The sequence below is a fragment of the Cynocephalus volans genome, chromosome 9, assembly GCF_027409185.1.
Source record: "Cynocephalus volans isolate mCynVol1 chromosome 9, mCynVol1.pri, whole genome shotgun sequence".
Taxonomy (NCBI): domain Eukaryota; kingdom Metazoa; phylum Chordata; class Mammalia; order Dermoptera; family Cynocephalidae; genus Cynocephalus; species Cynocephalus volans.
In genome coordinates, this window is record NC_084468.1 from 44,110,022 (window position 1) to 44,254,200 (window position 144,179).

The following is a 144,179-nucleotide window of genomic DNA, read 5'->3' on the forward strand; positions in this document are numbered from 1 at the left end:
ACTGATTGTCGCAGATTATGAATCAGAGTTCTATTTTTACATATGGCCTGGCTATTGTTCATTTCTATATTCAGTCTCTCAATTCAAATTATATGCCCTGGGTCTCCCATCTCACTTGGAGTGAAAATGTCTTTCTTTTCTCCCTAGGGTTTACCCTGGGGCTCGCTTGTGTCCAAAGGACTGATTTTGAAGGGAGTGAAAACATAAACATTATCTCCCCGAGCATGGAAGATGCCATCTCTCCACCCCAGCCCCCAAGCACCATCTATAACCACAGAACATGCTTCATTCCTTTGCATCCAGTTGTCACTGACATCCTGGCAGTCTGTCAAGACACAAAATTTTCCCTCTGGCCATTCCTGATGCTGGACTTAGGACCAGTCTGTGCTCTGTCCGAGGGCACATTCTGACTTCTCCTGCCTTGCTGCTGGAGCCAGAACTCAGTTCACTCTTAAGAAACGACACTGACTTATAATTGGCAGCAGCTTTGACTATGATTTTGCAAAGGACAGATTTTTCCCACAGATGGGTATTTCTTATATTTTCCTCTACAAAGAAAAAAAAAAGTCACAAATCACAACTTTTTCCCACAAAAACACTTCTGTGAAAAGCTTGAATAAAAGAGAGCCCAGACCTGTTGTTTTCTGGTGAGCTGACTTTGTGCAAGGATAGAACTTAGAGAACTGAGAGGAATGGGAGTTAATATGCCATTTAGATGGTCTGTCTGAAAATCAGAATCTCGATCACACACTTGGCAGATGCTGGACTGCCATCCGTTCTTGGATAAATTCTCTGACAGGTGCTCAAAATGATGATATTCTGGGCTGTTGATTAAAGAGTGATCCATATGTTGATTAAAGAGTGATCCATATGTTTTACATGCCAGATACGTGAACGGCAAAGTTCACATTTAGTTGAGAGGATGTAAGATCCTGACTGATATTTTCACCAGATGGACTGCAAGGGTTTCTGCAAGTAAATGAAGTATTATTTTTTTAGGAATTATGTAATAAAGTGTATCAGTCCATTTCTGTTGCTTATAAGACAATACCTGGAACTGGGTGATTTATAAGAAAATGAAATTTATTGCTTACAGTTTCAGAGGCTGGAAAGTCCGAAGTCCAGGGAACACATCTGGTGAGTGTCTTCTTTGGGGTGGCTTTACAGCAATTCAGGTGTCTCACATGGCAGAAAATGGCAGAGCAGAGAGAGAGGATCTCATGTTCTCTCCTTTTTAAAGCCCTCAGAACCGTGCCCATGACCACCATTAAACCATGAATTTAATCACCTCTTCAAGACCCCACCTTTCAATTACCATACTAGGATTTCTCACCCTTTTAACAGTCACAGTGGGGGGTCAAGTTTGGGAGGACACTCAATCCAATGCATAAAGCATGAAGAGGTCATTTTGGCCTGAAAAAATAGAAGGAGCATTCCAAAATCATTTTTAATCTGCTTGGGTCTTAATCAATTTATTTTTAAAACATGGCTTAGACTTCAATTGAAGAAAAATAAATGTATACAGAATGCCTACTAGGCTAGCTTACGATTTACTGGGGGAGACAGACATTTTAAAGGTAGCCATAATATAAAACAGAGGGTTACCATTATGTGTTGACTGCTTCTCATAACTCTACTCTAAGCCAGGGCAGGATGGTTGGCTAATGAGGTAAGGCACTTTGGCTCAAAGGAGGTATGTCTTTAAATTACGCATAGACCTACTATATGCAAGACGCTATTCTTAATTCTTTGGTAGATGATAAGACAAAGGTGACATCTGTCTAAAGCGGTAGTTCTCAACCAGGACCACTCTGCCTCCCAGGGTACATTTGAGAATGTCTGGAGACATTTTTGATTGTCAGAACTAAGGAGGTGCTACTGGCATCTAGTCGGGAGAGGACAGGGAAGCTAACTATCCCACCATGCACAGAACAGCCCTCCACGGTGAAGAATATCTGGCCCAAAATGTCAATAATGCTGAAGAGGTTGAGAAGCCCTGGTCTCAAGTGAGCTGTCCACTCCATTCTCTGAGGAGGTTAAAATCACCGGTGAGGAGAGATTGCTCTGGAATATAGTGAATAGAGCGGGAGGCAGCCCTAGACTGCAGATTCTGGCAGGAAGTGGATTATGGGCTAGTGACTGCTACTGTGCTCCTGCTCCCTATCACTTCACCTTTCCAGCCTCACCTACTTGGGATGCCCCATGTATCAGGCACCAAACTCCTTGCCAGTCACTCTATAGGTAATCCGTGACTCTTGACCTGTGTATATTAGTCTCTCTGCCCCTTTCTCTCTGGCAAATTCTTAACTATCCCATAATACTCTGCTCAAATGCATCTTCTCTCATCCCTCCTGCTCCTCTAGTCAGAGAAAAGTCTAATATAGCGCTTATCACATTGTATTGAGATGGCTTGCCTTTTAGAGAAAACTGAGATCCTGGAAATCAGGTATGAAGTCTTTCCCATCTCTGTGTTCCTGAGACCTGGCATCATGTCTAGCACGTAGTACGTGAGCAACAATATGCCAAATTGCTCCTTAAAAGATCCTCAAGTACTATGCCTTTCCCACAAGGAACCTCAATTTCACAAATAGAGAGAGACAGCTTCTGTTGTGACTCAGAGAGAACATGTGTCGTCTGGGCTGTATGTAAATCACCTAGCACAATGCCTGCCACGTAGATTTTATTTAGTGGACGTCATTTCCTCCTGTTTCCCTTCATAGCAGCCAGCGCAGCTCCATGAGACGCATGGCACAGCTTCTGGGAATATGCAGGTGTGAAGGTAGCAATACCACACTACTATTGTGAAGACTGATGACTGTCACAGAGCAAAGTATCACTCTGCCCAATTCTTACCATTGCCTATCACCTCCACCCTGGGCTCCATCCATGTGTGGCAAAGGAGACCTGAGGTACAGCCAGATCCATCCTTCCCTTCGTCACATAGAAGTTGCTGCTTACTTGGGCTGTTTCTAGCCTCCTTGGATCTAACTGTGGGTACAGGATTAATTCTCAGCAGTAGGATGTGAGCAGATGTAATCTGTGTGCTACTGACCCAGTGCTTTCAAGAAGCAGGCATTTCTCCTCTGTGTCCTCTTCTTCTGCTGGCCAGGAGCAGAGAGCAGTGAGACCGTGGGGGATGGTGAAGTCACAAAACAGGCAGAGACTGGGTCCCTGAATCACTGCATTGAGGAGGACCATTACATGAATGTGAAATAAACTTCTATTGTATCTTGTAGATTTTAGAGTCAATTTGTTACAGTAGTTAAGCCTACCTTAATTAATGCATCATGTTTTAATAATTATAACAAGTGGAGTAGCGGTTCAAGGTGATAAACTGAGCAAATGTTTATCTTCTTTTCTTCCCATGGTCACATCAAAATGACACTAAGGAGTAACAGCAGGACAGAAGGGGGCCCATCAGAGTGTGAGAGGTCTTAGCAAGTTCCCAGGAGATAGGAAGCAGATGGAGGAATACTGGCTGATGAAGACAAGGAAATGAGAGATAAGTGGAAAGGTAAGAGTTATAGATGATTAATTTAATAGATTCAGCTTGCTATTAATATGGATTCTAAAAAGAAAAAATAAGGAAAACGAAGGGGAGAAAAATTATAAGAAAGTGCCGACCAGGATGGATGAAAAAAGATTAATAACTGTAACGTTCAGTTGTATGAGTATTGCTGAAACTCCTAAGATTATCTTAAGTACAGCTAAGTAGTAAGAGGAGCATGTGTGTGTTAAACATAGAAGGGATGGGAGAACCAAAAGATAAGTAATATCCATGAGGCTTTGAATGTGCATAAATAAGGCACCTGGGTACTAAATAGTCAGGATGTATTGAATATATGCCAGGCACTAAATACACAAAATTCACTGAATATACATGAGACACAAAGCATTCAATATTCAGAGGCCTAATTCAACCACCCATTAGTGACACTCATTGTGGTTCCATGTGTCCTCTGCTCAAGAAACTATAATGAAACCCACAGACACTAAGCCGCCTAAGTGGCTAGCTGTAGCTGTGGTTGGGCAAACTTGTCCTGCATCTCTCCAGCAGGGCAAGTCTGTGCCACTGGCGCTGGGCAGCTTCCATCTGTGGGCCCTCTGGGTCAAACATTCAACTCTAGTCCTATTAACCTACCGTCAGGGGAGGGCTGATGTGGCAGGGGGTGGACAGGGAGAGAGAGAAGGAGAAGATACACGTAGATTGTGTGCCCAGGACCAGGAGTGTGATTCTTCTGCTTTGCGTGTGCCTTATCCTAAGGGTTAACTGGTTGCTTTCCCTTAGCTTCTGTCTTTATTGCATTATGTTTGCAATTGATTAAATTAACTGTCTGATCTGCACATTTTGATTTGGTCCGTGAGTCTTTCTGTTCTGTGACCTGTGGAGGAAGGAGTACGTTAATGCTCCCTCTTCCGGGAAGTATATTTGGAGACTGCATTGCATCTGGGCAATTTTCGATATGACAATTTCCCAGGCACATCACTGTGAAAATTCGGAACATTAGGGATAAAGAGAAAATTCTAATGCTTTCAGGAAGTCAAGAAAAAGAGTCAAGAAAAGAGTTCACTTACAAAGAAACAAGAATTAGGCAAAAGATTTTTCATGAACTACAACTGAGGCTAAGAGACAAGTGAGAAATGCCTCCAAAAAACTGAAAAAAAATTATTTCAACCTAGAATTCTACTCACTACCAAATATCAGAAAATTGTGAATGTATAAGAAAAATTCCAGGTATGCAAGGATTCTTAAAATTTACTTCCTGCACATCTTTTGTCAGAAGGTACTTGAGGATGTGGTCTGGCAAAACGAAGGAGTAAAACAAAAATCAGAAAGATATGGGATATAAGGAACTGGAAAACAAAAGAGGCATGGATGTTTCCAGAGATATGACAAACATAGTGTAACGCTTCAAATGCGATAAAGACAAAAAGCAGGGGGCGGGGGATGGGTAACAGTTAATTAGAACAACAGAAAACTATTAAACCTCTATGAGGTGGAAAACTGTAATCAAAGCACACTATTTGGCCTTGCCATGAACAATCTTTATGTAGTCCTAACAATGTAAACACCATTTACTAACTTTGTACAGTTAGAATTAACTTATAGACAAGCCTTAATTATGCTCACAGAAAGAAATGTAAATGATTCAACGAGGATGATGTTAATGGAAAACTTACAAATGACAAAAGTTGGGGGTAAAATGAGAGATAGAATTTGCAGTAAGGGGTAAGGAGACTAACATTTTCCTCTTATAAAGAGGGGTGCCAAGAGACAATCCCTGTATTTGATAATTCAAGAAATAATGATGTAAATATTTTATTTAAAGTTTCAAAGGTAACCAGTACAGGGGTAAAAGAGTATTAAAACTATTTGGGAATAAATGGCAGAGTCACTGTTTTAGGTGGGTTAATCCCTCACTATCAGTGCGGGATACTAGAAATGGATAATTTCTAAAATTGATAAGGAGTACAGTCACAAACTTTGTGGTGTGGAGAAACCATCAGAATAATTAAAAAGACACTATTAAATGAATTACCAATAATTGTCTCTGGAGAGCTGAACTTGGGAGGATGTTGGCCAGAGGACTATTGCATTATGTTCTGAGTCCTTGTGTATCATTTTTATAAAACCATGTGCTCACGTTGCCTTGGTAAATATTTGTCTCCTCCTTACTCTAGGCTGGCACCAGGCACCTGGCTCAGCATCTCTCCTTTGCAAGCAGCTGTAAGAGCTGGAGAGATGCTGGGCACCTCTTCTCACAGTAAGCAAGCCGTGGCTAAGTTTAAAGACACAGCACAAAAACAAGTTTTTAGCTATCAGGGTTATTACACACGGTTACACGTTGGACGCCACATCCTGCCAAACATTGGTTTCTACTAAGGGAAGAAGCCAAAAGGAATAAAATAGGAAAAAATTGATCTTACTCGATCTGCTCATCATGCATCATGAGTTCTTTGCTCTCCTGAATGTCCCTTTATACCCACACCCAGCCCCACCACGTCCACTACCACACATAATACACACACACACACACACACACACACACACACACCCCACAGCCACACACACACGCACATGCACACACACACACACACACTCACACACACACACCACACACTCACACACACACACCACACACAGCCACACACACACACATGCACACACGCACATGCACATACACACACACACACACCACAGCCACACACACACGCGTGCACACACACACACACACACACACACTCTCACACACACACCACACACAGCCACACATGCACACTCTCTCACTCAACCTGTTTATCCCTCCAAGCCCTTTCACATCGTCTTCCCTCCACAGATGCCCTCTCATACCCATGTCCTCCACCTCCATACCAAATACACACTCACACACACATTCACTGTAGTAGTCTGTTTCTGTTGCTTATAACAAAATACGTGGAACTGGGTAATTTTTAAGAAAATGAAATTTATTGCTTAGGGTTCCGAAGCCGGGAAGTCCAAAGTCCATCTGGTGGTGGCGACAGTGACCCAAGGGTCTCACACCGCAAGATGGTGGAAGCCAAGAGAGCAAAAGAGAGAGAAAGACTCTCCTCTTGTTTTAAAGCCCTCAGAACCACACCCCTGACCACCATTTTTAATCCATTCACTACTGCACAGTCCTACAATCCAATCACCTCTTCAAGGCTCCACCTTTCAATTACCATAATAGGATTTCCCACCCTCTTAACAGTCACAGTGAGGGTTAAGTTTCTAATACATAAAACTTGGGGGACACAACTCAAGCTTTGGGGAATTTTGGGGGGACATAATTCAATCCACTACACTCACACACATCTTACCCACCTGGAAAACTCCTAGTGATCTCACAACTCTTCTTGTGGTACTCGGCCCGTGGTAGGGTCTCGAATACTTACAGAGTGAATGTGTCAGGGCACACCCTCTCCACAGGTGTCTGCTTCCTCACCGTGAGGGATTTTCTCAAAGTAGCACCTGTGTCTTTTCAGCTAAGACTCCATGTAGAGTGATTTAAGGCTTAATAACAATGAATGGAATTTTTAAAACACACTTATTAAATTGAAAAGTAGCAAATATTAAATGCAATTATGTAAGTCAAAGAGTTTTTTAATTCAACAGAAATTCCATAAATGTCAATGTTTTAATCTACTACTATTAATTCACATATTTTGACTAAGTCATCGTGTCCTAAATCAAACTCAGTACTTTTGAACTCAAAACAATTCTTTTCAAGATTGCCTTTACCATTTTTATACTTTGAAAGAAGTTTGTTTTCTCCATAATTTGAGCAGGGTATATTTTTTGGTTTGATGGTGTAGGTCCAAGCAAAAATGTAGGGTCACTAAGAACTTGGGTTCTGGGCTGAGCCTGTGGCGCACTCGGGAGCGCAGCGACGCTCCCGGCACGTTCGGATCCTATACAGGAATGGCCGGTGCACTCACTGGCTGAGTACCCGTCATGAAAAAGACAAAACAAAAAACAAACAAAAAAAAACTTGGGTTCTAACTCCGAATAGGCATTTAGAGTTAGATCACCTGAGTACAAATCTTCATCTTTACCACATAATAACTCGGTATTTGGGGGCAGATTACTTAACCTCCCTATGACTTAGTTTTCTCATCTTTTAAAGAGAAATAACATTAATAAGACCTAATGTGATTATTGAGTGAATTACATGAAATAGCACATGTATTAGTGTTCTCAAGCTGCCATAACAAAATACCAGAACAAAAGGCTGGGGGGCTTAAACAGCAGAAGTTCTCACAGTTCTGGAGACTGGAAGTCCAAGATCCAGGTGCCAGCAGGTGGGTGTCACTGAGGGCTCTCTTACAGATGGCCACCTTCTTGCTTTTCCTTAGTGTCTGAGCTCTCTCGTGCCTCTGCTTATAAAGACACTAATCCTATTGGATCAGCGTCCCACCTTTATAACCTCATTTAACATTAATTACTTCCTTAGAGGCTCCACCTCCAAATACAGCCACACTAGGGATCAGGGCTTCAACATATGAATTCTGGGGAAACAAACATTCGCTCCATAGCAGTCCATATAAGGCAGTTAGCAGAAGACCTGGCGTAGGTGGTCAATAAATGTTAACTGTTTTTGTTAGCCACTTTTTGTTTATGCACTCCCATGCCGGGAGCTCTCAAGGACAGAATAACACCAGAACCAGCAGAAGCTAGAGAAAGCAGAGACCATGTGTAGCTTCTGCCTGGCCTGAGAAGGGTCAGAAAATCAAGTGGGAAAGACACTGCTGCTGTGAAGTTAATCTCCAGGTGAGTCCCAGGGAATCCTGAGGCACCCTGCACTGGAGGACCAGACCTATTGCTGGACCTCTCAGATTCTGTCCCTCAAATACTTATCATACGCCTCATGCTGTTGCTACCTTAAATTTGCCTCATAGTCTGGACAAAAACATTGGAAGTTTAAACAAGGAGGTGGTGCAAGGTGTTAATGGTAGGGGAAAACCAGGAGCCAGGAGCCACACAAGGTAGCAGATTAGAGCAAAGCAGAGAATTTGAAAAGACATGAGAGAGAGAGGAAAAGTGGAGCAGAGAAGGGGATAGGCACTGAGAGAGACTGACGGACAGACAGAGAGGGTAACTGGCTATCTGTTGACTTAGCAGGGCCTTGCATCTCTCTTGGTGTCTTCCATCAGAGGATGCTCTTGGTAACCAAAGCATCAGATCAAAGAATGGTCTAGAAGCATATTTCACAAGGAATAGTGACGTTATAGGACAGTCCTGACTTGTTTCCTGCATACCCAGAATGTGCATATGGGGTTTCTCTCACTTTTCTTGCTCACTGTCTCTCAGACAAAAGAGCTAAGACTTGAAAAACTAATCTCATTGGAAGTCTGCTACAGACTCCTGGAGGTAGGACCAAATAGGCATTTAGAAAAGTCAGAGTCCTTTCTAGAGATTTTTAAAAGAATGGAAGGAATCAACATATCTTTGCATATATGCTACGTATTAACATTCTGCTGAGTGTTTGGAATATTTTATGATATTTAATCTTCACAATAACATTTTACAGTCATCTAATTTTCAGATGAGAAAAATAAGCTCAGAGACATTGTTGGTGACTTATGTGAGACTACACATGCGCAGTTTGAAAGCAGGTCTAACTGTGAAACATAATTGTTGGAGATTTCGGAACATGAAGATATGCACATATTAAGAGCCCACTGCCATCGCGGGAATGCAGTGGTTGGAGACTGTATAGATGGACTGGAATTATTCACATCCTAACAAATACTAGTAATCAACTTAAATTTTAGGGTAGTCTTAAAGTTTCTTATATTTGAACTCTGAGATGGAATGAAAACCTCAGTGATTGGTCATAAGGCAAAGGGCAATCATGATTTAAAGCTTATTAATAATGTAGGCCATGTCCCTGTGCTAAAACTAAGAGGGCCCAGTTGAATCAAATTGGATGTCTTCTAATTAAAAGCACATGCAACTCTTTGACAAACATGATTAGTACAAGTTACGTTGGATAGATGGACAGATAATTTGAGATCCTGTGATGGCAAACATCTGGATTTGGGGGAACGATGACTGGCTGAATTGCATTGTTCATGTTTGGACAGCTGGATTATATCATATTTAGGGCAGTGTCTTCTCACCACCTTTGCCCCTGCTTCCCACCAAACAAAAATAAGTTACTTCTCAAAATCGGCCCCAGGTCATGTTTCTAATCTCTACTGGTGTACAGATAGCAGGAGCTAAAGGCTGTCACTTCATCAAGCATTGACCTGCAGCCTGAGGCTACTGGGGTTAAGCAGGAAGCTGAAAGACTTCCAACCATAATTTCAGCATCTGTGAGACTTTGGAAATAAATATCTCTCTTGGCTTCTGAAAGGGCAAAGGCATGTCAGCTGACTGCTGTTCTATTTCTCTGCTCTCTGCTCAGAAAAGGAAACAAGGTCATCAGATCCCAAGGTATTTTTTATTTTGAACAATTCAAGGTCCCTGTTGAAAGTGACATTTGAAAATGTCCTTGTTTTCTCTTAGGCATCACTTGGGCAGTGAGTATTTATTTAGCTCTCAGCAAGGTAAGGAAATAAGAAAGAGATAAAAATTGTAATCCTTGTTTATACACAAGAATTTTCATTGTAGCATTATTTGTTATAATGAGAAAATGGAAATAGCTAAAATATCTAATGAAGGGGGATTGGTTAAACAGATCACGGAATGTCCATAGGTACATACTTTAGGGCTATTAAAAACTGCTTTTAGAGAAACATGTAATGGCATAGAAAAATGTTTACAATAAAATTATGGAGACCTAATGGCGTCTGTGTTTGCGGAGAGAGAACCAGTGTGTTCGGAGCAGCACGTGTCCATCCTCCCGGATGTATTCAGCGTCTCTCAATGGTCCTGAACAAAAGGGCAAACTTAAGCCATACAAGTATAAGCAATAAATGATGGGACCCTCACAGTTCTGAAATATTCATGCACAACCTGTACCTGTTTGCTTCTTCAAATCACTCACTTTTTAAATTCAAGAAATATTATTTTTCAAAGGAGATTATTTATTTATTATTATTAGCAGGAAATTTATTTTTAAAAGAAAATGTGATGTTTATTATTATAAGTGAGAAACCATATGAGAGGTCTTCAAAAAGTTCTGAAAAGGTTGCATTATCTTTTAATTCCATTTTTCTATGAACTTTTTGAGGTTTCCTCCTCTATTGTTGGGCACACATCAGAAATGATAGTAATATTAAAAACTGTAAAAACAAAACTCTGCAAGTAAATTCTTATGTGCCAAAGCCTCTGAACCTGAGATGTACTCTTTCTTTGTTAAAAGTGAAGGTTGAAAGTGTGAGTGTTAAAGGTACATAGTGCTAACGCAGAACTTTCTGCTGCATGAAATCGAAAGGACGAGAAGAGAATTGAAAAGGGAAGAACTTTCCCAGTACGTGATAAAATGTCATTTAATGATGCATCTGTGTGTCACCTGAAATCACCTGAAGTCATGTCCCACAGTTTGGAAACACTGTTGTAAGGAAAGGTTGTTTTTCCTAATCTGGAACATTGGGGACTCCTGTATCTTAGGAATGACAGACCCATGAAGGAAGAGACCGTGGCTAGGGAGATGACAGGGAGGAGGGACAGCAAGAGACAAACTGGGTCATTTGTAGCAGGGGAAAAGCCACTGAGAGATGGGGCCAGATGGTTGGTAAACGTACCTCTGTTTAAGATTAAAAAAAAAAAATTAGCAAAGACCTTTGTAAAATGCCCACACGGCCAAGGTGTCATCATCTGTGGAAAAGAAACGTGCCGTGTATCTTTTCTATCTGGGAAAAAACAAAAATCCCAGAAAAGCAAAACAGAAACTTGACACATGCCTCCCAATTTATGTGGCTAATTTCCTATACTTTCAAAAAAAATGTTTTCCTCTGGGAAGTGGATGGAAGGGGTGGACAGGCCCTTTTGTGTCCTTTCTGACCCCCCACAGATGTTTACATAAAGAGTCTCACTTTGGTCCCCACAACAGCCCTGAGAGGTGAGTGATGCTACCCACTCGCACGGAGGTCCGAGGCTCATAGAGGGGAAGTGAGTAACAGCTAGCGATGGCTCACCTGAGATTCATGCCTTTGCCACTGTCCCTACTGCTCCCAGGTAAAGTGACATGATCTTTGGAGATGCTTTGAAATTATTTGAGATTTTCCTCTTTGTACTCAAAAGGACTCCTATTCTTTGCTCAGCTTTGCCATTCGGTGACAAAGAGCAGCCCCCAGCAATTTGATGTTTATGCTGCACCCAGTCCTTAAGCTCACCATGGACTCTGCTCAGCACACAGAGCTCTTAGATAAGTGGGCAGAAAGCAAATGCCCACTGCCAGGTCCACATAATATCCAGAAAACCTACTGAGTCATTTGATTCTTGAGACTAGGGTTTCCACACTCAATATACACTTTTCTTTTAAAAGAGTTGTTTTTCATGATCTGGGAAATGTCTTTTGGTTTGATGAATAGATATTAGCATCCTGAAATAACATTTATCAAGTGCCCACACAACATGGAAAACTGCAGTATTTTTCTGTATATGTGCAAAATAATTAGTAGCTTAAATGTTAATAACAAGTATCTTAGGAGCACCTCAAAGGAAGATGCCAAATAAGTGTCTGAAGGGGAAGTCCTGTGGCTGTAATCAGCATGAAGTTCCTGAGCTGCTTCCTGTGTTCTAGGATAATTTTTACTCTCCCACAGGCACTATTTAAAATACTCATGGAGCAAATGGGGTGTCGTAGAATGATCTGCCTTCTGTTCATCCACATGACTCCACGAGAAGACTTTTCTTCCTGCCTCTGAAGGTACCACACAGCTTGCGGATTGAGTCAGTGACATTACGGTGGGCCAGTGAGTCAATGTTTAAGAACTGGCCACGTGCCCAGACCTATTTTCACAGAGTGTCCAGATTTCCCAGTTTGGGCAAACTAGTATTTCTGGATGATCACGGATGATTATTCAGAGTGGTGTATGAATGGGAACCAGGAGGACAGATTTCTATTTCCACTTTTGCTAACTTGCTGGGTCTAATGAGATGTGTTACATTTTACCTCTGTAAAATGAGAAAATTATTTAGGGTCCCTCCAGTTAAAAACAAAGAAACAATAAAAAGACCAAACCTATAATTCTGTTCTCTGGAGTTTTAATGTTGATATACAAAAATCTATGAAGTGAAGTACTTCTCAACGTGAGCTATCATAGTGAAGCCAAAGTGATAAAGAGGCTTTGTGGTTTATCAGATCTACAATAAGCTGGAGAAATGTCATTCTCGAGTCATTGCCTGCACGTGGTGATTGCCTGTTCCAGTATAGAGTTCACAGAAGCAGGAAGAAGCAAGCTGCAGGTTGCTCACTGGAGCTTGGTCCCTCCAACTCTACCTTAGACTCAGCCTTAGCTTTACTTCATGAACTGATCTGTGCAGTCAGTTTGCAAATGAAACTTGTGAACACAGAGTCTTTCATAAATTGATGCTACCTGTTGTCCAAGCTGGCTTTGGAGATATAAAAACATGTGCTCCTGGATCAGCATTACCTCATGATCCTGCAGCATCTACTTCTATTATTAAACTGGACAGCGACATTTGGTTCTACCTAGGTGTCAAGTTTGTGAAGAAAGAAGTGTGTGCAATCGAATTAGGTTTGGCAAAAAGAGACACACCAGGATTAAAGTTTATTTCCCTTTCAGGTACATGTAGATAGTCCATGTGCAGAAGAGTTAACCGAGCAGGCCTGAGACTGCCCTCCTTAGAAAGGAATGCTGGCAAGGGCAGCCCTTGTCTGGCATCTGAGAACTTGGCTCTTAGGGGACCCTAGTCAACAGTTAGCTGATAATGGAGAACAACTAGAAATCTCTGCCACAGAATGTATTATTTCCTAACAGTGGGGTATTTTTAAAAAAATTGTGATCAAGGATCTTATACCACTAAACACTGTTCCTAGACTCTCTTCTGCTTTCCTTGTGGGAGTCTGGAATTTTGGTCCATGCTGGGCAGAGGGTGCCTAATATGACCAGCTCCTACATGGGCTTCCCTGCACATAAACATCACACACACAGTGCTGCTTTTTCATTGCCGGGGAAGAGTAAGCTCCTCACGGAAGCTGAGAGCATAAGGAAGACTGCACGTGGATTCCCCCAGATTCTGTGTGTGCTTTTCCCTTATGGTCCAGCTGTGTATCCTTACTACATGGCTGTAATAAATCTTGGCCATGAGTGCAATGATACGCTGAGTACTGTGAATCCTTCTAGCAAAACTCTGAATGTGGGGGTGGTCTTGGGGAGTCCCAAACAGTTCAGGACTAGCGCAGCAGCTCCACCAGGAACAGGGACCCAGGCTCCTCCTACCTTTGGTCTGCTGTCTTCAAATGCATCTGGACCTTATGGTCCAGGATGGCACTTCCTCACACCTGCATTCTAGCCAACAGGAAGGAGAAAAGGGACAAGAGAACAGCAGCTCTCTTCCCCCACCACTATGTAAGTACAATTCCTACTTGTTGTACAAATCAATTGCATCCCATTGGTCAGAATTTAGTTAGCTGAAAGGGAGGCTGGGAAATGCCTTTATTCTGGGTAATCCTATGTCCAGCCAACATCCTGGAGTTCTCTACTGAGGAAGGGGAAAATGGATTTGGGGAACAACCACCAGTCTCTAACACTGAAGGCAAGAAAATAGTGTGAGATCACTTTTTTAAGTGGAATCCAGTTAAGGATCATTATACCACTAAGCAAAATTAAACAGCTCAAAGTATTACATTGGTTTTAGGCTGGATCTTCTAAATAGTGAAAAGGGGGCAGGCTTTTTGCCTATAAAAAGATTTATCCTGGGACCAGTGACCAGCTGCAAAATAATTTGCAAACTGTTAAATAATTTACATATGGACAAAATTGAGAATTCCTGGACAGTGAGTCCCTACCACTCTGTTCACTTTCTCTCACCTCATTTTCTAAGTATTTCTAAAAGTAAGGTATTTTGACTGGAGATCTTCAGACCAAATGGAAAAATCACGCCTATGCTACTTGGTTCTCTATACATCTCATAAAACACCTACTACATAGTACTGTACCAGGCCAACGTAACTCTTGTCCTCAAGGCATTTTCACCCTATATTTCCAACAAATATCAAATACTGGAATATATTTTTGTGCATATGTACTACTGCCAACCAGCCATACATGCATAGGTTATTAACCTGAGGGTTCATGGATTGACTTCATGGAGTTGTATGGGCAATCCTGAAATGGTGTGCAAAACTACGTGTGAATATACATTTTCCTGAAGATTTCATCAGCTGAACAAAGGAGTCTGTAAGCTCTAATGATTACAAATGTTTTCATTCATGGTTTAAGTTCTAATTGTCTGAGGATGATATATACGCTGTGATCCATTCATGCTGACGTCCCAGTGTCCCAGAGACTGGTGGTGGAGGAAATATACCAGCCAGCCAGGGCCAGAGGGATGGTCTGGACAAGAAGTAGAGCAAAACTGCAGACCCTACAGAGTTAGAACAAGCTGGATCTTAATGATAGAGCAGCTCTACCAGCCAACACCTTTTCTTAGAACAAGTCATTCCTAAATGACATGTCTGACTTTCATTTAGGATGGCTCATAGTCTCCCAAATCAGCAGTTAGTGCCAATCCAGGGACATCCATTTTCCATATAAACCCATTGCTTCTTTGCATAGGCTTCCTGCAGTAGTCTCATATCATAAATGTGATTTCTGCCGTGTTCTGATGAGGGTTACAATGGATGATAATGAAAATTAGAGCAAAATTCAGAAGCCCAAGTTCCAACAGGTAGTACATCATATCTACTTAGGTATCTTTCCATAGCCAAGGTCAATGAGATCTGATAACAAATAATAAAATCAGTGAATATGGGTGATGAAATTGTTTACTTTTGTTTTGCATATTTCCTTAATTTGATTAGAGGGTTGCAGGGCACATGTAATGGTGATATGAAACATTCTTCTCATGCCTTTCCATGGGAAAGCAGATTTATTCCCTTGAGATTAGCAGTTTGGATGCAAGAATGATTATGTACTCCTACTACTTGATGTTAGGTATGTGCAGGATGTGGTCTGACATTTGCAAGGATCACACTGTTTAGGGCTTAAACCTCATAATGCCAGAAGGCAAATAGGGTTTTGTCAAGGGAACTTTAGGTAACACCCCATGATGATTTGCATTTTTTATAAATCTGGAATGGAACAGCTCTGACACTCTAGTAAATTTTGACTGGTGTGTCAAGAATCACAGAAATTATATTAATTAGGGAATAATTTAGGAGACCAAAAAACTACAGTAGCTCAAATAAGATAGAAGTTTCTCTCTCACTGACTTCCCAGAGTCAGGCAGGTAGTCCAAGCTCCTCTCCACCAAAATGTCCAGACACCCAGGTTCTTTCTTCCTTGTTGCTCCGTCATATCAGGGAAGACCACTGGCAGCGTGATGGGGTTCCAGCCTACAGGAATGGGAAAAGAAAGAAAGTGGAGAGCAGACACTCTCTCTGTAAGGATGTGATGCCTGGGCAGCTCACAGTTACCTCTGCTCACATTCTGTTGGGAAGAAATACACCAGAAGGCCATTAAGCAAAGCAAGCTTAGAGACAGAAGCCACAGCCACGTGCTCTGCTGACACTCTGTGGCAGAGGGAGGGAGTCTGTTCTCTTACCAGAAGGAAGTAAAGGAGAACAGATTTTGGGGAACAATGATCAGTCTCTGCCACAGTGTGGATTCTCTTTCATAGAATTAGCCAGAGGCGGCAGAGCATCTTAGAAAGAGCAGAGCTTCTGAGGGAAACAGACACCTCTCAATCCTGTGTCTCTCACTTAGTATGTGTGTGATTTTGAACTTGTTACTCTATTTCAATGAACTTCAGTTTCCTTAACTATATGGTAGGAACAATAACACCACCTGTCTCACAGACCTATGAAGAGCAATGTATGTTAATATATTTTAACAGTGCCTGGTACACAGAAAAATAGTGTGTGTACATATAGAGGAGGGTACTTTTAAAAGTTCATGGAAAAATAAAATTAAAAGATAATATGAATACTTCCATGAACTTTCTGAAGCATCCTCATATATATAACTTTTATCAGGATAAGCAAGGAAGGAGATACAGAAAAGATAGGTAATTGAGGTTGCAATGACCTTGATGACTGAAATGAGAAATGAGATAACTTTCCCTTGTAAAAGTTTCAGTTTGTGTCCTTAACAAGAAGGCACTCTCATTTCTGAGAAGGGAGACAAACTGCATCCCTTCTGTTAATAAGCCAGTGGACTTGCAGTCTGAGACTCTGTGTGATAACTAATTGAGACTAACTACATCACAATTATGCTTAAAACTCTGGGTAAGTTTCATCAGGAATGTGAAGAGTTTTAAGTGTTACAATTTATCTCTCCGATTTTCAGAATTTTACTCCTTCGAGGCCCAGTTTATATGCTATCTCCTTCCTCAAAAAGCTTCCCTAGTCCCTCACAGGCAGAACCAATTGCATCTCCCACTGTAGTCCCCAAACCGTGGCTTCTGCCCTTGTCTAGCCCTTCTGACTTATGTGACTGCTGGTGGCTTACACGTCTGTATCCTCTAGAAGAGTGTAAACTACAGGAAGGCAAATACTACATTTTATATCCTATTCATCCCTATCTCCCTTCCACTCCAACCCCTGGTACAAAACTCCACAGAGCACGCAAAATAATCAACGATTGCTAAATGAAAGAATTCCTACTTGGCCACCCCAGCTCAATGTTCTAGCTTCTGTATATTCTGAATAAAGAATTAGAGCTTGTTATCTGATAAAGGAACAGATTGAGGATAAAGGACAGATTGTTGTAAATCTTGGTGGTTCTGGGAAAAAACAGTTGGTTATGTTCAAAAGTCATTCATTTTTCAGTGAGTTAATACAGCAGTTTATCTCAGGTAAGTCACTTAACCTTTTATAGCTTCTCATTTTTCCTTGGCCCAAGGAGGATAATAATACTTGACCTGCCTGATGCACACGGTCACTGATGGGGAACAAATGATATCCCGATGTGGGTGAAGTCTATTTAGGAAATTCTAAATCACTGTAAGATTTGCATTCATAGTTATAGAAATAGCTTCCCATTTTATGGAACATAAAAGTTAAGCTTCTGATTTTGACTTTCTGATCCCATAGCTACTTAATCGTTCATGGCACAGACTAGTGTTTCTTCTTGTTTTGGAACAGTGACCTCTCATTTCTCATAGCTAAGATGTTTCAAGACGTGGAGGTAACATAATAAACAATTCTGAGTTAATCCACTGAATCAAAGAACTGGATGATCTGACTTGACCTCTCCTTTTACCCTGTAGAGATCAGGCCAGACCTGCTATTTCCTTTTTCTATAAGGGACAGACTTTCCTCTCTCAGCTTCTGCCCCCCATGTACAATAATCTACCATTTTGAAAAGAAATTGTGCAAAAATTAAGTTTAATTGAAATGATGGATGAAGGCCACCCTCACTGTTAAGATGATAGGTAGCCACAGAAGCAGAGCAGACTGTAAATTTGAACCTTAACAGAGGAGGCATCAATCTAAGACATGGTTTAATTTCCTAAGGCTACAATCTACTAACATTACAAAGAGAGTTTGATTAAGGACTGGTTATATGGTTTTTAGAATTATGCCAAACAGGAGAAAGGAGAGAGCAAAATCCTACAGGAAACAGGCAAAGGCCTGAAAGATCAAAGGCTCTTGTCCCCGAGGTAAGCTTTCATTATTCATACAGTTCTTTTTAAAAAACCAAAAATGTCCAGAGGAAGCACAGTAGATAAATGATATCTGAGTAAGGGAGACCTCCTCTTGTGTCTGAGGAACACAGAATACAAAAGAGTAATTCAGCAGAAGAATGTGGGATTGCTGCTGGTGGGGAAAGGAGGGGTGGAGACACTCCAAAGCAATGGAAGCCTGGGGATGTGATACATTTTTAACATTTTTATTTTTTTAGTGCAAGGTTCTCAACCTCAGCACTATTGACATTTTGAACCATATAGTATTTTGTTATAGGTGGGCTACCCTGTGCATTATAGGATTTTTAACAGCATCCCTGGCTTCTGCCTGCTAGATGTGACATCCCCCAAGATGTGACAAGGAAAAATATCTCCAAAGACTGCCAAATGTCCCCTGGGAGCAAAATTTCCTGCTGAGAACCACTGAATTGAAAAGAGTGTATATTTTGAAGTTTGGAGTTCAGCATTCCATAACTGTGAGGTAGGGTGGTTGATGAAGTTATTCAGATCTTCTATGTCTTTTTTGACTTTTTTCTCCTACCTTCTCATCAATTGCTGAGAAAGGGGTGTTAAAATATCCAACTATGTGGAATTGTCTTATTTCTCCTTCCAATTCTGTCAATTTTTGCTTCATGAATCTTTTAACTTTTTATAAACAATTTTGTTGAGGTATAATTTACTTTTTAGTAAGTTTAGCAGCCTCTGTGGTCTCTACCTGCTAGATACCAACAGAATCCCCCCAGTTGCAACAACTCAAAATGTCTCCAGATCTTGCCAAATGTCCTCTTGGGGACAAAATCCCCCCCCTCCATTAAGAATCATTGTTCTAGAGCTTGTGACTACTGGGAGGTGTGGGAGTGAGTTCTTAACTCCCACACTAGTGCTTTGTCTAGAGAGAAGTTCAAAATGTGGCTAAACAATCTAATCTGCCCTTTTGTTTTACTCATACAGTTGTTGGATAGGCAAAGCTGGTGCAGAGGGTGTAGACCTAGCAGGAGAGTAGGACTGTTCCATAAGGAACTATAAAGCATAGCAGGTGAAAGATGGAGTTCTGGATCAGGGTGGGCTGGAGGAGGGAGAGGAGAGGTCCAACTGTTGGTCCTGCAGAGAAGTGCCCGGGCAGGAAAGACCGCTTAGGTAAAGTCAGCTCAAGTAGGAAAGATCCAGTCTGTACCACAGCCCAAGGCAAGCAGGATTCAGGAGTCCAGGGGCAAGAGAACTAACACTAGTGGCAGTAATGAGCATCAGACAATGAAACTGATTTCTGGCCTAGGAGCTGGCACTAGTCCTGTGTCTCCTGCCTCTAACTCTTATGCACTTTTCCCTGGTGTGCTTTATAATTACATCTTCACTGCACACTAATATGCTTCACATGTGTTCCCCTTGAGATGGTTTGGGCTGCAAAGGTATAGATAACCCAATTCAAAATGACTTAAATAACAAGGACACTTATTATCTCAGATGACAAAAAGTCCAGAGGTAAAATGGCTTCAGATTTGGATGATTCAGTGGCTAAACAATGTCACTGGGCCCAGCTTCTTCTCCTTTCTGCTCTGCCATTCTCAGTGGGATGGCTTGTCCTTGACTACTTCTCTTCCTGGCTCCAGAATGACTGCTACATCTCCCAGCATCACACACAGAGACAACATCTGGCAAGAGCAGAAGAAATCACTTTCTGTCTGCCTCCAGCAAAAAGAGAAAGATCCCTTTAATTGGCCTCCCTGGGCCTGGAGATAGGGCTCAGCTACCTTGAGCCTGGGTTCTGCAGATCTGCAGATAAAATTGGGATCCATCAGCAAGGAAGAAATGGAGAACTACCATTGGGTAGGCATCCAAGGGTATGATTTAATTTAATTTAAACTTCACTGCAATTCTGTGAGAGAGGTACTATTAACTTCATTTTATGGATAAGAAATGTCGACTTCGTTAAATGCCTTGCCCAAGGTCATTCAGCAGCCAAGAGGTGGGGTGAGGATTCAAATAGGTGGTCTTTCATTCTATCCTGTACTGACTTACCTCACACCACCACCTTGTCTGTACTGAACCAGGCTACTGCTCCACCCTGTCCTATGTTTCCAGAAATAGGTCACACTTTCAAGTTCCTATCTGAAGAGGTTTTTTACAATGTAAACACAAAAGCTAGTAGGAAAGTTCTTTTTTTTTCTTTTCTCTTCCTTCCCTCTCGCCCTGCATCTCTCCTGACTTACTCTCTCTTGCACTGTCTTTCTTTAAACGCCTAAGTCAATAAACAGATGCTTTATGAGAATGTCACTTCTCTTATCTTAAACTCCCACCCAGAAATCTGTGGAAACTTCTCCTGGACCACACAAGAAACTGACATCATTTCTCCAAGGTTCAAATAGTTTGGTCATAATATGTTAAAAAGGAGTTTAAGCAAAAAGAAAACCCAATAAACATATATTCTGCAACAAACCATAGTAAAGTCCTACTGTCCCTGATATTATTTATTTATTTTAAACAGAACTTTAGTTTCTGCATCTGTTTAAAAAAGCAGCAGACCAGTTCACCAGAGCTGATTCAACACCAAAGCCAATTCACTGAGTTTACTTGCTTCTTTTAAGTATGTATAGTGTACAACCTAATTTCTTAATACAAGGGCAGCTTTGGGAAATAATGTCTCTGAGCCTTACCTTTCCTGTCTTAACATAGGGACAGTGATCATGTTCGATGACGAAGGAGATGACGGGTGTTGAGTATGTAGCACCCTCTGGCCCATGTAGAAACTCAGTTCACTATAGTCCTCATCTCTCTCTTGCTTGGGAATAGGTTACCCATCAGGAATTTCCTTCTCTTGAGGTTCCCACCAACCTCCTAACTGTGATTTATGGTTGCCTGAGAATACCAGCTTCTAGTTCTGCCATACTTCTCCCTAAGAGCCTGCACGTGCTGCTCCTGTGTGTGAAGCCACACACTCCCACGTCTCCTTCTCCTAAGTAACTCTTCACTCATCCTCTGTCACTTGGCTTAAAGATCGCTTTCTTAAGAAAGCCTCCCTTGATTGCCCCCTAGACCAAATCAGGTCCCCTGTTGAATACTCTCTTAGTACGTCATGTTTCTCCTTCACAGCACTTAATACAATCAAAGTATTGGTGTCTCTAACGTCTGTCTGACATTAAAGCTAAAAGCTACATGAGGGGAGGAACTGATCTGTCTTTTTGGCAATAGTGGCCATAGCATATGAAACACACTCATGGAAATATCAATGGAACAGATGAACTCCAAGGATGGCCCTGCCAATCCCGTCATTTCTTCGAGAAGTAAGCTTCATCTTAGAATACATGAGAATTCCTGTAAAACTTCCTTGGACCAAGCAAGCGGGCCCCATGCTTGAAAGTGTCCTACTCTGGTCAACATCTGGCTGTGTCCCTGCCCCTCAGTAAGGCATCTGTGGGCCCAAAGGATGTGCCCCCAGGAGTCTATGCTCTCAAGCAGGGACTAAACTGCTATATATTTGCACCCCTAGACCTGAGGAGTGACCAAAGAGCAGCTGTTTGTAGTGTGGTGGCCAGAGCTGGACAGAAGGGCTAAGGTGTGTGGGATGGGACTGGGGCAGGGAAAAAGGGGGAGCAGGCTGCAGCCTGTGCTGGGGATTGATCTTCCTGTACTGCCAAGTTCAGGCCCAACCCTCTGAGGAGTCCAGGAATTCTGAATTCAAACCTGGCCTTCCAGGTCTTAATGAAGGCATGTCTGTCAAGCTCAGAAGATATAACATTTTATTTAACAGTCTGTGAAGTTGATTTATAACTTTTAAATGTTTAGAGTGAAGATATACAAACCTCCATTTATACCTTGCCCTGGGCCCTAAAAATATTTGCAACGAGCCCGTCTAACAGGGGATGGAAACTTTCTGAGTGCCATCCCATCTCTCCATTGATTTGGATGTTCTTCCTTTGGCCCCATACCTACCTAGGCAGTGGTTGGCAATGGCCTCCCAGGCATCCCTTCATGTACAGTCACCCCTGAGGTGAAGAGTCCCCTCTCAGGTCTCTCAGAGCCAGCATGCTGCAGCAAGCCTCTGTCCTACCTGCACCAGGTCTTCATCAGTAGCTAAAGTCATCAAGCATGATGGAGGATAGGAAAGTGGAGGAGGTGGGAGGCTCCTTCTCTGAACACCAGGAGGCAGGAACCACTGCTCAGAATCCTCAGCTTCAAGAGAGCCCTGGGTATAGTGCAGGGGCCTAACAGAGCCCTCTGTGATGCCTGAACACAAGTAGAAAAAGGCAAGACCTTATTATTTATTTCTTTATTGTTGTTAGCATACTCATCATTACAAACCATAATCTTCCCCCATGCCCACCACCCAACCAATCAGAAAAGCAAAATTCTACAAGACCATACTCAACAATAAACAGAGGCAGTCAGGGCTCGCTACTGAATGGAGGGGAAAGAATAAAAATTGCATTTCTGGGAAATTCATTGAATGTTAAACCCACTGAGAAATTTCTATGCATGTAGTTAGGTCAGATACAGGATGAGCAAAACTGACACCAAGATGATTTGCCTCTTAGCATTCTCAAAGCTTATTATATATTTTCTCCTAAAAGCAGGCTTGTTCTGAATGCTGAGGGACCAAATCAACTAATCCCTTGTCACTTGACCACTTCTCTGTAACATTTCAGTAGCATGAGAGTTAGGACTTAGGAGCTCTATTTTCTCTGGCACTTGAATTTCTGGAAATTACTATACATAGCCTGGAGCAGCCTCTCACTTACTAGAGAGTTAGTTGGCTGATTAGTAGATTATCCAGAATGCTAAGACAACAGCCAGATCAGCTGATGTCTTTCTGCATTTACAGGTTGAAAACTCTCTTCTATTTCTCTTGCCTTTGTCAGGATTGAGCCACATTAAACAGGAAAAGAGAGAAAATGAGAGCGAGTGAGAGAGAACCTCTACAGCCATCTCAGAGATGGGCTTTGGAGAAGATGCTCTTCTTGGAGAATGAACATTAGAAACCCTCTTCCTTCTAGTGAAAGTTTGGAGGCTTAGAAATTTATTTTTTTACCATTGATGTGCATTGAATGTTTGTCCCTCCAGAGCTCATGTGGAAGATTGATCCCCATGTGGCAGTGTTGAAGGGTGAGACCTTTAAGAGGTGATTGAATCATAAGGACTATGCATTCATGAGTGGATTAATGGGTTAATGGTTTAATGGGCATGGACTGGTGGCTTTATAAGGAGAGCAAGTGAGCATGTTAAATGCTTTTGCTGTTCTCACCGTGTGATACCCTGCTTTGGCACAGGATTCTGTGTAGAGCCCCCACCAAGAAGAAGGCCCTCACCAGATGTGCCCCCTAGATCTTGGACTTTCTGACCTCCAAAACTATAAGAAATACATTTTGTTTTCTTATAAATTACCCAGTTTCGGGTTTCTGCTATAAGCTACAGAAAACAGATTAATCCAACCATCACCATAAACTGTGCCATCAATTTGTCTTTATTTTTCTGAGCACAGCTATAAAACACCAAAATTCACCCAAGTGGAGGTTTCAAGATGGCGGCGGCTGCGGCGGCTGGCGCGGAGTAGCTGAGGTGGAAAAGGTGGCCACTGGGCCTCAGGCAGCCGGGAAACTTGTGGACCTTCCTCTGGCCATCTCTTAAGGGAGGACTGCTGCTGCTGGCCGGTCGTGGGGGCTCAACGCCACTTTGCCCCCGGCAGGAGAGGCTGCCTCATTTACAGGCAACAGCTTTGAAGTGTGGAGCAGGAAAAGAACTGATTCTTAGCTGCAAAAGCGAGTCTTGAAACAGGGAACACGGCGCCAGGGCTGCTGTGGATGCAGCCAGGATCCCGGAGGCTGGGGCCGCACTGAAGGCGGCCAGCTGCCCCATTCAGGATTCGAGGTTTCAGGCCGGCATTAAAGAAGATTCCTGGGAGCGCCCGAGCGGCGCCGCGACTGAACAGCCCGAGGCGGCAGCGCCGAGAACACGGAAGGCAACAAACCAGAGACAGAGCGAGCGCCCGACCTGGCACAGCACTGTGAGTGATCCCTGGCACAGCTCTGTTCGGGGGGTGAATGCCCACGCGGCTTCCGCCTGCACCACCAGGCCACTCACTACCCCGGTGCTGCCTCCATTTTCCCAGGTGCGGGCAGCTCCGCCCTGCTCGGCCATCACTGAGCCCATTTGCTTGGCCTGGCGCGGGGCTTTCCGGACCCTGCGGGCCGACCTCCTCTCCCACTCCCTCCGCGGTTCTCTGGCAGGACTGGGGGTGTGGGGCGTCCCGACCAGTTTTGGGAGGGCTAGGAAGTACGGGCGGGCCGACTGTCACTCCACCACACCCTGGACTCCGGCCCCGGTAAACTTCCTGTTACTGGGAGGCAGATACCATCTCTGCGACCACCAGTTTGGAAAAAAGCCTAACGAATTTCTGGTTGGGAATAGTGCGGTAGGAGAGTTCCCAGGTCCGCTTGAACCTGCCGGAGAGCAGGCTGCAGGCGGGCACTAGACTCGGTTTATACCGGGGGGATACAAAGGTGAACAAGACCCGAGAAAGATCTACACAGTGCTACAAAGGCACCCAGAGAGACCGGTCGTCTGTGCCTAGCAGAAACCTGGTAGACTTCCTGGGCGAGGCGGTGCTGAGCAGGGTCTTGAAGGCCCAGCTGATAGACGAGGGGTGCAGAAGACACGCCCCAGCCCAGCACAGTGTTCACAGAGGGGGGAGACGTGCGGCCAGGGAGGCGGAGTCTCGACAGAAACCACACACCCGGTGGGGTCGCCACTGCACGATCTAACAGCCTGGGCCAGAGCACACGGAAAGGGGAGAAGTCCTGTACAGAAAGTGAAAGCTCAACAGAGATCACACACCCTGTGGTACGTGATCCACCAGCCCAGCAGAGTACAAGCTGACCAGAAAGGTGGATCCCCGGAGAAGCCCAAGACCCGAGGCAACCACACACACAAGACACTAGAGGCCAACTGAGCAGTCACGGCGGGAGCCATACCAAATTGGCAACCACAGCAACATCCTAGTTAGTCATTAGTCTTAAACCGGTGGACTGCGAAACCCCCTGCAACAATGAATAAACACCAAAAAAAAGACACCAGAAATACAAAAAATCAAGAAAGTACACCACCAAAAGTTAATAAATCTCATACTCTAGATCCTATAGAACAAGAAGCCCTTGAAATAACTGACAAGGAATTTCGAGTGATAATTCTAAGGAAACTGAATGAGATACAAGAAAACTCAGCTAGACATCATGATGAAATGAGGAAAAGTATACAGGATCTGAAAGAGGAAATATACAAGGAAATCAATGTCCTGAAAAAAAATGTAGCAGAACTTGCTGAACTGAAGAAGTTATTCAGCGAAATAAAAAACACAACGGAGAGTTTAACCAGCAGGCTTGTCGAAGTTGAAGAGAGAACCTCTGAACTTGAAGATGGGCTGTTTGAAATAACACAAGCAGACAAAAAGAAAGAAAAAAGAATCAAGGACATGGAAGAAAATCTGAGAGAGATATCAGACAACCTCAAGCGCTCAAATATCCGAGTCATGGGTATTCCAGAAGGGGAAGAAAATGGAGATTCCATTGAAAACATATTCAAAAAAATAGTGGCAGAAAACTTCCCAGGTATAGGAAAAATCACAGATCTTCAGATCCAGGAAGCTCAACGATCTCCAAACGTATTCAACCCAAAAAGGCCTTCTCCAAGACATGTCATAGTCAAATTGGCAAAACTCAGAGACAAAGAGAGAATCTTAAAAGCTGCAAGAGAGAAGCGTCAAATCACCTATAAGGGAGCCCCAATCAGGTTAACATCAGACTTTTCATCACAAACCCTAAAAGCTAGAAAGGAATGGGATGATATTTTCAAAATACTAAAAGACAAAGATTGCCAGCCAAGAATACTCTACCCTGCAAGGCTATCCTTCCGAAATGAGGGGCAAATAGTATATTTCTCAGACAAACAAAAACTGCGGGAGTTCACTACCACAAGACCACCCTTACAAGAAATCCTCAAGGGAGTACTGGGTTTGGTTCCTGAAAAATAACTACCACTGCCATAAAAACCTAAGAAAAATCTAAACCCGCTAGTACAATAAAAATGGCATTCATGAAGAGAAAACAAGCTAACAAAAACACTATCTACAACCTAAGGAACCAACAAACAAAGAAACCAAACAGTAAATCAGAAAGCAAGGAACAAAAGACACCTAAGACAACCAAACAACCAATAAAATGCTAGGAATAAATCAACACCTTTCAATAACAACTCTTAATGTTAAAGGCTTAAATTCCCCAATTAAAAGACACAGACTGGCTGACTGGATCAAAAAACAGGACCCAACTATATGCTGCCTACAAGAGACCCACCTCACCCATAAAGATTCACACAGACTAAGAGTGAAAGGATGGAAAAAGATTTACCATGCAAACAGAAAAGAAAAACGAGCTGGAGTGGCTATTCTTATATCTGACAAAATAGACTTTAAACTAAAAACCATAAAAAGAGACAATGAGGGACACTACTTAATGATAAAAGGACTGATCCATCAAGAAGACATAACAATCATAAATATGTACGCACCCAATGTTGGAGCAGCCAGATTTATAAAACAAACTCTATTAGACCTAAAGAAGGAAATAGACACTAATACCATAATAGCAGGGGACCTGAACACTCCACTGTCAATATTAGACAGATCATCTAGGCAAAGAATCAGTAGAGAAACACAAGATCTAAACAAGACTCTAGACCAATTGGAATTGGCAGATATCTACAGAACATTCCACCCAACAACCTCAGAATATTCATTCTTCTCATCAGCACATGGATCATTCTCCAGGATAGATCACATATTAGGTCACAAATCAAGTCTCAGTAAATTCAAAAAAATTGGAATTATCCCATGTATCTTCTCAGACCACAATGGATTAAAACTAGAAATTAATAACAAACAAAACTCTGGAAACTATACAAACACATGGAAATTAAACAGCATTCTACTTAATGACATATGGGTCCAAGAAGAAATCAAGCAGGAAATCAAAAAGTTTATTGAAACTAATGAAAACAATGATACATCATACCAAAACCTGTGGGATACTGCAAAAGCAGTATTGAGGGGAAAATTTATTGCATTAAATGCTCACTTCAGAAGAATGGAAAGATGGCAAGTGAACAACCTAACACTTCACCTTAAAGAACTAGAAAAACAAGAACAATCCAATCCTAAAGTTAGCAGACGGAAAGAAATCATTAAGATCAGAGCAGAACTGAATGAAATTGAAAACCAAAAAACAATTCAAAAGATCAACGAATCAAAAAGTTGGTTTTTTGAAAAGATAAATAAAATTGACAAACCATTAGCATGGCTAACAAAAAAAAGAAGAGAGAAGACTCAAATAACAAAAATTAGAAATGAAAAAGGCGATATTACAACTGATTCATCTGAAATACAAGGAATCATTCGAGACTACTATAAACAACTGTACGCCAACAAATTTGAAAATCTGGAGGAAATGGATAAATTTCTGGACACACACAAGCTCCCAAAACTGAACCGTGAAGACGTAGAAAATCTGAACAGACCAATAACAATAAAGGAGATTGAAGCTGTTATCAGAAGGCTCCCAACAAAGAAAAGCCCAGGACCAGATGGATTCACAGCAGAATTTTACCAAACATTCAAAGAGGAATTGACACCGATTCTTTACAAACTATTCCAAAAGATTGAAACGGACGCAAATCTCCCAAACTCATTCTATGAAGCAAACATCATCCTGATACCAAAACCAGGTAAAGATATAACCAAAAAAGAAAACTACAGGCCGATATCCTTGATGAATATAGATGCAAAAATCCTCACTAAAATACTAGCAAACAGAATACAGCAACACATACGAAAAATTATTCATCACGATCAAGTGGGATTCATCCCAGGGATGCAAGGTTGGTTCAACATACGCAAATCAATAAATGTGATACACCATATTAATAAACTCAAACACAAGGACCATATGATAATCTCTATAGATGCTGAAAAAGCATTTGATAAAGTTCAGCACTCATTCATGACAAAGACCCTCAATAAGTTAGGTATAGAGGGAAAGTATCTCAACATAATTAAAGCCATAGATGACAAACCCACTGCCAATATCATCCTGAATGGGGAAAAGCTGAAAGCTTTTCCTTTAAGAACAGGCACTAGACAAGGATGCCCACTCTCACCACTCCTATTCAACATAGTGTTGGAAGTACTAGCCAGAGCAATCAGAGAAGAGAAGGAAATAAAGGGCATCCAGATTGGAAAAGATGAAGTCAAACTGTCCCTGTTTGCAGATGACATGATCCTATATATCGAACAGCCTAAAACCTCTACAAAAAAACTGTTGGAATTGATAAATGATTTCAGCACAGTAGCAGGATACAAAATCAACACACAAAAATCAGTAGCATTTATTTTCTCCAATAGTGAACATGCAGAAGGAGAAATCAAGAAAGCCTGCCCATTTACAATAGCCACCAAAAAAATAAAATACTTAGGAATTGAGTTAACCAAGGAGGTGAAAAATCTCTATAATGAGAACTACAAACCACTGCTGAGAGAAATTAGAGAGGATACAAGAAGATGGAAAGATATTCCATGCTCTTGGATTGGAAGAATCAACATAGTGAAAATGTCCATACTACCCAAAGTGATATACAAATTCAATGCAATCCCCATCAAAATTCCAAAGACATTTTTCTCAGAAATGGAAAAAACTATTCAGACATTTATATGGAACAATAAAAGACCACGAATAGCCAAAGCAATGCTCAGCAAAAAAAATAAAGCTGGAGGCATAACACTACCTGACTTTAAGCTATACTACAAAGCTATAATAACCAAAACAGTATGGTACTGGCATAAAAACAGACACACTGACCAATGGAATAGAATAGAGAATCCAGAAATCAACCCACACACTTACTGCCATCTGATCTTTGACAAAGGCACCAAACCTATTCACTGGGGAAGGGACTGCCTCTTCAGCAAGTGGTGCTGGGATAACTGGATATCGATATGCAGGAGAATGAAACTAGATCCATACCTCTCACCGTATACTAAAATCAACTCAAAATGGATTAAGGATTTAAATATACACCCTGAGACAATAAAACTTCTTAAAGAAAACATAGGGGAAACACTTCAGGAAATAGGACTGGGCACAGACTTCATGAATACGACCCCAAAAGCACGGGCAACCAAAGGAAAAATAAACAAATGGGATTATATCAAACTAAAAAGCTTCTGCACAGCAAAAGAAACAATTAAAAGAGTTAAAAGACAACCAACAGAGTGGGAGAAAATATTTGCAAAATATACATCTGACAAAGGATTAATATCCAGAATATATAAGGAACTCAAACAACTTTACAAGAAGAAAACAAGCAACCCAATTAAAAAATGGGCAAAAGAGCTAAGTAGGCATTTCTCTAAGGAAGATATCCAAATGGCCAACAGACATATGAAAAAATGCTCAACATCACTCAGCATCCGGGAAATGCAAATCAAAACCACATTGAGATACCATCTAACCCCAGTTAGGATGGCTAAAATCCAAAAGACTATGAACGATAAATGCTGGCGAGGCTGCGGAGAAAAAGGAACTCTCATACATTGTTGGTGGGACTGCAAAATGGTGCAGCCTCTATGGAAAATGGTATGGAGGTTCCTTAAACAATTGCAAATAGATCTACCATACGACCCAGCCATCCCACTGTTGGGAATATACCCAGAGGAATGGAAATCATCAAGTCGAAGGTATACCTGTTCCCCAATGTTCATCGCAGCACTCTTTACAATAGCCAAGAGTTGGAACCAGCCCAAATGCCCATCATCAGATGAGTGGATACGGAAAATGTGGTACATCTACACAATGGAATACTACTCAGCTATAAAAACGAATGAAATACTGCCATTTGCAACAACATGGATGGACCTTGAGAGAATTATATTAAGTGAAACAAGTCAGGCACAGAAAGAGAAATACCACATGTTCTCACTTATTGGAGGGAGCTAAAAATTAATATATAAATTCACACACACACATACACACATACACACACAAACCGGGGGGCGGGGAGGAAGAAGATATAACAACCACAATTATTTGAAGTTGATACAACAAACAAACAGAAAGGACACTGTTGGGGGGGAGGGGGGGAAGGGGGAGGGAGGGAGGTTTTGGTGATGGGGAGCATTAATCAGCTACAATGTATATCGACAAAATAAAATTAAAATAAATAAATAAATAAATAAATAAATAAATAAATAAATAAATAAATAAATAAATAAATAAATAAATAAATAAAAAACATTAAAAAAAAAAAAAAAAAAAAAAATTCACCCAAGTGTCCAAATTGCAACTGTATTGTTTTTTCTCAGGCATCTAAGTCCTTTATTTTCCTCTCCAAGCAATGCGATTTTTAATTCTTTTGCTATTAAAAAATTTCCGCAACTCTAGTTAATGTTATGTATGCTGAAGTACCTGAGGGAAAGTACACTGACATCTGCAACTTCCTTTGAAATGCATCAAAAAATAAAATGAATTGGTAGACACATTGGAGATTGGCTAGCTGAACAGAAGTGTGATGAATCCGGTATTGTAAAATGTTAATTGTAGAATCTTAGTGGTGGATATGTGGAGGAATAACTGTAAAATTCTTTCGTGTTTTATATATTTTTGAAATTTTTCATAATAAAATTTTAATTAAAATGAAAAAAGACTTTTATAAACTCCTTAAGTGTGAATAGTCCAACCATTCCCTTAGTCAAAGCATGTGAACTGTTACTAACTTCCATTGTACAAATAGCAAGAAACATACCAAAAGGATGTGAACATTTGTATTTGATTTGAAAAAATACAAAGATGACATTTTGATTAGTCTTTTAATAAGAAGATATTAGAACACTTTTATAAAGTCAAAATATGTGGTGATTTCACACCCTTGAATTCTCAAATTTACAGTATCGTATAAAATCATGAGGGCTCATATTCTATACATAGTTGTCTTGTATTTGATAACCTGCACAGATTTCCAAGATAATAGTTTCAAAAATGTAAATCCAGAGATGTTACAGCCTACATTACTTCATTCATTCCCTTTTCCAATTTCTGGCCTGTTTTTAATCTTCTCATATTTTACAGCTTACATATAAATTAAGATTTATAATCCTTTCTAATTTCCTTAGTTCAAATTTAAACATTACATGTCCATGAAATAAAAGATGAAGATTTTACAGGCAATCAATCTAACCACCATATATTTTTTTACCTCATTATCATTATCTTACCTTTCTCCACGTAAAAATTATAAAAATCTCAGTTGAATTAATACATATAAAAGGAAAATTATTTTCAATTCCCCACACATTTTCAAAGTAAAACTTAGACACAGAAACACTAGAGAGATACTATGCCCCCCAGAATGAATTTCTATCTTGTTAAATGCATAATTACTCAATAATTTTTCTTCTTAAGGTGACATTAAACTAATTTAACTGCCTTTTAAAAAGTTTGATTAAAGGAAAAAACACTCAAAAAAATAAAAGAATACGTTTTCTTTGGCTCAAAATTATTAACATACAATTGATGTATTTTTAAAATAGCAAAGGCCATTTTCCTCTTCCATTTTTCAAAATTTTCTTTTGTTCACAAAGACATTAGATCCAGATTTGACAATTTGTCTGGTGGAGAGAAAATTGTACCTATTTAAATATCTAATCCAAGTAAGTTAGCCAAAGACGGTTAGTCAACTAGAACAATATGCTCCTGCTCACAGAATCTGTATCTTCTATTAAGTGAGTAGCTTATGGAGGAATTTGAGAACAACTCATGTAAGGATGGAGGGAAACCCACCACACGTGCCCATACACAATCACATGTGTATCCTGGGGTCACCACATGCATACTGAGAAAGGAAGGGATATAGTGCACACAGGTTATGGCACTAATAACTTTCTTATATTGTGTAGATACAATCTATGATTACATAAAAATTTAATTAAAATGATATAGCAAAAAAAGCAATTTGTTGTATAATACTTGTTCATCTTTCTGGCATGAAAGCAGTTCAATCAACTGTTTCTTTTGCAGTCATTCCTTATCAGTGATTTAGAAGCATAAAAATGACCTGCATTTGCATTCACCATTCAGTTGGTTCTAACAGGTACTCTGCCTGAAGTTCAGTTTCTTGGCTCTGACATTCACTGCCAAATGCAGATATCTTTTCACATTGCCACGTGCTTTCCAAGGAAGTTTTACCCCCCCCCCCCAAAAAAATAGGTGACGTTAAAAGTACATGGGAGCTTTGTGCTTATGAGCACCACCAGGAACACAGCTGCTCTTCCAAACACCGTAACACCATGTCTTCCAATGGAAGAGCACTTGGAGAATAATCTGTGAGGGATACGCCGCCCAAGGTGAGACCAGGGTTGTTTATGTTCCTCCAGGTAAAAGAGCAAGGACCATTGACCCGTGGGTTTGTCCTCTGTGAAACACTTCACAGACACCATGCATGTGGCCACTCAGGATCAGGTGAGGCTAAAGCCACCCAAGTAACTTCTGGGGAGCCCTGAGAAAGCACATCACAGTTATTCCTAAACTTCGCAGAATCTTCCTTACAACGTTTAGCCTCACTTCTCCAATAAAGTGGATCATGCTGCAGAGGGACCGGACTGCAGCTGGTAGCTGTTGCTTATGTCTACACTGGCTGGAATGATGTTCCTGCTGATGGGAGCAATTCAGTTTGTGGAAAATTTCAAGTTCAGCTGCTGTGGAGGAAAAATTGCTGCAACCATCCCCTTCTGGTGCAGTGCTAGTCACTGTGGCAAAATGTACCCCTTTACGAGAAAACAGATTTTCAGAACTGAAAATATGCTCAAGTCACCTTATTTTGCATGTTTTCATCTGATAGTGGGAACCAATGTTATGGCTGCCAGAAACCACCTTGGGCTGCACAGGAGGTGTTTGTCTGAACATGATGACATCATTCCATGTCATCTGTCAACCTGCAAGCAGCTTCACCTTCCTTCTTCTGAGGTGTCCCTCAGAGAAAAGATGGTTTCAGGTTGCAGCAACCATGAATGGCCTGGAAGCTTCTCTCCATTTGCCATTTTCTTCATAATCTGTCTATTTAGCATCCTCATTTTCTCAAGCCAATGACTATCATGCAAAAACATGATCTTCAGCATAGGTTCAAGACACCCTTGTTCTCTGCAAAAGCTGGCGTTTTCACCTCAGGCCAACTACATTGAAAGATCACTAAGTAATAGATTAAACATTCGCAAATGGGAGAACTGGAAAGAAATCAGCAAACAGCTCTTCTTCAATAGAAAAAAATTTTTTTGTTTTCCAGGTCCTAATCTGATTGGAGCCTTTTCTCCCATGTAAGTCTTCCAGTGGCAGCCTGTTAAATCCAGTGAGAATCCGCTGTGGAAGAAACTTGGAAATGCCAGACAGGATGAAGATGCCCCGGTCTCAGCTAATTACCTGGTACAAAGTCTCCATGTAGGCACATACTCACTAGAAACAGTGTGTGTTTATGCTTATTTTCTATTTCTCCGATTGTCAAATGTTTTGCCATTTTTAGTTTTTTTTTTTTTTAGACTTTTTCATTTTCTTTGGTTCTTAGCACTGTCACTTTATTATGGGAGTCATAGAAATTGTCCAGAGTGGCTGTACCATTTTGCAGTCCCACCAGCTATGTACAAGAGTTTCCAGTTGCTCCCCACTTGCCAGCACTTCCCAGTCACAATTGTTCTTAATTTAGCCATTTTAATAGGTACGCTGTGGTGCGTCATTATGAATTCATCTGCATTTCCCTGATGACTAGCAATGTTGAGCATCTTTTTTTGTGCTTATTTGCCACCTGCATATCTTCTCTGGTGAAGTGAATATTCAAATCTTTTCCTTATTTTAAAAATTAGGTTGTTTGCTTTCTTCTCGGTTTTGAGTTTTGTTTGTTTGCTTGTTTGTTTTTGAATACGGTAGAGAAAAATATAACTTTAACATACGCAATTTGCTTCTGTACTAATGCTTGCTAAAAACGAGAAAACATAACTAATGCCATTTTAAGTAAGGCAGCTTCTAAGGGGTTATGCAGAGGCCAAGCATAGTCAAGGCAGGCCCAGGCACACTAGATTCCAGGAAGGGAGGAACCACCACCTGGTTCCAGGGACCAGCTCCTTATCTAGAGGCTGCCTGGCCTGACCACAAGAAAGATAAACGATTGGGAAATATACTGTTCCTTATCGGTATGCAAGCCCACTAAAGACCACCAATAAATCTAAAGGTCACCTCAGATAACCCGTAAGCAGTATACAACTCATCCTGTTGCAAAAGTCTGTCTAAAAAACTGTATAAAAAGTACCTGTGTTAAGGGCTCAGGGCCGCTTCTGTCTTGAAGACTGAGCGACCCCAGCATGCTGGAATAAACTCCTCTTGCTCGATTGCAACAGTCTCTGTCTCATGGTCTTTGTGAGGTGAGCCATCCCGACGTGTAGGATTTATGCACGGTGCACAGGTCTTACAATACAAGTTCTTGGTCACACTTTGATTTGCAAGTATTTTTCCCATTCTTGTCTTCTAGTTTTCCAACAACGTCTTTTGTAGAACAAAAGTTTTTAATTTTGATTTAGTCCAATTTATCTTTTCTTTTCTTTTTCTTTTTTCATTTATAGATTGTGCTTTTTGTGTCATATCTATGAACTCTTTGTCTAAACCAGGGTCAAGAACATCTTCTGTGTTTTTTTCTAAAAGTTTTATATTTTTGCATTGTATGTTTAGGCTGATAATCCATTTTGATAATTTTGAATAAAGTGTGAGGTATAGGTAAAAAGTCATTGTTTTGTGCATGGCTATCCAATTATTCAAGCATCAGTTACAGAAAAGGATGATTCGCCATTGAATTTCCTTTACACTTTAGTCAAAAAGTCAATTGACCATATATTATCATGGGTCTGTTCTGGATTCTATTCTGTTCCACTGATATTTTTGTCTATCCTTTCACCAGTACCAGGCTCTCTTCATTACTGTAGCTTTATAGTAAGTCTTAAAATCAGGTAGTTTGAGTCCTCCAACTCTTTCCTTAAAATTATTTTAACTATTCTAATTATTTTATGTTCCCTATAAATACTCTTCCTCCTTTATTTTTTCCTCCTCCTTTTCCTTCTTCTTTACTTCCCTAGTTTTCTCTGCAAGTCCCTCTGTTACATTTTTAATGTCTGTAGGGTCTACTGTGATATCTGCTCTTTTGTTGCTGATGTTGGTAATTAATGTCTTCTCTCTCTCAACTCCATCTATGTATTACTGATCGTTTCAAAGAATCAGCTTTTGGTTTCGATCATTTTCTTCATTTTTTTTTTGTTTTGTTTTGTTTTCAATTTCATTGATTTCTGCTCTTACCTTTATTGTTTTCTTCCTTCTACATACTTTGGGCTTAATTTATTCTTCTTTTTCTAGTTTCATAAGGTATAATATTATATTTTGATTTGAGACATTTCTTTTCATTATATTTCTATTCATTATTTCTTCTCATTCTATAAGCATTTAATATTCTAGATTTTCCACTTCCTTAGTTGCATTCCACAAATTTTGATATGTTCACAATATTTTTACTTTTTAAAAGATAATTTCTATTCATCTGTTTTCAAGTTCCTTGGCTCCTCTGATATCTCCATTCTGCTATGGAATAATTCCAGGGGACTTCTTATCTCAGTTATTAAAAAATTTGAGGTCTAAAAATTTCCATTTGATTCCTTTTTATAGCATTTATTTATCTGCTGAAACTTTTATCTTTCCCTTCATTTTAAAAGTGTTTGCCCTTACTTCATGGAGCATAGATATAATAACTGCTTTAAAGTCTTCGTCTGATAATTCCAACATCTGGGTCATCTTGAGGTTAAAATCTGTTGATTGTTATTTTCCCATGACAATTGTTGAGATTTTTTTTCTGTTTTTTTGTATGTTGAGTAATTTTAGATTATATTCTAAACATTTCTGATTATGTTTTGAGTCTCTAGTCCTGTTTAAATACTCTGGGAAATGTCAATCCTTTTGTTTTAGCAAGCAGGCAATCTGATTAGGTTCAGAGTGCAAGTCCTGACCCACCTTTTGTGTGCTGTGGTTTCAATGTCAGTGTAGTTTTGAAGCTTTTGTTGCAAAATCTGGGTCTGTCTCATGGGAGCACCACCCAGGTCTAAGACATGGAAGATGGTCTACACTGTATGTATTTCAGTTCTCTAAACCTTTGCTGTGCTGCTCAGATCAGTTTTATGTATGTGTAACTCAGTGGTGAGTTCAGGATTTGATGTACAGATTTAAGGGATCTCTTTGTCCAGTTCCCTTTTCTCTGTGATATTTCCCCATACTTTCCAGCTTCAGAGGGTCCCTTTTCTAGTCCTTCTGATTAGAAAACTGAGTTTTTATCCTCCTTGCACTGTCACACACTTTAGGGACTGAGTCCACCTTAGGGGCAAAGTGGCAGCAGACCACAGGGCCCACTGGTTGGAGATGAAGATCTTCTCCTAGAGGTGCCTATTCAGCCTCCACTGCTACTACAGAAGAGCAGCTTTGTGACTGGGGCTTGCCTCAAAGCAGGATTGGGAGAGCAAAAATAGAGAAAACAAAGGGAGAAAGCATTTCTACTGAACACTTTGTCCTGCAAGGAACCCGCTTCCTGCTTCCTTCCTTCTGTCCAAAAAGTGAGGGTTTTTCTTGGAACTTTTTCCATCTACACCCACTGCAGAGTTCCAGCATTCAGGCTGCTCTCAAGTATATGAAGAAGATATGGTAGATTTTCTTTAAAAAAAGAAACCTAACCCTGCATCAGCCATTCTTCAAGATTTTCTTTTCCACCCCAACATGCCTACTATTATTTACTTCAGAGTTCTCAGATAGTTGCTTTGTATATTCTGATCAGTTTTTAGCTGTAATCAAGGAGATAGGGTGGAATGTGTTTAACACATCACAGCCACTCAAAATTAATTTTGTCTATTTTTATTTTATTCACTAACTTTAGAATCTAACACCTAATTTAAAATTCTTACTCTTTTTGTTTTCTAACACAAATGACTTCTGAACTTTTTATTTTTCACATTTCTGCAATGATAATAAATAATAGAGTCAGATTTAACTAAAGAAGAATATCAAAAGTACCATGGCAGCTTTTTTCAAAGTGTCTTTAGATTTTGCTAGTTGTCCTTGATTATATGAAAGCACTTAAAGCTACAGAGGGACTCACAAATAATAGGAACATTTGTCATGGAAACTGCTTGTGGTTTAGTGTCAGAAGAGCTTGGGTCAAGTCCAGTACTGCCACTTATCAGAAATGAGATCTTATATAAGTTATAGAATCTCTCTGAACTGCAGTTTCCCCATCTGTAAAATAAAAATCACTATACAAACCTCATAACATCGTTGTAAGTATTAAATCAGACATTAGGTTCACAGAGTCTGCCTATACTAGGTACTCAAGAAATGGTAACTATTTTTATTATTAGGAACAGTTTGTATTCTTGATGTTTCTTTGACCAATTCTGGTCGAGGATACTCTCCTTTGCTTTGTAATCTTGTTTCAGTGCTGTGATAACAGTAATCATTAGACCTCAGTGTGGATAATTGCAAACTATGAGTCAGACTAGCCAGAAACATTTTGAAAATGAAGATCCATAGGGAATCTGTTTGCTTGTATATTTTTTGAAGAGGTGGTTACAGAAGATGGCAATGCCCCAACACCAACAAAAAACAGCATCTTCTGAAAAAACATTTACGAGGGGTCTGACAACCAAGAAAGAAAATACCAAGATGGTTGTAGAAACACAAAGGACGGTATGAGAGTACAGAGACAAATGTCTACCTTTGGTAGACATTTTTTTAGTCCAGTAACCTTTTTGAAAATTATAACTTTGACTCATTTAATTCTTTGTTCCCTGAAATACCCTACTGGTATTTCTATTGATATTGAAATGCCAATTCTACTCTGCTCATCAACCCTCATTGTAAACTTAAAAGCTTGTCACTGCCTGGCATTTCTTTGTTAAAACTGAAGTAGCATTTTTAATAATTCTGCCTCCTCTGGGGCTGCTCATTATCTTTTTCCATTTGTTAATTAACGGTCATAACTAAATTGTTTTCCTTTCTGGTTTTCTGTTGCCTTTCTCAGATCTGGCAGGTTATAACTTGCCTTAGCATTTCCTTTTTGATATTCTTCTTCTTGCTAGCTCTCTTGTTTATGAGCTTATAATGCCAGCCTGGGACTTTTTAATTGCATTCTATTTGAACACAAATGGTTTCTGAACTTTTTATTTTTCAAATTTCTGCAATGATAATAAGTAATAGAGTCAGATTTAACTAAAGAAGAAGAATATCAAAAGTTCTCTAGAGCAGAACACAGAATAATACAGCATTTCATTAGCTTTCAACACCCACACTGGAAAGCTCATTTGCAATAATTCTTTCCCATTCTGTTGCTATTGCTCTTGTATTCACAATGTCTGCCATTATTTCAAAAGTGCCAAAATAAAGCAAAGATTTCTTCTACAGGGAAATGGAGGGCTGCAAATGAGCTGACTGTTAATAAAGAAAAAGTACCAGTTATACTGAATATGAATTTCCACATCAACCAATAATCACGTGTCTACTGAGTGCCTGCTGTATACTTATCAATGAATAAAAATGAAATATGTCAAAAGATTCTCCTTTCTTTACACCACCTCCTTCTCCCCTCATTCTAATCAACTAATTTTTATCCCAAATACTCTTTCTTGAAAAAAGGGGTTTTTCAAAGATTTGACTTGCCAGCCCTTCAGAACATGTGGATACAAAGAATTGTGACAATCTGTTATGAACTGAATGTTAGCGTCCACCCTAAATTCATATGTTGAAATTTTCACCCCCAAGGTGATGGTATCAGGAAGTGGGGCCTTTGGGAGGTGATTAGACATGTGCATGAAGGGGGTTAGCATCCTTATAAAAGAGACTCCAGAGATCTCCATCACCCCTTCTGCTATGTGAAGACACAATGACAAAATGGCCATCTGTGGACTAGGAAGCAGGCCCTCACCAGACACTGAATCTGCTTTGAGCTAGATAGAACTTGCAGCCTCCAGGACTGTGAGAAATAAATACGTGATTTTCAAGTCTCCCATTCTGTGGTATTTTTGTTATAGTAGTGCAATCTGACCAAGACATAGTCCAGAGTAGTGGTAACAGGAGCTCTCACTTTGCAAATGTGGTGATGCCCCACTCAGGTTTGTACGGGTCCCTGCTGACATGGCCCAGGAGCAGAGCTGAATTATGAAGGAAGGGACCATGGAACTCTTCTGTTTTAGCTGAGGAGTGTGGAAATCTGCCATTTTTATGTGGTTAATTTAATTTTTTAAAAAAGGATATTGTTGTGGTGATAGGGGGAAGAGTGGTCATCTGAGAAGGGGCCTACATTAGCAAAATTTTCCAAGCTGTGGTCTGAATTTATTGCTGTCTTTTGTACTTCCAAGACTTTCAAATTCTTCTAGTCAACTAAGGAAAAATTTGTCTTCAAATTATAATGCTATGTCAATAATGAATTTCTAATAAAGATAATGGAAATAAATCTCTACAGAATGGGATGACAAAATCTAAACAAGAGATTTTTTCTTCCCACCACGATGGAGTAATTGGTGTTGGATCAGCCTTTCTTTTGAAAACGATTGCAAAACTGAAAAAGATACATGAAACAACTATTTTCTTGGCTATCTAGAAAGCACAGAACTATGCTTTGTAAGTGCAGTGAAGCAAAAAAAGGTGAGCCCCACAACCAGCTCAGAACTTTCTGGACTGTGGCACAGAGAGGAAGAACCCTAATGGAGACTGGCCATTTCAGTGAGCTGAGAAACAGAGATTAGAATTTAGACACTGAGTTGGCTGGTGGGGTTCACCTCAACTTCAGAGGGCTGCCTCAGCCTTTATAACAGTCCCTCTGGAGTGGCCAGCATGTAATCACCGAGCAAGGCAAGGTATAAAGGCTGTGCCTGAAACTCTAATGGGCAGCACTGGATCCAGAGTACGCTGCTGGGTTGGTCAAGGCTTGCTGGGCCTGCACTGAAGTTTAACTTCTACCTTCCATAACAATCCTTGCACCCTCTCACTTCACAGCTGTTGATCCCTAATAAACACCTTTCACCCTCAACCTCCGTCTCCGCATTTGCTTACAGAGAGCCCAACCTGCTACACTGGTGAATTCTATCAAATATTTAAGGAGGAAATAATAGCAATTTTATACTCAGAAAATAAAGAAGGAGAGAACACCCCTAACTAATGTCATATGGCCAGCATAACCAAATACCAAAATCTGACAAGGACATTACAAGAAAACTAAAGATCACTATCTCTTTAAACACAGATAGAAAGTCTTAACAAAATAATTGGTAAAACAAATTCAATGATTTACACACAAAAAAATATGCCATGATAAATAGGGTTTATACTAATAATGCAATAGAATTATCTGAAAATCAGTGGATGTAATTTACTACATCAACAAAGTAAAAGTGGAAAATTACACAATTATCTCAATAGATGCGGAAAAGGCATTTGACAAATTTCAACATTCCTTCATGATTAAAAACTCTCAGCAAAATGGAAATAGAAAGGAATATTCTCAATCTGATAAGGGGCATCTATGAAAAATCTATAGAAACATATTTAATGGTAAAAGAATGAATACTTTCTTCCTAAGGTCAGGAATGGAACAAGGATACCTAAACTTACTACCTGTATTCAACATCATATTGGCAACAAAAAATAAATAAAAGACAAAATGTCTGGAAAGAAAGAAGCATTGTTTATATTCACAGACAACATGATTGAGTATGAGGAAAATCGTAATAAATGTATAAAAATGCTAAAGTTAGTGAATTTAGCAGGGTTGTAGAATACAAGGTCAATATATTAAAATCAAGTATATTCCTTTATACCAGCAACAAAAAGGTGAAAGATAAATGTAGAACAATACCATTTATAATAACATTTTAAAAACAAAAAATAAATACATGTAAAAAAATACATATTATCTCTATATTGAAAACTGAGAGAAATTAGAGAAGATTGAAATAACTGGAGAGTTATCCCATGTTCATGAATTGGAACACCTGATACTCTAAAGATCTCATTTCTCTCCAAGTCAGTCTATAGATTAAGAGCAATCCCAATTAGAATCCCAGAGGGTTTATTTTTTTGCAGTAATTGATAAGCTGTTCCTAAAATTGATACAGAGGGCTGGCCCATGGCTCACTTGGGACAGTGCCGTGCTGATAACACCAAGGCCATGGGTTCGGATCCCTATATAGGGATGGTCAGTTTGCTCATTAGGGAGAGCGTGGTGCTGACAACACCAAGTCAAGGGTTAAGATCCCCTTACCGGTCATCTTTTTTTAAAAGAAAACATAAATAAATAAATAAATAAATAAACAAATAAATAAAATAAAATGTATGTAGAAATGCTAAAGACATAGAATAGCCAGAGAGTTCTTGAAAAGGAATATCAAATTTTGAGGACTTGCTCTACTTAATTTTATGACTTACTGTAAAGCTATGGAAACCAAGACAATATGGTTTTTATGAAAGGCTGGACACACAGATCAATATAGATCAATGAAACAGAAGGGCCAGCCTGTGGCTCACTCGGGAGAGTACGGTGCTGATAACACCAAGGCCACGGGTTCAGATCCTATATAGGGATGGCCGGTTTGCTCACTGGCTGAGCATGGTGCTGACAACACCAAGTCAAGGGTTAAGATCCCCTTACCGGTCATCTTTAAAAAAAAAAAAAAAAAGAAACAGAATAGAGCATCCAGAAATAGACGTATATGGCCAATTGATTTTGACTAAGTTGTCATGGAAATTCAGTGAGGAAATAACAGTGATTTTTGAACAACTGGATATCATAAGAGGAGGGGGATGAAAAATCTTGACGTTTACCATATATTATACAGAAAAATTAACTTGAAATGCATCATAGACCTACACATAAAAGCTGAACTCTAAAATCTCTGAAAGAAAATGTAAGAACGTTTTTACCATCTTGGAATAGGAAAGGATTTCATAAACAGGATGACAAAAATACAAACCATGAAAGAAAAGCATTGATAAATTAGACTTGCATCAAAATTAAAATTTTCTCCCCTTTGAAAGAAACCATTAAGAAAATAAAATAGCAAGCTACACACTGAGAGAAAATAATTGCCATACATGTGCAATATCTGACAAAGAACTTATTTAAAGAACTTTAACTCAGTATTCAAAAAGATAGACAATGCAATTTTTAACAAGAACAAAATACATGAACAGGGACTTCACAAGGAGATAGAAAAATGATCAGGAAACAAAATAAAAGATACTCAACATTATTAATCATTAGGAAAATGCAAATCAAAATCATGAGGTACCACTTCACATGCACTAGGGTGGCTTTAATCAAACAGATGGACAATAATAAGTGTTGGTGAGGATGTGGAGAAATTGATGATGGAAATGTGAAATGATATAGCCACTGTGGAAAACAACTTATCAGTCCTTCAAAATGTTAAGCATAGAATTACTACATGACCCCAAAATTCCAGAGAGTTCTTGGGAATATACTGTCTTGGGTATATATCCAAGAGAACTGAAAGCATATGTCCACACAAAAACTTGTATGCTAGTGTTTATAGATGTATTATTCAAAATAGCCTAAAAGTGGAAACAATATAAATGACCAGTCTATTAACTGATGAATACATAAATAAAATGTGGTATATTTGTAAATGAAATATTATTTGGCCATAAAAAGGAATGATGTTCTGATACATACTAAAGCCTTGAAAATATTATGCTAAGTGAAAGAAGCCAGCACAAAAGGTCACATGTTGTAAAATTCTATTTTGATGAAATGTCCAGAATAGGCAAATTCATACAAACAGAAAGTAGACTATTTGTTTTCAGGGACTGGGGAGAGAGAAATGGGGGAGTCACTGCTATTAGGGAAGGGGGTTCTGGAATTTGATAGCGGTGATGGATAAACAACATTGAGAATATACTAAAAACCACTAAATTGTTCATTTTAAATGAACTATCTGGTATGTGAATTATATCTCAAAAAAAGCCGATTTTTTATAGCAGTATAAAAATATAATAATTGGCACAAGTTCTTCAGTCATTATCAAACGAGAGTTTATAGTAACTCCTCTCTAAAAGTCTGACATGACCTAATATTTGGTACAGAAAATATTGTCATTGTATACATAGAAGTTATAATTTTTTCCAATGTTTGTTCAGAGAGACTAACAATTAATTCTCTCCTTCCACCCCAACACAAGAGAGAAGGAGGCATAGTATTACTTACATAAACTCTGCCACAGAAAGAGGTTAATGTATTTTTGAGCTTTGACAAATCAAATCTGGATTCTAGTCTGCTTAATGCAGAGTGCTCACAGTGTTACTCTGTTCTAACACTGTGTTTTTACTTTGGTGATGTTGGCATTTGCTTTTGGAATTCAATCACCCATTCAGCTACCAGACAGATTTTAAAGGATGTTCTGTTCCAGTACTGACCGTTAAAATAGCAACATGTGTTTGTTTTCCACATTTTCCCATCATTTTAGCCTAGGAAAAAAAACTTTCTATGAAAAGTGAACTTGTATTTAACAGTTTCTATGGAGGCTGTACGAATAATAAGCTTAAGATCAACTGCACTTGAGAAACAGTACATGAATATGCCTGTTAGTGAAACAGTGTATTTTCATCTGTAATGTGACCTGAAAGACAAGGAAACGCTCTGTAGAGAGAACATTAGACTGATTGTTGGAAGACCTAGATCTATCTAGTCCTAGATTTGTGACCACCTAATTTTTAAGAACCATTTAATGGCTCTGGTCCCCAATTCCCCCATCTGTTGCACATAGGAACTAATTTGGTGGCTTCTAGCTTGTTTGTTTCTTAACTGGTGTATCCATTAGGGAGCTCTCCAGAGGAATTGGCTCATGATCTTATAAGTCCCAAGATCAGCCATTTGCAAGCTGCTGACCTGGGAGAACTGATGGTATAGTTCCAGTCCGAAGGCCAGCAGGCTCGAGACCCAAGAAGAGCCAATGTTTCAGTCTGAGTACAAAGGCAAGAAGGGACCGATGTCCCAGCTCAGGACAGTCAGGCAGGAGGAGTTTTCTTCTAGTCAAAGAAGAGTCAGCCTTTTTATTATATTCAGGACTTCCACAGATTGGAGGGTACCCACCTACTTTAGCGAGGGCAATCTGCTTTTCTGAGTCTACCAATTCAAATGTTAATCTCATCCCCAAACACTCTCACAGACACACCTACAGTAATGCTTGACCAAATATCTAGGGACCCTGTGGCCCAGTCAAGTTGACACATAAAATTAACCATCACAACTGGGAAACCCTTACTTCAAATAGTAACTTATACAGAAGTCACATATGTGAAACAAATAAAGAAGACACTGTACTCATTGAAGATATATTGTAGGATCACCACCTACACTTCTTTTTCATCCCTGTGATGATCTCAAAGATAGATGCAGAGTGGGAGACATGCCAGCAATGTGTCCAAGTGCCAGTCTCTAAGGGAGCCCTGGAAGCCTAAAACATCATAGGAAAAATGTATGACGGAGCCAGAGGCTGCTGGTTTTGCATCAATATCCTTCTTTCTGTCTTCTACTCTGATTTTATAGTGATTTGGAGTTTTTAGGCCACTCTCAATAAAGGCTATAGTCTCTGGGCACCCTTGTGACAGAGTGTGGCCAAGTGCTGGCCAAAGGGATAAGAATAAAATGATGTGTGCAACTCCGGGACCTGCCCCTAAATGGGAAGGACAGGCCTCCTCCTTGCTCTTTCCTCATTCCCACTGGCTGGAATACAAACATGGCAGCAAGTCATCCTGGGCTGTATGGATGACAACACCACCACACAGTTTGGGGGTCAACGAGAGAAGGAGCCTAGGCTCCTGGGGATCTTGCAGAGCAAAGCTGCTGTACCAACACAGCCCTTGATGTGGGATAGAAATAAACTATTGCATTTTTGCCACTGTTATTTTGTGTCTCTATTACAGGGAGTTGAATTTATATCCTAATAGAAAATATAATGCTATCAGAATTTCTCTATGAGAGAATAATATGTATGTTTAGAAGAAATGCTTTGGTAAAGCACTTGGAGTAGAGAACTGAGGTCCTTAATTAAGAGCATGATTAATGGAGACATTTTATATCCATGAGGTCATTACTAGATTGCTTAGTTCAAAAGAGGAAAGTCTAATAATAACCATCAGTCATCCACCCTCCCACATAGAAGACAGAGCTTAGTTTCTTCTTCAAACAAATTTAAATAAATGTTTAAAAATATCAGCATGAAAAGGGGCTACAGTAACAGCATGCCCGAAATGACTATGCACCGTCATTCAATCCTATCTTAAAAGTCAGCTGTCTGGATTTTGTTAGGGGCCCTGATAAAAATCACTGGAGATGATTCCTATGCCTTCTTCCAGCAGCATCATTCTCTGGAATATTCTCCTTAAATTTGTGTTCACCACTGACAGCATTGTTCAAATATAGGAAGCAGTTATGTCATCTCATTTGAACAACATAGAAACACAGTTCTTTGAAAGTGTTTTCTGTAGTCATTATCTCTCATATATTTTCCTTAACCCACTCCAATCAGACTTGCATTCTACTATTCCTGCGCATCTTTTCTTTTAAAGTCACCAGTGACTTCTATCTTGGGAAAATTAATGGATAATTATTAGTACTCATCTTACTGTATCTCTCAACAGAATTTGACTTGATCATTTTGTCCTGTTTGAAACACTTTCTTAATTTGACTTCTATATTCTCCTGGTTTTCTTCTTATCTTATTAGTTGATTATTCTCAATATTCTTTACTTATTTCCCTTTGTTGTCCCAAATTCTAAGGGTTGGCATGCCTCTTCAAGCCTTTGACCTTAGATGTCATCTCTATTTTCAATACGTAAATGATCTCATTATGTTCTTTGGATTTAAATACAATTTATATACTAATGACTCTTAAAATGTAACTGCAGTACAAACCTCCCCCTTGAGCTCCAGACTCACATATCAAACTTACATATCACTCTGATATCTCGACTTCAATATCTAATAAGAACCCCAGGCATAATATGTCTGAAACTAAATTTCATAAATTTATTTCCAATTTAATACTGAGTGTATTTTGCCTACAGTAGAATACATAGATTTTAATGTAAACTTCAAGGAATTTTTATGGATGCATAAACCTGCTCATCAATGATATCAATATATAGAACATTTTCATCACTCCAGAAAGTTTCCTCATGCCCTTTTCCAGTCAACCTCCATCCCCTGCTCCCTGCAGAAACAACCACTGTTCTAATTACTATTACCAAAGATTGATGTTGCATGTTCTGGCAATTACTGAGAAACAGATGTTAAAATCTCCAACTGTGGTCTGTGTATTTTTCCCTTAATTTCTTTCAGTTATTCTTCATGTATTTTGAAACTCTGTTATGATGCACATACACATTTAGCATTTATATGCCTCTTGATGAATCTACCCCTTTATTATTACAAAAAGTCCTTCTTTATCTCTGGTAATATTCATTGTCTTGATGTCTACTTTTCACAATATTAATATAGCCAGATTGGCTTTCTTATTATTAGTGTTTATATGGTATTCCCATATATTTACTTTCAAACTAGTCTGTATATTCAAAGTAAATATCTTTTTAAAAGAATATATATATATATATATATAAAAGAAAAACTTGAGTCTGGAGATGTCTTCCTTAAATTGGGGTGTTTAAAACATTTATATTTAATGTAATTATTTATATGGTTGGGCTGACATCTACTGTCTTAGTTTGTTTTGTGCTACTATGCTAGAATAGGTGAAACTGAGTAATTTATAAAAACAGAAATTTATTTCTCACAGTCTGGAGGGTAGGAAATCCAAGATCAAGGTGCTGGCATCTGGCAAGGACCTTCTTGCTGTGTTATCCCATGGTGGAAGGTGAGAGAATGAAAGAGGGCAAGAGAGGACAAGAGAGAGAGAAAAGGAAGCTGAACTTGTCCTTTCATAAAGAACCCACTACCACAATAACAAACTCACCCATGTGATAACAGCGTTAATCCATTTATGAGTGTGGAGCCCTCATGACCTAAACACTTACCATTAGGCCCCACCTCCCAACACTGTTGCATTGGGGGGTCAAGTTTCCAACACATGTGTATAAGCCATAGCTTCTGCCATCTTACTATTTATTTTCTATTGGTCCCATTGGTTACTCTTGGGATTTTAATATTCATCCTTAACTTATCACAATGTATGTTGAATTAATATTATACCATTTAATGTGTAACATAAAAATCTTAAAGTGGTAAAATTCCATTTAAACTTCCTCTTGTATTTTATGCTATTGCAGTCTTCTATTTTACTTCCATATTTGTTATTAATCTCAAATTACATTATCATTTTTGCTTTAATCAGGCAAGTAATCAAATAAATAAAGTAATTAAGCAAAAATTATTTCTATATTCATCCATATGTTACCCATTTACAGTGCTCTTCATTGCTTCTAAATATTTATCTGGTATCAATTTTTTTTCTGTCGAAAGAACTTTCTTTAGCATTTCATATAGTATTATCTTCTGGCAAGAATTTTCTCAGCTTTCATTTTTCTGAGAACATTTATTTCACCTCCCTTTTTGAAGACTATTTTCAGTTGATATAGTGTTTGCAACTGACTGGCTTTTTTCTTTTCAGGACTTTCAAGATGCCTTTTGCATAGTCCCCATAATTTCTGGTGATAAGTCACCTGTAATTATTGTCACTGTTCTTCTGTGTGTATGATGACTTTTTCCTCCTTGTATTAGTCTGTTTCTGTTGCTTGTAACAGAAATACCTGAAACTGGGTAAATTGTAAAGAAACAATATGTATTGTTTACAGTTTCAGAGGCTGGGAAGTAAAGTCCAGGGAACACATTTGGTGAGGGCCATGTTGGTGGTGACTATACACAGTGACATAGGGTCTCACATAGCAGATGACAGAGCTGGAGAGAGACTAACCTCCTCATTAGCTCTCCTTTTAAAGCCATCAGAACCACCCCCATAGCCACCATTAACCCATCAATGGATTAATCCATTCACTAGGGCATGGTCCTCACAATCCAATCACCTCTTTAAGGCCTCACATTTCAATTATCATAATAGGATTTCCCACCCTCTTAACACTGTCACAGTGGGGGTTAAGTTTCTGATACCTGGAACTTTGTGGACACAATTCAATCCATGGCACTCCTGCTACTTTTAAGATTTCTCTTTCTGTCTTTGGTTTCCAGCAGTTTGCCTACAATGTGTCTAAGGCTAATTTTATTTGCATTTGTCTCGGGAGTTATTGAGCTTCTTAGTTCCATGTTTTGATGCTTTTCACCAAATTTGGGTCACTCTTTAGACACACTGGCTTCATGACTACTGATCAAATAAACCAAACTCTTTCATAGGATTTACATGCGCAGTTCAATTTTTCTAAAATGTTCTTCCCCAGATGTTTGCATGGCTCACTCTCCTAGTTCACACTGATCTCTGATTAAATGTCATCTCTTCAAAGTAGCCTCTCCTGGCAGCCTTGTCACTCTTTAAACCCTTAGTCTACATTATTTTTATAAGCTCTTCCAACATGTAACATTATATTACATATTTATTTGTTTGTTTTCTATTTTCTATTAGAATGCAAGCCCCACAAGGGAAAGAACTTTATCTTATTCATCACTGTATCATGTAGAACAGTGCCTGGCAAGCACTACGTTCTCAATAGATATCTTTTGTCTATTGATTAATACTTTAAAGCAAATCAGTTCTCTGATTGATCTAGTATGTAACAACTTTCTCCTAAATTAGGCTCCTGGGGAGATAAATTATTTTGTGCCGCAGAATTTCAAGAGACCCTTCATGATGAAAGTTGAAAACATCTCTGTAAATAACAATAAGCTTCTTCTTTGACTGTGGTTTTTAACACTTTGCTGTGATCTTGTAAAAGAAAATTTGCCAAAGATAGGAGAACTAAGAAAATCTATCCTGAAAACTTCTGGAGGCAATATACTCATACCTTCCTCCACGAATAATACACCCATGAGCCTGTGAATCTGCAGCCAATCAAATAGAGAGAAAAAATATATTTCTAGGAGCTTCTGTATCCACATCCAGAAGGCTGGCCAGGTTATGCCTACTACTACTATAACGCAGAGAGACAGACAATATAAAATGATTTTCAACAATGAATATGTCAATGGGTGAGAAATACTGCCATAAATTCCTCCATTCTATTCCTTAGTGAAAGAAAGAGAACTTCTGGGTAACTGAAAATAGCTAAACTCAATGCTATTTAAGAAACACTTCTTGAGCAGCTATCATGTAATGTGTGCCATGGAAGAGGAAGAAAATTAAAATGAATGTCTATGTTATGGTCCCCAACTGAGTTAGAGTTGTGTTAGTCTAGTCCAGTCTACTGTAATCTACAGTCTAACCTAGTTTAAGTGCAAAATGCATTTCTTTTCAATTCTACTGAAATCAATTCTCATTATTTTGGGTAGAGAATTGGCTCTTTCCTCAAATTGGTAATGTTTTGCTACATTACAAAACAAGCTTAATAAAATGCATCCCTTTTCACATTAGAAGAATGTAACATAATAACTCTCCTGGAGTTGTAATAGTCTATTATTCTCTTTTGCTTGCTCTGTGAAATCATGCTCTACTTTCATTGGGGACATGCAGGAAAGGCCTACAGAAATTCAGCTGTATGGATGTAATGTGGCTGTCAACTTCAATAGCTTTTGTTTGCTGTCTTAGTCACAGTAATTATGGAACAATAGCCTTTAACAATCTGGGTGGACGAGGTCTCTTGTTTTGGCTTTTTTGTTTCTGCCTGTGTCTTCACTGATAAGAAAGACAAATTAGGTTTCCAGTTAAGCCAGAGCTCTGCTGCATTTGGAAAGGTCACATGTCCCAGCCAAACCAAGGGCCTGATGTTTAATTATAGAATTAAGAAGTCAAACAGCTTGTCATTCTAGTATGCATCTCTGCGGTTTACAGCTAACACTGGTACAATGCCAAGGTGAGTGTAACTCCAGAAATACGTTGCCTCTTTTTGGGATATAAACACCATGCATATTCATAGTCTCCATTAAGGTAGAGAGTTCAAGTGTGTTTAGAGTACAAATACACATGACATTTAGTTATATTGGTGGGTCAGTGATTCAATTACTGAAATTAAATTTTCTTGCCAGACATGGCTCAGTTTGTGGTCTGACTGATCCCAGCTTTTCCCCCTTCTCCCACCCTGATGCCACTCCTCCACTCCCAATAATGCATAACTGTCATCAAAACTCTGAAACCTTGACCTCTCTCTAAAAAGCATCAGCTCACATAAGCAAGAACAGCCTTCTGAATTTTACACAGTTGCTCGTAAACAACCAATGTACAAAGCTCTAGTATTTGCTAATCAAAGTAGAAAAGTGTCAACATTTATTCCGAATAAATACAGGCCAAAGGAGCAGGAGAGGAAAAGTAGGCAGGAAAAGGAAAAAAAGAAGGGGAAGAACAAGGAGAAACAGGGGGAGGAGGGAGAAGAGGACAAAAGGACTAGCAAGCCAGCCTTTGAAACGCCAAATGGAATAGTGAACATAGCCTGCTAATATTTCCTTTTCCTTACCCCAAGGTAACACCTCACCCTCTCTCAGCTCTCACTGTAATTGTCACTGCCACAGGGAAGCCTTCCTGCCCTCCCTGCCCAGGTCAAATCTCCATTATAGGGTTCCTTTGACACTCTATACCTCTCTTTCCTTGCATTTGACCCAGTAGCAATTTTAATTTTGACTATTTGATTAATGCTTGCCTCCTCCAGTAAATTGTATGTTCCTCCATGGCAGAGAACGTTTCTGGTTTGTCTCACCATTGTATCCCCTGTGCCCAGCACCACATATGCCATAAAGGAGGAAATCAACTCATATTTATTGAATAAATCTATTAAACAATCAATGAAAGTGTATATGAGAATTGAAACACAAGGAATTTTTTTTTTCTTTTCTCATTAGAAGTACTGTTCCTAGTATAGTGATTCTAAGTGATTTTGGTTGCAAGACCACTTGACACTCTTAAAACTACTGAGGATCACGTGAGTCCTTATAACAGCTTTAGTCATATTTGCAAAAATCTGGAAGCCACCAAGATGTCCTTCAATAGGTGGACGAAGAAACAAACTGCAATATAGCCATACAATAGAATATTATTAAGTGATAAAAAGAAAAGAGTTATTAAGCTATGAAAGACTAAGAATCTTAAGTGCATATTTCTAATTAAAAGAAACTAATCCAGAAAGGCTGTATGATTCCAACTACATGATATTCTGGAAAAGACAAATCTATGGAGACCGTAAAAAGATAAGTGGTTGCCAATGGTATAGGAGGAGGAAGGAATGAATAGGCAGAACACAGGATTTTTAGGGCAGTCAAACTATTCTGTATGATATAATGGTGGGTATAAGTCATTATATATTTGTTGAAACCCATAGAATGTACCACACAAAGAGCAAACCCTAATGTAAACTGTAAACTATGTGCATTTTCTGATGGTGCTGTATCAGTGCTATTTCACTGATTATAACAAACGTATCATACTGGTGCAGGATGTTGACTGCAAGGGAGGCTGGGATGGGGGTGACAGGGGATATGTGGAGATTCTCCACACTTTCCACTCGATTTTTCTGTAAACCTAAAACTACTCTAAAAAATAATGTCTATTTATTGAAAAAAAACTGCTAAGGATCTACAAGAGCTTTGTTTATATGGGTTAAATCTCTTGATGTTTACCAAATTACAAACTAAAATGAGAAATTTTAGAATACTTATTTTTAATTCATTTAAAAACCAATAGATCCATTACATGCTAACATTAAAATGTATTTTATCAAATAGAACTATATTGAAGACATTCACTTCTAGCCAAGATGAAGTAACAAAGATCAGATTTACCATCCCACCTGAACATGTTTTTTTAAAAGACAGACAAAATATATAAAACAACAGCTGTCAAGACATTGGACACAGGCAGAAAAGACAGTGATCCCAGAGCGAGAAGAAACAAATGGAGTGAGCCTTAAGATTGCATCAGCTCAATGCAGGGTCAACTAACATTTTTTGGTAAAGGGCAAGATAGTACATATTTTAATCTTTCTGGGCCACATAAAGTTTCTAGGTGATGGCAAAGGAGAAAAATCGAAGTATAACAATGTCTCTGAATTGAAGAGGTGGAGATGGGAGCTTAAGATAAGCCAAGATTCACAGGGCAAAGTACTGTCAAGGACAGAGTTGCAATGAAAGTAAACTTCAGATATCTTCAAGAAGCACCTTCAAGTATTCAGGTGAAAACTGAGCAGCCCATTCCCAGAAAAACAAAAACTGAGATTGTCTCTAGCACACATTCCATGTAAGAAAGGATAAAGAGATCCCTTCAGACTAAAATGAAAGAACACTAGAAAATAACTCAAATCCCTATGAATAAAGAGCATCAGTAAAGGTAACTACTAATGGAGTTTGGATGTGCTGTCCCCTCCAAAACTCATGAGGAAATTTGATCTCCAATGTGGCAGTGTTGGAAACTGATTGAGTCATGGGGTGGATCTCTCATGAATGGATTAATGCTCTCCCTGGGGGAGGAGGGGTAGTGAGTGAGTTCTTGCTCTATTAGTTCCTGCAAGATCTGATTGTTTAAAGGACCCTGGCACCTCCTCTCTCTCTCTTGCTTCCTCTCGCCATGTGATCTGCTTGTACCCACCAGCTGCCTGCCACTTTCTGCCATGAGTAGAAGCAAGCTATGGCCCATGCCAGATGCAGCTGTCCCAGAATCGTAAGCCAAATAAACCTCTTTCCTTTATAAATTACCCAGTCTCAGGTATTTCTGTTATAGCAACACAAAACGGACTAAAACAACTGCATAGATAAATATCAAGTTATTATTAATGTATTTTGGTTTGTAACTCCTCCTTTTTTTCCTGTATGATTTAAAAGACAATATATATAACAATAATTATAAATCTATTTGATTGGTACATAATACACAAAGATATAATTTGTAAAAGTAACACCAAAAAGGAGGGGAAGGACAGAGCTATACAGGAGCAAAGTTTCTGTATACTATTTAAACTAAGTTGGTATTAATTTGAAGTAGATTATTATAAATTAAGATCCCCAGAGTAACCACTAAACTAAAAAAGAACTAAAAATGTATAGTAAAAGAAACAAGAAGTGAATCAAAATGCCACTGGAAAATAATTATCCAGCAAAAAAGAAGGTAATAATGTAGGGAATTGAGGAACAAAAAAGATATAAAACATATAGAAATAAATATCAAAATGGCAGAAATAAGTACCTCCCTATCAGTAATTACACTAAATGCAGATGGATTAAACTATCTAATAAAATGGCAGAGACTGGTAGATGGAAACAAAACATGATTCAAAATTATGCTGACTATAAGACTCTCACTTTAGATCCAAAGACATAGAGAAGCTGAAAGTAAAAGGATGAAAAAGATTTTATGTAAGCAGTAGCCAAAAGAGAATTGGAGTGGCTATACTAATATCAGACAAAAATATAACAATTATAAACATTATGCACCTAACAACAGAGCCCCAAGATATATGAAGCAAAAACTGACAGAATTGAAGGGAGAAATAGACAGATTAAAAATAATAACTAGAAATTTCAACACCCCAATTTCAATAACAGAATGACTATACAAAAGATAAATAAGGGAAAGGAAGACTTGAACAATGCTATTAACCTATTGGACCCAACAGACATGTATAAAACACTCCACTCAACAACAGTAGACCACACATTCTTCTAAAGTGCACACAGAATATTTTCTAGGATATACCACATGTTTGGCCACAAAAGAAGTCTCAATACATTCCAAAAGACCAATATGCCAAGTATCTTCTCCAACTGTAATGGAATGAAATTAGAGATAAATAATAGAAAGAAACCTGGAATATTCACTACTATGTGGAAATTAAACAACACACTCTTAAACAACCAGTGGGTCAAGAAGAAAACACAAGGGAAATTTGAAAATGTCTTGAGATGAATAAAAACTAAAACACAACATACCAAAACTTATAGTATGCAATGAAAGCAGTGCTCAGAGGGAAATTCATAGCTATAAACACCTACATTTTTAAAAAGAAATTTTCTAAATGTAAAATATAACCTTCCAGTTTAAATAACTAGAAAGAGAAGATTGAACTAAACCCAAAGCAAGCAGAAGGAAGAAAACAATAAGGACTATAGTGGAGATAAATGAAATAGAGAATAATAAAACAATAAGGAAAATCAATTAAACCAAAAGCTGGTTTTTTTGAAAAGATCAACAAAATTGATAAACCTTTTGCTAGACTAAAAAAAAAAAAAAAAAAAAAAAACACCAAAAGAACACTCAAATTACCAAAATGAGGAATAAAAGTGGGGATATTACCACTGACCTTACAGAAATAAAAAGTATTATAAGAGAATACTCAAAAGAGTTATATGCCAACAAATAATTAGATCTTCTGGATGAAATGGACAAATACCTAGAATTACACAAACTACCAAAACTAATTCAAGTAGAAATAGAAAATCTGAATGGATGTATAACTAGTAATAAGATTGAACCAATGAGCAAAAGACTTCCAACAGGGAAAATTCAGGACAGGTGGCCTCACTGCTTAATTCTATCAAACATTTTAAAAAGGATTAACACTAATCCTTTTAAAAATCTTCTGAAAAGTACAGGAGGGGGAAGAAACACTTCCTAATTAATTCTATGAGGCCAGGGTCACTCTGTTACAAAACTGGACAATTACATCAAAAGAAAAAACATAAAACTACAGACCAATAATAATTTTTTATAGATGCAAAAATCCTCACCAATATACTAGCAACCTGAGTCAAGTAGCAGCATATAAAAAGAATGATATGCCATGACCAAGTGGGGTTTGTACTAAGAATGTGTGAGTAGTTCAACACAGAAAAATGAATCAATGTAATACACACCATTAATAGAATGAAGTGAAATAATCGCATGATCTAAATTAATGTAGAAAAAGTGTTTGACAAAATTCAACACCTTCTCATGATAAAAACACTAGACAAAATAGAACTTTCTCAACATGATAGAAGTCATCTATGAAAACTGTATAGTTAGTATCATACTCAATGGTGAAATACTGAAAGACTCCCCCATAATATCAGGAATAAGACAAGGATACCCATTTTTGCATCTTCTATTCAACACTGTACTGGAAATACTAGCCAGAGCAATTAGGAAAGAAAAAGAAGTAATAGGCATTCAAAGTGTTCATATGACACAGCAATTCCACTCTTAGCTATATCCCACAGAAAATTGCAAACATATTTCTACACAAAATTTATATGCTAATGTTCATAGCAGCATTTTTCATAACAGCCAAAAAGTGAAAACCCAAATTTCCATTAACCGATGAATGGATAAATGAAGTGTGGTATATTCACACAATGGAATACTATTGAGTCATAAAAAGAAATAAAGTTCTAATACATACTACAACATAGATGAGCCTTGAAAACATTATAATAAGCAAAGGAAACCATATACAAAAGGTCACATATTTTATGATCCCATTTATATGAAATGTCAAGAATAAGCAAACTGATAGAAACAGAAAGTAGATTAATGGTTGCCAGGAACTGGAGGGAGAGGGAAATGGAGAGTGACTATTTATTGGTAGGAGGTTTCTTTTGGGCATGGCAAAAATATTCTGGAAATAGATAGTGGTAATGGCTGCACAACATTATGAATATACTGAAAACAACTGAATTGTATATTTTAAAATTATTAAAATGGGGGAAGCAATTACTAGCACATCTTATGCATAAACAAAATACTGCCAAGTTAGAATAAAAATCAATGAAGTATTAAACAGAACAATACACAAAATGAATGAAAGCAAAAGCTGATTTTTTGAGAGGATCAATAAAATTGATAAAGCATTAGTCAGACTTATCAGAAAAAAAGAGAAAAGGCATAGTAATCAGGACCAGAAATGAGAGCAATGACACCATTATTAGAATTCTAGGATAGTAAGAGAATATTATGAAAACTCTATGCCAGTAAGTTAAACAACTAAGATGAAATGGACAAGTTCCTTGAAAGACACAAACTACTAAAGTTTACTTAAGAAGAAATATAAAACCTAAGTAGCCCTATATCTATTAAAGAAATTGCCTATGTAGTTGAACCTTCCCACAAGGGAAAGTCCATGCCCAGGTAGCTTCATTGGGGAATTCTAGCAAATACTCAAGGAAGTATTTTAACCAATTTTAAACAAACACTTTCAGAAAATTCCTTCTATAAGTCTGATATTACTCAGATACCAAAACTAAACAAAGACATTACAAGAAGGAAAACTGCAGAACAATTTTACTCCTGAACTTAGAGGCAAAAATTATTCAAAAATTTTTAGCAAATTAAATCTAACAATATATAAAAGAGTAATCCATCATAATTGAATAGAATTTATCCCAGATCTATAAAGTTGGTTTAATGTTTGAAACTAATCAATGTAATTCACCATATTAAGATATTTTAAATATTATCTCTATAAAATGCAGGAAAAGCATTTGATAAAACCCAGCATCTATTCCTAAACAAAACCTTACAACAACCCTGAATAGAAGAAAACTTTTTCAAAAATCCTAAAGTGAACAATATACCTAATGGTGAAAGACTAAATAGTTTACCCATCAGGAACAAAGTAAGCATTCCATTCTTGACATTTCTATTTAACATTATACTAGAGGTTTTAGCTGGAATAGAAGGAAACATTTACAAAAACCCTAAAGTGAACACCATACCTAATGGTGAAAGACTAATACTTTACTCCTAAGATCAGGAACAAAGTAAGCATTCCATTCTTGCCATTTCTATTTAGCATTGTACTAGAAGTTTTAACCAGTTCAATCAGGCAAAAAATATTTTTAAAAGACATAAAAATGTGAAAAGAAAAAAGTAAACCTATCTTTATTTACAGACAACATGATCACCTAACGAGAAAAACCTATAAATCAACAAAAAAGCTACTAAAAATCATACTAACTAATGAGTGTATGTAGCTTGTACAAGATTGATATACAAAAATAAGTATATTATACTTTTTTAATACTAGAAATAAACAATCAAAAATTGACATTTAAAAACAGTACTATTTAAAATAACATAAAAATATGAAACACTTTGGGATAAATCTGAGAAAATATTTGTAAGGCCTGCACACTGCAAAATACAAACAGTACTAAGAAAAATTAAATAGCCCAATAAATAGAGATATATGTTGTGTTCTTAGATCAGAAGACTCAATATTGTTAAGATATCAACACTCTGCAAGTCAATCTATAGATTCACCATGATCCCAATCAAAATCTCAGGAGGCTTTTTTGTAACAATTACAAGTCGATTGTAAAATTCTATGGAAATGCAAAGGACCTAGAATATCCAAAACATTTTGAAAAAGGAGAAGTTGAGGATTTACACTACCTGATTTTAAGACTTATTATCAAGCTGTAGTGATCAAGAGAGGGTGGTATTGGCATCAATACAGGCAATATATCTATGGAACAGAGTAAAGAATCCAGAAATAGACCCACCTGTATGTGGTCAATTTCTTTTTGACAAAGGTATAAGGGCAGATCAGTGGAGAAAGGATAGTCTTTTCAATAAATGGTGCAAACAACATACTTAATTGTATATGATTGTATATCCATATGCAAAGCAAGGAATTCCAGTACATACCGTTCACTTCAAATGGATCATAGACCTAAATGTAAAACCTAGAACTCTAAAACTTCTAGAAGAAAAATTGGAGAAATCTTTGCAACCTTGAGTCAGGCAAAGATTTCTTAGATATGACTCCAAGGAATGATCCATAAAGAAAAAAATGATAAATTAATCTTCAAAATTACAAACTTCTGTTCTTTGAAAGATATTTTTAAGAAAATAAAAGACAAGCCATAGACTGGGATAAAATGTTTGTAAATCACATATCTGATTAGGATTTTTCACCTAGAATATATTTTCTAAAACTCTCAAAACTCAATAATAAGGAAAACATCCCTGTTTAAAGTGGGAAAAATATTTGAACAGACATTTCCACAAAGAAGATATACAGATGGTAAATAAACACATGGAAATATGCTCAACAAGTGTGCCAGTCAGTTACATGACAATAAGATGTTAATACGCACCTGTTAGAATGGCCGGGTGTTGGTGAGGACATGGAGGAACTTGAATCTTCATACCCTGCTGGTGGGAATGTAAAATGGTATAACTACTTCGGAGACCTGTTTGGCAGTTTCTTAAAATGTTAAACATACACCTAGCATGTGGTCCAGCCATTTCTGTCCTAGGTATTTACGAAACAGAAATGAAAGAATATGTCCACACAGGAATGTTCATAGCAGCTTTATTTGTAATAGCCCAAATCTGAAAACAATCCAGATTCCCATCAACAGGTGTATAGAGAAACAAATTGTATTATATCCAGACGATGAAGTTTACTCAGCAATAAAAATGAATGAGCTTTTGATACAGGTAAAAACATAGGTAAATCTCAAAATAATTAGATTGTGGAAAAAAAAAAGTCCAAAAAAAGTGTACATAGTCTATGATTCCATTTATATAAAATTCTAGAAAATGCAAACTAAAATAAAGTGACAGAAAGAAGATCAGCAGCTGCCCAGAAATCAGGGAGTCAGAAAAAGGAGAGAGGTTGAGATGGAGGAATACAAGGAAACTTTTGGGGGTGGCGGGTATATTCATTATCTTGATTGAGGTGATGGTCTCATATTTGTATTCACATGTCAAAATTGATCAAATTGTATACTTTAAATACATGTAGTTTATTGTATTTCAATTATACCTTAATAAAGTCATTGAAAAAATAATCATATTTTCCAAAACAAATTAGTGACAAAAGTATCATTGCTTGACATTTTTGCACATCCGTTTTATGTCATGCTTAATAAAAGACAGCTGGATTCTCATATCTGCTTGCTGCATTCAATATGTTGCATTCCTTTGTTTTAGTTTAAATATATTTTTAAAATCCATCTTCTCATAAATATGTAGTTGCAAAAGGGAGAAATATTTTAACAGCCTTTTCCAATAACTCTGGATATTCTTTGATATCACATCAAAGCTTGACACGTGGTAGTTTCTTAAAGGTTAGTTGCAGTGTGGAATCTGAAACCAGATTAACAAACTTTTTATATTCTGTTATATTAAAATCCATTGGTCCATTGTATACTTTGAATGGATCTCTTTTCATGTATAGATTTATAACAGCATGGTTATTTGGAAAATATTGGTTCACTGAGTTACGTAGGTCTTCCAAATGTTGACACATCTTAATATATATATTATACACATGTAAATAATATATTTCTAATTTTATCAAAAAGCCTTCAAGTATTGTAAAGCTGTCAAATTCACTGTGGTGGATCCAGGTTTTCCAAAATTCTAATTTTCACTTGAAAATTCAAATTTTACAATTAGCAACAAATGCTGTTAGCCGTTTTTTTGAAATGACAGCCTCACTTTATTCATTTTCTAGACAATGTCTGCCAAATATTCAAATCTAAATAACCATAATTTTTCTGTCAGTGCTATGGACTAAATGTTTGTGCCCTCACAAAATTCACATGTTGAAACGAAATCACCAATGTGAAGACATTAAAAGGCCTTTGCAAGGTGATTAGATCATGAGGCTAGAGAACTGTCTTGACCCCATCCACCACGCAGCAAGAAGGCATCCATCTATGAATCATCAGATGGACCCTCACCAGACACTGAATCTGTTGGCGCCTTGATCTTGGACTTCACAGACTTCAGAACTGAAAGAAATAATACCAGTTCATGGTATTTTATTACAGCAGCCCAAACAGACTAAGATAGTCATTCTTTTAAAAAAATGGTTTGGTTTGGGCAAAGGGAATAAAGAAATATCACAATTTGTAAGAATGAATATGCTAATAATAAATTTTAAAAAAAATTTTAAATGGTTTTGCCTAAAGATAGTGACTTGTTCAGTTCTCAATGCAATCTCACAAGGGGTTTTCTTTGAGACAACCATTACATTTTGGTATGCAGCAAAAGTGCATTATGCATACACCCCATTTCATTGCACCAAATATTAAAACCTTATTTACTCAATGGTTGAGATTTAATATAGTTAATTTTTGCAGCAAGAATATTCAAAGAGAAACTGGTAAATTTTTTTTATGTGAGTGCATGATGGTGAATTAGGCATTAGATACAGTGCCTAAGAATATAGTTTGGTGTCAGTGCTTTAAATTGTACTATGTCATCAGCAGTTTTACCCACCATTGTTTCTGAACTCAGACCAAATGTCAACACAGTGAAAAGGTGTCTCTAGTACCCCCATAGGTCCATTGACCACACTTAAGAACCACTTCCCTAGCCTGAAAGTACTATTGGTGCTTGACCCACCTCATCCAGCCTAGAGATCAGAGCATGCCCTTAATTTACAAGCCAAGCTTGAATCCCGCCTCATTCATCTCACAAGTATACACTGAGTGCTTTCTCTGGGCCAGGCCCAATTCCAGGTGCTGACAATAGAGTAAATAAAACATAAGCCTTGCCCCTTAGATCTTACATTCTAGAAGGGGAATAGACAACAAACAAGTAAATATTTAGTATGCCTGATGGTGATAAGCATTATAGAGAAAAACAAAACATGGCTAGGGGATAGGAGTGCTAGGAAGGGGGCTTTTTGGTATGGAGTGTCAAGGAAAGCCTCACTGATAAGATATTCAAGTAAAAACTTAAAGAAAGAGAAAGAGAAAACTAGGCAGATATCCTGGCAGAAGAACATTTCACACAGAGAGAGGAGCAAGTGTAATTGTAGTGGTATGTTTGGCATGATGGTGGCAAAGCAAGGAGGATGTATGGTTGAAGGAGAGTGAAACTGCATAACTGGTTTCGACTGGTCTCACTTCTTGGTACTAGCATGTTTTGCAGGAAACCCACTGAGCATGTGCAGGGGAGGGAGGTCATGACCTTGAGCACCATAGGAGCAAAGTTCCCCACCAGCAGAACCAAAAGGCAGGAAACTTAACCTCCGGAGCTAATTCTGAAGTGAGAGGTTCAACAATAAGGAAGATCCAGTGCACTGACCAAACTTGAAACTTCCTTGCTCTCCAACCCCTTAAAACATGCCCAGACTCTAGACTGGGGGAACAGACTTGAGCCTTGCCTCCTGTCTCCTTGCTGGTTGACCTAACAATGGAAGACTTTTCTCAAAAACCAGTGCCATAGTATTGGCTTCTATTCTTGTCAGCCAGCGAGCCCTTGCTCAGCGACAAGTCAGTGGGAAGGAGAGGAGAAGGGTGCGCTACCAGAGGTGAGGGGGGAAGCAGATCATGTAGAGCTTTGTAGGCCAACGGAGTTTGCTCTGCATAGGATGGGAAGCATCATGATACAATTAATATTTTCTAAAGATCCTTCTGGCTGATGTGTGAAGGGTGTGATGGTTAATTTTATGTGTCAACTTGGCCGAGCCACAAGGTGCCCAGATGTGTGGCTAAACATTATTTCAGGGTCTAAATGTGAGGGTGTTTGCAGATGAGGTTAGCATTTGAATCTGCGGACTAAGTGAAGCAGATTGTCCTCCCCAGTGTGGGTGGATACCATCCAGTCTGTCGAGGGACTGAATCGAATAAAAAGGTGGAAGAAGGGAGAACTCCCTCTCTCTTCCTGACGAATTTGAGCTAGGACATCAGTTTTTTCTTACCTATAGATTGGGACTTGAACGGGAACTTACACCATTGGTATTTCTGGTTCTCAGGCCTTTTGACTTGGACTAGAACTTAAACCATGAGTTCTCCTGGTTTTCGGGTCTTCAGAATCAGATTGAAACTAGACCACTGGCTCTCTGGGTCTCTAACTGGTAGACAGCAGATCATGGGACTTCTCAGCCTCCATAATCATGTGAGCCAGTTCCTCCTCACACACATGCACACGCACACACACACACGCACACACACATGCACACACACATACACGCACACACACATACATCTATGAAGTAAGACAATACAAGTACATATATAATAGTACAATTCGATGCCAGTGCTTTCTTTTGTGCTACGCCATCAGCAGTTGAACCCACCATTGTTTTTGAACTATCAGATCAAATGTTAACACACTGAGAGTCTCCGGTACCCCGATGGGTCCACTGACCACACTTTGAGAACCACTTTCCTAGCCTGCGAACACCATTCTTTGTGCTTGATTCATGTCTCCCTGCCTAGAGATCCGAGTGTGCCCTTAACAAGAAAGATCAGCCAATATACTATTGGTTCTGTGTCTCTTGAGAACTCTGACTAATATAAGGGTAAGGAAAGAAGCATGGAAATCAATGCAGAGGCTATTCCAGACCTGCGAGAACCAGACCAGAGCAGAAGCAGTAAAAGAGGTAAGAAGTTGTTAGATATGCTGATGATGTGGATAAGAGAGAGGAGTGGCATTTAACTCCAAGATTTTGGTCTGTGCAACTATAAAAATGGGATTGCTACTTACTGAGATGGGGAATCCTGTTGAAGGAGAAGGTTTGGAAGGTGGAGAGATTAGGAGCTATGTTTTGGACATCTGAAGTGTGAGAAACCTTTGGACAGCCCAATCTCTTGCTTTCGCCCCCTCCCTATTCACCTAGCAACTTCAGAGTTGCTTTATATGCTATGACACCATAAAGGGCCAGTCATGCAATCTGGGCATGCAGAGAACCCCACTCTCGGGGGAATCCCATGCTTAGTTTAATGCTCGTTGTTGCTGTTTCAAATTGTTAATAATTTTATCTTCAAATTTAAGTTTTGTAAGTGAAGTCCAATGCAATAATGGAGCATGCCAGTGAGTTGCAGAGATGCACCCAGCAGCAACAACACACACTCATATAGGCATTGGAGGCAGCTCTGGTTCTGGGCAATGGTCCTTGCAACCTGGAGCTGGGCAGCACCTGGTAACGGATTGGCAGCTGGAACAGAGGCAGCAGAAGTAGCAGCAGTGGTGCTTGGCAGTGGACATGGCCAAGGGAGAAAGAAAGGGCTTTGCATGGGGGCGACACTGAGACCTTTGGTAAGAGGCTGGCTTACCTTTCCATCTCCGGAGCCCATCCCTGTAGCATGAACACAAATATTAACTTTCAGGCCTGTGTACCCAGGAATTGATGGCTCCCAAGCAATGACATTTGTCAGTAAATTACTACAAAGTGGAAGCACACACATGGACATTGCAATAAAGATATCAGGGAGTTATCATACTTCTAAGCTTTCTGGTTTTGAATGCTGGTGCAACATTGCAAACATCCACAATTTCAGCTTAGAAACTGAAATTAAATTTAAAGATCATCGTATTCGACAGAAAAAAGGCACTATTTTCATATGAAGTTTTGGATGAACCAATTTTAATGAAGACAATTTCAAAATGAACTTTTTCCTGTATTGAAGATCAGTCAATAGAGTACATAAACAGGTGTTTTGAATTCTGTTTCTTGGACTATCTCCACAAATTACAGGAACTGTCAGAAGAAATACTAAAATGTTACTGTATAAATTCACACTTAAAATTAAATTCAAATTAGATGAAACTTATTTGTATGAAGAGTTAAATCATTTTAGAAAAATTATTCTGCAAGTATAATCAACTCCAGATGTACTAAAATTTATATTTTGAAATAATTTATCAAAAAGTATCCCAGGGTTATGATAAACTATAAAATAATCTTAACAGTTCCAGTAACAGTGTGTCAACAGAAAGATCTTTCTCAAAATTAAAAATGATCAAAAATTATTTGTAATCTTGCATTAACCAAGAGCAAGTGAAATCACTTTCAATTAAATCAGTTGAAAATTAAGTTGCTAAAAGTATAAATTGTGATGAACTATATATTAGTCCGTTTTGTGTTACTATAACAGACTGGGACAGCTGCGTCTGGCATGGGCCTCAGGCTGCTTCTACTCATGGTGGAAAGTGGCTGCAGCTGGCATACACAAGCAGATCACATGGCGAGAGGAAGGAAGAGAGAGAGAGAGGAGGTGCCAGGGTCCTTTAAACAACCAGCTCTCTCGCAGGAACTAATAGAGTGAGAACTCACTCAGGCCCTTCCCCCCAGGGAGAGCACTAATCTGTTGATCTACCCCCATGACTCAAACAGCTCCCAACGCTGCCACATTGGGGATCAGATTTCCATGAGTCTTGGCAGGGACAACACATCCAAACTCTATCAAACTAATAAGTGAATTTGCAGAAAAATGGGCCAGAAAAATCTTGTGATCAATTAAGATATTAAATTAATAAAGTATTGCTATGTATTGCATTACATTAAAATATGATATGAAAAAAAATTTTTTTTCAACTTGCAATGTTGTTACTCATTATCACTTTTATCCCATTACATTTTATACGTAATAAAATATTTTTAATGGAAAATGGTTTGTATTTGGGTAACTTTAACAGCACTTTGTTTCCCCTGCTTTTTGAACAAAGGGCCTCTATCTGACATTGTGGCAAAGAAGACTGATGAAGCTTTTACTGGGTCTCATTGTGCTTTAAGAAGCATGTATCAGACTCTCCACATTGTCCACAAACCAGCAAGGCTATGAGTTGATCGGTACTTTATCTTCAGATGCTTGCCTAAATTAGCAATGAGTGATGCACTTTCACAGGGGTATCCAGGCTTCATTTCCTGGCAGTGTCAGGACATTTAGAAACTGTTTTTTTTTTCAGGATATTGATTTGAGTACAGAGACTAAAAGAAACAAACCAACTGTCGAGGGCCTGGCTGGTTAGCTCAGTTGGTTAGAGCAAATCCTTATAACACCAAGGTCATGGCTTCAGATCCCCCTACCAGTCAGCCACAAAAATAACCCAAAACAATTATCACACATAGTTTATTTAACTACGATCATATGACCATATTCATCTCAATGTGGATGTCTTTCCCACATGTAAATAGTTTTACTCAAGACCCTTATTAAATGTCATTGACTTGGGGGATGAGGGGGTCCCCATGCACATTTACCTACCTCCAGTCCATTCTCCAGCCAGCAGCCAGAGGAATCTTTAAAAAACAACAAGACAAACAAGCCCTGCCTAGACCCTTTCAGATTGCTCTAAGGAAAACATGGCTTCTCTATGATAAGATCATGGGATGTAGACCAAGCTTAAGCCACAAACATGTCCTTAAACTGCTATGCAGAAGACACTGAGGGAAATTATTTTTACCCCTAGAAGAGATGAAGGAGAAAAGTGAAGAGACAGGTGCTCCATGCCAAATCATCAGTAGAGTCCCCACCACCATGACTGTTTGGTGTGAGGGCACAACCGAGGCAGTGGTGCTGGCAGCTGGTGTCCAGGACACAGAGGAGGCCAGAAGTGCCTGAGTCTCCGGGAATTTGGTGGAAGTCCTTGGGAGACCTTAGACTTTCACACATATGGAGTGGGAGCATTCAAATAAACCTCATCTAGATCTCAACAAATAGGGAGTTCCCGGCTGACACCTCAGACACAGTTGGTGAATGGAATAAATGAGGGAATGGATGGATGAATGAATGAGCTGAGGGTTTGAGGCATTGGGTACTGTGAAGCTGGACTGCAGGACTTCAGCATTGTATACTCTTCAGTGCGAACAGAGTCCTCTAGGGAATAAACTCTAAATCACAGATATTCTACAGTCTATCACTTGACTAAAAATATTTCCTGTCACATAATAATACTTCTAGTCACATTAGCACTAGATTTCTTTTTTTTTTTTTAAGTTTTATTTTGTCGATATACATTGTAGCTGATTATTGCTCCCCATCACCAAAACCTCCCTCCCTTCTCCCTCCCCCCTCCCCCCCAACAATGTCCTTTCTGTTTGCTTGTTGTATCAACTTCAAGTAGTTGTGGTTGTTATATCTTCTTCCCCACCCCCCCTGGTTTGTGTGTGTGTGTGTGTGTGTGTGTGTGTGTGTGTGAATTTATATATTAATTTTTAGCTCCCTCCAATAAGTGAGAGCATGTGGTATTTCTCTTTCTGTGCCTGACTTGTTTCACTTAATATAATTCTCTTGAGGTCCATCCATGTTGTTGCAAATGGCAGTATTTCATTCGTTTTTATAGCTGAGTAGTATTCCATTGTGTAGATGTACCACATTTTCTGTATCCACTCATCTGATGATGGACATTTGGGCTGGTTCCAACTAGCACTAGATTTCTAATCATTATGGGCCTAAAACCTTGCCTCCTCTTTTCCTCTCACATACCCGCTCCAAGCTGCCCACAGATTCAGGACATGTGGAATCTAGCCACTTCCCAGCAGTCCACTTCTGCCATCCGGCCTGAGCCCCCATCGTCTCCTACCTGGACTATTACAGCACTCTCCTCATGGGTGTCCCAGCTTCCACTCTTACCTCCCTTGGAATTGTTCTCAGCCCTTTTAAAAGTTATTAGGTCATTCCACTCTTCTGCTAAGGCCCTCAATGACTTCTCATTTCACTCAAAGTCACAGTCACAGTACTTACAATGGCGTGCAAAGCCTGCCTGATTTACTTACCCTACCACTGCCCATCCTCTCACCTGTCGCACCGCTGCTGTCCAGTGCTCTACCTGCTTCAGCCACACTGGCTCCCTTGCTTTTCTTGCATGCACCCCAGGACATTTGCACTAGGTATCCCTCTTCTGGAATATTCTTCCCTCAAATAGTTCCATGGCTTGTTTCCTTACTTTCTCAAGACTCTGTTTAAATGTCATTTTCTAAGTGAAGTCTTCCCTAACCAACCTTTACAACTGCAAAGCTGCCCACTGCCTGGGACTCTTCCTAATCTCCTTCTCTGCCTTATTTTTCTTCATAATACAAGGATACTTCAAAAAGTTCAATGAAACATTCATAATATCTTTTGTATTGTCTGTTTCTGTTGCTTATAACAACATACTTGGAAATGGGTGAGTTACAAGAAAACAAAATTTACTGCTTACAGTTTCAGAGGCTGGGAAGTCCGAAGTCCAGGGAACACATCTGGTGAGGGTCTTGGTGGTGGTGACTGTGACGGCAGAGTATCACATTGCAAAAATGCTGGAGCAGAGAAAGACTAACCTCTCATGCACTCTCTTTTTACAGCCCTCAGAACCATGCCCATGACCACCATTATTAATCCATTCACTATGGCACAGTCCTACAACCAAATCACCTCTTCAAGGCCCCACCTTTCAATCACTGTAATAGGATTTCTCACCCTCAGAAATTACAGTGGGGATTTAAGCTTCAGTGAGGTTGGAGAGGCATCCAATCTACAGCATCTTTCAATGCTCTTTTTCCACGAAAGTTTTGAAGTAACCTCATATGTACCACCATCTAATATAAGATGTATAAGATGGATTTATTTATTGTTTGTCTCTGCACCAATAGAGTGAAAGCTCCATGGGACAGGGATTTTTGTCTATTTTATCAGAAGTGTATTTCTAGCTGCATTCACAGTACCTGACCCTATACTAGGGTTCAATAAATAGATGAATAAATACATTGCTCACTCTAACTCTGATTTGAGGCAATTTCTTCTTGAAAACCTCCATTTATTGCTACAATGTTCAGCACAACCCTCTCAGCACCACTCCTATCCTGGCAGCAGGCAGCAGCATGTGAAGTAAAGTGTGCCTGGAAAGGCACAAGCCATCATCAGGAGCCCTAGAGGCACTGCTAGGGCAACAGAGATTATGTTTTAGCTGTGTGTACTCAGTCATTTCTTCTGATCATTCATAAATTTGGGGCAGAGAACAAGTTGGCTCAGGCTGCACAGCAGTTAGAGGGGGCTTTCCATAGGCTCTCCCAGGAGGTCTAATGACTTGTCTGAGAACCAGCAGACAAAATCTGAATTCTGGGATGCCTCAATACAGGAAGCCCTAACTCTCCTCTTCTAGGCCTGCTCACTGGCTCTTCCCCACAGAACATCTCTTCTCCATAAACAACAATAACCACTGTTAGGCCAACACCAGCGCAACACTATTGCATTGCTTGGGATGTTTACATTCCCCACCTATTTGTTAGTCTTGAGTTTAAAACAGTGACGTCTTGGATTGTGCTGTACTTCTGTCCATACAACACAATAATTAAGCTGCATTTTCATAATGCTCTCTGTAGGATGGGTCTGCGTTGCGGGACATTCTACGATGCGGAAGCTAACCTTGCCTGCACGGTCTAGGTGCCAACATTGGTCGAGCCTACCCGATGCCCAGCAACTCTTCTCATGTACTCTAACTCACCAAAACAATAGAAAGATTAGTGCCTCCAAATGTAACCGTATTTGGAGTTAAGGTCTTTACAGAGGTGATTACATGAAAATAAGACATTAAGGTGCAGCTCTAATCCAATATGACTGGTGCCCTCCTAAGAAGAGGAAGGGACATACACACAGAGGAATGACAATGTGAAGAGGCAGCAAGATGGTGGCCACCTTAAAATAAAGGAGAGAAGCCTCAAAGGAAACCAACCCTGTTGGCCGGCACATAGATCCAGAACTTCCAGCATTCAAAACTGTGAGAAAATAAATTTCTGTTTATGAAAATGTTTTTTTTTAATTTTATGGAAATTTTTGTTTATCACCCAGTCTGTGATATTTTGTTATGACAGTCCTAGCATCCTAATATACCACCTTATTTCTTATGCTCTATTTCTGTTCCTGTATGCGCTATTACAAATCATAAAACTGAAAATTCTGAAAATATGAGCACCTTCCAATGCAAATGTGTTTCTTAAGCACCTGCTGCAAAGTTCTTATAAATGCCTTTATAAATAATGGTCCACAAGATGATTCCTATGGCAATAGTGAGATGGTTTTTAAAATAAAATTCCACAATAATATAGGACAACTTAGGGACGACCATGAAATTGATTTGCAGGAGAATGTCAATCAGAATCTTATGCGTAGCATTATTAGTGTACCAGAGTTGTCTGAAAACAAGGATGCTTACTTTTGCCATTCAAATTCACTGAAATATACAAACCAGATGGCAAATATATTTCTTTACAGTAAGGGATATTTCTTTCTAATAGCTACAATACTTCTACTCCTTTCTGAGGCATGGTCTGTCCAGTAGCAAAATACTGAGGAAGACATATTGACAAGTGGCAATCAGAAGTGACCTGGGAGTGTGGCATTGGAGCAAAGGAGGGTGGTGTTGCAGAAGCGTTCACCAGGTCACTGTTCCTGTCCCAGCAGAGTGCTACTTTCCAGGAACCAGAAAGTAGGTGCTGTCCAGAGCAGTATGTCTCTCGCCTGGACAGTGCCAGGTGCACAGGTCCAGCTTGCACACTCCAGGCTGACTCTGCCCTTTCTGTTCACCTACTCTAGCCAATAGGGACACAATTTGATTGATTAGACTTCCTTTTTCTAATGACAAATTACATTCAGGTTGGCATTTTTGCTATTCACAAATTCTTCAAGCCCTCATTTACAGGCAGTTTCTTGCTTTACTCTGAGACATCAATCATACCCATTGTATGTGGAATTTTACTAAACACTAAGGGCAGCCTTTTCTCCAGGTTTTAGGAAGACATTACTATGATCTTGTGAATGGACAATAACATCTGGTTCTCAGTAGTAAAAAAAAAATACTTTCTAGGCACTATTACTCTTTATTTATCCCCCTTCCGCAATTCCCATGGCTGCTCCTTCCTGCTCTTTAATTGCTTCATGCCCACTCTTGTGCGTTCAGTTTCTGCAGCAAGTTTCATTTATTGTACCCACATGTCACTCTTGAGTACCCAGGGCAAAGGTTATGACCTCTGTTTTACAATGGAAGTAACAGAAAATCCAAGTGTTCTAGTCAAAGTTATTTGATTGCAAGAAATACTCAAACTAGCTTGAAAAACAATAGGACTTATTATAAGAACACACAACCTACAGAAAATGTAAGGTATTAGGCCCAAACCTCACCCAGACAAAGCATGTTCACTTGAGTTTGGCTCTAATGTGCAGTGTGGGGGGAGGGGAAGATCATAAGAAGGATGGGAGCTTTTCCAGAATGCAGCCGATTGACCACAATCTCTATGAGATCGTGTATAAAACAAATGTCAAGTTTACCTAGAGGCCTAAGGAGAAAAGAAAATTGCTGAAATGAATCGTTATGTGACTTTTTCGGTTTTAATTATAAAAGGGACTCTGTATTGCCTCTAGGTGAGAGCACGTTTGTAATTGCACAGAACCTTTCTGTTCATCTTTCCTGCTCTTTCTCCAGCTGTTGGAAGGTTGATTAGTAAGAGTCTCTTGCAGAGCGCTTTCAAGCAGTCTTTCTGTCTGCGTCCCTCTCTCATCTGGTCTTTCATCTCCGCTCCTCTTTTTGCTGCTCTGCTATCTTCTCCCTCACTCTCCCAGTCAGCTGGCTTTCTCAACTTACATTTCTGCCCCTTCTTCCTTAAGTTTAACTTAGCCCATGGCTTTGGCATCCCTTTATTTAGTCACAAGATTACTCCAAATGATCTTTCAATGGAAATCATCAGTCTCTGTAACTCTAGGATCAAATTCCCTAGAGAGAAAATCAGATTGGTCACTGGCCATCCAGTAGCTTAAAAGGTATGGGTCAGGTGTCCACCATGGTCTAATTAGAGTCACAGAAGAAAGAAGGTGGCCACATGCCGGCTACATAGGTTGGGACACACACTGCTAGGAGGTAGTGTTGGATGTGGTGACAAACAGATCAATACATCCTCTACTCCTGAGTCTCCCAGCTCTCCCTGGCAAAAACAGCACTGGAAGACAGGGTTTCTGATGCTCAAGCCAGTGCCATGTCCACTAGATATGCTGTATCCACTAGATATATCCAATGCCATATCCACTATATACAATGCCATATTCACTATTTGCAATGAATATACTAAAAGTAGGGTTTCTCTGTCCAGAAATAGACCCACATATATGCAGTCACTTGATTTACAACAACAGTACCACTGTAATGAGGAAGAGTAGCCTTTTCAATAGATAGTGCTGTAGCAATTGGATATCCACATAGGAGGAAAAATAAACCTTACTCCCTACCTCATATCCCACTCAAATGTCAATTTCAGATGTATTACAGATATAAATGTAGAAAGGTAAAATGATTAAGCTCCTAAAAGATACACAGGTGAATATTTTCTTGACCTATGGGTAGGGAAAGATCTCTTCAACACAAAAAAGCACCAACTATAATAGCAAAAACTTTTTTTATAAATTGGATCTCAATACAATTAAGAAATTCTGTTCTTCACTATCAAGATGGTAAACAGACAAGCCACTGAATGGGAGAAAATATTTGTAATACATAATGCAACAGAGGACTCATATCAAGCATATATAAAGAACACTTACAAATCAATAAGAAAAAGACAATCAACCCCAAATAAAAATGGTCAAGAGAAAGGCACTTCACATAAAAAAGTATCCAATTGGCCTATACTTACATGAAAAATTGTTGACCATTATTATTCACCAGGGAAATGAAAATTAAAACCACAACAAGATACCACTACACACCCACTAGAATGGCTAAAACTAAAAAGTCCGCAATACCAAGCACTGGTCAGAATATAGAGCAACTGAAACTCATACATTGCTGATGGGACTTCAGTCATTTTAGAAAATTGCTTGGCAATAACCACAAGGGTTAAACACATACCTACCCTATGACCCAGCATTTCTAATCCCCAGTTATATACCAAAGAGAAGTGAGTGCTTGTGCCAAGTAAAAGACATATGCCAGTGTATTCTTAGTAGCTTTATTTATAATAACTTAAAACAGAAAAAACCTCAATGACCATCAACTGGAGAATGGATGAATCCTGGTGTATTTTTATAATAAAATGCTATACACAATTTTAAAAAGAAAAGCCTACCAAAACAAGCAACAACATGAATGAATCTCACAGACATGTGGAGCAAAAGAAGCCGGACACAAAAGAGAAATACTGTATGAGTCCATCAATAGGAAGTCCACAAGAAGGCAAAACTAATGGATTGTGATAAAAATCATAATAGTGGTTAACTCTGTTAGGGGGCCAGGTCTGGACAGGGAAGGGGCATTAGGAACTTTCCAGGTGCTGTAGGTTTTTATATCCTGATCTGCGTTGTAGTTATATGAGTGTATATGCATGTAAAAATGTATTAAGCTGTACACTTATGATAATACATTTTGTGTCCTTCATTGTACACTTCAGTTTTGTACCTCAATAGAGAAGTAGGTAAGTAAATAAGTAAGTATATTCTAAGTAAAGGACTAAATGGGTGGAAGCAGTGATCCTTCTTATTTTTTCTCTTTTCTAGACTGTTTGAAGCCATGATGAAATAAAGAAGCGGAAGTTAATAGCATTGACTTAGTAACGAGTCGTGAATGTCTTTAAAATAGCTGTGGCATCACAGATTTGTGTATTTTTAAATCACTTTTCAAGAAATCCGTATGTTCTATTACATGAAAATGGAAAACATCATTCTACTTTAAGTGTTCTGGAGGTCTTGATTTTTCTCACAATCTGTGGTTTTCATTTTAACAATTAATCTCACAGCATAATCTCTACCCTTAAACGATGCTTGAAATCTGTTAGGTTAGGAAAAGTGAAGCAGGGGGACAGTTTTCATCTTCTCAAATCTGAAAGAGAAAGAATGAATGAATTTCTGTAAAGAAAGAACTGAATGGAATTGTTGGTGCTATTTAGCCTTGTTTCTCCTCTGGTGAGCAATGCGACCTTCATGCAAGTACTTCCCACACTTGGCCTCCTGCTTATAAGAAAAACAAGAAACAAGATGAAATGTTGACCCTGGGAAGATAAATCTGGAGCTGATCTCTGCTCCAGGCAAAAAAGGCAATAGGAGCAGCCACAAGTACAAGACTGGTGGTGGTGGGGGGAGGGTGATGTACACATTGTGATAAAGTCTAGGAAGCTGGAGGCTATGTCTGGAAGCGATGTGCAGAAGAGCAGAAATAAACTTGAGCAGAAGGAAGCACTTGAGTCTGAGTGACAATGTGCCTTCATCCATGCTGACCTACCACTGACCTCTTGGAGAATGAGATTTGTAGCCAAAGGGAAAGGTCTGTAAGCATTTCCTTAGCCATAATTTACTTAAAAAAAAAAATAGTATGAGACAAGAAAATAACGACCTTAAAGAGAAAAAAAAGAATGGCATGATGGAATAGAAAGAACTATCCAAATATTTTTTTGCAAGCCTGGTTCTACCACGAATGGGTTACATGGCCATATGTGAGTCCCTCAACTTTTCTGACCATGGGTTCCTCATTTCCAAACTGGAGAGATTGAGCCAGATGATTTCTATTAGTCCTCCCTGCCCTAACATTAAAATTGTGTTCCATATTCTCTATTTAAGAAACTTGAAAATGTGTGATAAGGTTTTAGGAAAAGTTTCATCAAACATGCTGTTAAAAAAAAGTTGGTGCTTAAAGGGGTGAGTTTCCAATACTGTTACATTTTATGCATCTGAGCATGTCCTCTGAGCTGGTCTCATTTTGGTACTTTTCCTCTCTGCTCAGGGCTCTTCCGAATGCCGATTCCTTGATTACAATCAGCCTCAACTCAGAAAACCAACCACCCCTGTTCTATTTCTTTTTCCTGTACTGTCTCAGGAGCTTCAAATAGAATGTCACTAAAAGAACAATCATTTTTGTCTATTCACAGGGACAGAGGGATAAAGGCCATACTCACAGCCACAACTCCCTTCCTTGAACCCTGGAACATGGAAATGTACCAGCTGCAGGGGAGCAAAGCTCTAGTTCTTTAGCCTCAACAGGACTTCTCCACTGGGCTTTGAAGGCAGACCCTGTGAAAGGTGAAAAAAGATGAACACACCACTCACAAAAGCGGAGGTGGGAATTTTTTTTTTTTCTGCATTTAAGTTATGCTGGATGTCAAATTTTTGCTGCCCTAAACTTTAGCTAGAAACAATTCACAGTTCATAAATTCAATGCAAAATGTGTTTAACTTTACATCAGTCCAACAAGATTCTGACTCAAGATGCATTTTTTAAATGGAACTGCCTTTTCTCCTAGACAGCGTGGCTGAAGGTAGTGTCATGAGCTGTACTTCATCATTCAAGCTGGCCAGGAAGACATGACACAGTCTGAGAGGCTGAGTGAGTTAAAAATCCTCTCTTCATCATAAAACTTTGTTTCTTTTAGTTGGAGACCAGCAGGGAGGCATAAGGTAAAATGCTTTCTTGAAGGTGGTCACTTGGTCTCAGTTGCCAATGATCACAACCTTTATTAGAGCTCATAGGTATACGAAGGAAGAATCACAGCTTTAGATACCACACTCTCTTCCTGCATAACTTTTCTGCATCAGACACCCTGCTCTTACCTTTTCAACATTTTCTGCTTCTGGAATTTGTATATAAAATCCCCGATAGCCACAAAATAGCATTATTGTATTTTTAATGTGATTCTCACAACCAGCAAAAAAATCTACAGGGGGAGGGGGAGAGGGTAGAGAATGTGGTCCTTGTTGAAATGCAGATTGCTGCATCCACCCTCAGAGGTACCAAATCAGAACACATGGAGAGGAGGCCTGGAAATATATGCTTTTAATAAATGCTCAGAGTGATTCTAAAACACAATGAATTTGAGAACCATTTACACATCTTCACTGGCTGGAGCAAAATTGAGGGCTTACTGTTTAATTTCAAGAGCAGCTAAAAACAAAACAAAAGAGCTCTTTAGAAAAGAGGTTTAAGTGACCATCACTCTGGTCCTGTAATACAGGGTATAATTGTTTTTAAATGCTTTTCATGTGCACAAGGCTTGCCTGGGGATCTTGTTAAAGTACAGATTCTGATTCAGTGGGTCTAGGATGGGATCTTCCGCAGTTCTGACAAGCTCCTGGGTGCCGCTGCTGCTGCCCATGCATGGACCACACTTTGAGTAGGAGGAGCACAGAGCCTTTGAGATCCATTCTGGATTCTGCATCTGTCTCATAACTAATGAATCTGGTCTCTGGCATTTTGTTGACCAGGACATCCTCTGATCAATAACACCACATCTGTAAAATGATAATTGACCTGAGACCTGCTCTTTCAGGTGCTGGTAGTATTCTAAAAAGTAATTAGAATTTGGGGTTGTAAGTTTGGTTTCATGTCCCACCTTCACCACCCATCTCCTGTGTGTGACCTTCAGTAGAATAAGCTGTGTTAAGGAGCTGTGTTTCAGTTTCTTAGTTTCTTCATCTGTAAAACGGATATACTACTCACCAAGGTCAAGGGTTCAGATCCCTGTACTGGCCAGTTGCCAAAAAAATAAAAAAATAAAATAAAATGGGTATACTACTAATACCTAACCCTCTGAAGTGTTGGGAGAATCAGGTAGGAAGAGGAAGGTACAACATTCTGAACTACAAAGTGAACAATGTGCAGTGGTTGCAAACGCAGGCTCCAGAATTCAACACTCCTGGTTGTGAGGCTTTCGATGGGCTCCTTCAGTCTCTGGCTTCAGTTTCCTCATTGGCGCAATACATCTGTCTTGAGAAGTTGTTAAGAAAATTAAATAAGATGATAAACCATGCTAGGCACAAAATCGATATTTGTTAAATGTCAGTTAAGAAAATTTATATTATTTTTTGTTTCACTACCCCAGGTATTTTGGTACTCTACTATTTTTGGAAGAGAATATGTATACATTCATTAATCACATTAGTAAATCCTTGCTGCTAACATGACGACCTTCCCTGGGTTTGCCAAATGTCTAAACCCGGTTAAAACAGAAATTTGATGAAAAAGACCATAAAGAGTGATCAACGGTGAAAACTGGGTGCAGAAAGGATGTTATAGGCTGAATTGTGCCCCCCTAAAATTCCTGTGTTGAAGTCCTAACTCCCAATACCTTGGAATTTGTAACCACATTTGGAGATAATGTCTTTAAAGAGGTGATTAAATTAAATGAGCCATTAGGGTAGGGTCCTAATCTGACATGACTGGTGTCCTTGTAAGAAGAGGAAGTGACACCAGTGATATTTGTGTGTGGAAGGACGACTGTGAGAGAACAAAGAAGCAAAAAGGTGGCCATCTGCAAGCCAAAGAGAGAGGCCTCAGGAGAAGCTAATCCTGCTGACACCTTGATCTTGGAATAAACTTCTGTTGTTTAAGCTCCCCAGCCAGTGGTATTTTGTTTTGGTAGCCTGTATTAGTCCATTTCTGTTGCTTATAACAAAATTACCTAGGACTGGGTGATTTATAAAGAAAACAAGTTTATTGCTTACAGTTTCTGAGACTGGGAAGTCCAAAGTCCAGGGAACACATCTGGTGAGAGGCTTGGTGGTGGCAACAGTGATGGCAGAGTATCACACTGCAAAAACAGTGGAGCAGAGAGAGCAAGAGAGACACCCTCCTCTCTCTCCTTTTAAAGCCCTCAGAACCACGCCCCTGACCACCATTTTTAATCCATTCACTACTGCATGTTCCTACAATCTAATCACCTCTTCAAGGATCCACCTTTCACTTACCATAATAGGATTTCCTACCCTCTTAACAGTCACAGTGGGGGCCAAGTTTCTAATACATAAAACTTGGGGGACACAATTCAAGCTTCAATGAATTTTGGGGGGACATAATTCAATCCACTACACAGCCCTAGCAGAGTAATGTGGGGGTGTGGGGGGGGGGAGAAACCTTAGGACTAGGGCAAGAAGAACTTTTTTGATGCACAAACCATACTTCACAGATATACTGGTATTTTCCAGGAGTGCCCCAAATCCACATCATTTTTATTATATTCAATAAACATATTCTGTGCACAGCTAAAATATGTCATTTTTATACTTTCACATGATTAACTTTTCATATGAATGACTTTTTGAATCTGGTGGGAGAAGTCCTTGTCAGACCACTGCATGAATTTGGATTCATACTCTGGTCTTCCCAGTAGCTGACGGGTGGACCTGTAGGTAGAGCCCAGAGCAGCCACACATGGGATCACCCTGCCATCTGGGAGGCCTGGGGAACTGGGCAGCTCGATGAGTGTGGGAGGCAGAATAATAGCTGCCTCGCAGAGATGTCTGCATCCTAATCCCTAGAGGCTATGAATATGGTAAAAAGAACCTTGCATATGTGATTAAATTAAAGATCTTGAGATGGGGAGATACTTCTGGATTACCCAGGGAGGCCCAATGTAATCAAAAGTCCTTATAAGAATGAAGCAGGAGGATCAGAGTGAATAGTAGGATGTGGGATGACAGAAGCCAGAGTTTGGACAGATGAGAAACAAGGGGCCAAGAGCCAGGGAATGCCAGTAGCCTCTAGAATCTCAAAAAGGCAAGGAAGCATCCTCCCCCAAAGCCTCCAGGAAGAGCACAGCCGTGCCAACATCTGATCTTAGACTTCTGACCTCCAGAACTGTAAGAGACTATAGCTGTGTTGTTTTAAGCCACTAAGTTTCTGGTGATTTGTTACAGTGGACAGGAAACAAATACAATGAGCATCCATGTTTCCAGAGCTGACCAGCTCTGAGGAGCAGGGCTGTGGTGGGCCTCTCAGGGTGGGGCAGATTTAGGGTTTGGGTGCATTTTTACTAAAAGAATGTGGACTCAGGATTCAAACTACCTGGATTAAATCCCAACTTCACCACTTACTTAGCTGCTTGCTCAAAGGAGCTAAAAAAATCAGCCAGTTTCCTCGTAAATAAAATGGAGATGATTCCAACTAACATTTACATAGTGCTATGGAACATTCTGAGCACTCACTTAATCCTCTCACTAACCCAGTGAGGTCTACACTTATTATCCCCATGTTTCAGAGTGGAACGCTAAGGCACAGAGAGGTTAGGTAACTTCCTCAGAATCACACAGGAGTAAGTGGCAGAGCTGGCTCTAAACCCAGGCAGTCAAGCTGCCTCTCAGTAAGTGCTGCCCAGGGCTGAGACCTCAGTGAGGGGCAGAGGATAGAAGGGAAGCTGGCTGGAGGGGTGTTGCTGGCCACCCCTGCCAGCTCACAACTGTCCGCTGCAGCACTGGGCAGCCCAGTCCTCTGTTCTCCATCAGGTACCTCCCTGCCTTGTAGCAAGTCTCAGTCTCAAGGCATCAGTCACTGAAGGAACTTCACTGTCACCAACCAGCTGGTAGCAGACCTGAGTATCCACAGCTTTTGACATGGTGTGATCCTGCTCTTCTACAAAACCTTGTTGCTCCTAGAAACAGTGATTGAAAAGCACAAGCGGGAGATCCACAGCCTCTGGCCCAGGAGCGAGGAAGAAGTGCCTGCACCACTTGCATCTGTCCGCCCACCCGCTGTCTGCAGCTGGGCTTCTCAGCCGGCATGGAGATGACCCTCTGCAGCGGCCTGAGAAGAGGTGGATGCTGGAGAGAGTTGGGGGGAAGGTGTTGGATGAACCAATGCTTTAGTTATATTGCATTTAGGAACTCAGATACACGTCTGTGTTTTCCAAAAAAATGTTTTTGGTCATTTTGAAAACAACTCATCAACCTGATAAATGTCACTGGGGAAACAGCATTTAATACAAGGTAAACTCACGGCCAGGTGAAACCAGCATCTTGCAGACTCACTACCTGGCTCTTCCCACCTCTTTCAGTTTATCTTGCTCTATTTTCCCCTGCCCCCCACCTTTGGCTCTGTCTCTCTCTCACTATCTGTTTCTTTCAAAGTCTTTGTCTGTCTGTCTGTCTCACTGGTCATCCATCTCTGTCAGTCTATCTGTCTGTCTGTGTGTCTCTCTCCCTGTCTCTGCCTTTCTCTTTGTGCTTCTCTTTCTCTCTCTCTCTCTCTCCCCCCCCTCTCATACTTAGTTTGAGTCATGCAAATCTAGGGAGCTCTGCCATTTGTAAAAGATTCAGAACAATAATGCAATAGCAACAAATATTCAAAATGTTCAGCATTCATCTTTTACTTCTGTGTCCCTTCATATATATGTACACACACACACACACACACACACACACACACACACACACACACACACACACACACACACACACCCCAGCCTGACCCCTCTGGGACCCTCAGCGCCACATTGTCTCCTGTGACCTCAGGACTGGGAAATCAGATTTTCAGCCGACCAGCAAGTCAGGAAGGCATCAACCTGCCAGCACGTACCCCTCCTGAAAGTTAGATGCACCGATCGCTCAGGAAGCCGTAATCCTCGCATCAGCATGCCCACGGGTGGCACTAAAAGGATGCGTCCATTTCACTCATATCATGACATGAACTAAGGAAGACTTTTTGGATTCAGATATTGGTGATTATTTCCAGATGGAACTTAGTTCTCAGAACCTTCCTGGACAGCTCAACTTCACTCTAACAACACAAGGGAGCTTGCCCTGGGCCTTAAACTCAGAGGCTACCAAAGATTTTGCGTCATCAGAGTTGTGTATGGCATGCTTGCTATTGGAGTCGTGGGGAGGCTGTGAATGATACCCCCGTTTCTTCGGTCTCCAGAGTTTGGAACCACCTGAGCAGTGAGACATAGGGGAGAAGAGGTGGAGACCTGAATGCCAGCCCCAGCACTGACTGAATGACCATAGAACAAGGCATTAGATTGTGGACAAGTGAGCATGCATCTTGATCCTTGAATTGGGCTTGATCGCCAGGTGCAGGCAGCACTCCAAAACCACAAACCCCTCCCCCTGAGGGCAGGGCTTGTTTCTTAACTTATATGCAGAAACCAACTCTTATCTCATATCCTTTAACTTACCACATGCAGAAACCTGACCAGAATGCACCCCTCTGTGGCTTGGCTTGTTTCCAAAGAGAGTGGCTAAAAGTGTTCAACTCAGTTTCTTCTCCCAGACTCCACATCAAATAAGTCACTTCCCCATTGATGAAGAGTGTGTGAGGGGTGGAGAAAGAGGCAAAGAGTGTTGCCCTAACTAAAATCCCTCCACCTTGCAACACATGGGTGAAGAATACATGTTCTCCCAACCCCTTCTTGGGTTGGAGCTTTGTGCTTGTCATTTCCTTAACAACATTCTCTCAAATAAGCCCAAAAATAACCCTAAGAAATAAGCCCTGTCATTTGATCACATTTACAAATGCAGAAACTGTGGTTCAGAGAGGTTAAGTAACTTGCCCAAGATCACATAGCTAGTGGATGCTAACACCAGGATTTGAACCCAGGCAGTCTGATGCCAGAGCAGGTGTGCTTAAACCACTTCACTGTACTGCCTCAGTCCATCAGTACTCATAACATCCCTATAGAAGGAAAACCACAAAGATCGCAGACTGAAAAGCAGAGTTCCACCCAACCATTCCACTCCTAAAAACCTCATGTCCCCATGCAGCAGGAGCTACATACCAGAATGTTGAAGGCACCACTGTCAGTGACAGCAAGACCTGGAAACAGCCCCAATGTCCACTGATAGAAGAATGGCTAGATGAATAATGGTATTGCCCTACTGTGGCACAGTATATAAGCCACAGCATGTGCAAAGACTTGGATAAATCTCAAGAACACAATGAGACAAACAAAAAAAGAGTATGATTCCATTTAACCTAAGTTTAAAAACATGTAAAACAAGAATATATATTGTTTAGGGATACAATCACAGGTGATGATAAGGCTATAAAGAAAAGTGAAGGCTTCATTAACACAGAATTCAGGCTAGTGGTCACCTCTGAGAGAAAGGGGAAAAACACAATTGGGAGGACCACAGAGGAAGTTCCTGGCTTTGGGGAGTGTGTTATTTCTTGGCCCAGGTGGTGGATGCCCATATGAGGCAGGACAGAATAGGAACATGCCTCCAGGAAGCTGCTCATGAATATTCAGACTGGATCTGCATTACTCACGTCCTTGTCTTGCAGTGAACCCATAATGAGCTGATGACAGCTTAATCACCCTACCAATCGGCACACTACACCTGGAATTTTGCAGTTTTTCAACAAAAACTTAAAACCACAAAAACCACAGTGTCTGCGCAGTAAGAGGAACAAAAGTACAGACTAGACCAAGAAAGGCAAAATCAAGGGAAAAGTGACCCTACTGTGTGTGACCAAAAACTTCAGAAACTCAGGGACACATGACAGGAAGCTGATGCAACCTTGGGTCTGTTAGGCCTTAATTACCCTAGATCCTCCCCCACAGCCAAATATTGCTCCCCTTAGGATAGAGGAACACCTCCATCCCAGAACAACATATAAACCCTCCCCTTAAAAAACCACGGTGCATTCCCCCCTCATGAGGACACCTGTGCACTCTCCTGTGCATACTTTCACTTTGCAACAAAGCGCATTGTCTGAATGTTTCGACTGCCTGTCCCTCTTCCTTTCCTTTCATTGTATGGGTGCTTGTCACAATGCAGAGCCCTCTCAGTCCCATGAAAGATATTTCTTCACAGTTTGACCAGGAACCTAGAACTGCTGTCCAGTACGATACTTATATTGTATTATTATTCTTTACATTGTACAGATATGCTGTATAGACTTTACTATATAAAGTATGTTTTATAATAACATTTTAAAGCTAAAAAACATTAAAAACTTTAGGACAAAGAAGTCTATGAATTGGCTCAAAACCAAGGTTCATGAATGAACTAAGAACAAAACTCAGTCTTGTGATGCATGTAGATTACCATTGCTATGGTCAATTCTTCCCTAAATGTACCCTGATCAACATTAACCCATTAAGTGAGGATTCTTTGGCTTGCACAAGACCCAACTGCACATTTCCTTCATCCTGAGGATGCAAGGGCTAGGAGTACAGGCTCCAGAGCAGACTGACCTCATTCATAAAATGACCTCATTCACAAAATCACTCTGATCATTTAGGGTTGATCTGTCTTACAAACAATAATACACACAAAGTGCTAAAAGCAGCTCCTAATACAAAATAAAGACTCAACAACTATTAATAGTTATTGTTGGCCTAGAGATAAAGAATCATTTCAGAAAATTTAACTTTTGGAAAAACAGAAAGTAGATGTTTTACGCCTTTTAGTATTTTTATGTTACGAGTGGGATATGTACTATGGTCTTTCTGAATTAGAAAATTAATGAAAAGAGAGACCTGGATTCATAGCCATTGGAAGACTTGGCTGCGGTTATGACACATTCAAATAGTAAAATCTGGAAATCATTAGGTCTAAAATTTTCAACTGTCAGAGGCCCTAGTTTATTTAACCTTCAACCTGCCTCCAGTCTCTTTTGTGCTTGAATTTTCAGGGATTTAACTGCCCTCAAGTTCCTTCCCAAACTGAGGTGTCTCTTGGGATCTTTTCACATTAGGGATCTTTATCCTTTCACTCAACTATCCTGAGCCAGGGACCTGCACATTCTTGTTGATATTAGCCTGGACAAGACAAAATTGAACAGACAGATCTGTTCCCCCACCATGGCCTTCGGTACTTGCTCCCAATTTCTTAAACTCCGTCCTCACTTGGTTTCTAAGATGCTAGGACAGCAAGGGAGTTTTAGGTGAGAACAAAGGCTCTGAAGTAAGACAAAACTGGATCCAAATCCTGGGTCCACCACAGGCTAACAGCATGACCTGTAGTGAGTTACTTACTCTCTCTAAGTCTCTACTTCCTCATCTGTGAAATGGACATAATACCAATTTCATAGCAATTTCTTTGCTATGAAAATCATACCAAATAATGCATGAGAAAGTATTTAGCATAGTACCAGGTATACAGCAAGCATTCAATAAAATGTTAACTATTTTTATATTCTTCTAGTTTTTACTCACACTCGGCAACCACCTTGTTACTTTCATTGGCTGGCTCCCCCTTCTCTACCTGCACGCTTAATGTTGGGGTTCACTTTCTCCCCACATTTTGCCCACCTATCCAGGAGGATCTCACCCTGTCCCATGACTTTCACCGCCCCCTGTCATACACGGAACATACATTGATGCCCGCCAGAGCTCTCCGTCCATCCCTGATCTCCTCTCCCAGTTCTAGGTTTGTATTTTCAACTGTCTGTCTGCCATGTGACCTTAGATGTCCCATAGGCACCCAAACAGAACCCACCATCATCATCCTCTAACCCATTTCTCCTCCTGTCTTCTCAAGCACACTTAATGGGATCTCTCTTCCCAGGTAAAAATTGCGAAGACATCCACAACCCCCCACGCTCCCTCACCAAGCCCCGGGATTCAAAAACATCTCCCGACTCCAGCCCTGCTGTGCTCCCTACCTGCCGCTGCCTTGGTTCTGTCCTTCCTCATCACACCCTGGACAAAGGAAACAGCCTCCTGTATGTTGCTGCCTGGTACGCAGTAGGAACTCATGTCCTCAGAAACTCTGGATTTTACTAGAAAACAGAGCCTGGTGTTTAAATAGAGTAAGGGTTATCATCAACATGCAGGAGACAGTCTCTGGAACTTTGCAGAAGAGTTTAGTTGTCTACATTTCTAAAACGTGAGAATACTACTAGGAGAAAGAAAAAGATAAGGCGTTTTTTCCCCCAATTTCAGTTCTGCTCAGATTTCATCAATCAGATCATCCAGATCCAGAATAACCTGAAGTTATTTCATTCAGAGACAATAGAAATCAGGGCAGTTAAGTATATGGAGAGCAATTACATTCTGAGGAGATTCTTCTGAATAGCACAATCATGCAGCTATTTGAAGAGAACAGAAGATTGAGATTGCTTAGGTAGGGAAAAGATCTTAGGTTTGCAATAAAGGACTAAATAAAAAGGCTGAAGAAATCATGTGACCCCAGCTCTGGTGCGGTCCCAGAGTACGAAGCTTGGACAGTTGCAGGACCAGCAGTGGTAACTAGAAAGGGGTAGTGTTTGGATAGATGCCTGAGGTTACTTTCCAAATACCTCCCACCCCACCCCACTTCTCATTCCCCAAAAAGTTCTTCTTAAGGGAGGAGTCACAGCATATTCCCTTTACACTGTGGTTAAAGACGTGTTTGTTGTTACGTATCACCATAAAACATTTCCTTATTTCTCAAGGTCTTTTTTGATTAAAGAAGCAAAATCATACCAGCTCACCCCCACCCCATCTTTTACTCTGCACTAAGGAGGAAATCAAGACTACCAAGTAAGGTGGGTAGCAACCAACAAAATGTGACTTAGGACCAATGGGATGGTAATACGCGAGAGAATGACATTGTAGGTGAGAGCTGGGGGTAGCGTGCAGACGTATATGGGGTAAGAGATGCCTTGGAACCTCCACCCCTGTTAACTCCTCATAAAAGGTTATACCCAGAGCACTTCACCAAGCTTCTGCTCCATGAGCATAAATGGCCACGTTCTGTACCATGTGACCCCACCTTGGGTCACAGATGATTGAACCAGAGGTGAACACCCAACCCAAGGGTAGACAATTTAGAATTAGCCAATAGCCTATGCGATAAGATGGTGAGAAATATCTGCCCAAAGGGATCAAATTCTCTTTCTTGTGAATGTAAAATGGAGATATAAGGAGATTCTCAGGAATATGAAGTGGACATATAGGGAGAGAGTCTGTCTTTGGTAGTAAGAGAGGAAGAAAAAAACAGAGAAAAGGCAGGCAGGATTAGAAAGAACATTGAAAGGTCAAGAGAAAGGAGAAATTATGAAACTAGAGTAAGCAGGAACTGTGAGAAGGCAGCCGTGAAAATACATGCCAAGCAGAGAAGGAGGGAGTTGTTTAGAGAGTGTTAGAGATAAGGGCAGAAAGGACAGTGCCCCATTGATGGCTAGACACTTGAAGATCAACAAACCCCAGCTTTCAGGAGAGGGGGGACGACTGGAGAGGGGACAGGCAGCAAGGCGATGGTGTCTAGGACGGTGGATGTTCAGCGTCCTCTGTGCACCAAAGCTCATCCCGCTCTCTGGTGCTCTGCTGTCCCGTGAGTCTTATCTTCCTGGAGGTCATGTGGCTTTCCCCCGATTCCCAGGAGGCCCAGCACCAGGCTTGAGATTCCTGTTTACCTTGTTTCCATGTGCAGTTGTCCCCCTTATCTGAGGTTTCACTTTCCGTGGTTCCAGTGGTCCAAGAATATTAAGATATTTTGAGAGAGAGACCACACGCACATAACTTTTATTACAGTATATTGTTATAATTGTTTTATTTTATTATTATTGTTAATCTCTTATTGTGCCTAATTTATAAATTAAACTTTATCGTAGGTATGTATATAGGAAAAAAAAAACCTGTAGTATATACAGGGTTAGGTGCTATCTGAGGTTTCAGGCATCCACAAGGGGTCTTAGAATGTATCCCCTGCAGATAAGGACTACTGTATATGCTAACAATACCCCCCCACACACACACACTAGATTGTTCTTGTGTGGCTATAATAGAATACCTGAGACTGGGTACGTGATAAAGAAAAGAGGTTTATGTGGCTCACAGTTCTGAAGCAGCTGCATCTGGCGTGGGCCTCAGGCTGCTTCCATTCATGGTAGAAGGTGGCAGGTGCGAGGAGATCACAGGGCGAGAGAATAAGCCAAAAAAAAGAGGAAGGGAGGTGTCAGGCTCCTTTTATTTTTATTTTTTGGCAGCTGGCTGGTATGGGAATCTGAACTCTTTCCCTTGGTATTATAACACTGCACTGTAACCAAGTGAGCAACTGGCTAGCCCAGGCTCCTTTTAGCAACCAGCTCTCTCTCAGGAACCAGTAACAAGAACTCACTACCCCACTCCCCAGGGAGGGCATTAATCTCTTCATGAGGGATCTGTCCCCATGACCCAAACACTTGCCACATTGGGGATCAGATTTCAACATGAGCTTTGTGGGGACAAACTACATCACCCCTTTACTTAAGTAACACAGGTCAGTGTCTTCCTTGCTCCCAAGCAGTAGGGGATGTGTGTGTGTGTGTGTGTAATTGTACAGTGGATGTATGTTTGCACAGCATGTTATGTGCTGGGAAGAGGAGGTAAGAGGCCCAAAGATGTAGAGGACAGCATAGCAGTGATAAGTCTGGGAGGACAGGGAGATAATGGGGTAGGGGAGTCTGGGAATGGGAGTAACAGAGGTAGACAAATTCACCTGAGCTTCTGCACACTTTTGTCTGACACCAGGTCTGTGGCTTCCTGTGCCCCTCGGATTCCCTTTCTATTAAATATGCTGCATATCGAGGGGAAAGGGTAACATGTCCTTCTATTTGCAGAACTGATCCATGGTTGTTTTTACTGAGAAAGTCAACTCATCTTTCCCTAAAGAATGCTTTATAGACAGTATTGGCCAGGTCTCTTGGTTAAAAGGGGTAGAAACGCAATTTGGACTAGCCTAAGCTAACACTCTCCGCCTCCTGAGTGGGCTTCTCCTGGCTTGTCAGGCACCTTATCTCAGGCCTGTTATCTTCTAGAGGCTGAGCCGTGAGGGCACAGCTCCTGTCTTCACACCCTGCAGCTTCCAGCCCAGACCACAGAGACCCTAGAGCAAATGCTATAACCAGAATGGCGTGGCCAGCTCCTATTTCAATAAAATGTTAGACCCTCGCAAGAGGTGTGGAGCAGACCAGGCAAGTTTGCTAGAGAAGTTGTTGGGGTTTCTGAGCACACAAACACTTTGGGTCTGCTGCCTGAGCTACTATTGCCCTCACCTGTCTTGGATATGACCAACACGAGGTGACCTCGCAGGAACACCGCCCCTCTACACGTGCTGCTCCCCACTTGCCCAGCAGGAGGCAGCTTTGCCCCTCCTTGCCTACCCTGCCTCTCATGGGGGCTGTGATTCCAGGCTTCTATCTCAGCAGAAGTAGGGTCAGTTTAAAAGACTTTATCTTCAGAAAATGCTATCATTCCTCAAATGTCAAGACTCTCCAAAATTAATCTAGATTTTCCTCCTCCTTTTAAGGCCTCAAATTTTAAGACAGAATCATAAAACCTAAAGCCAGAAGGAGCCTCTGGAATTATATCACACCCAGCCATCCAGTTTAAAGATAAATAGACCCATGGAGGCAAAGAAACTCAATTATACATTTTAATATTTGGTAGCAAATTGTTAAATCATCTGTACCAAGCATAAATAGCAACCAAAGATAAAATATCTCTGAATGAAGGGTTGGTTACCAATTTCTGGAAAGCAGGACTAGATTTTTAATAGGAAAACAACTTATAAAAAATACCCAAATAACCTTTAAGAAGAAACACTTGTGGGCCGAGCCCGTGGCGCACTCGGGAGGGTGCGGCGCTGGGAGCGCGGTGACGCTCCCACCGCGGGTTCGGATCCTATATAGGAATGGCCGGTGCACTCACTGGCTGAGTGCCCGTCACGAAAAAGACAAAAAAAAAAAAAAAAAGAAACACTTGTGCAGATGATTTAGACAAGCACAGTGTGATAGGAATACAATGTCAGCCACAAATAGAGGAAGCTTTAAAGTGGCTACTAGCAAACTTTAAAAAGGCAGGAGAAACAAGAAATAAAAAAGGTACAGTTTAAATAATTCTTTTATGTTTAACCTATACATCAAAAATATCATCATTTCACCATGTAATCAATAAAACGTTATTATTCAGGCCTTTTTCTTTTCTTTTTCTTTTTTTTTTCTGTACTAAGTCTTTGAAATCCGGTGTGTATTTACACTTATAGCACATCTCAATTTGGACTAGCCACATTTCAAGTGCTCAGAAGCCACATGCAGTTAGTGGCTGCAATATCGGAGGGTGCAGAGTTAACAACGGGTTCTCACGAAACCTTGTAGAGTCTTCAGGACACGCTGTACAGACGTATGGGCTCACCCAGTGCACTCTGGGTAAATGTTTTAAACAAATAAAATATAATGAGCTGATAAATTTTGATCAAAAAGAGCTTCTTGATTTAAAATAACAAACTTTTAACTCTACCTCCCTCCTCAGATAAACTTTGGAAGGATGCGTGATGGTCACATGGTAATTATTCTTAAATAATGAACTAAAGTGGACACAGCCAGGGGAGTTTGATGGAAGGGGCTGTCCTGCTCTCTCCCAGAGGGACCTCACACTCTGTGATCCAGGAGGATTTTATCAGAGATCAGCAAGCCTGCTGAGAACAAATGACTATTTTTTTCCCAGTGCTAAAAACACATAGAGGCAATTTTCACATAGCCACCCTTCTTTTTTATAGGAGACGGTGGGATAGGGGGGGCTGCAATCTCAGCGTGTTAACTAAGGACGAAACAGAGCACATTAGGCACATTGCTCCAACAACAGCCAAAAAAAAAAAAAAAAAACAAACAGATTTCAGGATTTTGAGTAGCTTTTACGTGCTCAGGAAAGGACAGCAGTTTCAAACACGTGAAGGTGTAGGACAACGTCGAGGCCAACCTTTCACCAGCAAGGAGTGGGTTAAGAGGGGCACCCACTGTGCCCCAAAGCCCCTCCCTCCACAGTGAAAACAGAGGCTCACATCAGTGTCCTTTTGGGTAGTGGGTGTTTCATACTCTACTGTCCTCAACAGCATTTGAAATTTGTTCTGTTAATGTGGTCTGGCACATAGTTGCAGGACCGAGGTTGGGTCACACCCCTAGTGACCCACCCTAGGGGCTGCTGCTCTTCTGTCTTCCCTGCAGCCCCACAATCTCGGCAGTGACCCCTGAGGGTGACGGTTGCTCACTAAACAGGGAGTGGAGCTGCAGGCAGACCTTGACCTGGCCTCCTGCATTCAAGTAAGGTAAGCGTGCACCCTAGAAGGAAGCCAAGTTTTCCCTTTCTTTATGTGTCCCTCCTTCTACAGGAGACTCTGTGATAAGGATACTTGTCATTCTGAGTCTCTGAGTCTTTTGTTCTAAAAATAAGAATTGACATTCACTGACCACTTACTATAGACCCCACTGGTTCCCTAGAGTAATTAATGTTCTGCATAATAATAGTAATTCCAAACTATCTAAAGTGCTTTATATACAAGTACAGTCATCCCTCAGTCTCCATGGGGGATTGATTCCAGGACCTCCTGTGGATACCAAAATCCGTGGGTGCTCACGTTCCTGATATAAAGTGTACAGCATGCATATAACCTACGCATATCCTCCCATATATTTTAAATCATCTCTAGATTACAGTAGTCTCCCCATTACCCGTGGTTTCACTTCCATGGTTTCAGTTACGCATAGTCAACCACATTCTGAAAATATTAAATGGAAAATTCCAGAAATAAACAATTCATACATTTTAAATTGTTCACCGTTCTGAGTAGCATGATGAGATCTTGCAGTGTCCCGCTCCATCCCACCCTGGACGTGAATCATCCCTTTGTCCAGCACGTCCACGTTAGAGGCTCTCCATTCACTAGTCACTTAGTAGTCTTGGTTCTCAGACCAGATTGACTGTCTCAGCATCGCGGTGCCTGTGTTCAAGCCACACTTGTTTTACTTCACAAAGGCCCCAAAGCACAAGAGTAGCGATGCTGGCATACTGTCATAACTGTTCTATTTTATTATTAGTTATTGTTGTTAATCTCCTCCTGTGCCTAATTTATAAATTAAACTTTATAAACTTTATAGGTCCGTATGTATATGAAAAACTAGGATATATAGGGTTCAGTGGTTTCAAGCATCCACTGGGGGTCTTGGGATATATCCCCACAAATTAGGGGGGACTACTGTACATATAATACCTAACACTATGTTATGTAAATGTTATGCTGTATTGTTTTTTATTTGTGTTTCTTTATATTGTTGAAGTTTTTAATAATTTTTTAATTTATTTTTTATTATTTATATTTTTTATTTATTTTACCAATATATAATGTAGTTGATTTTTGTGTTTTAATAATATTTTTGATCCACAGTTGGTTAAATTTGGGGATTGGAACCACAGATAGGAGGGCCTACTGTACCGTATTGGAGTTCCAGGGCTGCTATAACAGAGTACCACAAACTGGGTGGCTTCAACAGCAGAAATTGATTGTCTTACAATTCTGGAGGCTGGAAGTCCAAAATCAAAGCATTGGCAGGGTTGGTCCTTCCGAGGCTTGTGAAAAAGAATCTGTTCCAGGCCTCTCTCTTTGCTTCTGGTGGTTGCTGGCAACCTTCGGTGTCCCTTCACTTGCAGAAGCATCACCCCAATCTCTGCCTTCATCTTCACATAGTGTCCTCCCTGTTTGTGTGTCTGTAACCACATCTCTCCTTTAGATAAGAACATCAATCATACTGGATTAGTGTCCAACCTCTGTAAAGACCCTCTTTCCAAATAAGGTCGTATTCTGAGGTACTGGGGTATATTTGTCTGTTTCTGTTGCTTATAACAAAATACACAGAACTGGTTATTTTATAAAGAAAACAAAATTTATTGCTTACAGTTTCTGAGGCTGGGAAGTCCAAAGTCCAGGGAACACAGCTAGTGAAGGCCTTGTTGGTGGCAACAGTGACCCCTCACATTGCAAGAAGGTGGAAGCAGAGAGAGCATTTTCAGAAGAAAAATGTGGTAGTGCTAAGAAGATTGACACAAAAGAAAGGGATTATCAAAAGAAGGGGAGAAAGGCCCTGAAGACATTGCAGAAGCCTTGGGGCCAACCCTTCTATTTCAGGCCCAAAAGGCCTAGAGAGACAGAATGGTCTTGGGGAACAGGCCTGAGGCACCCTCCATGGGCTCGCTGCCCAGGGCCACCTCAGGAAGTTGCTTCCAGCACCAGCACCCCAGCTGCTTTGGCTGCTCCAGCTGCAGCTAAATGGGCCCAGGTGTGGCTGGATGTGCAGCTTCGGAAGGTACATGGCAGAAGCCTCAGCGGCATCAATGTGGTGTTAAGTCTTCAGGGTGGCAAAATACCAGAGCTGTGGAGGCTTGGGAACCTCCATCCCAATTTCAAAGGATGTATGCAAAAGTCTGAGGGCCCAGGAAGAGATCTGCTGCAGGCACCGAGTCACCACAGACAGCCTTTACTAGAGCAATGCCAAGTGGAAATGTGGGTTCAGAGTTGCAGCAGAGAAACCCCAACAGCGCCATGCCTAGTGGAGCCGTGAGAGCTGACTGCCACGGAAACCCCAGACCTGTGGAGCTAGCAGAGTGGAACGCCAGCCTGGGAGAGGTGAAGTGTGATTTGAGACCAGGAAAGCCATAGGAGCGGAGCTGTCCAAGGACTTGGGGACCCAACCCCCACATCAGAGTTCAGAGGACATCGGACATGGAGTCAAGGTACATGATTCACCAGCTCTGAGACTTAATGCCCACCCTGCTGGGTTTTGGACTTGTTTGGGACCTGTTACCACTTTCTTTTGGCCTATTCCTCCCCTTTGGAACTGGAATATACACCCTATGCTTGTCTCACCATTGTATCTTGGAAGTAGATAACATATTGATTTCACAGATGAGACTTTGAACTTTGGACTTTTGAGTTGAAACACGTTAAGACTTTGTGAATGACATTAATGTATTTGCGTGTGAAAAGAACATGAGTTTTGGGGGCCAGGGGTGTAATGTAGTGGGTTGAATTATGTTCCCCCAAAACTCACTAAAGCTTGTATTGTGTCCTCCAAGTTTTATGTATTGGAAACTTGGCCCCCACTGTGACTGTTAAGAAGGTGGGAAATCCTACTATGGTAATCGAAAGGTGGAACCTTGAAGACGTGATTAGATTGTAGGACCATGCAGTAGTGAATGGATTAAAAATGCTGGTCAGGGGTGTGGTCATGAGGGCTTTGAAAGAAGAGAGAGGAGAAATGGTGGTCAGTGGCATGGTTCTGAGGGCTTTAACAAAAGAGAGAAGAGAGTCTGTCTCTCTTTCTCTGCTTCTACCCATCTTGTAATGTGAGACCCCCTGGGTCACTGTCACCACCACCAGATGTATTCCTTGGACTTTGGACTTCCCAGCCTCAGAAACTATAAACTATATATATATATATATATATATATATATATATATATATATATTTTTTTTTTTTTTTCCATAAATGACCCAGTTCCAAGTATTTTATTATAAGCAACAGAAATGGACTAATACATGAGGGTTAGGACTTCAATATTTTGGGGGGGACATAATTCAACCCATAACACATACTCATTTAATCTTTCCAACAGCCCTCTGAGACAGGTTCTTAATGATTTACCACCATTTTGCAGAGAAGAGTACCTAGGGCACAGAAAGAGCCAATGACTTGTCAAGGTCATGTAGCTCACAAGTGGTGAAGCCATCCCAGACCATCTAGCTCCATCATCTGATGGGTGAGTCTGCTGTGCAACCCTATGAGATAAATATTGCTATTACTATCTCAAAGTTACACCTACACCTGAGTAAACAAAAATACACAGCAGTCATGAAACTCACGCAGGCTTACAGGTGGAATTAGCAGAGCTAGAATTTGAGCCCACTGTTATCTGGCTCCAACACCCAACCTGTGAACCACTAAGCTATAAGACTTCTCTAAAATAAAATAGGTGTTCCCAGAATTCAAGAAAGGTTAGTTTGCCATTCCACTCTTTCCAAAGACTGCATAATGTTTTGGTGGTGTTGGTTAAGAATGATATTAGCCCTGGGAAGGGCCTGGTACTGATCATGTGAGTAGACCAGCCAGGTGAGCAGCAGGAAAGAACAAAATGACCCAGGCACTTTGCAAGTGCTTGAGCCCCCACCCCTAACACTGCCCTTAAGTGCTTCAAGCTCTGTCACAGAACCAGGGAGAGGAGGGGAAGGTGGAAGAGCCATTCTGGGCTGCTTTTGTTCAATAAAAAGGAAGCAGGGAGTGGGCTGGGCCCGTGGCTCACTCAGGAGAGTGCAGCGCCGGTAGCGCTGATGCCGCGGGTTTGGAACCTATATAGGGATGGCCAGCATGTTCACTGGGTGAGTGTGGTGCAGACCACACCATGCTGAGAGTTGCGATCCCCTTACAAAAAAAAGGAAGCAGAGAGTAAAAGCATTCAAGTTATTCAAAGAAGGGGCCCCCCAGATCCCACCTTATCCCTTCTTCCTAACTGGAAGAAAGTGGGTTTCACTCTTCATGAGGAAATAGGGAAATCCAGCTCCTGAGCAATTGGGCAAGTCTTGTGTTTAATCATAGTGTGATGATTTTTCTCTCTGAAAAATTTAAATGTAGAAACACACAAACTGGGGGTTGAGAGCTGAGTCTCATTAATGTCACAGCTGGGGTCCACACTTACCTTCCTCAGGATTAGCTGTCTAAGTTCTCCTGGAATTCTGGGGAAATCCATTGAATCCCATCCCACCCCCACCACTAACCCTGTTACTAGTTGTTGGTTAAGAGACCTTGAGCTGTTTTCTCAATTCACTTGGTTTCAGTCCTACCTACTCATAAAAGTAACATAACTACCTTTTATTTTGTTGATTCTAAAAGATCTTCTCCCCATTTGCCCAATCTAATGAAGTTTCCATTACTTAGTTCTTAAAAATTATGCAGTGTTGAGGGGTTAGAAATCTTTATTCTCATTTGATTTTAGAATAGGGTTTTTAGGTAAATGTACACAAAGGGAAAAAGCCCTTGGGTAGGGGGCCACAGCCCACAGATAGCATGGCAAAAGCCCATCTAATCAACTCTAATCACTGTTTAGGTATGGGTTTATATACTTTAATGTTTTTAGAGATAACAGGTGGTTGTCATACTGATCCTGTTAAGAGATTTTAAGAATTGCTGAAGGGAAAGTTGTGGACAAAGTGTTTGTTAGGGGTAAGCTGTCTGTTGGGGGAAACTTTAGAGATAATCGTATTTAGATTTTTTCATAATAATGTAACCTTTGCTTAAGGAGAGGTTATACTTTAGATAATGAGCCAGTTTGACCAACTTAGCTTTTCACTAATTGTACTTTGGAATGTCACTTTGTTTATTTTACTGGTGTTACTAGTTTCCATTGTTTAAGTGTACTTAGCCATAGATAACTTTTGTAACTCTGCCCATGTCCTTGTGTCCTTTTGTAATGATTGAATCAACTGAATTTTCTTGTGAAACTTCCTTGTCTTTACAATAAAAGTTAGAAGCTAACTTTGAATGGCTGCTCTACCCAGTTTTTCTCTGGGATACAGACCCTTTGGGCTTTTCAATGCATTCATGATGCTTTGAGTAATCTTTTTTCCATCTCCATTACACAGTGGGAAGTGTAACAATACACTATACTCTAAATAGCTCCATGTCTAAAATAAACCAATTTTATTTACACCCTTAGTGTAAAAGTTCCCTGAAGATAGTGATTTCATCTGTTTTGCTTACTTCTGTATCCTAAGCACCTAGCAAATCAATAATGAAGAAATGGCTACGTATAAATATTTTCTCCCATTTTATGCACATGGTAACTTGCTATACATACTGTTCTGCATGTTTGTTTGTTTATCCATATACCATGGAGATAGTCAACATTTAGTGGGTCAGGAGGCAGGAGACAGAACTCTTACATTTACTTAAAGAGTTCCAAGCAGAATAAAAGCAATTCTTCATCCATGCACACATAGACTAATCCCAGGAAGTAGCCATCACCCAGCATGAATTAAATCTGCTGTGCAGGGCATGCCTGGCATGCAATAGAGACCTCTCTTTTTTCTGTTTTTAATCTAGATGACCCACACTATAGGCACTGTTTCTTAGTACACAGCATTCAGAATGCAGCTACGTTTTTAAACATCTATTTTACTTCATGGAATCCTATTATCTTGCTATAAAGCTATACATGGGTGCATTACATGTGACAGGCATTCAAATGTGGGTTGGGGTGTGAATTAAAAAGTAAGGTGTACTAAAAAATAAAGTATATTAATTTTTTTAAAATTTAAGATGTAAAAAGGAAGGATAACAATACATTTTAAATTTTTTAAATAAAGTAACCTATGCAATAACCATGGGATTTAACACAATAGGCTACTTGCCAAATCATTTGGTGACTTGCCCTGGTGCCTGCCCATTCATCCACTTCCTGATCTACAGCCAAGTTATTCTGTCTGAATTTGGGTGTGAATCACTTCTGTAAGAACCAGATAATTCAAAAGCTTCATCCCCAGACTGCAATGTCAAAGTTCTCACGTGTGGCCTGTTGGCAAAAACATTATAGGATGAAAAGAGGAGGAGAGGCAGAATTTCTGGAATCTAGAAGTTGTAGCAACATGAGATGAATGGGTCATCAGGAACTACTTACAGGTGTTACTCTTATCATGGACTTATTTTCTTCGAAGCACTTACATCATCCCGTGAAATTATCTTGTCTATTAGTTTGTTTATTCTCCATCTCTCCCCTATGGAAAGTATGCTCCACAAGAGCAGGGACTCTGTCTTGTTCACAACTATCTCTCCAGTTCCTGGCAGATGGTTCATGCTCAATATGTATTTGCTGAATAAATGAATAAACAAAAGAGAAGGACAAAGGTGGCTTTTGGCTTCATACCATCCCATTGCTTAGGAGTCATTCATTTCAAGAACATTTTTGGAAATTACCAAAGAAAGCTTTTTCTGTACAAATAAGGAGGTTGCAAAGGAGATTTAATGTGCACTGGTTACCAATTTGTCTGAGTCCCGTGAGACACAACACCCCCACAAAGCAAGTTACATGAAGCAGGTTTATTACTCACAGATGGGCAGTGAGGGACCAGAGAAGCCTAGGATTCACTGCAAGCTGGTCCCCACAGGCTCCAGAAAGTTGCCTGGAGAGATAGAGTTTTGACTGCTCCACTTTCAACAAAGCAGCCCACACTGGGCTTCATCTCCTGGGGCCATCCAATTCACTGGACTAAAGCATTGAAGGACATCTTATTTCTAGATGGGACAGGAACACAGCCCATCCTATTCTGGCCAGTACCCTGCTATCTCAGGATGTTATACTCCCAGCACATTCTACAGTTCTTGAGAACTACAAACAAGGGCTGGCCAGTTAGCTCACCTGGGAGAGCATGGTGCTGATAACACCAAGGTCAAGGGTTTGGATCTCCATACTGGCCAGCTGCCAAAATAGAAGGGGGAAAAAAAAAAAAAAAGAACTACAAACCAAGGCCACCTGAGAACTGCCTTGCAGGAGTCATGGAGAGTGGAGCAGCCATTTGAGTTCAGGGGAAATTTTCTCTTAAAACATAGTTACAACCCAACATCTCTGAAGCTTGGCTTCGGGTGTCTCCAGGATTCTTTAGCCTTTCACCAAAGCTGTTCTCAAAGTCTTTCTGCTCACCACCCCATTCCATCCCACACCCACATTTTCAGGTTTCTGTTACCTCTACCAGGCACCAACATCTGGATCAGTTATCAATCACTCACAGATGTGTACAATCAACTATCTTACAATAAAAATAAATAAATAAATAAATAAATAAAATTACTGAGTAAAATATTACTTCAGAGTTCAATGCCTTAAAACAATTGTGGTACAACAGGAAACAGGTATTTGGTCTTTCCTTGTCCCTCATTCCTGACACACAATTCCTAAAACCCTTGGAATCTCTGGAGTGATAAGAGTGTCTTTTGTAGGCTAATGAGGTGACTGATGCTGGGGGCTCCTAGATAGCTTCAGGTTGGGGGCTGGTATCCAGAAAGACCAAGGCAGGATTAGAGGGTTGGAACTTTTAGCCCCACCTTTCAGCCTTTGAAGACCAATGGCCAGTGATTTAATGTAATGAAACTTCCGTTTCAAACTTCCGCAGGCAAAACATCCCTAAACAACACAGCGCTTCCAGGTTGGGAAACTCTTCGTGGTACCAGAAGGTGGCATGCCCAAAGAGGAAATAGGAGCTCCTTGCACCTCCCTCATCCCCCATACTACACCCTGTGCATGTCTTCCATTTGGCTAAGAAAATAAACCAGTAAATGTAGTAAGCTGTGTTCCTGAGTTCTATGAGTTGTCCTAGCAAATTATCACACCTGAAGAGGTAGGTGATTTACAGCCCATCTGTCAGAAGCACAGGAGGCCTGGGACTTGCAACTGGCATCTGAAGTACAGGGCAGTGTTGTGGGACTGAGCCCTTATCCTGTGGGGTCTGAACTAACTCCAGATAGTTAGTGTCAGAATTGAATTGAATTCAATTGAACACCTAGTTGGTGTCCAGAGAATCAGAGAATTGATTCTTGGAATGGAAAACCCCACACACATTTGGTGTCACAAGTGCTGTGAGTGAAAACAGCTTAATTATAAAGACTTATTATCTCATGGTTTCTGTGAGTGAGGAATTTGGGAGCGGCTTATCTGGATGGTTCTGAATTGGAGTCTTGCCAAGACGTTATAATCAAGATATTGGCTGGGGCTGCAGTTGTCTGAAGGCTTGACTAGGCCTGGAACATTCATATCCAAAATGGCTCCCTCTCATGGCTGCCAAGTTGGTGCTGGCTGTGGACAGAGGCTTCACTTCACCACTCGGACTTCCCAGGGAGTTGCTTAGAACATGATAGTTGGCTTCGCCCACAGCAAGTGCCCCAAAAGAGCAAGTGAAAATTGTATTGTATTTCATGTCCTAGCCTCATAAGTCATTTCAAATATGTCCTGTTGATTACCCAAGTCAGCTCTACTGATTACACAAGGAAGTTACACAAGAACGTCACTACCAGGAAATGATGCTCTTTCAGGGCCATCTTGGAGGCTGCCAACCCACAATGCTCAAATATATTTTTCAAGTAAATGAATGAATTATTTAATCAACTCCAAGTCCTCTAAACTCAGTCCATTTGGAGTTAACGCGAGAGCTTGGGCTTCTGGCAACATGAAACTTTTTACTACCTTTAGTGTTTTCACTCTGGAGGACCTCAGACAAATGATCTACTTTCATTGTGCTTTGAGTCTTAAAACAGGAGTTGTAAAATCACCATGAAATTAAATAAGTTTACAGCCATGGAGAATGTTCATTACTAAAACTCTCGCACATGGTTGGCCCCAGGCAAAATGATGAAGCTAGGGAAGCTTGACTTTTCTTACCTACCTCTGCAAATCTCCACAACCCTCCCCAGCCCCTCACCCCACATAAGCAATATTCAGTTCAATAGTCAGAGACAGATATTTTGCAGGATTTGCTTTTACATTCCTTGATAAAGTACCAGTTGGAGACAATAGTGTGTAAGTGCATGTTTCAGTAAATTCAATAAGGCCAGTTTTTCCTCTGGCTTTAAACACAGGACTAAAGTTCAGTTGAACAGCTGATGAGAAATTGTTGGCTTACAGTAAGAGCTGAGATGTATGAAAATCTTAACACCATGAACATTTGTGGTAGAGAGATAATCAAGTATCTACATCTCACTGAGAGGCAGCAGACTTCCACGGCTCATCTCAAGCTCACCTGAAAAACACATGAATTGAGTGGAGGGCTGGATAGATAGAGTTTACTTGATCAATTAACATACATTATCTTAGCACCTCCTTTGTGCCACGTTTCGTTCTAGGTGTTAGCCTACCCTCACTTCAGGGCTTTGTCCCAATATCATCATTTCAATAAATCCTACCCTGATCATGATATTTAAAATCACAATTTAAATTGCAGCCTTCTTCTTATTTCATAACATGTGTTAACTACTAACATACTAAAATTTACTTCTTTATTGCCTTTTATTTGCTTTTGTTGTCTTTCTCCCCCACCCCCACTTATGACAGAATTTCAGCTCCATGATGGAAGGAATCTTAATCTGCTTTGTTCACTAATACAGTGCCTGGCTCATAAGATCGTGATAGGTAGTGAATAGTTGGTAAATGAACAGAATGAGCACTGGGGGTACAAGAGTGGATAAAACAGATCAAATTTCTCTGTCTTCTGCAAACTCTCTCTCTCTCTCACTCTCATCCATGCAAATAGTTGTCATTCACTGAGTTAAATCAGGCTCTGATGCTGTTACACCATCCTGACCTTCTAGTCATTTCCTTCAGACGCCCCAGGAAATCTGTGGCTTCTTTCCAGGGTAGCCTAAGTGTTCTTGCTGCAAAACCTAGATCCCCCAGGGCAGTCCAGATTCTGATTCCACGCTTGTTTTTATAAAAATAAAGTTTGCCTTTCAAATGTAAATGCTCCAGAGCCCCAGCCATGCTTCCTGAACTCTCTGGCAGTACCCACTGGGCTTAGAGAAGAAAACAACATATCTGTTTTTACTCTCCAATTGGTCCAACAGGGTTACAAAGCTACTACACTATTTTGTCAGTAAAGTTAAGATGACCACCATCCCCCTTCCCCAACTATGAAAAAGACACAGCTCATTAGTCTCCAAAAGCTACATAAAAGCAAGAACATTCCGCTGACAGTTTAATAAAAAACAGAACATGCCATACAGGCAGCATACAGAGAATGACAACTGGAATTAAACAAGGGGACTTGAGAGGACAGATTAAAGACTCTTAATGAACACAATCCACAAAAATGTTTAAAGGAGGGTTTAATTAAAGTGCATGAAAATGGTAACTGACTTAAATAATATCTACAACCTCTCAACACAGATAATTACATTAGTGTATGTTATACAGATTAGACATAAGGAACTATTTTTCCAGATAGAAAACCAAATGGGAACAAAAAAGCATTTTATGTCAAGACCAACTGGGCAAAAAAACAGAGAAATGAAGACAGAATATGAATAGAAGTGGAAAGTTGCTGGAAGCAGCAATTAAGAGCTATCTCAGGAATTTAAAGGAGTGTTTTGGTGGGAGGGTTGGGATGGTGAGGGACACAAAACAACCTTTGTGGCTTTATTTCTTTGGCTGAAGAAAGAAAGGCCGGTAGTAGTTGGTCTTGCAAAGTAGGGACGGAATTGCCCAACCTGATCCTCAAGAGCTGGGCCATCTAATGAGGCAGTCAGTAGCTGCGTATGCTATCGAAAATTAAACTGAAATTCATCGAAATTATATAAAATGTAAAATTTAGTTCCTCACTCACACTAGCTGCATTTCAAGTTCTCAGTAACCACTAGTAACATATTGGACAGCACAGGTCTAGAACATTTTCATCATCAAAGAAAGTTCTATAGGACAGCATAGCCGTAGAACTTGACAGGTGGAAAAACACATCCTGGTCAGTATCTATACCAGCTTGACCTGTATATTAGTCCATTTCTGTTGCTTATAAAATAAATACCTGAAACCAGGTATTTGTAAAGAAAAAATATTTATTGCTTACAGTTTTGGAGGCTGAGAAATCCAAAGTCCATGCCCATGACCACCATTAGACCATCAAATGGATTAATCTATTCACTACAGCATGATCTTCACAATCTAATACCTCTTCAAAGCCCCACCTTTCAATTATCATAATAAGATGTCTCACCCTCAACAGTTACAGTGGGGATAAAGATTCAATGAGTTTGGGGAGACATTCAATTCACAGCATTCTGCCCCTGGCCCCCCAAAACGTATATCCCTCTTATGTGCAAAATACAATCAGCTCATTCTCAAAGTCTTAACTTGTTCCAGCTCAAAAGTCCAAAGCCCCATCTGTGAAATCAATACAAGTTATCTACTACCAAGATACAGTGGTGGGACAAGCATAGGGTACATATTCCCTTTCAAAAAGGGAGAAATAGGCAACAAGAAAGGGGTAACAGGTCCCAAACAAGTCCAAAACCCAGCAGGGCAGGCATCTACTCTCAAAGCTGGTGAGTCATGTACCCTGACTCCATGTTCAAAGTCCTCTGCACACTGGTATGGGGGTTGGGTCCCCAAGTCCTTGGGCAGCTCTGCTCCTATGGCTTTCCTGGTCTCAAATCACACTTCACCTCTCGCAGGCTGACATTCCACTCTGGTAGCTCCACAGGTCTGGGGTTTCCGTGGCTGTCCAGCCCTCACGGCTCCACTAGGCATGGCGCTGTTGGGGTTTCTCTGCTGCAAGTCACTTCCACATTTCCAAGTATTTGTTACAAGCAACACCCCACTTCTCTGGTACCAATATTCTGCATTAGTCTGTTTCTATTGCTTATAACAGAAATACCCGAAACTTGGTAATTTGTAAAGAAACAATATTTATTCCTTATAGTTTTGGAAGCTGTGAAGTCCAAAGTCCAAGGAACACATCTGATGAGGGCCTTCTTGGCAGTGAGTCTACACAGTGACACAGGGTCTCACCTGGTGAGTATGGCAGGAACAGAGAGGGAGAGAGGAAGCCTAACCTCCTCACTGGCTCTCCTTATAAAGCCATCAGAACCACGCCCACGACCACCATTAAACCATCAAATGGATTAATCCATTCACTATGGCATGGTCCTCACAATCTAATCACCTCTTCAAGGTCCCACCTTCAGTTATCATAATAGGATTTCTCACCTTCAACAGTTACAGTGGGGATTAAGCTTCAATGAGTTTGGAGGGACATTCAATTCACAGCAACCTGTTATTCTCTTATCCCCTTACAATGTTACAGTTGGCAAGAACCTTGGCAACCAAGGTAAAAATTCTTACTATTCCTGATGCTTCTCCCCCACCTCCTCCCACACACATACAAATGAGGCCAAGAGAGGTTAGTGTAAGGCGTTTAATGAACATATCTTTATAAAGGTATCAGAGACACTTAAGTGAATAAAGCACAGTCCAAACTCCCCAGGTGCTCACATCATTTAATCAGAAGGCTAGACCTAACCGAAACTAATTACATCAAGAGGGTCAATGTTATAATAGAGGTACATAAAGACACTGTAGCAGATGGGATTTTCCAAAATGGCTGTGGCAGTATTTCCAGTTCTACATGCTTTTCCAGAACTTTCCACTCCCCATCAAGAGGGGAATGTATTTCCCCTCTGCTTCAACCTAGGGGGGCCCATGGCTGCTCTGACCAATGCAGTATGGCAGAAGTGATGCTGCTTGACTTCCAAGGTTAGGTCAGATAAAAGATATAGATTCCTTCTGGCATGCTCGCTCCCTCTGTCTTTTGAAGTGCACACCCTTGGAATCCTCAGCCACCTTGTAAGAAGTACAGCTACCTTGAAGTTGCAATGCTGGAGAGACCATGTGGGAAAACAAGAGATATACAGAGAGAGATGCCTAAGGAGACCCAGCTGTTCCAGTCCCCAGATGCTTGGCCTTTCCCAGCATCAGCCATCAGCCAAATGAGTGAATGAGCTGTCAGATGATTTTTAGCTCAGCCTTCAGGATTTCCATATGAGGTCCTATTACCAGTCAGGTGTGGGTGGAGTGCAGGTAGATGTGGTAGATGTAAGAGTTTCATTCATTTATTCTCTTATTCATCCAACAAATATATATTGAACCCCATTTTGCCAGGTACTTGAATTGTGTATCGGTTAGGATTGTTTTTGGCTCCAAATCTCCCCTTTCAAAAAATTAACAATAATAATAATAATGATTTAAACACTAAGGACAAAAGTTTCTGCACAGCAAATAATCAACAGAGTGAAGAGACAATCTTGCTGTATGGGAAAAAATATTTGCAAACTATGCATCTGACAAGGGATTAACATCCAGAATATATCCGTACAAGGAACTCAAACAACTCAACAACAAAAAAAGAAAAAACAAAAACAATAAACAACAACAACAAAAAAACTTTGATTAAGAAATGGGCAAATGATCTGAATAGGCATTCTCAAAAGAAGACATATAAATGGCCAGTAGGTATATGAAAAAATGCTCAACATCACTAATCATCATCAGGGAAATGCAAAGCAAAAACACAATAAGATCATTTCACTTCTGTTAGAATGGCTATTATCAAAAAGGCAAAAAATAAATGCTGGTGAGGATGCAGAGAAAGAAGAACTCTTCTACAGTGTTGGTAGAAATGTAAATTAGTACAGCCATTATGGAAAACAATATGGAGGTTTCTCAAAAAACAGAAGTTAGAACTCTGTATGATCCAGCAGTCCCACCACTGGGTATATATTCAAAGGAAAGGAAATCAATGTATCAAAGAGATATTTGTACTCCCATATTTACTGCAGCACTATTCACAATAGAAAAAATATGGAATCAACATAAGTGCCCATCAGCTAATGAATGTCTAAAGAAAATGTGGTGTATATACACAATGGAATACTACTTAGCCAGAAGAAAGAATAAAATTATGTCATTCAGCAACATGGATGAGGCTGGAGGACATTATGTTAAGTGAAATGTCAGGAAGAGTAGGGTAAACACTGCATGATCTCACTAATATGTGGAAGCTAGAAGAGTTGATCTCAGAGAAGTAAAGAATAGAATTGTGGTTACTAGAGGCTGGGAAGGGATATGGAAAGATTGGTAAATATATACCAAATTACAGCTAGATAGGAGCAATAAGTTCTAGTGTTCTGTAGCACTGGAGGGTGGCTATAGTTAACAATAATTTACTGTATATTTTCAAATAGCTAGAAGAGAGGATTTTTTAATGTTCCCAACACAAAGAAATGAGAACTGTTTGAGGTGATGGATATGCTAATTACCCTGATTTGATCATTACACGTCGTATACATGCCTCAAAATATCATGCTGTACCCCATAAATATGTGTGATTATTATGTGTAAATTAACAATTTTTTAAAGAATACTAAGGACATATTTATTTAGTGAGAACATCAGAGGTGGGCAGTTCCAGGAACACTTTGCTGCTTCCAGCCAGTCTCCTGCCATCCTTCTACTTCACCAACCTCAGAATGTTGGCCTTACCTGGTTGGCTCATGGTCACAAGTTGGCTGCAGCAGCTCCAGGCATCACATTCTATCTTGCCTCTCACAGCACATCCAAAGGCAGGAAAAAGAACACCAGGGGTCTCCTCTTTTACGCTCTCTCCTTTTATGATGGAGGAAAACATTTCCCAGAGGTTTCTGCCAGCCAACTTTCCCCTACATTGAATTGACCAGGAGTGAGTCACACAGCCATCCTAGCTGGGGGTGGAGGAGGGAGGGAGCGTAATGGGAAAGTGGGTCTGTGGGCTTTTTAGTTTCTGTAGTGGGAGAAGGACAAGGGAAAGCGAGATTGAAAAAAGTTTGGGGGAGACAACCAGGAGTGCCTGCTTCAGCTAGGCTTGGCAAAGCAGCTGAGACATAATCCTGCTTTGGGGATGCCAAGGTAGGCAGCACCAGGTTGTGCAATCCAGAACCACAGAAAGTCGTGAAAAGACTGCAGGCAGCATGCCTGTGATTTGGTCAGTAACACACAGGAAGCAGAGGAGAGGGAAAGAACGGGAACAAGAATGACAGGTATCACCTCATCGCACCTTTACAATGGGCACCCCCTACACACCCACCACCCACCAACACTGCCACCATCACACCATTACCATTTAGTTCAGTAAGAACAATAAGACATATTAGAAAACTCTGCTGCCATATGGGACAGGATTGTATGGGACTAGGTTAGAGGCAAGACTAGACTTTTCCAAAAATCCACCTTAGTTCCAAAGCAGAAATTGGAACCTAAGTTTGAAGAGCCTACTTCATTATTATATGCATCTTAGTCCATCCAGGCTGCTAAACCAAAATACCATGAACTGGGTGGCTTATAACAACAGAAATTTATTTCTCACAATTCTAGAGACTGAGAAGTCCAAGATCAAGGCACCAGCAGATTTGGTGTCTGGTGAGAGCCCCCTTTCTGGTTCATGGATGGCACCTTTTCACTGTCCTTTAATAAGGGTACTAATACCATTCATGAGGTGCAAGATGATCTAATCATCTTACAAAGTCACCACTTCCTAATACCATCACATTGGCAATTAGGAATTAAAATGTGAATTTCGGGGGGGCACAAACATTCAGACCATAGTGATATGATCTACAGTAACATAAAAATTACCCTCTCCAGAACTTCTTTAAATTCGAATGTTTGACCAGAGAAATAAGGTAAAGGGAGAGAGACAAAAGTAAATTCCCTTAGATTCAAAAAACTTTCCAATGCATTAAAATGGAACTTTACAACACAAAGACGTCAGAAAGACACCCCCTGCCACTCCCCATCCCCACCCCCACCCCCCACGGGAGGGAAGAATGCTCCTAATTTTTCACTGAACTCGTATTTTCTCTTCTCCAATCCAGTCCTCGGTTTGATAGATAGGCAATGTTCAAATAAGAATGGTTCTAAGAGATTCTAAAAAAAATAAGTAAGCTACATACACAATTGCTGTAGCTGAAAATGTCTCTATGCATTTTTCAGTGGATAAGAAATAGACATGATTACCTGAAGGCTTCTGCATGCTAATACTCAGAAGGCATATTGAGTGTAATTAAACTGGAAGGATAAACTAAACAGAGAAGTAAACTGCATATTCCACTAGAAAAAGTTACCTTTTTGTGGAAAAATGAATTTACTACTAGGTCTTGTTTGTGTCCCAAATAAGTGTTCAACCAGGAGATCTGAAGCATCCACAGGGCTGAAAAGGAAAATGTGTACATGTTACGTGTATGGATTTTGGAAGAGATTTGGGTATAGCTCATTTGTTGGAGAGGTGGGAGGTGGAGGATTACATCTAAAATGCTTGATTCTCTCTTAGGACTTCTCCAGGTCACTGAGGTGTCCTAGCCAGGTGTAACCCTGGATAAAGGGAGAAGGCCTACAGTTGCAGTGGCAGTGGGGCCTGGGAAAGATGGGTGGGTAAATATGTACCTAAGTGCTCTGTGTACTAAGTATGTACTAAGTTGCTCTTTGCTCTGCCCAGGCCTGACAGAACCACGCTCTGCTCCTTCTGCAGGTGCCCCAGCCATTCCCAGGGTTAAAACTGTGCTCCCTTAACAGGCTTCCCAGTCCTGCAGGGGCACGGTGCATGTGAGAGTGACCTGCCGGGTTGGGAAATAGAGGGAGAGAGAAGAGTGACCGTGAGGGTCCACCACCTTGCCTCAGTTGGGAATGAATTTGAAGGGTGATCCAGCTCCAGAGCTTCCCTTGGGATTAGCTGTGGCCTTTGTCACACCTACATCTTGCTCAACTTCTCTCTCTGCCCACACTGGCTTCACTTACCACCCCCACTCCACCCATATTTGCTGATGTTGAGATCACTCCCCAATAGACCTCCTGCATGCAAATCTCTGTCTCAGAGTTCCCTCTCCAGGCCTGCCAACAAGGGGCCTTATCACCATTAGTGGTATTGCAGAATGTGGGGGTTTGCCCAGATCTGACAATGCTGATAGTTAGCTGTACTGATTGTGCACCCCTATATGGGTGACACCAAACAGGCTGTTATGGGCAGTACTGTCCTTAGACCTGTGCCCTAGGGAGCCCTGCACTTGGAGCTCATTTCTCAAAATTTTCTAAATCCCCCTCTGGTGCCGGGACCAGTCAGAGCCAGCAGTGCCATCTAGGTGGGAGACCCCAAGCTTGGACCAAGACGCACAAGGGCCCTGGTCCCCATTTCTCCCCTTGGGGACATTCTCTGACACTACCCTATGTGTGAGGTCAACCAAATGCTCTGAGAGGCTCCTGAACAACCCCTTTGGACTGTCCAGGGCCCCTGTGGGATGGCACCAGTTCCAGGAGGATGCCTGGCAAGCAGATCACTCTGCTAATCAGCACATTTCTTTCTCCGAACTGCACAAGCCTGGGCTGGAAGAATGGTTCTGCAATTTGACTTGGAGTGACTCATGTTAGACAAAGGAAGAATTTAGGGCTATGGGCTACCGGTGGCCCACCAGCTGACCCTTAGGCTTGAGCTGTGGGAGGGACCCATGCATGAAGGTGGCAGGAGTAAAACAATTCTTTTACCCCGTGTGCCCATGTAGTGAATTGAATTATGTTCTCCCAAAACTCACTGAAGCTTGAATTGTGTACCCCAAGGTTTATGTATTAGAAACTTGGCCCCCACTGTGACTGTTAAGAGGGTGGGAAATCCTACTATGGTAATTGAGAGATGGGGCCTTGAAGAGCTGATTAGATTGTAGGACCATGCAGTAGTGAATGGATTAAACATGGTGGTCAGGGGCATGGTTTTGGGGGCTTTACAAGAAGTGGAGAGGGCTTCTGGTCAAGATGACAGAATAGACAGTCCTCAGTGTCACTCTCTCCCACAAATCAACCAATTTACAACTATAAAAAAGCAACAACAGCCAAGCTGGGGCTGCTCAGGGGAAGAGGAGGAAAGACCTGCAAAGTTCATGAAGGCGGGAGAAGCCACAATGAGAGAAAGAAAAAACTGCTCGGACCTTTTTGGGCCACAGCTGCTTTGAGGCTGGAGCTGCTGAGCACATGGAACAGGAACAGGCAGAAGCCACAGCTGTGCCCTTCAGATGGAGGTGGCAGGAGAGAAGAGGGCCCTGGTGGCCCCAGGACAGCAAAACCACTAATAAGGTTCCTGTGGACCCACATAGGAGCAAGGAGCCACAACAACAACAAAAAAGGAGCCATTCAGAGGCTGGCTAGTCATCACAAGGAATCAGCACACAGCTTATCCCATGCGAAGTGTTTGGAGCACGGGCAGTGGGGGAGATGGGACCACTGAGAGAGAACACTGGGACACAGCAAGGACAGCCAATCCACCCCCCAATCAGCGCAGGACCACTCAGAGGAGACTGGTCAGGAATACAGAATTGCATGGGGTGCAGTTTGATGAAAAGACTCGGGCCCAGATCAGAGTCACTACACAACCCAGGTGCCCTTGGTCTCTGGAGAGCTGGAAGTACCTGTAAGGTCAACCATTAAAACCTGAGCTACACAAAAAGCCTTCCCTAGGGAAACAGCAGCAAAGCAGCAATTTAGCTCAATCACAGAGCTCACATACCAGTTTCCACAGGAAGTTCCCCCATTTTAGAAGTAAGCAAAGGACAAAAAATTAGCTCCAGCCCAGGCACACCACTGGCACCTCAAGGCCTGCCAGGGGACCTGAGGTATGGAGCTGGGGACCAGACCGCCATCCCACAACCAGGAACACCACCAGCACCTTGGGGCCTTCCGGGGTCCTGAGGGATGGAGTGCAGACCAGACCCCCCCCCCCAACCATGCACACTGCCATCATCACCACCAACTAAGTAAGGAGCATACCAAAAACATCACCTCTATATGGGTGGCCCACCACAGCCACCACAGTAACCACAGCTGCCATGAAAGTGGCTAGACTTCACAGCCACCATGCAGATGGTCCACCAGCCACTGGAGTGCATTGACACAAGGAGAGTCACCAGCAGAGACCAAAGAAAAGAAGAGGGTGTCTCTCTCCACAAAGCCCATTCCAGAGTGACAGAAGAAGCACCTGCTCTATGACAGTAGTCGGGGGCCTGAACACACCTCTCAGCACTGGACAGATCATCTAGGCAACAAATCAACAGAGTAACCATTACTCTTTCAGAAGGAGAGAAGAAATCTAGGGAGAGGGGGATAGGGAGAGATTGGACAAGGGACATAAAGAATAAGTACAATTTGTAACAATATATATACTAATAATATTGATTTGATCAACACATGTCAACATTGAACCCCCAAAATACATATAATCAATTATGATTTGATAAATAAATAAATAAATAATTTTAAAAAATAAATGAAAAAAAAGAAGAGGAGAGGTCTCTGCTCCACCATTTTCACAATGTGAGACCTTGCTGTCTCTGAAGTTACCATCAAAGAAAGCCTTCACCAGATGTGTTCCTTTGACCTTGGGCTTTCCAGCCTCAGAAACTGTAAGCAATAAATTTAATTTTCTTATAAATCGCACAGTTTCTAGTATTTTGTTATAAGCAACAAAAATGGACTAAAACAACACCCTGAGGGAGTCACCACACCCTCCCCACAAGCTCCACACTGTGTCTGGCAGTCTACACCTGTATCTTCCAAGGGCTTTTGAGACCTTTGCTCTGTAACAATGGGCCCTCGGATCAATTTCCTCTCTTGCCTTCAATCTATGTGGCTCCATCTTGCTCTTCTGTGTCAGTCTGAACCATGCTGGGCAAGGGACAGACATTCCCTGTGTGAATGAGACCACACTCATGGCATCTCGTCTGTGCCACCTTGTAGAGGTGGAGTGTGGAAGGCAGGGGAGCATCAATGCTGCTAGAGATCCCGTTCTAGAAAGCAGGGATTACGGCCTAAAGAGTCCAAGAGAACACATGGCTGAAGATGTGCTGCTCTATGCTTACGCTGAAAAATTCTGGAAAGTAGAGAAAACAGCTTATTGCTCACATTTTCCTGTATACCCTGGGTAAGGCTCACATGTGTGGTCATCAGCAGCAAGGCACAGTGACAACACTAGAGGGAATCACTGCATGCCAGCAGTCACAGGAGGCACTAGGGATGACGCAGTGTCAGGAATAGTGATGTAATCAGCATTGCAAAAATGGTAACAGGAAACTGCAGAAGCAAGAAAACCTTCAGAGTTTCAATAAAAACAGATTCCACAGAACCAGTGCATCATGGGTAGTGATAGCATTTGCTACCTCCACAGCATTGCTGGATGGAAGATACTGGCCCATGGGACAATAAAGAAGACGAAGAGATGGTTTCTGGACATAAGGAGAAAGAAATGGTCCCTGGATACTAAAGAATCTTCATGTGCACCGATTGAAAAATAAATATCTAAGTACCTCTTCTCTACCCATTATTCTAAATCTTCATTGATAAATCACTGTACCCTACATGGGTCCACAAATTTTCTGATGCATTTTTTAAATTGAGTGGTTTATATAGATAGAGCCCTGCAAAAAAGATACATGTCTGGGGCCTCATGCACTCTAGGGATGGCAGTGGTTGGTGGGGACAGAAAAGAGGTTGTAGATGCACTCTTTATCAATTGCTTGTGCTTGAGTTAGGAATGCAAGCAGATGTGCATGAAGGCACCAGGGAGATGAGAGCGAGTATGATACACACTGAATTCACAAGCAGTGAGCGGGTTTTAAGTTAACACCATGGGTAGGCAAGGAGGCGGAGAAATAGGAGCTCTTTATTAAGTGTTGGACGTAGCCAAACTCAGAATGTCCCCAGTGATACCTGCCTCCCGTATTCTCACTCTTGTGTGATCCCCACCTTTCCTGGAGTGTGAGCTGGATTTAGCGATTCACTCCTAATTAGTAGAACATGGTAGAAGTAAAGGGATGTCGCTTTTGAATTTGAGTTATTTATAAAAATACTGGCTTCCAGCTGGCCGGTTAGCTCAGTCAGTCAGAGCATGGTGTTATAACACCAATGTCAAGAGTTTGGATCCCTGGTCTGGCCAGCTGCAAAAAAATAAAAATAAAAACATAAAAAGACTGGTTTCCAACTCGGGGGCCTCTCTTTCTTTCTCATCTGTCACATTAGGGGGAATAAGCTGCCATGTTGTGAGCAGCCCTACAGAGAGGCCTGTGGCAAGGCAAGAAACTGGTATCTCCAGGAAAATGACCCAGGCTTCGCCACTTGATTTCAAAGAAGTTCAAGGAGAAGAAAAGACTCAGGCAAGGAAGCTGTATAGAATCTTCAGGATCTTGAACCAAGCAGAGCTTGAAGTGCAGGATGTGGCTTGGTGAACAGAAGGGAGCGCCTCTTCGTTTGGAAGGTGACTTGAGGAAAGGGGCTCCAGAGGAATGAGGAGTGGCTGCAAAAAATAGTGACCTCGGAATTTGTAACCACATTTGGAGATAAGATCTTTAAAGAGGTGATGAGAGGTGAAGAGAGATGGGGGTAGATAGAGAGGATGAGAGCCCAGGTCACAGAAGGCCTTGAATGTCAGGAATGAGGAGCTGGCCTGGTCCTCTGGCTGGCAGGAGCACTGCAGATGGCTGAGCAGGCAGTGATGTGGCAAAGGTGATGCTTGACACACGAGTCTGGACGGATGTATCAAGTGAGCCACAGTTTAGAGACCACTGTTGAGATGCAGGGATCTGTCCCCTCCCTGCCTCTATCTCAGTCTACTCCAACTCTGCCTCCCCGTTTGTATTAGTTATCTACTGCTGAATAAAAAATCACCTGAGAATATAGCAGCTTAAAACAGCCATTTATTACTTCACTTTCTGTGGGTTAGGAATCTAGGTGCTTCTGGCTCAAGGTTTCTCCTGAGATTGGGTCAAGTTGCTGGCCATGGCCGGGGTCTCATGTGGAGGTCCAGTGTGGGGCAGAGCAGGGAGGGGATATTCTTCACACTTACTTCCAGGACCACAGGTCTCACACTGTTGGTTGACGGTCAGAGCCTTCTCTCAATTTCTTGCCACACGGGCCTCTCCAAAGGGCAGCTTGGAACAAGTCAGTTGCTATCCCTCCCAGCAAGACAGTGAGAATGGGCACGACAGAAACCACAGTCTTTTGTAACCTAATCGCCGGAGTGACATCCCACTACTTTGCTGTACTGTTAGAAGCCCAGCCACTAGGTTCAGTCCATACTCAAGTGGAGGGGATTATACTTGTTATGCGTGTGTGAATACCAGAGGGCAAGGAACATCTGGGAACATCCTAGAGGCTGCCTACCACACCACTGCATTAAACGGCACCATCATGCACCTTGTGACTAAAGCCAGCTCTCATGTGATGAAGCTCAGTGGGAAGTGCTGGCTGGTGATGCCAGACACCTGGAGGCCACCTCTTCCCAGCACCTGCCCAGTCAATGTCATTAGTGCTTTCAACACATTAACTCCAAGTGTTTATACATTTCCTCAGAGGCTTCCAAGAGAAGCACACCCTATCCTACTGCCTTCGAAGTAAATCTGCTGCAAGATATTGGTTACAAACTCAATTCTTGCTTTCCTGGCAACTTTTGGATGCACTTTAGAAGGTTCAACATCAGCTTACACTGAGATTGAAGTCTTGGGGAGGAGTAGCCAAGCATTTCTGAGACAGGCTCTTTTTGATTCAAAAACAACAAACATTATGAACTGGAACCAGAAATGTATTATTGTCGACATGGCAGTAGAGAGCCTAGAGGCTGGGACTCTCAGAACAGGGAGGTCTGACCATCGTCCCTAACCGTGCACATGTCTGAACTCTGGAAGGGTTGCGTGCACTCTAGAATAGGGTCTTCACTCTTGCTCCATCCTAAGCATGAAGGCTGTGTTTTCACTTTCTGCTGGTAATTGCATGCTGGTCCTTATAGGTTGGGCAAAACTCAGCCCCAGTGTACTGGAGTGGTCTACATGTTGATCTGTTCTCTTTACTTCATCATCATCATTAGCAGTGGCCAACATGATTGTTCACTATCTGCCAGGCACTGGGCTAAGATATTGTCATTTGTTGTGTCATTTTTTTTCTTCAAAACAATCTTATAAGTTAGTTATTACTTTATCTCTACATTTTAGATTTGAAAACGGTGGCCCAGCATGGTTCCATAGCTTTCCTAAAGTTACACAGCTGGCAAATGGTGCACCAGCACGTAGGGCCAGGTCTGAAGGACTCCCGAGCCCCAGCTTCTCACCACGATGCTCCCTGTGCTTGGCTCAGGCTCACCTCCAAGTGCTGGCCTGTGCTATCTTTTCACTTGGAATGGCCTTCTTCTCTGGACTCTCCCATTCTCCTCACCCTTTAACATTTAAATCTCCCTTTCTTGCTGAAGCTGTTTCTGATAGAGGAGACATTCATCTCTCCCTTCTCTGAATTCCTTACAGCAGCTTCTGTTGATGCCTTTCAACTCAGCCCTGGGCCACACACTAAGGGTCTTTGATGTGGACACTGAGTGCCCTACTCCCAACTGGTGCTCAGTCAACACTTTACTGGTGGCTTGACTGATAGATTGTCATGTCTACAATGGCCAGGCCTCGTGGCTTGTTTTCATTTAGTCCCTATGATGGTCCAGCTTTTTGAGTATAACAAGTCTCTTAATAAAACAGGATGCTTTACAATGCTCTACTGGAGAAGACACATTTCACCACCTAAAAACTTCATTAGCCCCTGGAATGCTGCAGAGAAGGTGCAAGTCGGCACTGGGCATGCCCCAGCCCTCCTGTCACCCATGCCGCAGCCCACAACCCCCACCCAGTGGCTTAGAGAAGAGGAGGGAAGGTTTGTGAGAGTCGGGGTGCTGCAGGGAAGTAGCAGTGTAACTGAGTGGCTGGGAGATTTGCATTCTAGTTACCAGGCCTTATGATTAGGCTAGTCACAATTTTTAAAGGATGCCTAATAAACGTGATCTTATTTATCTTCTGTTCTGAGTAAAAGGTGAGGTATGGGTTTTTAAAAGTATATTGGCCAATGAATTTGCATGGACTGTTAGGCATAGAACTCTGCCTTCCCCCCGCCACCACCTTGGCCAGGCTATATCCTTTGGATCTCAGCTTAGAAGGTACCTCCTCTGTGAAGCCTTCCATACACCCCTCCAGCACATTCATTCTACTGCCTGTCATACCGTAAGTACTTGTCTGTATACCTGCCTGTTTCTTTGTGGGCAGGATCTATGACTTACTCATTTTTAAGTCCCTAGAAACTTGAAGAATGCTGGGCATATGGTAGATAGTTGTTGAATGAATCTGGTCCAACCCTTTGTAACGCCTGAATATCTTTCTATCATCTTTGTTTTCCTTGGTAGAAACAAGGAACTTGCCACCCCACAAGACAGTCTGTTCCAGGTCTAGAGCATTCCAGGTATCAGAAAAATGTCTTCTTTAAAATAGGCTCACATCAGACTTCTTGTAATTTCTGCCCACTGTCCCTAGTTCTGCCTCAGAATAATCCCAATCAGCCATGAGTGTTTGGAGTCCATCCTGCCTTCCCAGGATGGGCAACTCATCTCCTCTCTCATCTTTAGGTGAAGCATCTAGATACGTATCAATACATACAAAGTGCTGTATGTATTTCCCTAGTGAATAGTGTTTTCAGGAGACCAAATAGATTTCAGACCCCCAAAAAGTAAAATATTTCTCAAGGCCAAGAACTGCATGTTATATCTCTGTATCGACTGCCCAGCACTTGATAGATGTTCAGATTAAACTGCTTTAGCTCTTCTTTTTCTTTTACTGTATAAATGTGAAAAGTTAAGCATGGCTCCTCAAAGTCTTCCCTAACATCACCCTTTCTCGACTCCACCCCCAGCCCGGTGGGAAAGAATTCGACGAACCTTCGTGTACTTCCACAGCACTTTGTACAAACCTATTTAAAAGTACTGACGAACATGTATTCTAGTGAAGCTTTCCTGTACACGTCAATTTCCTCCCTAGACAGGGCCTTCTTTGTTACTGTATCACCAACACCTAGCACAGTGCCTAGCACATAAAAGGTGTTCAATATATGTAGTTAAGTGCAGCAGAATATCTAAAGAAAAAGTACCTGATTTATGTACATAATTCTTTGTTCTATCCATTTTTAACAAAGGAGTAAAGTTCTGCTTTGCTGGGTCATTTTGGAGCATGAAAAGATGACTTAGCCCATATTGCACTGTTTAGATATTTTGGGTACATCAGAAGGGGGTCTTCTCAGGTTTTCAGAAGAAAAGACGGATGCTTTATGCTTCCGCACAGTAAATTTGTAGAGCACAGGTTGTGCCCTGAGTTGGATTTAATCGCATGATTGCTTCATTGAGAGCACTCTGAAGTTCCAAAATACGATGCCCACAGCATGCAAATAACACTTGCTCCTGATGGCAACCTCCGTGGCAAAACAGACATCTAAGCCAATACTCCCCCTGGGGTGTGAAAACTTTAGAAGTCAACCCTTACAATAAATATTTTTTCTTCTTTTTGTTAAATGAATCTCCATCATCTCTTTAATCTTCTTTAGGGATCTAATGAATTGATGGGTTAGAAGTCAAAAGCCAAGACAATTTACCTAAGAGGTATCTTCATCAGCTGTTACGCCTATGCTAGGTGTAAAAGACACACCAGGGCAACTTCAGTTGTTGAGATGCCCCCAAGAACAGACATTAAATCTCTAGAAGTGGAATCCTGATGAAGATTCCATGGCAACCATCACCAAGGGATACGGGTGTAGTAAGAGGGAAGAGAGCTGGGAGCCACTAGTTGGCTTTTATCTTGTGGATGTTGCAAAACGTACTGCCTTTTGGAGTGTCTGTTGAAGGCACGAGCCAAATTTGTGGCTTCCCCTTAGCAATTTTGCTTTTCTGTTTTGTGCATACCCTCTCTGCTAACACTATTGTACATCTCTACCTTATCTTTATAAGTCCTAATCAATTAGTTTGGGAATCAAGGGAGGAGTAATGGGAACTCTGTGTGCACAGGGCTTGTTGGCTGGTGGCTTCTCTGCTGGGCTATCAGGCTAGAGGTCACTCATTTTTTTCATGATGGGGCTAGATGTCACTAACTCCTTTCTCTTGGACTGATGAGGTTTTGCCAGACAGGAGTCCTCCCATTTCCTGCCTGAGATAGAGAGGGCCATAAAGCCTCTTCCCCTGTCTTCATGTGTTTTCAGAACCTAGTGGGGAAAAGGAACTAGGAAAGAGGGTAGTGACTGTTCAGTTGGTGTCTTCCTGCGACTTTGCCTTTAGTTATCGCTTTACTATATGCTGGTGGTAGGGGTACGGTGGGGGACTGAGATAAGTATGTGTTCTCAACCTGTCACCATTCACTGCAAGTTATTCCAGTAATGTCAGACCAGCGTGGGCCTCCTGGAAGTGACTGCATGAGCAAGAATGTCAAATAGCCATATGAAAGGAGAATACTCAGCTGGACTTTGTTTACTGAGAAAGTTGCTCTTCAGTTTACCTATAGTTTCTTGGACCATATTAACCTAGTGTTTTCTTGGGGACTTAAAGAATTCATCACTGAGAGTTCCAGAAAAGGGCCATACTCTGTGTCTACCATTTAGACTATGCCATCTGCACTCAGCAGTGACTCCACAGCCTTTGGAACCACTGTTTGAAAGGTAGGGGTACACACCAGGACAGTACTGGTCCACTTCCTTAAAAGAGCTCTTCCAGATTCAATTACGTGCTCAGGTCCTAGTCTCCTAGGGAGTGGCAGCCCTCCAGGTGACTCCCAAGCAGATGCAAACCCAGGAAGACTGGAAAAGCTGGAGGACTGGGGGAGACTACCCATTTTGTGCTAGGCCCTCTCTCTTTTATACATCAAAACCCAACAGGGAAGAAAATAGGAACAACCCTGGCTGTCATGGAGCTTACATTCTAGTGGGGATGAATGGAGCTTAACTTTGAAGGTAGCAACACCAATTTTAGGAAAAACCCACCCACTCATTCTCAGTAAGAAACAGAATGCAAGTGATGCATTTAGGCTTCTAAATCTTAGGAAACAAGATCGTTATAAATTCAAGAAGAGAGAAAACAATGGCCACACAGGAGCAGAATGGCAGATTAGTGAGTCAGCAACAATCCTTGTCCCCCAGTGAGGTCTGGACTAGAGTCCCTGCCCCGTCAGTCGAGGAGCCGGTGATCTAACATTCTGGTTTTTAATGTCTGCGTTTTCTCTGTTGACATAGAAACACATGTAAGTGCAGAGCACAGTGTTCAAAGATAAATGCTGGTATTACAGCTGCTGCCATCATCAGCCCTCCTTTCTGCCCCTTGTTGTTTGAGGCTGAGAGCAGCCCATATGTTTCCAGAAACACCCCTTTCATCTCAAACTTTGTTTCCCCAAGGCACTTGGATTTACACTCTATATACAATTTCTCAAGCAACTCTGAGCAAAAACGTTGGGAAGATTGAGGTCTCCTTTTATTTAGAGGATTAAAGACTTCTTTTGTTATCATAATGTAGAACACAGTTTAGGCAGGACTGATAATGGGCATTTGCTGATTTGGGGTCATCGAGTACCAGTTCCTGCTCCTTCCATTAACAGCCCCTGTTCTCACTTGGGAACCCACCCGGAACCCACCCTCCCCTATTCTTACACTATGTACTTCAGATGCACATCAGCCCTCCCCCTACTCCCAAAATATCACCCTACAAAGTACAAGGGATGAAGCATGTGACCTCAGCCAAGCAGCTCATTCAAACTCTCCACCGTGCGATTGGTCTGAGGTACCAACCCATGTTCTAATCAGAGCCCATGAAATGCAAGGAGACCTTTTGTGGACAAGCTAGGATAGAAGCAGGTGCTCCTTCTTGATGAACTTGAGCCTCAGACATTGTAAGACGGGACTATTGCCACCTTAAACCAGGTGGGCACTGGGAATAAAGCTAAAACTGAGGTATAAGAACTGAAAGACAGTGAGAGAGAAGGAAAGACAGAAGGTGTTATGCCTCATGGCCAGCATCAGAACAAGCAGTTTAAGTAACTTTCCATCCTCTTCCCTCTTGCCCCTCCCTATCTCATGTAATCAGCTTTCCACCCCCTACCCCCTTGCCTTTAGAGAAAAACCAGAATTTGTGCAAAACAGATCCTTATGCAAAAGCAACCACCCAACGCCCTTCCTCTAAGTCAAACCTTATAAAACCTTTTTAGTCTGTACAGGGGCAGGAGCTGATCTCCACATTGGTGGAATAAAGCGATTTAGCTGAAATGGTTCCTAGCTCAGGTCTCTCTCTCTTCTCCATCTCGCGAACCTAACAGAAGGTATAAAAGGAAAGAGGGAAGAGAGATTCTATCCTAGTGACACCATTTGAGCCCCAGATCAAATCATACTTGAAGCTGGAGATAGAGCCCTAGACTTTTCAACTAGGTGCATCAATAATCCCTCATTTTTGAATAATAATAATAATAACAATAATAATAAGTTGAACTTTTAGAAATAGAGAGTAGAACTGTGGTTACTAAAGGTGGGAAAGGAGAGAGGGGAGAGAGGATAATAAGAGGTTGATTAATTGTAAGAAAATCTAAGTGATTCATGTTCAGAAATAATTCAGGCCCAGCCCGAAAGTTGTGTGACTGGTCCAGCCCATTCCTGGGGGGTTGCTGGATAGATAAAGTTGTCCTTGAGATGGTAATGAGTTAATAGCCCTTGATTGTTCTCTTCATTTCCTAATGTTTCTCCTTTCACATGGTTTTGGGTGCGCCTGTTTCGTGGGCTTGTCCTGAGCCCTCAGACAAAGAAATTTCCTACGAGGGGGTGGTAAATTGGGGTATTCTCAGATGTCATCAGGGAAGATTGTGCACCCCAACCAATGAAGAGGTGGGGGCAGAGACTTGCCCACGAGGGCTCGCGACAGCCCTTTTCCATGTGCCTGCCCGTCAGACACCTGAAACTTACAAGGCCGTAATTAAAGTCTCGCTTTGCTGTACGTCATGTCTCTGTGTCCATCCTTTGGCCTTGGATGGGTGAGGGTGTTTCTCACATTAATGGACACAAAATTATAGCTAGATAGGAAAAATAAGTTCTAGTGGGCTTCAGTAGAACTAGGCATCTATAATTAATAATTTATTGTATGTTCTCAAATGGCTGAAAGGGAGGAGCTTAAATGTTCTCATCACAAAGAAAAAATAAATTTTTGCCATTGTGAGTTTGCTAACTGCCCTGATTTGATCACTACACATTGTATACATGTATTGAAATATCACCCTGTACCCCATAAACATGTACATCAGTATGTTTCAATTAAATAAAAATAACAATCTCCCATTTTTACTTAAGCCAGTTTTCATTACATTCACTGTCACTTGCAAAGAAAGAAGCTTAGTTGATAAACTAGTGTGGCCATCATCACAAAGTAAGAGAGAAAGAAACCTTACTGGTGTGATTTGAAAGAAAACAGGCCCAGGACCGGCAGGTATGAGGGGAGAGACGTGCAAGCAACAGATCCTCCTGGGTTTCCTCGGGGAATGAAGACTGCTGAGAGCTCGGGAAGGGGATGCACTGTTTGTGTCAGGTAACACTGTGCCTGTTCATAAATTTAGGAAGGACATGTGATTTGAGTGACTGCAATTACAAGTGAAAGAAAGTGAGCCAAGATGCCGGGTACTGTTCAAGCTTTATTAAAGGAAAAGAATCTGCCAGGCTGTGCTCAAAGTGGGGAACAGCCTGGGGCTGCCCTGAAAATGGTGAACAGCACCAGCTGTGGGGGTGGTAGAGCTTATATAGTGTGCCAAGGTCTGGCTGATACCATCAAGGAGGGTCATTATGCTAATGTTTAAGTCAGGAGGCTTCTCGTAAAGGGAAGGGGGGAGGGGAGGGGAGGAGGTGGGCAGTGCCATTTTGTACTTGGGCTTGTCTAAAGTGGCGCTGGTTATGTTGCAGATCTATTAAGAAGAATAATAAACTGCCTAATAGGGTAGATTTCCTATGTCTCCCAGATTGCAGAAAAGAATGCAGTTCTTGCAGGGTTCTACCATTTGGCTTTATCAAAAGTATCCTGGGTCAAGGGAAATAACTCAGTTTCTGCCTTTTAAAACTCAGAAATTTTTAAAAATTGAAGTATAAAATAAACTACCACAATGCTGCAGAGATTCAGAGGATTCCTGACATATTGCTATTTAAATTTCATGCCATTACAAACCCCTTCTGGTTTTTCAGAGGCTGCTGTGGCAATTTTGATCGCTGGGACTCCTGACCCTGAGATTTGGCCTACTTAAAACCGAGGTGCCCCTCTTCTCCTGGAATGGACAAGTTTCATTTTGTGTTTCTCTTCAATTCCTAGTTTGAGCCTGGTTTCTAAAATGGATTTGCTGCTCTTAATGACTGATCACAGTGACCTTCTAACGGGCTTAGCCAAAAGAGTAATCTCATTCATATGAAAGACCCCTGCTGTGAAAGCTTAACTTAAACCACATTCCACAAATCCCACGCCTCCAGGAAAAACCTCCATCCTAAATAGATGATTGCACTTTTTGTTTTTCAAATAAATCTCAAGCCCCTGTAAATTTTATCAGGGATTCTCCTTGGGATAATGAGATTTGGGAATGGGATTAATACCAGAGTATGTATCCCCCAAATTTCAAAGAACTATTATTCTTTAAATTCTGTTTTTCATTTTGTTAGAAAACAAAGTTAAAGGGACAGCAAATTATTTGTTGACTTGTTTGTTAATTAAAAAACTATGGAGCAAGAATTCCATCTTTGGTCAGCTTTTTTTTTTTTTTTTTTTTTAAAGCATTCTCTACTCAACTGATGTATCCTTGAATTCCAGGGTTGGATCTCTATCTGGTCTGAGCAAAAAAAATAAAATAAAATAAAAGAGAACAAAACTGGGTATATATTGGTATCTGCTCTGTTAGGGGTACACTCACCATTATAACAAATAGCCACAATCATAGTGGGTTAACATAAGACAGTTTTAGCTCTTGCTCATGTAAAGCTCAATTGGCGTTGAGGAGGCAGTCTCGTGGGCCCACTGTCTTCTAGCTGAGTCATGGGGTCATCCACTAGACCCTCTGCACCTGGGCAGCAGACAGGGAAGGAAGGAAAGTGAGGAGCAGCCTGCAGGAGGGTTTGGCGGCAGGTTGGAAGTGGGGAACATCACTTACCACTCTTCTGGCCAGAACTCAGGCAGGAGTCCCTCCTCACTGTAAGGGAGGCTGGGAAATGCAGTTGTGGACCTGAACCCCTTCCCTCACTCTTAAATATTAACTGACTAGCTTTTCAGCTTCTGTAATTAGCTTGCGCAAGGTTTTACAAGCCCCTGCAGGTGGGACTTTCTGGTAAGGGCAGATAAAGGACTTCCCAAACCACCCAAAGTTCAACCAGTTCTGGGAAGGGCCTAATGACACAAGGGGTGGGCTGTTGGGCAATTCCCCAGTTCCTTGTCTGTATACCACCCCACTGAAAGCCACCAATGAATTTAAAAGTCACTTCAGGTGACCAATAAGCTGTATACAAATCATCCTGTTGCCAAAGTCTGCCTACCAAACTGTATAAAAGTGCTTGTGTTAAGAGCTCGGGGCCACTTCTGTCCTGAAGACAGAGCTACCCCAGCATGCTGGAATAAAAAAAACCTCTTGCTTGATTGCAGTGATCTCTGTCTCCTGGTCCTTGCGAGATGAGCCTTCCCAACAAGTAAGATTCGCGGTTTTGGGCCAGTCTTACACAGTCCTGCTGTCTCCAGAAGAGGTCACAGTTTGGCGAGCCTCCCACGGGTCTCTGTCACCTCTGCTATGCCCATCACTCCAAGTTAGCACACAGGCTTCTCTTCTTGTCTTCCATGTAATCCTTCTCGAAATTACAGCCTTTGCATAATACTTTGCAGTTTATAAAGCCCTTGCATGTCCATTATTTCAATTAATGCTTCCAACCATTCTCAGAGAGCAATCATTAACTGCCACTTCAAAGACGAGCAAACTGAGGCGAGAGTAAATGAGCAGCAGAGCTGGGTCTTGAACCCAAGTCATGTAACTCCAACTGCTCTACTTAGCCAAGCAGGCTCTGGTACGAGACTGTCTGGGCTGGAATCTGAGTTCTGCCACTGGTTTGCCACACAACCTTGCATGCTGGGAAGAAGACACATTCCCGGGGACACAGCCAAAGGTGGCCTTTGAACTGTGGACTCATGAATATTTCAACACCATGAGCAATTTCTAATTTTACCAACACCACACCAAGTTTCTGTGAACTACGTAACTTACAAAGACACTTTCTCATTTGATCCTTGCCCCACATTCACCCCACAAGGGAGGCATGGAAGATATTATTATTCTCCATTTCTAAAACTAAGAAAACTGCTTTCCTTAAAATGATCTGCTTTGCTTTAAATGATCTTTCCAAGGGTATGGCTATTACATAGTGGAGTCAGTACTAGAACATGCTAGAGTGTAAAGTGTTACTGCCTTTCAATAGAGTCTCCCAGAGCAGACTCCGAGATAAGGATTTGAGGGCAAGTGGTTAATTTTAAAGGCGATCCCAAAAAGTGAGGAAATGAGAGAAGAAAGAGAAGAAGCCAGCAATTATGCATCATTGAACGAGTTATCCCTTTTGGCAACTGAAGCTCATCCTCCCTGGAACTCTGGGAGATAATGTAAAACACGCCCAAGAGATATTTAACCTCTACTCCCACCTGTCACTGGCTGAGAGCAAGCCTTGGTGTGGAGAATCCCCGGGGCTTGCAGTAGGATCCTTCTGACCTGTGCCCAAATGGTGAGGGTGAAAGGGATATGGTTGGGACATCAACAGCACCTGCCAGGCTTCTGTGTGGGACCAGAGGCCTCCTGCCAGTGCCCAACCCTCACCCCTACCCTATTCTATTGACTCCTTGATGGAGTTTATCCAAAATCCATGTGTTGTCCCCTCAAAACTCATGTGGAAATCTGATCCCCAATGAGGCAGTGTTGGAAACTGATTGAGTCATGAGGGCAGATCCCTCATAAATGGATTAATTCTCTCCCTGGGGGAGGGGGATTAATGAGTGAGTTCTCACTCTATCAGTTCCCGTGAGAGCTGGTTGTTTAAAAGACCCTGGCACCACCTCTCTCTCTCTCTCTCTTGCTTCCCCTCTCCATGTGATCTGCTTGTACCCGCCGGCTGCCTGCCACTTTCTGCTATGAGCAGAAGCAGCCTGAGGCCCATGCCAGATGCAGCTGTCCCAGAATCATAAGCCAAATAAATCTTTGTTCTTTATAAACTACCCAGTCTCAGGTATTTCTGTTATAGCAACACAAATGGACTAATACACTCCTCTACAATGAGGCCCTTAGTAGAGATTGTGACTTTCCCAAGGTCTGCACAAATTTCCTGAATCAGAAGGAATTCGAAATAACTAATGAGGGGAGATAGATTAAATATTGAATCCGACTCCACCACTTTCTTGGATAAATCACCTTAACCTATTAGAGCCTATTTCCCCACCTGTAAAATAGGAATAATAAAGAGCACAATGGATTTTGGGAGGATTAAAATATAAAAATTAAAGTGTAAGCCCCATGACAGCAGGGACCACGCATGTCTTAATCATCAGTGTATTACCAGCATTTAACACAGTGCTTGGGAATACATTAATGAATGAATCATTGAGCAGAAGGAAGAAAGGAAGGAAGGAAGGAAGAAGAGGAGGGAGAGAGGACAGATTGACAAGTAATGAAAGTGAGAAACTGCCCAGCACAGTACCTAGTCCAGTCAAGGCTCTTAAAAAGTATTATTTCTCATCCTGCCTTCTGGTTTCTTGGCCTGGTGATATACTCCATCATAATAGCTGCATCAGGGAGAAAATAAAACCCGTAAACACTGCTAAGCATTGTTTGATTTCTCAGGGGAACCGTGAAGTACAGAGTTCGAAAAGTGTTTCCCCAGTAAGAGGTGTGATCTCTCTCTAGCTTGTGGACTATCCAGCATGGCTGGCCTCACCCTCTCTCCTCCCCCACCTTAATCCTGCTGTTCCTTCTCCTCCTAGGACTGGCCATTTGCTGGCCCAGGACTGCCAAGTGCAAAGTGCAGCGGCAGGCTAAAAGCTCTACTTTTCTTACTGCTTTCTGCACCTTTCTTCTTAGCATCCTGCCTGCCAGGCACCAGTTCTGCCTCCTCCTCCTCTCCCACCTCCCCCCATAGCTTAGCAGTGTGCCTGTGGGAGAGCTTGTGTCACACAGAATCTTCTACCCATTTTGGGTCTCAGTGAAAGGTACTGTGAATGCCTAAATCCTAAATATCATGAACTCTAAATATCATGAGCTCTAAAGCCAGAAAGCTTCACTCATTTTTACAAAACATGCTTATTTCACATACTGTTATTAAGCAACTATTATGTACCTGCACCATGCTTGGCTCTGGGGACATAGTGGTCAGTAAGTGGTGAATAAAGTAAAACCTGTTTCTTCTCTCACGGAACTGGAAGCCTAGTGGGCAAGGCAGATAGTAAACAAATCATCACCAAATGTATATATAACTACAAAGTTACATGTAACATGAAGGAGATGTACATAGTCCTATGACAGCCTGTAATAGGGAGAGGTCACCTCATCTGGGAAGTTTCACTGAGTATTTCTTAGCCCATTCAGGCTACTATAACAATATACCATAAACTGAGTGGCTTATAAACAACAGAAATTTATTTTGCACAGTTCTGGAGGCTGGGAAGTCCAAGATCATAGTGCTAGCAGATTCAGTGGCTGGGCAGGGCTCACTTTCTGGCTCACAGACAGCATCTTCTCTCTGTGTCTTCAGGGGCAAGGCAGTTCTCTGGGATCATATTTTTTTTGTTTTTTTTTTTAATAAAAACTGATATTTTATTTTATTTATTAATATTATTTTTTTACATTCTATGATGTTTTGGAGCAGTTGGCAGGGAAGGGGAGAGGGGAAGGGAAAGGAAATAGGGAAAGAGAAGGAGGAAGGAGGAGGGGTAGGATTGAGGCCTGAGGCACCCCCCTCATTCCTGCAGAGGAGACTAGGGGGCTTCCAGCAGTGTCTTGGTCATTGCTCAGCTGGGTGCAGATGTCAGTGGGGTGTGGCTGAAGCCCTCACCCCGCCCTCCACTGCCCCAGCTCAGGAGCCCAGGACGCTTCCCGTGGCAGCTCAGTGGTCATCGCTGGGCTAGTTGTGGGCATCAGGGGGCATGGCTGAGGCCCCCAGCCCTCCCTCCTCCCTGGCTTGGTAGCCCTGGGGAATTCTGGTTCTTCTAGGTTTTATAGGTGTTCTTTAGTGATGTGAGACCTTTACTAGTTAATATCAAACTTTGTCTCTGGTCTGTGGGTTTTTTGTTTTTTCTTCCAGTTCTGTGTTGGATTGTTTGCTGTTCCTACACTTAAACTCTGCACTGGAACTAATTTGTTGTCCTTTGCTTACTTCAAAAATGGGGGAACTTCCTGTGGGGACCAGCACTTGAGCCTTGTGGTTGAGCTAAATTGCTGCTTTGCTGCTGATTCCCTGGGGAAGGCTTTTTGTGCAGCTCAGGTGGGCTTTTTAAATTTATTTTTTATTTTAACTTTTCAATATACATTGTGGTTGATATTTGTGACGCTTTACCCGTTCCTCTTCCCCCCCAACTACATCACATCTGTTCACTTGTCTTAACAAGTTCAAGGAATTGTTGTGATTGTTGTGTCTTCTTTCCCCCTCTATCCTTTACTTGTTTGTTTATTTATGTATGTAGGTATGAATGTATGTATGTTTAGCTCCCACAAATAAGTGAGAACATATGGTATTTCTCTTTCTGTGCCTGACTTGTTTCACCTAGTACGCAGCTCAGGTTGTAATGGTTGAGTTACAGGTACTTCTGGCTCTTGTGAGATCCAGTACACCCGGGTTGTGTAGAAACTCTGGTCTGGGCCTGAGTCTTTCCAGCAAATTGCACCCCCTGCAGTTCTATATTGCTGACTAGTCTACACTGACTTGTCCTGCACTGATTGGGGGAAGATCACCTGTCCATGCTGTGCCACAATGGTACCGTGATGGGCCCATCTCCCCCACCACACGCACTCCAAACACTTCCCATGGGGTGGATTGTGTGCTGGTCCCTTGCAATGACTCACTGGTTTCTGTGTGGCTACTGTTTTTCATTTGTTGTGGCTCCTTGCTCCTATGTGGGTCCTTGGGAACCCTATTAGTAGTTTTGCTGGCCTGGAGGCCACCAAGGCCCTCTTCTCCTCTGCAGCTTCCAAGCAACTTCATAGGAAGGGCATAGCTGCAGCTTCTGCCAGTTCCTGCTCCATGTGCTCACCAGCTCCAGCCTTGAAGCAGCCAGGTCTCGAAATGGTGGGAGTGGTCCTTTCTTTCTCTCGTCGTGGCTTCTCCTGCCTTCATGCACTCCATAGGTCTCTCCTCCTCTTCCCCTGAGCGCTAGTGGCCCCAGCTTGGCTGTTGTTGCTTTTTAATGATTGCAAATCAGTTGATTTGTGGGAGAGAGTGAGGCTGGCAACTGTCTATTCTGCCATCTTGACTGGAAGCCTCTGGGGTCACTTTTATAAGAACATTAATCCCATTCGTGAGGGCTCCACCTTCATGACCTAATCACCTGCCAAAGGCCCACCTCCTAATACCATCTCACTGATGATCAGATTTCAACATATGAATTTTTGAGGACACAAAACATTCAGATCATAGTACTGAGAAAGTGGCATTTTGTGTGTAGATGCTAAGGTAAGAGCTGTGAGAAGGAGAAGGGAACTTCCTGGTAAAAACCCTTGAAGGAAGAAGGAAATGACTGAGAATCCCAGTGTGGCTGAGACATAGTGAGCTCAGAGGAGCGGGACCCTGGATGAAGCCTGAGAATTTAGATGATTTCCCCAAAGTCACACAGTCATGACACTGGGGGAGCTGGACTGGATCCTGGGGTAAGTTATGGAGTGCATTGTAGATGTAAGTCATTTTTTCCAGAATTTATTGAGCACCTACTGTGTGCCATACACTGTTTTAGGCACTGATATAGAGGAGAGAAGAAAACAAAATCTCTTCTCTCAATGAGTTTGATCTTTGTCCAAAGAGCCCTGGGAGCCCCACTGAAGAAGAAAAGATAATCAGGAGATAACATAATCAGACCTGTATTCTTTAAAGACTGTGCTACCTTCAATGCAGTGAATAGTGAATGGATGTGGGGACCATCTGGGAGGCTGCTGCAGTTGTCAGGGTGAGAGTGGTGGCTTGGACTAGAGAGGGACAGTGAGGACAGATAAAAAGAAGTGGATACATTCAAGAGATATTTAAAAGATAAAGTTTATAGAACTTGGTGATTAATTGAATATCAGTGTGAGGGTGACGGAGGCATCATCAAAGCTATGGCTTAAAAGTATCACTTCCAAAATGCATGTGTTGCCAATATGCTAGTATTAAGAGGTGGGGCCTTTGAGAGGTGATTAAGCCATGCCGGATCCTCCCTTGTGAACAGGATTAAGGCCCTTATGAAAGAGGCTTCACACAGCTTTCTGCTCACTTGTGCTTCTGCCTTCTGCCACATGAGGACACAGTGTCTTCCCCTCTGGAGGATGCAGCAGCAAGGCGCCCTCTTGGAGGCAGAGAGCAGCCCTCACCAGAAACCAAACCTGCCGGTGACTTGACCTTGGACTTCCCAGCCTCCAGAACTGTGAGAAATAAATTTCTGTTCTTTATAAATTATCCAGCCTGCAGTATAGCAGCACGAACAGACTAAGACAAACAGGAAACTCCCAGGTGTCTGAAGATATAAAATGCCTTCAGAATCATCTAAGAATGATTCATTTACATGCAATGCAGTTTAAATATCTGGATTCCTTAAAAACATGGACATTGGTGTGTGACACAGTAGTTAACCAGAGCTTGCCTATATCCCAAGTATGTTTTGTTTAGCACAAATAAAAGGGGTGTGTGTGAGGAGGGGGTGTACTGGCAGAAATAGAATGTCTAGATCTATCTCTAATTTCTTCAGTTTCTGATAAGAAAAAATGTTCAGACTGTCCTTTATTATCATGAGGGTTATATAAGCTACCTAGGTCTACATAACAAATTACTACAAATTTGGCAGCTTAAAACTACAGAAATTTATTCTCTCACAGTTCTGGAAGCCAGAGGTCTAAAATCAAAGTGTTGGCAGGGTTGGTTCCTTCCAGAGGCTCTAAGTGAGAATCCACTCCATGCATGTCCCCTAGCTGCTGGTGTTGGCCACCTATCCCTGTTGTTCCTTGGCTTGTAGACACATGGCTCCAATCTTTACCTCAGTCTTCACTGGCTTTCCCCTGTGTCTCTCTGTGTCTGTCTCTCTTTTTCTGTCTTTTTTAAGGACACAAGTCATTGGACTTAGGGCCCACCCTAAATGCAGGATGAACTCATCTAGAGATTGTTACACTTCTCGCTGTGTAACAGAGATGCAAAAAAGATGACTCAAAGCAACAAGAATGCAATGAGAAGACAGAAGGGACTGCACCTCAGCAACTCCTCTGTTAGAAGGAGAAACTGGGTACAGCCCCAATTCAAAGTTAGCTTCTGTTTTTATTGTAAAGACAAGGAAGTTTCACAAGAAAAATCAGTTGATTCAATCATTTCAAAAGAACACAAAGACATGAGTGACCTGACAAAAGTTATCTATGGCTAAGTATAGCTTAAACAATAGAAGTTAGTAACATCGTTAAAACTAACAATGTGACATTGCAAAGTACAATTTGTGAAAAGCTAAGTAGGTCAACCTATGATCATTATCTAATTTAAAATATAACCTCTCCTTACATGATTTAAGCAAGCATTACATTCTTATGATTAAATCTAAGTATAATTGTTTCTAAAGTTTCCAACAAACAGCTTGCCCTTAGCAAACATTTTTCACATTTTTCCCTGCAGCAATTCTTTCAACATCTTTTAACAACAATCAGTGTTAAATAATCAAAGCACATAATCCCATCCCTAAACAGCAATTAGAATTGATTAGATGGGCTATTTCCCCCTAGCTGTAGGCCATTGCCTCCTAGTCGAGGACTTTTGTCCCATACATGCATTACCTAAAAACCCTATACTAAAAATCAAGTAAGAATCAAGATTTCTAACCCTCTACATGAGATCCTTAACTTAATCATATCTGCCAAGAACCTATTTCCAAATAAGATCATACTCAGAAGTACCAGGGGTTAGGACTTAGACATATCTTCTGGGGAGACACACTTCAACCCTCTACACGGGTATAACCAGCTACTATTAGAAATTATGATTGCAGGCAACAGATTTAAAGAGAGAGATTTCTGGGTTTTAAGGATGTACGTATTTTCCTCTTTGCTGCCAAACATTAATTACTATAGGCCTTGTTACTTCCCAAAATGCTCTGGAGGAGAGCAGAGGTTTTAGTAGTTACATCCTGAAGTTTATATATAAACAGAGGAAACAAAGGATTTGTTCCATTGTTCGTGGCCTTGGATATACATATAAATTCTTTCAAGCTGGAACTAATTGTTTAGTTTAAAGGCTGACAATTTATTTGCCAAAGAGTCAGAAAATAGCTAGAAATTAAAGAACAGTTGTAGATGAATTAATTTTATCCTTATCACATGAATGACAGCTGGAAATGTACCAGGAGTAAAAGCAGATAAATGAATTGGAAATCCTAGGCATATACATTAGACTTAAGCTGATCATTTTCAAACTATTTCCCATTGCAAAGAATAATAATAAAAGCAGTTTAACATATTGAGCATTTACTCTGTCTGCCAATCACTTTTCAAAGCACATCACACATATTATTTCATTTGATCCTTGCAACAACCCTATGACAATTATCACCCCCATATTGCAGAGGAGAATGTTGAGGCAACAGAGTTTAAGTAAGTTGCCCAAGGTCACAAAGCCACTAAGAAATAGAGAGGCCAGGAGTTGAACTCAGGCAGACTCCAAAGCACCTGCTTTTAATCAGTATGCTATTTTTAAAGTTGTCTTTATTTAAAAACTATGTATAGAATAGTTGGCTTTTTTTCCACTAAAGACAAAAATACTGGGCAAAATCCTGCCATCACACCCAAGTACCTACATTTCTATTCAGCCTTTATCTTCCTGCCTTCCAAGATTTGACTTTCTTTAATGTCTTTCTCCAAAAAAAAAAAATAGGTGAAAATGTATTTCTTAATGCATGTAGTCTCTGCTTGCACAGCTCGCCAGCATCTAAGGGACTCCAGACACTGGGGACAAGGTCACATAAAGGACACCTCCCAATATTAAAACTAAGAAAATCCAGACCGTGGATTTTGTAGGAAGAAAAAAAAAAAAAAAAAAAAAGAATGAATGAATGAAAGAAAAAGAAAAGATACATTGTAAAGAAAAGGAAGGGATGGAGATGAAACCTATAGGTTAAAAGAGACTTAAAAGAATAACGTTTTTTTTTTAAATGGTTAAGACTAAACAAACCATAGTGTTCAACAATGCACATTGGGTAATAAAACTATTTTTAAAAACACAAGAAAGTAGTAGCTATAAAAGGCAGGGGAGTGATTACCCCTGATTAGAATAGGGCATGCATTGGGGCTTCTAAGGTGTCTGCCAAAAGGCTGTTTCCTGTCTTGGGTGGAGATACAACATTCAGCTCACATGGTTCCATTAAACCATTCGTTGGTTTTGTGTGGGGTTCTGTATCTATGTTTTAGTTTACCTTAAACACATTTTAAAAATTTTAATAGTAATTTAACTTTAAATCAATTTAATACAAATTAGGCAATTTGCATTATTTACAAATACAGAGGTAAACACCAGGAAACATGGCTAAAACAGGCAAGGGTGGTCATTTCTGGGGAGTTGCATCGAACACCTACACTTCATTGTGAATTGTTTGGTACTATTTGAGTTTCTAAATTACACCAGTGTACTATGTTGATAAAAAATACATTAATGTTTAAAATAACATAAATTAAGGATAGTGAAAACTTACTTGCAGTACTGTCCAAAGGATTTAACAATGAATACGGAGCACCCGGCCCAGTGTCTAGTTTGGTAGGTCCTCAATAAGTGATTGTGATTAATTTATTCTCCCACACTAAACCATGAGATAGAAAAATGTGTCTGTGGATCCCCAGCACTTCCTGGTACATAGTATGCACTCAATAAATATCTTTATTAAGTGAACAAGTGAATGTAGGGGTTTCTTTATCACATTCAAAATATTTTCAACAGCCGGCCTGGCCCCATGGCTCACTCAGGAGAGTGCGGCGCTGGTAGTGCCGAGGCAGCGGGTTCGGATCCTATATAGGGATGGCCCCTGCGTTCACTGGCTGAGCGTGGTGCAGACCACGCCGTGCTGAGGGGTGCGATCCCCTTACCGGTCAAAATATTTTCAAGATAAAGAAACTTTCTAGCAAACCCTTGCTAGTTCTGGCTATGAACCAGCTAGGAAATGACACATCATACTAAGGCATTCGCAGTTAGTATTAGGGAGGTATTCAAGCAGAGCCAAACACATTTCAAAAGAATACAGCCCCTTGCTCTTGAAGAAACCAAAAAGAAAAACAATACTAAACTCTAAATCACAAAACTAACATGTATACTGACATTTTTAAAGCTGGTTTTTGCCCCCCCCCCCGCCCCCGAGTGTGGGCTGGACTTAGTGAATTGTTTCCAAAGAACAGAGTGTGGAATGGGAAAAATAATAACTTTACAGTGTCAAAGACTGCAGACACTATCTTAACCAAGGGACCAATGTTAGCATCATCAATAGTAAGTCATGCTGATCTCATGTACCCTGATTTGAAGCAATGACAAGGGTACCTCACATTGGTGGAATTCTTTCCAAAAATGTATAACCCCAGAGTTATCATGAGAAAAACATCACAAACTCAAACAGAAGGACATTCTACAGAATACCTAAATAATCCTCGGCAAAACTGTCAAGTCATGAAAAACAAGAAAATAATATAAAATTGTCCCAGACCAGAGGAGATTAAGGGGACATAACAACTAAACATAATACATCCTGGATCAGATCTTTGGACAGAAAGAGAACATTAATGGGAAAACTGGTAAAATCTGAATGAAGTCTGGAGTTTAATGATAATGAACCAATGTTGGTTTCTTAGTTTTGATAAATGTACCAAAAATTTATTTTTGCCCTCCTGCTATGTGAGGACACATAGAAGGCACCATCTATGAGGAGCAAGCTCTCATCAGACAAGCCTTGCCTGTGCCTTGATCTTGGACTTCCTGGCATGCAGAACTGCATCTCTGTAAACATACCCACCCCATGACACCGCCCCCGCCGCCCCGCCGTATGCACATATTGCTTTATCTCATAAAGCAACAGTAACACAAGGCTCTTCTGTGAAATAAACTTCTGATGATGATTTGGAGTGGAATTTTAGAACACATATTAGGAATATTTGTTTATGATTTCACCAAGAATTCTAAATGGAATTATTTAACCAGATTATCTAGCTTCATAAACACTAACTTACTTTTTATATCTAACATGCCAAAAATATTTCAAATAAAAATCTAAAATATCTTTTTTTGAAAGGTTTTTTTAAGCTCCCTTTTAGATTCTCTTATTGCAAAAATCTGAATGGGTACACACACACACACACACACACACACACACACACACACACACACACAACAACCAACTAAACCTGTCACTTGGGAGAAGAGTCATATTTCCAAGTGTGCCAAGTACTGGTATGACATATACCGTCTTTTGGGTTATTCAAAAGACAGGTAGCTATGTGGGGCTGGGGGAGGGGAAGGGCAGGTAAAAACGTTTTTAATAAAATTCACTTTGCGGTTACTTCCACTTACTATTATCTCTCTTCCACAGCTGAACTCTTAGTATGTAAGGGTCAGCCAACTGGAAGCAAGAGTGTGGAAAAGAGGTTTTCAGGGAGCGAGTTTGACTTGCTCACGGACCTGGAAGAAACCCGGTGCGGCCAGAGCCCAATGAGAGGAAGGAGCTGGGACAGCAACGGGGCCAGTGAGCAGGACCTCCTGGCCATGATATGAACAGCAGATCAATGGGAGGTCACTGGAGGATGATGCACCTCTGTCCCCTGCTGGGATGTCCTGAGAAGGACCCTACCAAAAATGAATCGTGTAGATTTATTCATGTGGAAACCTCAGATAAACCCAAATGGAGGAGTGTTCTATAAATTACTGGCCTGCACTGTTCAAAAATCCTAACATTACGAAAGACAAAGAAAGCCTGTACATTAAAGAAGGCTGAAGACACATGACAAATGTCCAGGACTGGATCCTGGAAGGAAAAAAATTGTTATACAGGACAATTGGGGCAATTGGTGAAATGTGAATATAAGCTGTATATTAGATAATATTATTGAACCAATGTCAAATTTCCTGAATTTGATCATTGTACCATGGATACTAAGAAAATATCTTTGTTCTTAGAGGATACAGACAGACTGAAGTATGCAGGAATAAAGGGTCATGATATCTCCAGTGTACTCTCAAATGGATCAGCAATAATAGTAATAGCAATAATAATAGTAATCATAATAAAATATACATATGGAAAAGAAAAAGATATGACAAATTATTAAAAATCAGCTGATCAAGATGGTGTAATAGACAGTCCCCAGCCTCACTCTCTCCCACAAATCAACCAATTGACAACTACTAAAAAGCAACAACAGCCAAGCTGGGGCCACTAGAGCTCAGGGGAAGAGGAGGAGAGACCTACGGAGTTCATGAAGGCAGGAGAAGCCATGATGAGAGGAAGAAGGGACCACTCCGACCGTTTCAAGCCCTGGATGCTTCAAGGCTGGAGCTGGTGAGCACATGGAGCAGGAGCTGGCAAAAGCCACTGCTGTGCCCTTTGGATGAAGTTGCTTGGAGGTGGCAGGGGAGAAGAGGGCCTTAGTGGCCCCCAGGCCAGCAAGACCACTAACAGGGTTCCCTTGGACCCACATAGGAGTGAGGGGTCGCAGACAACTGAAAAAAGGAGCCACTCAGAGGCCAGTGAGTCATCACAAGGGACTGGCATATGGCCCGTCCCATGGGAAGTGTTTGGAGTGCGTGGATGTGGGAGATGGGCCCACCGGGGGAACACTGGGGCACAGCATGGACAGCTGATCTGCCCCCCAATCAGCAAAGGCCTACTCAGTGGAGACTGGTCAGGAATATAGATCTGCAGGGGATGCAGTTTGCTGAAAAGACTCAGGCCCAGACCAGAGTTTCCACACAACCCAGATGTACCAGACCTCACAGGACCCAGAAGTGCTTACAAGGTGAATAATTAAAACCTGAGCTGTACAAAATGCCTTCCCCAGAGAATCAGCAGCAAAACAGGATTTAGCTCAACCACAGGGCTCAAGTGTTGGTCCCCACAGGAAGTTCCCCCATTTTAGAAGTAAGCAAAGGACAACAAACTAGGTCCAGTGCAGAGTTTAAGTGGTGGGAACAACAAACAATCCAACACAGAACTGGAAGAAAAAACAAAAACCCCATAGATCAGACAACATTCTGATATTAATTAGTAAAGGTCTCATACCACCAAAGAACACCTATAAAACCTAGAAGGTCTGGAAGCCCTGCAGGCCCCCAAGCTGGGGTAGGGGGAGAGCCAAGGGCCTCAGCCACGGCCCCCGACATCTGCATCCAGCCCAACGATGACCACTAGGTCGCTGCTGTTAGCACCCTGGGCTCCCACCCTGGGCTGGGGTGGATAAGCGGGCCAAAAGCCTCAGCAACACCGATGATCACTGAGCTACCACCTAGGCTTTGGGTGTCTAGGGTGGGGGAGCCCAAGGGCCACAGCCATGTCCCCCCAAAGTCTGCATCCAGCCCAGCCACAACTAAGTGAGGCCAGAAGCCCCCTGGGCTCCCTTGCCAGAATGAGGGGGGTGACACGGGCCTTGACCATGCCCCCCCACCCTGTCCCCCTCCACTTTCCCCTCTCCCCCTGCACAACTGCTCTGCAACATCTTAGAATGTAAAAAGATAATAATAATAATTAATTAATTTTTAAGAATCTAAGTGAAAGGTAGACAGGTGCTTATTATTCTACTCTTGCAACTTTTCTGTAGGTTTAAAACTTTTCAAGATAAAAAGATAAATTCCTCAGGCTGCTGTGTTACGAATGGACTAAAGGGAACAAGAAAGAAGGTTGGCAATGGACGTGAAGAAATCTTGTGGTTGACATATGTCTTGAAGGTGAAGGACTGAGCCTGGGGAATGAGGAAAAGGTGTTTTATTTACCCTTGTCATTGTCACAAATCTACATGGTCAGTTTCTTTCTGATTGGCCTTTTAACATAATATTGTCTTTCAACATATGACAATAATCATTAAAATCAACATAAGCATAAATGTAATAGGTATCATCATTAATGTGATTATTACAAACTCCATACTAATAACTTGTTTTTCCATTGATATAATAAATGCTGTTGGATAAACTGCAACACTTGCTGGTGTCTGTGATTCAGTAGAGGTAGGAAACTTGTCACTGGTCGTGGTGCTGCTGGTCATGTTGAAAGCTTTCCACTGGTCTTGGAGAACCAACGATCTGGGCATAGTCTGGTTTGGATTCCAGACTCTGACCCTGTGACATTTTGCCTCCCTCAGTGTTTCAGAGCAAACTCACCCTCAGGCTAGCACGGGTTTATTAATCACTGGCTCGGGAATTGTCTGACAGACAAACAAGATTATTCAGGAGACCTTAAAATCAAAACAAGGGGTGATGTCATCCTTTTCAAGGACATTGAAACAGTAGCTTTTTAAGTTCTTTTTCCAAATCCTACCCTTCAATTTTCAGATTTCTATCTTTTATCTCAAGAACAGCAGAATAAATTTTGTGGCATTTACAATTTATATCATGTGACTTTGGCAGCAATTACAAAACAACTCCAAATCAAGGAAAAACATTTCAGCAAGAAGACAAGTTTCACAATTGGGCCAGTTGGAAATTCTAGATCCTGTTGAAAGGGCAACAATGGAAAAAGACACATTATCAACTTTCAAAACTCTCTTGGGTATAGGGTACTCAAGAGAGAATGCCAAGCACCAGGTGAGGACAGACATCAAGCCTATTACACTGTCTTCCAGCAATCTTAAAATTATGTTTCAAATTATAATACTTAGACGATGGTTCCAGAGTCATGTATGTTAAACAAACGTGAAACTAAACATCTTTTTGGCATTCATAAAACCAAGTAGTTCTAGGGTTCAGGGTTAGCTCTTGGTCCAAAAGATTTAATGAGTCCCCCTAATTTCCCCAGATACTTTCCCTGGACTAATTCAACACTTGCATGTGGATACAGTTAAAACTTCTGAGCCTACTAGTGCAAATCCTTCCTGCCCTATTTGAAAAAGTTTCAACTTTAAAAATGCTCTTTGCACAAAGATATATATACAAAGATATTCACTGATAGGTTGCATAAATAGAAAAAACCAAAACACTAAATGTTCTTTAAATAAATTATGGTAATCCATATCATGGAATTATATTATTTTTCTTTAATGAAGTAGCTCTGGTATAGAAAGATCTTCAAGACTATTAAATTAAGAAAAAGAGCAAATTGCAGAATAAAATTTAATAATATTTACAAGTATGTTTAAAACATTAAAACTAAAATGCATATGCACATATTTATTCTTTTATATATGCACATATTATACATCTATGTGCATACATACATGTGTTAATGTAAGAAATGTCTGTAAGCAGCTTCTACAAACTTTCATTAGCAGTTACCTTTGGGAAAGAAAATAGAATTGGGGTAAAGTAAAGGGGAATTTTCAGTTATTACTCTATTTAACTGGGCATTTTTGAATTTTTAACTATAATAACAATTTGTGTGTCAGTTCTGTAATTTTTAAAAAATTTGTATGAAAATCAAATGTACCCCCAAAATGGCAAAAAAGCATTGTGAAGATTATTTTTTAATTTTGTTTTCCTAATTGGGGACAGTAAGGATTAACTACTTTTATTTTTTAAATAATATAAGTATTTTTAAAAAGAAAACATAGCGGCTGGCTGGTTTTTCGGTTGGTTCAAGTGCAGTGCTATAACACCAAGGTCAAGGGTTCAGATTCCCCTCCCAGCCAGCCACCAAAAAAGATAAAGAAAAAAGAAAAGAAAAATATGTTGTTTGACTGGAACTAGGGAAACCAAAGGTGTTTCTGTTTTAAAAGCCCAGTAGGAGATCCCCAAATGGCTCAGGGAAAAAGTAGCCAAATTGCTACAAATTTGGAGCAGTTGATGTTGTTGTGGAATCTTTGGTGGATGAAGGAACCGAGAAGTCCACCCTCACTGTCCACCCTCACTGTCCACCCTCACTGTGAGCCCCATGACTACCCCTTCAGGATAAGCCGTGAGCTTGCTGAGCCTCACGGTGTGCATGTGGGGAAGGCTGGGTCTGGCAAGACCCTCTGTCCTTCAGGAAGTGCAGAAACTGCACTTGTGGAGAAAATGCTGACTTAATTAGACACCAGCAGCACGCTCAGCTCCTGAGGGCAACGTTTCTCTCAAAGCTAGTTATAGGAAAAGTTTGCTCAAAGTGCAAGAATTATAACTTCATGATATCAGCTCTTTCTGATCTCTCTTTCATTGGCTGGCCAAAACAGCATCCATCTACTCCCAAGACCCCAATGTGCAGACTTTGTGGCTCTAAAAGAAGATATTAAATAGCTAATGTCAGAACCAGGCCACAGCACATGATCCAAAGAGGAGATCCTACCTTCAGAGAGTAAAAGAATTAAACTAAATGGCGTTAGAACAGTCGCATTTTTTTCTTAAATTAATCCAGACAAATTCACTTATTCCTATTTTAAACATGTGCTTACATGGAAGATTTGAGAGGTACTGCTGTGTTCAGCTAGCCCAAGCCTAACAACGAGTTAATAATAACAAAATAATAGCTAATACTTTCTGCCCGCTTACATTCCAACTTTGAATGTATTGAATGTGCTGAACACAGTGACAGGCATTGTCTTATGTGCTGCAGCTCATTTAATCCTCACAATGACACTTGGATACAGGTACTATTATTATCCCCATTTTACAGATGAGGAAACTGAGGCTGACTAGGTATACACAGCTGGTAAGTGGCAGAGCCTACATTCAAATTTGTTATTTTTATTTCAACGCCTGTGCTCTTAACTGCTGTGTTATTTGAAGAAAGATCTATTTTTTCAGATGAACAAAAGCTAGTTCTAAACCACCTCATCATTTGTACCTGGAATTTTCACCAGGTAGCCTGGGTAGTTACCAGAACAAAGGCCTCCAAAAGGATTCTTGAAAAGCTCTTTCAAGTCCTCGCCTCAGTTTCCTCATCTCTAGATAGAAACAATAAGAGAATTTATCTCACAGGATTGTGGTGAGAACTCAATGCGGTAATTCATGTAAAGTGCTTAGTAGTTTAGCACACAGTAGTTGTAAATAAATGTGTGAAAATAACAACAAATGTTTGAAGAAGAGTACTAGGAAACATACCAGCTGGACTCGTTTACCAGGATAGCCAGAAAACACCTAGCAGAAAGCAGGGTCAGAGTCATGGGACACTGAATGGAGAGTCTTGATAGAAGAAGTCTGGATCGCAGCCCCTTGGGAGCTCAGTGCATGCTGGGAGGACGGGGGGCACAGCATGTGCAAGTAAGAGCAGCTTACCATCACAGGTGCCTAAAGGAAAGGGGATGCTGCAAACATTTCGGCCCCAGGACTGCAGAAGCTGTGAGAATGTAGTCCACCTGCTTCACAATTTTACTTGGTACTGGCTCAAACCCACCCCCTTTATACCAGGGGACGGAGGGGACAGAAGGAAGGGAGGGGGAAGGGTTCCAGGCACAACAGGCCAGCTTCTTCACCCTCCTTTCCATCCTCCTACCAACAGTGCTATCTTAGTGAAAGTGAGTTAAAATGAGCTCAACACCATTTCCAAAGGTGGAAAAAATAAGTCATGAAAGGGCAACATGAAAGTCTGAAGGAGGTTTTAGGTAAGGAAATAACAGAAGCCTTACCTCTTCAACACCAGATCGGTGGTTTCCAAACTGTGTCCCATGGAACCCTGCTCCAGGGGTTCCACAAATGTTTTCATTAGAATTTCACTTTTTAAATATAACTTGGCTTAATAATCAACAAATATATTCAAGTGTGTTCTAAATCAAATTTTTTTTTTTTTTTTTTGTCTTTTTCGTGACCGGCACTCAGCCAGTGAGTGCACCGGCCATTCCTATATAGGATCCGAACCCGCGGCGGGAGCGTCACTGCGCTCCCAGCGCCGCACTCTCCCGAGTGCACCACGGGCTCGGCCCCTAAATCAAATTTTAACTCATTGAAAATTCCGATTGTGGTAACCTGGAAGGTTGACTTATTTTTATGAAGATCTCAAAAATAAAAGTTCCCCCCACTATTTTTGCCTTATTGAAAAGAATTCTGGATATTGCAAGGCAGCTGTTTATAAAACATAACAAAACATAAAACACTATTTGCAACCATGTCTTTATCTGAACTTGAATTTTCTAAATCCTATGGGAGCAAAATAAAATTCAGATATAAACTGGATGCTGAGACCAATAAAAGAGTTACTGTCATTGATAACCCTTGACTTCAAATTTTCATGTTCATCAGATAGCCTCATTGTTCTCATTAACTTTACAAAAATAACTTATAAAAGGAATGTATACAAATAAAATGCCATATGCATACAAATGGGCAATAGGTATTTTAAAAGGCGCTCAATATCACTAATCATCACGGAAATGCAAACCAAAACCACAATGAGATGTCATCTGACGCCTGTCAGGATAATTCTTTTCTTTTCTTTTTTTTCTTTCTTCTTTTTTTTTGTGACCGATGAGGGGATCGCAACCCTTGGCTTGGTGTCGCCCACACCATGCTCAGCCAGTGAGCGTGCCGGCCATCCCTATATAGGATCCGAACCTGCGGCCACGGTGCTCCCAGCGCCGCACTCTCCCGAGTGAGCCACGGGTTCAGCCCGGGATAATTATTTTCAAAATTCAAAGGATAAGTGTTGGTGATGTTGTGGAGAAAAGGGAACTCTTATACACTGTTGGTAAGAATGTAAATTGATATAGCCATTATATAGAGAACAGTATGGAGGTACTCACACACACGTGAAAAATAATAATAATAAAACTACCATATGATCCAGTAGTCCCACTTCTGGGTATATATTCAAAGGAAAGGAAATCAATATCTTGAAGAGATATCTGCACTACCATTTCATGGCAGCATTATTCACAATAGCCAAGATACAGAAAGGACCCAAGTGCTGATGGACAGATAAATGGATAAAGAAATGTGGTGTGTGTGTGTAAACATATATATATATGTGGGTGTTTGTATATACATATATGCATGAGGCCTCACCCTGTTTTAGAGAAAGCAAGGTAACAAATTTACATTGTAAAGCAAAGTATGCAAGCCTTTCAAGGAGATGCAGAGAAGGTTTTCTTCTTTTAAAGAAAATAGCATAGAACTCTACCATAGGATTTTGTGAAGAATACATAGATAAGCCTAGAAGAAAATTTAGAAGTCTGTTCAAGATAACCAGCTGGATGCCAGAAAATTTGAGACCATCTAGTTAAACAGGTAGATTTTAGTCTAGTTTTTTTTTTCTCAAATGGGCTACTGAGCTTAAGGGCTGAGCCACCAATCAGAGATGAAGTCATTGGACTCTTGGAGCTTTTAGAGAAAAACAGCATACCTAAAAGGAGGTATGGTTGGCATGCAATGGCTGTGTTTTTTATAAAGCCTCAGAGTCAAGAAAAGAACCACTGCTTTAAAGAGATAAGAGAAGCATTGTGCAGACAAGAAAAACATGCCCAAACAAAACCAACATTGCAAAGAAATATTAACTTCTTAACATTTATAAAGCAAATGTATTTCACAGGGCCTAGTTTCCAAAGCCCTGTAGTTTCAGGTATAACCTAACTTTTAAAAATTACATATAGAAATGTTAAGCTTGGGAAAAACAGGAAATTTTCTCCAGGCTAAAGTCTCTGTTGTAGATAAAGAATTCTAACACAGCAAATTGTTGGCTCAAGGACAGACATCCTTGGAGTAGGTTAACCTACTGATTGTTTAAAAAGTTGCTTTATTGTTATGTCGGGAGCCATATCTAACAGTAGCCGCCATTTTTAACAAATAACAGCCATTTTATGTAAGGCTTTCTCCTCCTCCTCAGAAAAGCCCCGCGCTCGCCAAGCCAACACTCCTCCCCACCTCCTCTTCTCATACCACGCCACTATCACCCCCCTGCCTTTCCGCCTATCATAACAAGCCAACACTCCTCCCCACCTCCTCTTCTCATACCACGCCACTATCACCCCCCTGCCTTTCCGCCTATCATAAGCTGCCACACTCTGTGACAGCCCACCCCTTCTTCACTATGCATATAAGCAATCGCCTAGCAATAAAATTTTGAGGCTTGATCAGAATTTTGTCTTGCCTCCATTCTGCGTGTCTCCTGTCCCTCCCTCTTTTCACCAGCTACAGGTAGTCCTCCTCGAGCCCGCGTTCTTATCTGTCCCGCAGGACGGGACATCTGGCGCCCAGACGTGGGGCCCGAGGCACGGAACAACGTTGCTGGCACCTACTCGGAAGAAGCCTGGCCAGGCACACCCTGAGCTCCTGAGCTCGTTTCGAGCCCGTGGGTGATCAATCCTCGGGACAAGACTCGATTTTGATTGTCGCTGGACTAGCCGCCCCAGCGGACATCGGACCGGTGAGTAGGTGATTATCATGGGACAGGAATTGAGCTCTCACGAGCTCTTCCTTAAGGGGCTTAAGGATTCCCTCAAGATGCGCAGAATTAAGGCTAAAAAGAAAGATCTCCGAAGTTTTTTCAATTTCTTAACAGATGTATGCCCCTGGTTTCCTCAAGAGGGCACCATCGATCATAAATACTGGAAACGGGTTGGTGACTGTCTCAATGATTACTATCGTACCTTTGGCCCCACCAAGGTCCCCGTGTCTACCTTTTCCTACTGGAATTTAATTAATGACATTTTACAAACCCATTCTCAGGACCCGGATATTAAAAACATAATACAAGTGGGGGAGACAGCCCTTAAGGACGGTTCTCGCCCCCCCCCCTCAACTTGCCCCCCTGTCGTAATAGGCATGCCGGAGGGACTTAACAGCCATGATGCTGATCCCCCTGAAAAAACCCTTCAGACAATCTGCCCTGAAACTAACCCCTCTAAAAAGACTCATAAAACAGCTCCAAAATTATACCCCTCCCTTACTTCCTTCGCCCCTCATAACGATCAACTCCCCCCCGAGGACCAAGAGACCTTGGATGAACAGGCAGCTCATTATCATGATAACGAGGATTCCTGGCAGCTTACTGCGCCAGTTCTTCATCCGCCGCCCTCCGCTCCCCACCAACCCCCCCCCTCATCCCCTCCCTCAACCACTTCCTCCCCTTGTGGGCCCCCTATGCCCTGTGCCTGAGAAACTCCTCCAAGACGACCCCCTACAACAAATAAATTCTTCCCTAACCCAACAAATTTCCTCCCTCAAATCCACGCTTCAACAAAAACGACAACACCTCCAATTAGTCAAAGAAATAAAAGCCCTTGACCATGAACTTAGTTTGCTCCTTCTAAAAGATACCATACCCAAAAAACGAAAGACACCCAGTCCACCAGTCTTAACTTTTCCCGTCACACGCAGCCACGCCCTCATAAATTCCAGTCAAGATAAGGGCGAAACCGAAGATCAAAATAATCCTGACACCCAAGACCCCCTCTCCACCGAGGAGGCCTCCGATACGGAGGAACCTGAGGTTGAAACCCTGAGTAACTTCTCCCAAGGACAAAAATATCGTAGACTCAATCTTAAACATCTTAAAGATTTAAAAGCTGCAGTTGGTTTATACGGACCCACTGCACCCTACACCCTAGCACTTCTCGAGGGCCTCAGTGATCGGTGGCTAACACCAAATGATTGGTTTTCCCTAGCTAGGGCCACCCTCTCCGGGGGCGACTTTGTTCTCTGGCGCACAGACTTTGTTGAAAACTGCCGGGAAACGGCACAGCGTAATACAGAGAATAAAACTTCTAAAACTTGGACTAGGGACAAGATGTTAGGGAGACCTCCTTATCAAACTAATGAAACTCAGGCTGCTTTTCCCCCAGGATTGTTGTCCCAAATTCAGGTCGCCGGCTTAAAAGCCTGGCGCCGACTCCCACCCAAAGGGTCCGCCACCACTTCCTTGGCTAAAGTTCGTCAAAAACCAGACGAACCATATTGTGATTTTATTAGCAGACTAACTGATGCAGCAGAACGATTGGTTGGGGAGGGTGAAAGCGAAAGCGCCTTCATTAAACATCTAGCTTACGAAAATGCCAACCCCACCTGTCAGGAAGCTATCCGCCCACACCACTGCGGTTCTCTTGCTGATTATATTAAGCTTTGCTCTGGGGTTGGGGCCTCCCACACCCTCGGCCTTGCTATTGGAGCTGCCCTAAAACCCCTTGTTGCCGCAACAACCAACAAGGGACAACAATCCAAGACTTGTTTTACATGCAAACAGCCCTCGGGTTTCAATCTCTCTGATTGCCTCCAGGGACCTTCACAAAATAATTCCTATGACGTTGATGTCGGATTTGTCACCTTTTCCCATTGTCATACCATAACTAACATTTCCACCCCCATCTGCCCTTCTCCAGGACAGGTATTCATTTGTGGAGGCAACCTTGCCTACACCCTTCTCCCTACTAATTGGACAGGCCTCTGCATTTCAGCGAGTCTTCTCCCTGACATTTCTATCATCCCCGGAGATGAGCCCGTCCCTCTTCCTAGCCTTGATTTTATAACAGGACGCCACCGGCGTGCTCTCCAAGTCATTCCCTTGCTTATAGGCTTGGGGATTACAACCGCTGTGGCCTCTGGCGGGGCGGGGATAGGGGTCGCTGTTGACACCTATAATAAGTTATCTCGTCAGTTAATTGATGATGTTCAAACCCTCTCTGGAACTGTTAATCATTTACAAGATCAAATTGATTCTTTAGCTGAGGTAGTTTTACAAAATCGCAGAGGGTTAGATCTATTAACTGCAGAACAGGGAGGGATCTGTTTAGCTTTACAGGAACGGTGCTGTTTCTACGCCAACAAGTCTGGCATTGTCCGAGACAAAATCAAGAAATTACAAGAAGACCTCATCAAGCGAAGAAAAGAATTGTTCGAAAACCCGCTCTGGACTGGACTTAATGGACTCCTCCCTTACCTCCTCCCTGTCTTGGGCCCCCTTCTTTGCCTCCTTTTACTTATAACCTTCGGTCCCTGGGCATTTTGCCATCTCACCAACCTAATTAAAAAACAGGTTGATGCTGTCCTTTCTAAACCTATCCAAATTCATTATCAACGGCTGGCATCAAAGGACGCGGGAGAAGACTACTAGGGCTCCTTCCCTACGGGGACGACATGATAACCAGAGGCATGTCTACCCTCTCCCTTTAAGGAGAACAGGGTATGAGCACCGGGGTGAGTGCACAGCAAAGTATTGCAAGGGAAGGTCACAGAACTACGACCTCCTCTGGGTTTCCCTGTGAGCACGCCTGGCTTGCATAGGGGTTGGTATCTAATCTATCAAAAATCAATTTCGGCTCTGCCCCTCCCCCCAAAAGATACCAAGAGCCAATGATGGTGGATTCAAAAAATCCACGGGGGAGCCAGGCCCCTACTCCCTCGCCCGGTTAATGCTCGCCTTCCCTTCTGTCTTTGAACAGAAAGGGAGGAGATGTCGGGAGCCATATCTAACAGTAGCCGCCATTTTTAACAAATAACAGCCATTTTATGTAAGGCTTTCTCCTCCTCCTCAGAAAAGCCCCGCGCTCGCCAAGCCAACACTCCTCCCCACCTCCTCTTCTCATACCACGCCACTATCACCCCCCTGCCTTTCCGCCTATCATAACAAGCCAACACTCCTCCCCACCTCCTCTTCTCATACCACGCCACTATCACCCCCCTGCCTTTCCGCCTATCATAAGCTGCCACACTCTGTGACAGCCCACCCCTTCTTCACTATGCATATAAGCAATCGCCTAGCAATAAAATTTTGAGGCTTGATCAGAATTTTGTCTTGCCTCCATTCTGCGTGTCTCCTGTCCCTCCCTCTTTTCACCAGCTACAGGTAGT